At 45.8% G+C, this 144,179-nt stretch overlaps 1 protein-coding gene across 1 annotated transcript; it reads right to left on the minus strand.

The window, feature by feature from the left end:
* Positions 1 to 42,311: 42,311 nt before the first annotated feature.
* Positions 42,312 to 75,793, minus strand: LOC138520370 (dehydrogenase/reductase SDR family member 4-like). Its single transcript, XM_069632779.1, has 7 exons — positions 75,684 to 75,793; positions 59,589 to 59,766; positions 51,797 to 51,898; positions 51,325 to 51,395; positions 50,174 to 50,225; positions 49,480 to 49,614; positions 42,312 to 42,398 (listed from the first exon to the last, which is right to left on the minus strand). The coding sequence occupies exons 1-7, from the start codon at positions 75,791 to 75,793 to the stop codon at positions 42,312 to 42,314; spliced, it is 735 nt and encodes a 244-aa protein (XP_069488880.1).
* Positions 75,794 to 144,179: the final 68,386 nt, after the last annotated feature.

Here is a 144,179-nt window from a genome sequence, read left to right on the forward strand (position 1 = left end):
TTCATTCTCACCTAATTCTTCGGGGCAGTGGCATTCATTCTGCAGGATTCAAAGCGCTACACCTCATAATTTGGATGTGTGGCGCAAACAGGACAATTTCATATCTAGTCAATCTAGCAGATGTGAGGTGTTGCGTCTGCGTTCTATTTAATAGAATGTCTATGGCATGTGGCACCATCAAAATTAAGGTGTGCCCCAACACCATTCCTTCAGTTTGTTTCAGTGACGCAGCAGCCGCTGCAACAGCTCGCAAACAACGTGGTAGTGCGGCGCTACAGGGTCCAGCGGAGAAGAAAAATAGCCGCATGGTCTATTTCTTCGACCTTGTTCCTGTGTCAAAACAGCCAACGCGCAGCCTTCACTCTCATGTACAAACAATCCAAAAATGTTTTCATAGTTTGGTGTGCCCAAAACTGGAGCGGAACACAATGCAGTTTTGAGCAGATCAAATGCTCTCTGACATTCTTCATTCCATTGCAAAGGCATCACAGCATCCTTTTTTGTCAATGCCACCATTGGCTTCACAATCAATGCGAAATTCACAATACACTGCCGGCAATAAGAAGCCATGCCTATTATAGCTCTGACTCCTTTCTGTGTTTTTGGAACAGGCATACCAGAAATACTCTCTATTCTTTCTGGCGTCAGTCTTCTCCCCTCTCTCAAAAGTAGGTAGCCCAAATAAGCCAACTCCTTTCGACAATATTGGAATTTCTTTAAGCTTGCTTTATGGCCATGTGCTGCTACGTGTGACAATGAAACAGTACTTTTTTTTACAAATCTCCTCTGTATCAGCTGTGATCAATAGATCATCTATATATTGCAACAATGCACAACCTGCCAGTAATTCTAGCATATCTAGCTGTTCTTTCAATGCCCTGCTGTAAATACTCGGACTCTCTGTGTATCCCTGTGGAATGCATGTGAATGTAAATGATCGTCCTCCTAATCTGAAGGCAAACAGATATCTACTTTCCTTATGTACTGGAATGCTGAAGAATGCATTCTTCAAGTCTATAACACTAACATATTCTGCCGAAGCGGGAATCATTGTCAAAATCGTGGTGACGTCTGAGACCAATGGGAATTGAGGGTCCACCACTTTGTTTAATGCGCGCAGATCAATTATGATATGAAACGATATGGTACTTCATTACCTCCTTTCTTATATAGTGGGAGAATGGGGCTGTTACATGTGCTGCCTGTAATCTCTTCAATCACCCCCAGAGTTACCAAATCTGAAACAATACTTTTCAATCCTTTCTCTCCCTCTGCTGAAATGTTATACTGTGTAATACGCGGTAGCGTTACTCCCTCTTTTAGAACAATTTTTACTGGCTCTATTTTCAAGCATCCCACATCATTTTCATTCATTGCCCATATGCAAGTTGGCACTTTACTCAATTCTCCTGGCAAAGGTTTGGACAAAAATTCAGTCACTGGTACATTCTGTGGCGAAATTGTCAAGAACACTCCATCAGGAGTGCAATGGATAACTGCACTCAGTTTTTTCAATAAATTTAATCCCAAAAGATTTCCCCCACAATTTTCTATTAAGAGGAATGGACAATATTTAGTGAATGGACCTAGTGTTACTGGTACTGATTGGGACACTGGATTGATTACTCGGATACCTGCAAACCCTACTGAAATATTCCTTTGCCCCGACAGTGGTATTTCCGGAACCAAGTGATGGTCTATCGATCATTTTTGCGCCCCTGTATCTACGAGAAAGCTATGCTCTCTATTCCGGACTTTCATTTCTACTTAGGGTCCTTTTTGATTCACGGGAATAGACACTGGTTCCGACCCCTTTCTTGGGCTGTCCTATTGAGGGAACAACACATCATCTGATGTGTAATCACTACTATAATACGTATTTGGTTGTGTATCAAAAATGTTTCTGCCCCTTCCTCAATTCCGCTCACTCTGATTTCCATACTGTGGGTTCTACTGGCTCTGGTTTTGGCTAAAAGCACTCTGATTTTGAGCTTGGTTCTGATTCTGGGTAACATTTCCTTGACTATTTTGGTGCTGCTGCATATTGTATCTATTCTATCCATTTGTTCCTGGGTGTCCCCTATGCTGTCTTCTCTGACCATACCCTTTTCTATTTTGTAAATGTGGACATTGCGCTCGCCAGTGACCTTCCTCTCTGCAGTACGCACACTGATTTAGTCCCAGAGTCCCTCCATGCATGTTCGAATTACTTCTCCCTTGCGCGTTACCTCTCCCTCTATTGTGTCCCGTCACTTGCTGAAGTAACACCATTGTTTTCAGATTCACCCTATCCTTCGCCTCTTTCTCTTTCTCTGTATTCACTCTGTTCTCATAATATTGGGCCATATGCAATACTTCGCTCAACGTTTTTGCTTGCCATGCACTTTTGGATGTCATTATTGAGTTTTGAATTGGAGGTATTAACCCTCTCACAATCTTATCAACACATAGGGCCTCATTACATGGAAGGCGGTAAGGGTTAACTGTCACCGGTAATGGTACCGGTGACCGTTAACCCTTACCGCCTTATTACGAGGTCCCTTTGCGGGTAGGTACTTTAACGCATGCTTTTTGCAGGCGTTAAAAACCAACCCGCAAAGGGACCTCGGTGCTAATTACGGCACCGCAAATTTGCGGTACCGTAATTAGCACCTTCCCCATTCCCATTATGCCCTATGGGGCAAAAATGGGAATGGGGAAGGGCAATGGTGGAAGGGGGAATTACCGCCCCGCCAACCTTGGAATAGGGTGGTAATTCCCCTTTCCACCAAGGCGGTGCCGGTATTTTACCGGCATGAACCATGGCGCTAATAGCGCCATGGTTCACCGCCTACCGTGTAATGAGGCCCATAGTCTTTTACCTGCTTCTGTGCTTACATCCTGTCCACTAAAATCCGTAAATACTTCCTCAAATCTATTGAAGTAATCTGTAGATAACTCATCCTTGCCCTGAACACATGCAGTTAATTTGTCCCATACAATTCTTTTTTCTGGAACTATTTCCTTCAATGTTTGTATTATCCGTGCTGGTAACGCTGCTATATTTGGTGATGGTTTTTCGCCCACTTGTCTATTCTTATCCTCTGCTACTAAATCTTCCCAAGTGGCACCATAGGTTACCTCATCATTTACTTTTCTTATTTGCTTCCATATATCTGCTGGCACAACTACTGGGAATATTAAATCTATATCATTCATCGTGAACATGGACGATCTTAAATAGGACTCTATTTCCTTATAGAATCCCGCCGGATTCTTCCTTAAATCGAGAACCGTCTGTTTTATATTATTCACTTCCTGTCTGGAGAAGGGGACGTGCACATATTGTGCTGTATAATGTGCTTCCGTTACCTGCGCTGGAGCTCCATTAACACCAGGAACTTCTACTTTTGGTACAAAAGTAGGTGGGACTTCTCTCATGGGAAATGCTGCACTCACTTTTCCTCCCCCTATATGCAGTGCTATTCCCGGATCGAGTGATAGGGCTGTTTCTTCTGTTCCATGTTCTAATGCTCTCTTGTTTATCGCCATCAATTCTGGGGGGCTAGCTTTCTTATCATCTATATCTTTGTCCTGTAAATATTCAACCATTGTCTGCAGTGCTTTTCTTTTCATTGGCAAGCGGTATTCATCAAATATTTCATGTATTTCCATTGTGGGAATAATAGGATCTGTAATCCATTTTAACGCCTCTCATATACATATTTTTTGTTTTTCACTCGCCTGTCTTGACGGCAGAAGAAATTGCTGCTGCACATATGGTACCGCCTCCTTTCTATCCCTTCTTATATCTCTATTCCTATACCCTGGCATGGTAAACATTTCAGCATATGCAACGTCAAGTTCATTCTTAAATTCAAAAAGCCTGTCTACATGTTCCTTAATTTCTTCATCTCTCTCTCTACAATGTGCCAAAGCATCCAAATCCAGCAACTTCTGCGGCGGTACCATCCCAATTAACTGCTTCCATCTCCTTATTAAATATTCCCCCATGCATCCCAACAATACCTGTCTGTCATTGCTCCTCCTGAAATCATACATCGAGTCCAGCGTCGACGTTTCATCATTCCCGTCTATGTACATCGCTGCCTGTTCTTGCAATTCCCATTTTCTCTCCCTGCTGATCGCACTACGGGTCAATCTAGTGCACTCACTTTGTCCCGTCCCCTCTCTTCTTTCAGTGAGTTCAAGTTCAATAGGTGGAGGTGCGGATGGGACAGAAGCAATCTCTTGGGAGGGAGGTGCAGATGGGACAACGGGAACGGGAAGTAACTGCTGCGGTGCTGGCTGGCTAATGGGAGGCACTGGTTATATGATCTGTGCTGGGATCTGAACAATAGGGAGGGGCTGAGCAACTGAAGGGGGCTGAGCAATAGTCAAGGGGCGGTCTTCTTAGTCTCTCTTGTTGGGCGCTCTCGCCTTGTTTCAGTTAGTATTTTGCTTAACAACTCATCTTATGAATGCAGCTCTTGTTGTGGATATATCTTGTCTATATTTAACTGACCACATCTGTATGATTTTCTCAAATTCTCATCCCACTCCTCCTCCTGCCTTTCTTTCACCCTTTTTGTTTTCGATTTATGCCTGCGCGCATTTTTCGCTCTGCTTTTCCAATGAAGCATAGCTTCCTTCCTCCAGTCTCTAAGGACATCAAATGCTGCAGGACATGTTTTCTTTTTCAACAGCATTTTTTCAAAATAATCTATCCTCAAAATCTCAAAACTCCCGTGATTCGGCCATTGTAAATCTCCCTCTTTTCTGGTTTACCTATGCAAAATTTCACAAAACATTATCGCTCCCACACCATACTTCACATACATCTCATACGCCGGCGACCCCACGGGTGGCGCGACCTGGCCAGTTTCCAAAGATTGTCTACCGCAGTGGAAAAATCCCACTAAGGTGGACAATACCCCAGGCAGGTTTTAACCTTACCCTTGGCTAATCAACCTTACACTGGGCGTTTGATTTTGCAAAATCAACTCTCAACCAATATCAGGGTTACTTCGAATCGGGGCACGACTCACCTGATCAATCAAGTCATCTTTCAAGACACAATTCATCCGTATACTGATGCAACCAATAATCGTTGTGTCTGTGTATCTTGGCTCACTCTGCCTCGTTTTGGGACCCTCGCCTCCTTGTTCTCTGGCCGGACACGTCGATCAGGGATCAGTTGTGTACAGATCTGCAAAGGAGTCTCTCATCACTTTCATAGGGGCGCCCCGAACACCTCTTGATCCCTGCTTGACCGTCTCCTCCTTGCCGTTTTCTCCGCCTTCCTTATTTTACAACGTACACAATGGAACAAGTGGGGGAGGGTCCCTATTCAGGCGCCATTTTGATGTGGCCCCTATGGGACCCTTGCATATGGAAACAAGGCACAATCACCACACACAAACTGATACGACAGACACGAGGTTGTATTCCCAAAAGCTAGGGTTTATTGCAAAGCAAATAGTCTCAGTTGGCCAACTGGGTCTCATGCCCAGCGACGTGTGTCTCCAGACCCCGAGGGACGCAAGAGACCGAATCATTGTACAGCAGTTACATATATACAAAATGGTCATCTCACAATCAGCAGTGACATATTCAATACCGCCCATAATGTATTTCCTTTGAATTGGTTGCAATTTCGCAAGTCTGCAGACACAATTCTTTGTTTTAGAGAACACATTGCTCCTGTTCTTGCTTGCAAGCAAGCTGCGTGCAGGCGAGAGACACATTCCAGGCCTCGCTATCTCCTAGTTTCTATTTGTGTGCTAGGGGTCAACTCGCTCTCCAGGGCCCCACAGGGCTCAGGGAAGGGGGGCCGCAAAGAAGAACATAATTCAAGCCATTCATTGTTTGTTTCTACCATTTCTACCGCATCGGCGAGACTAGCTTGCACCTGTGTAATGATTAAATGCCTTGCTGCTTACTTCCAAGGACTTGTGAGGGAGGAGACCGGGCATTGCTGTCTGGGTCACCAGCGTTATGTTTCAACAAGTATCTCGTGGCCTTGCTCTATGCATGAACAATAATGTAATAGTGGAGCAGAATAAGCTTTCAGCAAAACAGTTTCAACAGAAGGTAAAAGGCGAAAGTTAAAAACAAAATGGCGATTTCAATCACATCAAAACGGCTGTACTTTAGTTAAGCTTATAGATGTGTATTTCTAATACCAAATACATGAGGCGGTTGGTCTTCGGCCAACAAAATACATTGCCTCCGTCATTGAGGGGTATCTACTTTTTCGGGACTGACATATTGATGCACAAACTGCCATGAAACATCAAGAGTTAAGGCTCAGAGAAATGCAGCTGAACCATGAACTAGAAATGAAGAAACTGTCTCTAGAAAATGCTTCTCTCCCAGAGTCTTCTAGGTCTTCCAGCCCTAAGAGACCGTGTATGCCAAAGGAAATGATTGGTATGTATGAGACTATACTTGATATTTTGGATTGGTTAGCAATGTTTGAGGACAATCATGGGATTCAAGGTATCTCAGGGAATCAGTTGATTCCTTGGCTCTTCTCTAGGCTCCCCCCCTGTTGCAAGTGATGCTGTAATGGAGTTGGGGGAGGAGGATAAACAGGATTATGAGTGTGTGAAACTAGCATTAATAGCTAGGTTTGGGAAGACCCCTTCCCAGTATTTTAAAATGTTTAGAACCCTCAAAAAGCATGATGATACCCCTTGGGCTACCTGGGTGTGTGAATGTTTGAAAAAGTTAGATGGTTGGGTTAAGGGTTACAAAGTGAACACTTATGAAGGTTTGAGGAATCTTGTGATGTTGGAGTCTATTTTTGATGTCTGCTCTCCTGAGCTTAGACAGCACTTGGCTGATTCAAATGAGATAGATCCTAAGAAGCTAGCTAAGGCTGCTGACTTGTGGGTTGCCAACAGGGCTACTCACAAGGATTCTGAGGCTACTCAGAAGAAGGATGAGGGGAAGCAGCCAAAGAAAGACAACAAAGAGAATTCCAATAATTCCAATCCAAAAGAGGGCCCCAAACATAACCAGGGTAAGCCACAAGGTAAACCGAATCAGGCTAGTGTACCACCTAGTTCCACACCAGATGGAGGTCAGAGCAAACCCCCATTCCAGAGAGCATTTGGGAAATGCTTTGTTTGTGGGTTACCTGGCCATGTGAAACGAGATCCCAAGTGTAAGGGTAAACCTTCATGGATCAACACTGTCTCCTTAGCCTTCTCCCAGGTGGATGAAGTACCTATGACCAGTGGAAACTTTCAGCTACTAGCTGATGAGCCCCTGGGAGTCTCAGCTAGTGTTTCTTTAGTGTCCTTGGGTCTTTGGGAACAGCAGAACTTAGATGTCTATAACTCATTCCCAGATAATACTAAAGAGTATTACAAAGATAGTGTTCTTGTGAATGGTCAGGAAACCCCTGCCATCCGAGACACTGGAGCCAGCATAACTGTGATTGATGAATGTTTTTTCAAGGTAGAGGATGTTGCTAAGGCAGCCAAACACCTAACCAAGTTAGCTGGAGGTCCTGTGCAAATGGTTCCCCAGTTACCAGCTCTCATCCAGTGTAATGACATGACTGTCAGGATACCTGTAAGTGTGCAAAATAACGTACCTGGGAGGGTCCTGCTGGGTAATGACCTTAAAACTCTTGGAGTTGTGTCTAGTACCCCCAGGTCCCCCAACAGAAGGAAGCAGGAGCTCACAAGGTCTGCAAGGGAGAGAACCTTAAGAGGCTCTCCTGGGGACATGATAGAGGAAACTATCACCCCAAGTCCACAGGACTTACATACTGCCATTGCAGGACAAGAAAAGACAAAGGGGAAACCTATGTCTGCCAGCAAGAAACCAAACCAGCAAGCACTCCTGTGCCCAGAAGGACATCTCTGAGACTGTCCAAAGTCACACCTGTGACTCCCATACCAGCTGACGCTGAGTGTGAGGTTCAACCCTGTATGGTCAAACTAGATACTGAGGAATCAGATCTAGAAGAGGATCTTACCTTGGTAGGAGATCTTGACCCTGTTGACCATCCTGAGCTGCAGTCTTTACTGGCAAAAGGTGAACCCAACAGGGAAGATTTCAGTAAGGGACAAAGAGAGTGTCCTACCTTGGAAGATCTTCGCCAACAGGCAGCTTCTCAGCTCAATGGGACTGAGCCTGGGAAGTATAGGTAACACAGGATGGCCTCTTCTACAGTGAACCAACTGAGTCAACCCCTGGAGACTACAAACGACTTGTAGTACCTCTAGTGAACCGATTCCAGTTTCTGCAGTTAGCCCATGAGGTACCTTTGGCTGGTCACTTAAGTTTTAAGAAAACCAAAGAAAGGCTATCTCTGCACTTCTACCTGCCTAAGATGGGTACAGAAGTAGACAAATTCTGCAGAAGTTGCCACACTTGCCATAACTCTGGCAAGAGTGGATCCAAGAATGTGGCACCCTTAGTGCCTCTCCCAGTGGTGGGAATTCCCTTTGAGATGGTTGGGATTGACATAGTTGGTCCTCTTGACCCTCCTACATCTTCAGGCAATAGGTTCATCCTGGTTGTAGAGGACCATGCCACTAGATTTCCTGAAGCCATACCTGTGAGGACTGTTATGGCTCCGGCTGTGGCTAAGGCCCTACTTGGTATTTTTACGGGAGTAGGTGATATCTGACCGGGGTTCAAATTTTATGTCCCACTACATGCAAACCATGTGGAAAACCTATGGAGTCACCTACAAGTTCTCAACAACCTACCACCCCAAACCAATGGGCTGGTAGAGAGATTTAACAGAACTATGAAGAGCATGATAGGTGCTTTAGAAGAACCCCTTAGAAGAAAGTGGGGCCTTCTACTGACATGCCTTCTCTTTGCATATAGAGAAGTCCCTCAGGAGGGAGTAGGATTCAATCCCTTCAAACTTCTCTATGGCCATCCAGTCAGAGGTCCATTAGCCCTGTTTAAGGAAGGGTTGGAGAGTGCTCCTTCCCCCAAGCCAGTCAGAGTGACTGACTATGTGATAGGTCTCCGGAGGAGAATGTCACACATGATGGAAGAGGCAAGTGATAACTTGAGCGCTGGTCAAGCTCTGGTCAAACATTGGCATGACCAGAAGGCTAACATGGTTGAGTTTACTCAAGACCAGCTTGTTCTTGTTATGGTCCCCACAAAGCAGAGGGCCTTGAAGGACAAATGGATAGGACCCTTCAAGGTTGTGGGTAAACTTGGAGAAGTGAACTATCTGGTGGACTTAGGCAATCCTAAGGAGGCTCCCGGAGTCTTTCACACCAACCGTTTAACGGCTTATGTCACTAGACCTGACATAGGAGCTCTGCTTCTAGCTTCAGCTCAGGAGGAGGAGGAGAGTGAACCTCTGCCTGACCTCCTTAGAGGCTGAGGAAGTGGAAGGAGTTAATCTCTCTTCCAGTCTCACATCTGACAAGCAGGATGAGTGCAAGTTACTGTTAAATCAGTTTGCTTCCCTGTTCTCACTTTCACCAGGCTTGACCCCTTGGGGCCAGCATGAAATACGCACTGGTGACTGTTTGCCTGTCAAAATCAGGGGGTACAGAATGTCAGACAATATCAGACCCCACATAAGGAATGGGGTCAACAAGATGCTTGAAATCAGGGTTATAGAGCCCTCTACTAGCCCATGGTCTAGCCCAGTTGTGCTTTTACCAAAGGCAGATCCAAGGAGTTGAGATTCTGCGTGGACTATAGAGCTCTAAATGCAGTCCCCATGACTGATGCCCATCCTTTTCCTAGGACAGATGAGCTGGTGGACAAACCTGGTGCAGCCAAGTACCCCAGCACATTTGACCTAACGTCAGACTATTGGCAAATAGCCCTGACAGATCATGCCAAGGAGAAAACTGCATTCTACACCCCAGCTGGCCTCTATCAATTCAAGGTAATGCCGTTTGGATTAAAGAATGCACCTGCTACATTTCAGAGGATGGTCAATCAAGTTCTTAATGGGATGGAGGACTTCTGCATGGCATACTTGGATGACATTGCAGTGTTCAGCCCTACATGGAAAGAACATGTAGAACACCTAGCCTATGTATTGCAGGCTCTTGACCAGGCCCAGCTGACCATAAAGGCAAACAAATGTCAAATTGGTCAGAGTTCAGTGGTCTACCTTGGTCATGAGTTAGGAGGAGGTGAAATAAGGCCATTGCCTAGCAAAGTACAAGCTGTACAAAACTGGGCCACCCCTACTACTCAAACCCAAGTGAAAGCCTTCCTAGGTCTCACTGGGTATTATAGGAACTTCATAGAGAACTATGGGACCATAGCTTCTCCCTTGAATGTCATCTCCTCTCCCAAATTTCCTAAAAATGTCAGGTGGAATGAGGAGTGCAATCAAGCCTTTGAATGCCTTAAGAAAGCCCTTTGTCAAGCTCCAGTCCTAAGAGCTCCTGACTATCACCAACCCTTCATTGTACAAACGGATGCTTCTAATGTAGGTATAGGTGCAGTCCTTAGTCAACTGGATGAGAAAGGTAGGGAACACCCCATTTGTTTCATTAGCAGGAAGTTAAAGGATCCTGAGACAAGGTGGGCACCAATAGAAAGAGAATGCTTTGCTATTGTGTGGGCACTGAAGAGGTTTAGACCATACTTGTATGGATCTACCTTCACTATTCAGACTGACCACCAACCCTTGAGATGGCTGGTGCAAATGAAAGGGGGAAACCCAAAGTTACTCAGATGGTCAATCTGTCTGCAAGGATTTGATTTTTCCATTGAGCACAGAGCAGGAAGTCACCACCAAAATGCTGATGGTCTCTCTAGGAGGATGTTTGTAACTGACTAGAGGTATGAGAACCATCCAGGAGTGGATTAAATCCTCCTGTCCTTTAGCTTGGGGGGGGGAGTGTTAGGGAGAATTCTCATTTCATGTCTAATTTCCCTCACCTAGTGAGTCCCCCAGCAACTTTGCTGGACTTCTGGAGTTTATTTTATTCACTTGGTAAGAGTGTGAGCTTTTCCCCCACTATTACCTGTGTTTTGCTATGTGTTTCTACCTGTTTCTTTGTGATTGTGGGCTCTGGAGTACACCACTTCAGTAGCCCCCTTCTTTGTGTGGGTCACCTAGCACCTTCTGTGCAGTGGCACGGGGTTGTCGTTCAGACTCCCCCGACTCCATTTCTGAGGCGACTACCGTCCCCCAGAAAAAGGTAAAGTTACCATTAACTTTACTTAGTCAATCTACCACAGATCCAGTACACCCCATCTTCCATGGAGTACTGGAAAGGGTTAATTTGTATCCCTTTGTATCTGTACCTCCTAGAGCATTGTTTCGCTCTTTTAACATCTAGACTTGACTGGTGGCAGTGGTATCTACCTTAACTTTTCTACTGCGATTATATTAGATAAACGTGGTACTGTTTTGGCTATTATATTAGCCTCGAACATAAACCCGCTTGACCAAATCGTCTTTCTTTTGGCTCCGGTTGGGTTTATTCGCCATTTATATTTGTTAAAGTCCTTCTTGTGTTTTACTTTGCGCGGCAAACTAGGTTCGCCTTCTTTGTTCACTGTCTTTTGGTGGGCTTCTGCTCAGAAGCCCTCCTCAAGGCGACTGAGTATCTAGAAGGGTTGAATGTGAGGGAGGGGTGTAGTCACCCCCTGCACAGGGTATCCTAGGAAACCCAAGTAGCACTTTGTCATGATTGGCCAGGGTAGTTGTCCGGGCTGGACAACCCCCCTGCTGGGTGATTGACAGCAAGGCTGTGTGAATGGGGGTTTTTCGCATTAAAAGGCAGGTCTCTTGAGCTAGAAGTCAGAGAGTCGCCACTGGACTACAAGGAACCGAAGAGAAGCGGAGAGAACGACGGCTGCTGCAACTACCCCATCCCCGTGAAGCCCTGCTGCAGTCCTGAGCTATCTTCCCTTCACCGACTTAGTGAAGATCCAGTCCGGAGTCTTATTCCCTTGAGCTTGGTGGGGATAGCCAGCTCATCTTTCACAGCCAGAGGATCCTCTTCCTTGGTCGAAATCGCTGCACGCTGCTGTAGTGGTCCGGATAGCCATCTGAAGAGCCTCTCCTGTTTTTAAGGAGCACACCTTTTATTCCTCGTCGCTGCTGCCGGCCTCATCCCTGTGTGGTGCAGACCCCCTTCAGACGTCCTCCTTCACAACGAAGCTCCAGGAATTGTGGGTCTGCGGGAAACCAACAGGAACAACTGCCAGGGCCCCAGCTGCACCATTGGAACAAGGTACTGTGTTCTGCTTGAGGAAACAGGGTGAATCCCTTTTCTTCATCTCCAAGGCTTGCCCTTGTCTTCCCTCCTTCTTATAACTTTTGCTTCCGAACATTGACAATATCGAAGTACTTTTGGCTACGTTGAATCGTGAACTGTCTGATTGTGTGATCTTCGGCAACAGGCCCCCGGTGTCACTTGACCCTGGCTCCGGCCCTTTGATTTTTGAGCTCCTGTCTCTGAGTGTTTCTCGATTCTGTCTGCCTAACCAAACCATTGCCTGTGATTTTTGCCTCCAACTCCCTCTGGGTATCTCAGGTGCTAAGTGTGTTTTTGCCCCAGTAGCATTTCATGTCACGGATACGCGTTTATTTAGTAGACCAAACTGTCAAAAAGTGATCGCAATCATATATGCGGTAACATGTTTTGTTTGTTACACCGGTTCATTCAAACACAGGGTACTTACCTTGAAACTTACTGTACAAAGTGTATTGGTTAGTTCTAGTATATTTAACGTGTGGTTTTTGTTTAAGTTTAATAGAAGTGTTGTGTTTATAATGAATGGTTTAAAAATAAATGTACTTCTTTTTTCTACCTGAAACCTTGAGTCAGTGTTTGCTTGAGTCACAGTAATTGTGGTCCCTTTGTGTAATCTCTGCTACTGCTCATACACTCTTCAGATAAGCCTGGCTGCTCCGCCACTGCTACCACTCGGACATAGTAGGACAGGCTTGTACCAAAGGTAAAACTTGTATTGCCACCTGTAGTCTTAATTGTGTGTAGTGGTCCCTAAGGGCACTGCACAGGATTCTGCCTAACACCCGGCACCTCCAACAGCAGAACTGTTCAGGCACCCTGGATATGTGCTTTTGACTCACGAACATTCCTCCTAACGATCTGCGAACTAGCGAAGACCGGACTCTGTCGCAGCAGCTCCTAGCCATCCATGGCAGGCCGGCACCTCGACAGGAGCATAGGGCTGTGATGAGCACACCGAGCGGGTGGCGGGAGGGGGGACCAGGGGCCAATCTAGTTTTGGTTTAAAAGTTATGTGGTGCTCATATTTGAGCCCTTGTGTGAGATATGCTCCTAGACCTACACAGAACCCATCAGCGCTCCCACTCCAGGCAACACGCCAGAATTGCCCAAAAAAACCACTGAATGGCTCATATTACTTTGGTGACACTCAACATCCAGGGGCTGGGCCACCCTATTAAATGGAAGAGAATGCTAAACAGCATGCGGGATCTCCAGGTGGACATAGTACTTCTCCAGGAAACCTATCTAGGTGCAACAGAGTCAGGGAAACTACAGCGCGGATGGGTGGGAACGGCAATTCACTCGCCACACCAGGGAAACTGGGGTTATGTTTCCTCAAAAACAAACGTGTCCCTTTCCATATCAAACACGTGTGCGGACAAAGAGGACAGATATGTGTTGGCCCAGGGCCTTCTCCACCATCACTCCATTATGCTGCTTAACATATATGCTCCCCACCACGCACACTCCAACCTTCTTTACTCATGCATTTGCAACATGTGCCCAATACATGGGCAATATTACACTCATAGGGGGAGACATCAACATAGACCTTGACCCTCACCAAGACCGCCAAGGCATAGCCGTATAAATAAACTCAAAGCTGTGTCACATGACAAATATTTCAACTAATATCCATGGCTGTTTCTTTCACACCTGGAAATATTACTACTACTCCAATTGAGCAGGTTCTTTTACCTGAGATTATGTTTTAGTGTATAAGTGAGGCTACTCCATTAGTGAGTAAACTAGCTTCTAACAACTCCAAAAACACTGCATTAAAGTGTAAGCTACTGAACCCACGTTCACTAGTCAAACACTGCCACAAGGTGGCTGACCTCATCATGCAAACCCAAATAGATATCTGTGCCCTGACAGAAACATGGGTCCACAATGCTGCTATTCACTCCCTCCACTTGCTACCCCTACTGGCTACTTGTTTTTCTATTCAAACAGGCCAGAAAAACGGTGTGGTGGAGTGGCTTTAATTCATAGGTCAATTCTTAAGTTGCATGTATCAAACCAATTTGATCGCTGTGAGACTCTTTTCATTAAATGTAATTGTAATCCAGTATCCTCTTTTAATACTTCTTTATAGACCCCCTAGCCACACACCTCTTTTTGAAGAACAAATATTAGCCTTCATAGGCAACTCTTGTAAGTTACACTCCCCCAACATTATTTTTGGTGATATCAATCTCTGGACAAATGACCCTACAGATGGAACTGACACTTCCCTAGCTGAATCTCTACTTTCTTTACAATTTGTGCAACATATTAATGCTCCTACACATATAGGTGGAAATACCTTAGATTGGGTTTTATCCAAAAATCTTCCCATTACAAACATCCAGATAAGCAATTGTATCTGGTCGGGTGACCATTTTATATGCTTTGAGAAGATTCATAATAACATCTTTCCTGTTAATCAGTTGCCCCCCACACCTTGTATGACTAGGAACATACGAAAAGTTACGCAAGATGCATTTCATGCCATAGTTCTCCCATTGCTTCCATCACTTGAAAAATCAATGCCTCTTGGAGTCTTTGTGGCCAATATCAGATCTGCAGTGGACCAAGCATTTGAGATACTTGCTCCCCTCAAACCCTCTATAAATAACGGTACTACTAAATCTCACATACCATTCACACCCGAGATAATTGAGGCTTGTGCTCAAAAATGCAAATTAGAATGTTTATGGCGGAAGCATCCATACTCTTATCTCCCAGACCAAAGAGATACACCTGAATTCCCGGATTGCTAAAGCAAAATCGAGGCCTAAGGAGCTTTTCACAATCCACCAAGAGTTGAAGGGCAGTACTGTGATATGATATGATATTTTATTTGTATCGCACTCATACAAAGGTGTTTCAGAGCGCCAAATTTACCTCATGCTGATAGCTCCTGGTGCCAAAATATTCATGATAGCTTTTCAAACAAAACTGTAACTCATCAAAAGAATATTGAGGCCAAGCTTAAATTAATATCTGGTCATATCAACCCAATTACAAAGAGTGTAGAATGTAGTGCTGACTCTCCTGCCTTCTCTTTCAAAGCAGTTTCTATAGAGGAGGTAATTGATGTAGTCTCCAAACTTAAACCCACCTCTTGCAAAGGGGATACTTTCCCTGCTGCATTATTCAAAGAATACATCTCTACTGTCTCCCCATGGGTGACTACGTTTGTTAATTGCTCCTTTTGTGAGTCACTAGTTAAAGAGCCATGGGTAACACCCCTGCTGAAGAAGGAAAATGTTGACCCTTCAGAGGCTGGTTATTACAGGCTTATCACAAATGTCCCCTTCATCTTAAACATTTTAAATAAGATTGCTTACTGTCAATATCAATCTTTCGATGAAGAACATGATATTGGCTGCCCAGCAATCCGGTTTTCGACCAGATTATGGGACAGAGACCGTGTTACTGGACTTAAAATCATACATTGCTGGTATCGTGGATGAAGGTAACACTGCGTTATTGTCACTCCTGGATCTGTATGCCGCGTTCAATCTCGTTGATCATCAACTTTTGGCAGACAGACTAATTTCAGTGGGCAAATGCTCTAAAGAAGTGACTGCTTGGTTTAAATCTTTCCTGGGGCAACGTAGTATGAGAGTAACCAAAGACAATGCTTTTTCCATCGCCTCTACCCTCTTATGTGGTGTTCCTCAGGGATCATGCTTGTCACCTTTACTCTTTAATATCTACTCCCGCCTTCTCTGTGCACTTCTGTTGGTTATAGGCATATATTTTGCCAACTTTGCCGACGATACGCAGATAGTTATTAAGTTAACTGGTGACTACCTTCAAGATCAGGAGCGTATCAACTATATCTTTACGGAAATCCAGAACTGGATGGCCATGAACTTGTTGGCTCTTAACAATGCCAAAACTGAACTGCTTATTCTAGGTACTCTACAACGGTTAAAGAGACTGGATGTAAGATATGAGCATTTTTTGATCGGTCAAAATACTATCCAAGTCTCAAAAACTGTTAAAACACTTGGAGTTTTTTGTTAATCCCCAATTGTCTTTCAATAGGCAGACTAGGTATTTGAAATCCTCCTGCCATTTCTATGTTCAGCTTCTCTGGCAAATACAGCCTTATTTGTCTAAAGAAAATCTTGCCCTGATTGCAGCATTGATTGTGAATTGCAAGCTGGATTATTTTAATAGTCTCTTTATTGGCACATCTCAGGCCAATCTTAAATCTCTGCAGGTGGTTCAGAACAGCGCTGTGCGTGCTGTGTTTGGTCTCAAGCGTATAATGCACGTCTCTGAGGCCAGGCGCAGCCTGCACTGGCTGCCTGTTCAACAGCGGCTACAGCATAAGGGCTTGTCTGTTGAGTTTAAATGCCGCGGGCCGATGCCCCATCTTACCTTACAGCTAGGATAAAAAAGAAGCCTATTGGACATATACTACGATCCAGTTGTGACATCTCCTTGATTCAACCTTTGTCTTCATTGAAGAAAATTGGGGGGTGCTAGTTTCAATTTGTGGGCTCCTGCCCTGTGGAATTCCATTCCTAGATATCTGGCTGAAAGCAACTCACTAACTGCTTTTAAAAAACAGTTAAAAACATTTCTTTTTCATGCAGGCCATGGTTAATTTTGTAGACTGCCTTTAACAATCGTCCCCTACTCTGCCTCTAGTAACATCTACCAACACTTTGTGTAGGCTCTGTAGGTTGTCTCATCCTGGTCTACTGTGTCTGTTTCTCTATTCTCTCTGTTTTGTTGTTTGTTGTTTATGTTTTTCTTTATCTCCTCTTTTGTGTGCACCCTGAGGCCTTTGGATTAGTGGTGCAATAGAAGAATCCAGATAGATAGATAGATAAACGTACGAATGCTGCAATACCCCGACCTCATAGAACAGCTCTCAGACGATGCCGACAGGTTTTGGGAGGCTAATCTAGTGCAACGCTACACCGCATACGCTTGCTGGGACGCCTTCAAGCCTTTCCTGCGGGGACAGTGCCTATCGCGCTGGGCGCACAAACGTAAAACATGGGGGGAGGCCGAAACCCAGCTGACAGCAGATCTAAAAAAAATGGAGGGGAAACATAAAATAACTACGAATAATCAGGTAAGGCTCGAGCTGAGCAGGCTGAGGGCAAAAATCAGACAAGTAACCACAGACAGAGGCCATAAATCATACAACAGCTGGTCACAAGCATACTATCTAGATATGATATATGACAGTTTATTTATAAAGCGCCTATACACAATGTGTTTCAAAGCGCTTCAAGGCAAGGAAGGGAACAAGGGAAAATACAACAACATTCTTACAGGCCATCAACAGTAAGGATGTGAAATTAACTATCGTACTCGGCCTGACGACATTTCAGATAGTGCAAGTGCTAAAACATAGATAAGGAAGGGAGGGAGAGAGTGGGAATGAAATGGAAACAGACAGGCAACTACCGTACAAGGCCTGACAACATTTCTGGTAGAGCTGGAGGAAAACAAAAGGTGAGGGAGAGGGGTGCAGAAAGGGAGGGGAGGAACAAAACAAGTGACTATTGTGCTAGGCCTTACAACGTTTCAGATAGTGCTGGAGGGAGGGGGGGCAACAGTAAGGGGTAGGGGAGCACCTAGAGAGTGACAAATGCCTGAGGCTGATGACCCTGGCACTTAAACAGAGACAAGCCGCTCAAACCATTTCTTCAATTAAAGATAAGGCCGGAAACCCATTGGTTGGCGATGATAGAATCAATGCCTGATTCGCTGAATTTTATCAAGACATTTACGCCGCATCAGACACATGCACAGCTCAAGCCATTGAGTCCTTTTTAGACTCCATAGAGATACCAACGATCCCACCGGATCACACGGTAGCACTGGACGCTCGTTTCACAGCAACAGAAATAGCGAGCGCCATAGCGGCACTGTCCGCCGGGAAAGCCTCTGGCCCCGATGGGATCCCCATAGATCTATACAAAATCATGATGGGGGAACTGGCAGGAAGACTGGAAGAAGTATTTAATGAGGCGGTCACTTGGGCTCGGCTCCCACAGTCAATGCTCGCGGAAAATGTAATAGTGTTTCACAAAAGCGGGCAGGAAACCGAGCTCTGCGGGTCCTATGGGCCTATCACTTTAATAAACGCAGATGCCAAAATACTGGTGAAATGTCTGGTGCGACGCATCGAAAACTGCTACCCACTCATTATACATAAAGACCAAATGGGATTTAGCCGGAACAGACACTCGACCGACAACATCAGACGGCTAGTGCATGTGATTACTGGAGATAGGGACCCAGGGGATGACATATTTGGCAGTAGACGCAGAAAAGGCATTCGACAAGGTACAGTGGGAATTTATCTTCCGGGTCCTGCCCCAATATGGCTTCCCCCCTCGCCTTGTCCAACTGATTAAACTGCTGTATACGGACCCAACCGCCACGGTGGTCACTAACGGCATCACCTCCCGTGCATTTGAACTACAATCAGGCACGCACCGGGGGTGCCCTTTGTCACCCTTGCTCTATGCCCTCTCCATAGAACCAATAGCGATTAAACTCAGAGCAGACAGCGGCTGGGCGGGTATACATCAGGGCAGGGAGGAACACTGCGTATCCCTATACACCAACAACATGTTACTCTATGTCAGCACTCACTTCTCTCCCGTATATACGAGTGGCATTGGAGATCGGCCCGATGGCTGGATATAAAATCAAATCCGACGTTATGCCACTAAGGGAGGACATCCCCTGGGATCGCGGGGGTTGGCACCATTCACACTCCAAACGTAACATATCAAATACCTCGGCATAAATATAAGCGCAAATATAAACGACCTCTGAGACCTAAATTATCCTCAATACCAACAAAAACATTTGCCAGGATATGAGCAGATATGACACCCTGTGCCTCTCCTTGAGAGGGAGAATAAACATGTTAAAAATGAACTAATTTCCCAAATTAATCTATATCGCAATGATGATCTCAGACAACCCTACAATCAGGTCAATGAAAGACTTACACAAAGCAATTGCAAGGTTTATTTGGAAAGGGTGGAAGGCAAGGGTCCGCCTACAAGCACTATAGGCAGCCAAAACAAATGGCGGTCTTGCGGCCCCATCCCTGAAGGCCCACCACCAAGCAGCCCAGGTTTGTTGCATGAAACGCTGGCTAGACGCATCAGACGACTCCAGCCGGAGGGCATTGGAAGTAACACTCATGAAACCACTAACCCCAATCAAAATCATGGCCATACCCCCGATAAAGCTCCCAACAAACATTAAAAGACGCCTGATAATAGGACCAACGATCTCTCAATGGCACAGACTGAGGGCCACAAAGGGGGTACCAACCCAAAATGCACCACTCTGGTCCAGTCTATGGGCTCTCCTATCATACGGGTCAACGCAGAGCGTAGACAGCAAACAGGATCAAGACTGGGCAAATACTCGGCTAATGGACATTTGCGAGGAAGGGTCACTCATGCAATTCCAAGACCTGTCAATCTGGAAAAGTGAATACCCTTCATTTGAATGACGGACGTAACTTTATGGCCGTAGGCCAACCGTCTTATGCACTGAATTATAGAAATACAGACTGCTATGCTTGACCAACAAGCGGCCATTTTAAACGTAGCAAGAATCGCCATTTTGCTTGTTAACCATTGCTCATTGCTTTCTGTCTAAAAACTGCTTTGCAGCTTGCAATTCTTGCGAATTCTGCTTACTCTGCTCAACTGTTAACATTGTTGTCTGAATATGAAAGGGCAAGGTCGCGGGACTGAGGAGTTCGTTGAAACTCCTCATGAGTAGCCCAGAAAGGAATGCCCACGCTCCCTCTCTGTAGCCTTGAGGGAGAGCTACAGGGCATTTAATCATTTCACAGCTGCCAGCCAGTCTCGTACTGTGGTAGAATATGTTAGAATAAAGCAGCTAAAGGCTTGAATTATGCTCTTCTTACGGCCCTCCTTCGCAAAACCCTTGTCATGATGCCTACCCCCGGAGTATCAGGCCAGGCCCAGCACCCCCGGAAGCAGGCATCATGCCCTCGGGTAAAAGCCCAGCGGCCCCTTATAGGGACTCTTTGGACTCAGTCCTGGCGCCTTTGGCGCTAGGCTCATGTTGGACATCAGTCCTGGCGCCATAGGCGCCAGGCTCATAAAGGGAGGTGTTTTGTGCACTTACCTGATGCAGACCATGCTGCACGCTTCAGGCCTCCCTGAGACCTGAAAGGGACTATTTTTTCATAGGGACTATTTTTTCACTCGGGCGTGGCCAGGGAAGGATACATACCTAGTTGGGGAAGGATACATACCTGGGACTTCTTTGGAGGCTATTTAAGCCACGCCCAGACAGCAGCTCATGCTTCGCGTTGTTCTGCTTCCTGCAGCTTAACGCTCACCGTGTCTGCTCCTCCTCCTGGACTACAGCCACGCCCGTCTTGAACCTGGAAGACCTGCAAGGAAGGAAGAGAAGAGAAAGGCGAAAACCAAGGATTATTTCAAGCTTCTTACCTGCATCCGGAATCTTCTCGCCAGCATCCCTGAAGGAAGACTTCAATTTAAAAGCATCGCGTTGCTCGCTGCAGCGCCACGCTTCACTCACCTGTCCTCGAGACATCTCCCGGCTCCATCGCGGCTGTCAGCATTGGACGCCACATCTCTGCACCTAGGGGAGAGAGGAAGAAACAAAAGGTGAGCAGAAGGACACACAGATGGAAAGCCTGATTAACAGCCATAATACTTACCGGCTTTTCTTCCACATTTCGGGTCGGCGCCGCCCCGTTGGCAGGTACCGTACCCCAGCCCCTATGGGGAAAGGACTAGAGACATTTCAGAGGAATGATAAGGACATCTAGAGGGATCGCCCTCATTACTACTCACCTCGGCAGCTTAACCCCTCGACGCATCGCCTTCATTCTGCACCTGAAATAAAGGACAGATCACAGGTGCGAAAGACAGCATAAAGGGGGCCTCACTTGAACTTTGAACTTTCATACTTACGGCGCATCGCTCAGGAAAGTCAAGTGGATTTTGCCAGCGCCATTCTGAAAACCAGTGAAGTAACTGGATGAACGCGCGCCCCTGCACCAGAAGCAGGATGGAGAGTTCAACCTTCCAAACCATAAGGTGAGCTTAAACCGGGTTTGGAGGAATAGAGAGGAACGGAGGGGGGAAGGGGGGAGCTAGCACACCATTCTGCAGACTGTTAATCCCCTTTCTCATCTGCAGAAGGATATTCCTACGGGCCAAGGAAGCACGATTTGGAGGTCCTGTCCAATCGGTGTTCCGGGTCCTGCGCATCACGCTAGAAGAGGCCGCAGTAATCCAGACTAGATCAGCACCCCCTTGGGAGCCAGGTGGGTGTTACAACCCTTTAGAGCGTGTCGGCTCCCAGGACACGAATAGTACCTCATAGATAGCAAAGCTTGGAATGTGACTCTTCCCCCGTGTGCAGCTTGCTTCCAAGAACAGAACCACTGTGTTCTGTTCAACAACTAGAAGATGCCTCCGCACTTTCTAATTGCACATTGTTACTAGAATAGACATTGAAAGTGTCATAATTGTCATACCCATCGGAAATGTCCATCGTCATCCCGAGTTCAAAGAAACTTAATAAAGGGGGGTGTTAAACATCACATAGCTGATTGTATGATATGCATTTTGTATATATGTAACTGATGTACATAATTCGCTCTCTTGCGTCCCTCGAGGTCTAGGAAACTCACGTCGCGGGGCGTGAGACCACAGTTGGCCAATTGGGACTATTTTTGCTTGCAATAAACCCTAGCATTGGGAATTTGAACCTCGTGTCTGGCGCATCCTTTCGTGTATGGTTATTGCCTTGTTTCCATATCGCGAGGGACCCCTAGGGGCCCCTTTCAGACCCATGCACAAAACTGGGGCTAGATCATGGGGACTGACTCCCATACCAAATGATACAAGCCACGATACATGCCCACAAATCACAGAACTCCCGACAACTAACACCCGCCCCATGTGAGAGGGAAATGGAACAACATCTTCAGTCCTTCCCGCATATCCACACGTTCTACCAGATGGCGATCCCGAGCAACATGGGCAGAAACTGTACACTAGCAATGGCATGGTCCAAGGACCTTGGGTCACAAATAGATATACCCAATATCCTCGATTACTACATTGCCATCCCACTAATGTCCACGAATCTCAAAAACAGAGAGATCCGATATAAAATCCTGCACCGACTTTATTACACCCCAACCAAACTTCACACGATGGGGATCGCCCCTTCCAACGCATGCTGGAGGGGCTGTGGAGCAATAGGTACACTGGGTCACATAGGGCCTCATTCCTACTATGGAGGTAGTCATGCCGCTATTTGCAGCATGGCTACCCCCATACCGGGTACCGGGTCCGGGTTCCCGGAATGGGGAAATAATGGGCCATTCCGACCTTGGAGGGCCCGGTATTTCCCCATTCAGGGAACCCGGACACTGTAGCTCCCCATTCCCATTTGAGCCCCAATAGGGCTCAATGGCAATGGGGAGGATGCAAACAATGGGTCCGTTAATGACGGGCCCGTTGTTTGCATCCTGGTCTGCTCGCGGGACCCGCTAAGGACGCCTGGTTTTACCAGGTGTCCTTAGCGGTCCCGCGAGGAGAACTCGTAATGAGGCGGTAGGGGGTTAACGGGGCCGGCAGCTCTACCGGCCCCGTTAACCCCGTACCACCAGGGTCATAATGACCCCATACTGTGGTAATGTCCTGGGATCACTTCCTTCTGGAGGGGAGTACATAAACAAATAGCAGACATCAAGGGAGCGTAAGTGGCCTACACACCTGAGTTTATGCTGCTAGACGTCGACCACGAAGAATGGCACACAGACACATTAATCCGCAAACTCATTAGCCTCATACCGGTTCGATGCAAGGAAACTCCTGGTCATCCAGTGGAAAGCCAGGGCACCACCATCGACACTAGAGCGGGTCGCGCTTCTCTCTAAGTCATGCAGTTAGAGGGAGCGGCATTTATGAGGAAATCAGTGCATAACCCAACCAGAGCAATGAGATTTCGGGAACTAATCGACCCATACATATAGAAGGCAAAGGAATTAATGGGTAGGGAGACCACATATTGGAAGGGGCATGCTAAGAAAGAAGGAGGCGGGCAAGCCTGCTATTAGATAAGGACACTAAACGCACCTGGCACCAACCTACAGAAGCTTATGAACTTATTTAATAATTTCATAGTAGTTAGTTAAGGAGCACTCACATAGTTTAGGGGAGGGGAGCGGGAGGCAGTTAAACCTGCGGCTGGGACGTGGGGGACTGTTGGGTCGGGTAAAATGGGACTTAATATCAGAACGCACTTGAACATATAGCATTGTCAATTGTACTGTGCTAATGTGATGAATGCAAAGTTAATCGCCTGTATTGTGAATTAAAATTAATAAAAAGAAGTTTAAAAAAAATATATATATATATGTACATTTTCATATCATATTTTCTAAATACTTGACTTTGAACTCCTTATCTCATAATATATGTTTTAGCATTCCTATATATGCCATCTCTATTCAAAGTTATGTGAAAAAGTAAAAATGAATTGTTCAATTAGTTCAACAGAACTATTTCTATAATATTTACACAGATGGTACAGGCTTGTGGCCTATAGATCGTACACGTGGTGGATTGACATCAACATTTTGCCTTTACAGAAGCGGCTCCCACGCTGTCTTTTTTCCTACATAAAAACATCTCTATTGGCTTCTTGGGAACAGACACATGGGTTTAGTCAGATTATGAATTATCCTGGGTAAGTATAGATTATATCTGTAAATGTCTGCTTCTAGAACAGACAAAGCTTTTCCTATAACAAATCTAGTTAAGTTAAGAGGGTTATTTTTGTGCAAAATGTTGCTTTTATGTGAGTTTGCTCTTTGTTTCCTCAATAATCAAGCTAATCGACCTGAAAGGATACTTGACCATCAAGCTTAAACACCTGCCTAGTTTGTGTGTTCTATAAACTCTGCTATGAGTTTTCATTGATTGACTGTTGCTGCTCAGCCATAAAAGATTTTAAAACATACAGTGGGCCTCATTATGAGTTTGGTGGTAATTTGGTAGTAAAACCACACCGAATTACCACCAAACTCATTTACCGTTACTGCGACTCAGTACCATGGGTTCACCACGGGATTATGAGTGGTGGAAGGCCATTGTTAATCCACATTATTGAGTCCATAGTACGCCATGGGGATTTTGGTGGAATTAGCGCAAGTGGTAATTCTGATGATTTATTTAACTTAAAGTGGAGGGTTTGTCTCCACTATGATGATGCAGGTAAATCCACCACTTCATGGTCAATCTTGGAATTTGGTGGTGTAGTAAACACCAGCGATAATTCCGTTATCGTCCAAAAAAGTGGCAGCATTGGAATTACTGCAACTTTTACCTCACCTCCGAAATTGTAATGAGGGCAACAGACTTAACACCTACATGGCAATCCAGGGCCTCACACACTATATCAACTAAATTATTTCCCAAGCCAGAACTAAAAGAAGACAAGGCAATGTCACTTTAATTTGAAGAAAACTATGGTAAGGGAACATTCTATTCACTAAGAAGGTTGACTCAGACCTTCCTCCACACCTCTGCCAATTAGAGTTAGGAATGCAGGCTCTTGTCAATAAGCCAAAAATCTCTGAGCATTGTGAGAGCGCGGCATCAGCAGATGATTACACAGTGCTTTAAGTGTGATGAGAAGTTGAAGGGGACTTTCAGGGCCTAAGTAGTTGCTTGATGGAGGAAAAAGAGATTTGTAGTTATTTTAAAAGAGGTTAAAAGGAGAGGCGGGCACATTGTAAGCATTCATTTTGCTTGTGAAAGGGCTCCCTGCAAGGCTTGGCGCTGTACATTAAGGAAAAAAAGAAGAGGAAGGTGCAGCAAAATGAATGCTAGTTGGTCGTGTCTGTGGATCCTGCCTGCTGGAGGAAAACTTAGAATCTCTGCTGTTACTTTAAGAGACTTTTGAAAATCACTGAATTCGCCCATACCACCACCATTGGGGGCATAGCGCCGGCGAGAGTCCAGTCTCTGCCAGTCCCTCCTGAGTCACGAATGGGCATTGACGTGTTCTCCTCCTCGCTTGACTCGCTCCATGTGAAGATGTCTACTCTCTTCTTTCCCCGAGCTGTCTGAATTTCGGCCCTCATACCCGGCAGAAGCAACAGATGCTTGGTGGATGTGGAGCTGGAGCCTGTGATGATCTCACAAGCGCGTCCACAAGCGCACCTAAACAACATCTATGACATGACACATGTCCTGCAACCCTAGACATTACGGACGCTGAACTGCTCCAAGAGGAGCTGCCTTCAACATTGCCTGCTTACGGAAAGGCAGCATCTGTATTTACTGACAATCACAGTGGCATTGTTGACGGCATTTCGCCTATATACTGTGTGCACGAATCAACCAGTTCTGTGTCGCTGCCCCATTAAGGGCGTGTGCACGCGGCGGAGGGACATATCACTCCGTCACATGGCGTATAAATAAATGGGGTGTTCCCGGCGACTGCAGAGCGACCAGGGAGCCCGCACCAACAACACTGGGTCTGTGTGTGTCTGTGAGGGGCTCACAGGCCGCATGGAGAGTAGTAACAGTGGCGACGAGTCGAGATTGTAACCCGGGCACAGCGGTGACTTTCGGCTGTGATTTCTGTGATGTGCATTGATTGGCTTACATGAATCTCACTGTTTGAAACATGCCGCGGAGAGGGATACAAACCACGCGGTCAGCGGCCATCTTACAATCCGGGCTTAGGAAGGTCGCGGCTTCTTTGTGAAGACATGGCGAGCCATCCAGGCCCAATGTTTGGAACCTATTGTGGCAGACAGCCATATATTGCACTTGATGTGCTTTTTGAAGTGAATTTTGTACATTTTCACTCATTTTCGTCGAGTGTTGGGTGTGGATCCAGGGCAGGCCTGCTGCTGTATGTGTACCCTGAGCCCACCCTGCTCAATTTTTGGGGCCTTTGGCCTGGACTATGTCTGCAGCATCTACTTCCCATTGGCTTGGGGCATTGTGACTGTTTGTGACTTTTCTTATATCCATGGATGCCTATTGAACAGTGTGCAACTGTGAAACATCTGTGGCCTACCAGCATCCAGTGGAAGGGGAACTAAAGGTAGTCCACGCTGCAAGGTGAGGTGGTACAAGTTGTGGTCCCATTCAAACCATCTGGGGTGCCATTAAGCTCGCCACCATGAATGCCGACTAAACTGCGGACCAGCACAAGCCCCTCCAGCGGCAGTCCAACAGGCTCCACCTGCACCGCCACCAAGACCACTCTTGTGCCCACCGGGGGCCCTGCAGCCAATGCCTGAGTTTGATATCTCAGGTGCACCTTCCAGCCGAGGGCCTAGGTGGAAAATGTGGATGAACAGATTGGAGATGTATTTCAGGGCCACCATGGAAACCAACGACGACAGTAAGGGGGCTACCCTTTTGTACTGCGATGGGCCTGCGGTACATGAGGTGTTCCTATCCCTCCAACCTCAAGATGGCTCATATGCAGCGGCAAAGGATGCCCTCTACAATTATTTTCTCCCCATGGTAAATGCCGACTACAAACGTTTTGTCATGGGGCGCGGCCCGCCAGGAAGACAATGAGATGCTGGACACATTCTATGGGAGGCTGCTCAGGTTCGCAGTGCCCTGTGCCTGGAATGACCCCGAAACAATGATCAGGAACCAGCTAATTCAAGGGTGTGTCTCTGGAAATCTGCGCTGACAGATCTTGAGGGAACCTGACATCACCCTCCCTCGCATTTTAGGCATTTTAGAACTGGGAAGGTGTCATGAGGTGTCTGAGCAACGGGCGTCCCGCATGGAGGCTGGGGTGCGTCCCAACAAGGTGGAGGACATTTGTGCTGTGGGCAGAGGTAGAGGACTAAGGCGCCCGGTGGGCAATCAACGTGACAGAGGACAGGTGCATGTCAACTCGTGCATGAAGTGCAGGTTTGACCTTCCACATCCTGCGGAATGCCCCGCCATCGGAAAGCCGTGTGGCCGCTGCAGTGTCGCTGATCACTATGCCTGCATGTGCAAGGCCCCAAATCCGATGGTTATTCCTAGAGGTCCAATCCAGGTGGGATTCTTCCGCCAGCAGCGCTCATCGAACGTGGCCCAGGGAGACCAATGGGAAGACGGAAATGACCCCGAAGGTGAGGAAGAGGAGTAAGAAGAAGAGAATGTGTTCTTTGTGTCGAGTGTGAGTGTTTTGCGACTCTGTTCTGATGCTTGTGGACACTGGCGCCTCTGTAAATGTAATGACCAGAGAACATTATGCTGCCATGCAGTCTCTGCCGGGCCTTTCCATGCCCAAGGCTCACATCTTTACCTTCCGGGGGGCACAACCAATCCCGCTTGATGGGGCGTTCATTGCAGAGGTGAGACATGGTGGGGCAAAGATTTGTACAAGGTTTTATGTCACTCCAGTGAGCAGCAACACCCTTCTGAGCTGCGCGGCAGAGGCCCTGGGCATCGTGACCAATGTTCCCTCTAATTATTTTTCTCTAAGTGCGGAAACGATTAGCTTCTGTGCGTACATTATTTTCTATGTGCGCAACTGAATAACAATGTAAGCCACTTTGTGAGCATCCGTAGTTAGTGAGATACCATCTCCGAAGAGTTTGGAAGGAAATGTCCCCTTCCCAACCACCGCAATTCTTTACAAATGTTTACAGAGCCCTGTCAACTAATATTGGAGGATAGCATGGGAGCCGGTAGGGGAACAGGCGGAAGGGAATAGGAGAACACTCCTTCGGGGTGAAGAACAAATCAGCAACTTTCAAAAAACAAATCAGATGTTTTGGCAGTACCGTACAGTGAAGGAAAAGTGTTTGCTCAAGGCTAGGAAACTATAGTAATAGCCTAGGAAACGGCACCTTCTATTTCTATGTATGCTCAGCTGCTGAGGACTTTTCAATATTTAATGGGTTTGCATGTATTGCTTCTAGCATCCCCATGCATCTTGTTCAACTGATAACAGTGAATTTCAGAAGAGGGGTCCCTAGTTAAAGAGGAAGGTACTCAATATGTTGTAACTATGAGCATTGCTGCTATTGATTTTCTTCAACAGGCACCAGAAGACACCTTGTAGATTTTTGTCTAGGCTGTGGTGATCAAGGGTGGGCAAAACTATAGGCTGTATTATGTGTCCTGTAATTTCACTTCCTATGTCAGATTTTTCAGGGATTAAGAAAGTCATTGGCTTTGCAAGTAGGGATATTTCATGCTTATTAAAATATGTTCTCTCCCCTTAAAATTCCTCTTGAGATTGGGCAGTAATATTATTCAAGTTCCTACCAATGACACTGCTCTGCTGGTCACTGATTCGAAAAGAGGTCAGTGGAACTTTGTGGGTAGAAGCAGGGGGTAGATTGCTATATGTTCATGGTTTCCCGTTTTTGTTGGGTACATTGCCCTGTTTTTAGTAAAATAGTATATGGCTCCTAGCTGTAGGGCTGGTTTTGAGTAAATCTCACAATGCAGACAACAACATAATGTGCATAGTAAGCAGAGGCCCCGGAATTCAGAGCATCATGTTCTGTGGTGTAGTTAATCTGATGCAATTATCATCCTGACATAAATTATGAGAGGCATTTTCTCCTGGCCGTTGACTTACTCCATTAAAGTGGCACACAAACTCCAATTGGCATGTTTTCTGACACATTCCTTTCAGTTGCAATTATTCCATTTGCAAAATGTCTGACTTTTTTGACAACCACATCAATGATTAGTGATACTTGTTTTTTGTAATAAACATGAATTTTTCCCCCCCAATGGCCTTAAACACTTTCTGCATTGTCTCTGAGCAGTGTTGACAAATGAATAGTCACAACTAAACCTATTGTTTATCCTGAGCATGCCAAGCTTTTTTGTGCATACACGTTTTTCTCTCTGCGCAGAAGTACATTTGGTAGGTACTATGGCATATCTTGAAGTTTTGGACTGGTTGATGAGCTCTCCTTATAATCACATATAAAATATATTATTTTTTAGCCTATATGTTTGGGAAAAGAGTTGCAAGATGCTCATTTCCCACTGATTTGTAAAGAATTGCGGTGGTTGGGAAGGGGACACTTCCTTCCAAACACTTCGGAGATGGTATCTCACTAACTACGGATGCTCACAAAGTGGATTACATCGTTATTCAGTTGCGCACATAGAAAATAATGTGCGCACAGAGGCTAATCGTTTCTGCACTTAGAAAAAAATAATTAGAGGGAACATTGGTCCTGGGTGATAAAGTACTGGTGAGAAATCGTCACCCTCGAGGAAAGCTCTCCCTCACCTATGAGCCAGCACCGCTGGATGTGGTGGCAGTAAAGGGGTCAATGGTCACAGCATCTGATGGAATGGCCCGGTTACCCGCAATGCCAGCTTCTTAAAAAAACTGGGTGAGTCCAGGGCAGAGACAATGGCAGACATGGACATGGAGGAGGTTCCTGATGAGGGTGGTGGGCTCTCGTTTCTATCGGGGTCTCCGACCCACGAGGAGCATGACGATGGAACACCGACCAGAGAGACTGGCAGGAGGTACCCCCTGAGCACAGGGTGAGGGAATCCTGCCCGTTTTACGGACTATGTCATGGACTAGATAGACTGTTGTTGTATCTCGGATGCCACTGGGCCGACGCTCACCTGGGAACCAGGGTGGGTGTCATTAAAGGGGTCTCCGGGGACATGCTGGTATAGTGTGCTATGATGTGTGGTAGCTGGTGCTTCCTTTTCATATGTTGTTGTTTACTTTGTAGTTATGGAAAAGGATCAGTGTGGCGCTGCCCCCTTAAGGGCGCGTGCGCGGCGGAGTGACGTATCACTCCATCACGTGCCATACAAATTAACGGGGCGTTCCCGGCGGCCGCAGAGCGACCGGGGAGTCCCCACCAACAACACTGTGTTCATGTGTGTCTGTGAGGGGTGGGGGGCTCACAGGCCACATGGAGAGTGGCAACAAGCTCTGTCCTCGCCCTCTAATTGCAATCTCTCATGAGACAGCTGTTCGTTCAGAACACGGCAACGGAGAAATGCTCCTACTGCCAATACAAATGACTTCACTACACATAGATTCTGTAGAACCAACTAACAATCGCACAGACTTGTGTTTGCTGAATGAATACAGCAAGATCAACCCTTCAGGCTTACCGCCAGTGAGGGTTTCCCCAAATTCCAATTCTAAATCACATCTATACGTCAGTTGTCCAAGCCATGCGTGGGGAGCCTGAAGGTCAGCTGATACTTCTACTGTGTTAATGTCAAGATTGATGTCAACACCATTAAGTATGATCCCAAATAGAAAGTGAAGGCTTCTTTGATCCAACAAAATGTTGCTGGAAGACGAATTCAAGGAATATGAAGCCCTTAACAAAACAACAAAGAGCAAATCTGTGAGCGTGAGCATGTCAATCAACTGCTGTGCATGTGACTCAACTAAACAACCTACCGAAATCCTTGCAAAGAAGCCCATTGAAATAGAAACAGAGAAAACAGAGGAAAGTACCTCTGTTAAAGAAAATCTGTTACTACAGGCAATCAGCAAAGGTATTAATCCGTCAGTGGCCGTTAATACGGAAACACACTTGCATTCTGTGGATCCAACCTGCGCTCTCCTAACACTTGAACACAGTTTTACTCAGTCTTTGGGGCAGGTAGCAGACTCACATAGTCCCTCATATGAGATGATATTATATGTTATTTATAATACGCTTAATACTCAGAGGTTTCTAAGCGCAGACCCCGGGATCGAGCCAGTGTTGCTCCATGTCGTCTTGCTTCCAAGGCGAGCACTTTGCCCCTGAGCTATCCTCCCCATACAGTCCTCTGCCCTCGAGTGATTCAAATGTTACAACTAATTCATCTGGAATAAACAGGACGCACAAGCAGTCTTATTACCCTAATGACAAAAGTCAACTGTCAATAGCAGCAGGGATTCAAATTCATAACAATATTATGGCAGCACTTACCATTTCAATGGCGCCATTCACTAATCTATACGAAGCAATTAATGAGAATATCAAGAATAATGCAACATTGCTGGCCATGATGCATTACAAATTAGTTTATATGGAAGCATTCACTACCAAAGTGCAAGAAAGACTGGACCACGAGGCGGAAACCTCAGCAACATGGCAAGCGTGCCTACGTGACTTGGCCAGTGGAGATCAAGTCGAAAAATCTGCTATGATGTCTGCGCTGCTTGACTCAACCAAATGGATGAGAAAAATAATAACTGAGCAACCGACAGAGCCTTCGGAGGGTGCCAAAGGAAAAACGGTCCCAGAGTATCCCCAATTGGCTCTCACCAGATACTAGCCAGTTATGCAAGCAATAGGAGTCACTGAACAAAGGTTGCCATCAATTCAAACCCTCAACTACCATTCGAAATAACCAGGAGTCATCCCAGATCACATCATCTGATAAAACGCAGCAAGTAATGACATGCAATATGACTTTCATACTAGATGAACGGCAGGAGAATGTCCTACAAGACGATGAAGTGTTTCCTATCTTTAAGCAACATATTCACCTCGCAGAATCTTATCCTGTACCTCAACTAAAAAATACTGCATCTCAGTTAAAAAATAGCGAATGGACAACTAACCTGAAGAAATCGAAGAGCCTCAAAAATGGCCCGAAGTATAAAGCAAATGGCTCGCAAGCATTTCTAAGGAACTTGACTACGCTGCCTCATCAGTCAACAACAAGTGCAGTCAAACGAGCCCAAACCGAGCTGGGATTCATCAAAATTCTTCACAATGTCTCCAACATACCCGGGAAGCCACCCCACGAGTAAGCTTGTCAACTCAGTACAAGACATTAAGTACCTCTGGTACAACAGATGCCGGTGAGGAGACAAAGTTAGAGGGGCGTGATTCAATAGATGACATTTCATTCTATATTGAAGAGAATGAAGTTGTTCCAGATAGAGCCTTGTCGTCCGACCATCAACTCTTCCAACAAAGGCAGTCCGGTGCCAACCTAGAGCAAAATGCACCTATTACATTACTGGAAACTACAGAAAAAAGGAATGTCTTTACAACGGCTGATCCGCCTACCTTTTTAACACACTCACAAAAGCGGCATAACACTAAGTCCAGTGCTTTCCAGAGGCCTTCGCAATCCATCATCCTCAATGAGGCAAGGTCTGGTGATCAGAACCCAAGAGGACTGTGCATAAGGCTGAACCTTACATCCAAATGATAATGATAATGATAATGATTTGTTATTTATATAGCGCCTTAATCCAAAGCGACGGCATTCTGCAAATGTGTGCAGAATGCTGTAACAGCTGTGTCTTGTCCTAATACCAGAATTGAGAAGATCCAGCTGGAGAACATACTGTCCGACAGAAATGAAGTAAATCTAAAAAGAAAGAATGTGATGCATTTACTGCACTGTGTTCCCGCATTGCAGACCATTAGTTCAGATGACAGTGCAATAGTGTGATATGTGGATGAGTCCAGAACAGACTGGGTGATCCGCCACGTAAAATCACATGCGATAAAAGAAACAATATTAGAAGCAATTACAGCAATTTTGCCGTTTGGGTTTGAACTATGCAATCACATCTCAGCTAAGCCAACTAGAGACAACAATCGGCCAGTATGAAGAAAATGGTTCGCAACCTTTCATAGAGACTTCAAAAAAGGGATTTGATGAGAAGACAGATCGCCTAAAAGTCACATTTGCTAACACTGGGGAATCATCTGCTGTCGGAACAATCATCTGCAATCAGGCAGACAAACTAGAAGGTGTTGACGATTGGTCCTGGTTAACTCCCCCCCAGACAAATTTGAAATCACATTAGCAAAAAGTGACCTTAACACCGGCCAACTGTACCCTTTTATCCTGGAATACTCGAGGGTTCAAACATTTGTTCAACTACTGTACCCTGAAATTCAAAGGAGCCTCCTTAATATGCTTATACAAAACATGGCTATGTAGTACCCAAGTGTGTGAAAGCTATGAGACATTTACAAACTTTGCTGAAAAAGGAACCCAAGGCAGACCGTACACTGGGATTTTAACATTGGTTAAACATGATCCCAACCTAAAAGTAGTTAATACAGGCAACCGTAGCCTGTTCGTACAGTGGACCTTATTACAGTATTGCCACCCCGAAGCCACTGACCCCACGCACTTGGTACTAATGAATCTCTATTGGAATCCAGCGAAAACACTCTACACTATTTTTCTACAATCAGTGGCCACCATTATTGACAATGCTTACAGAGATATGCACAAAACACACGTCCTAATTTGTGGCGATCTGAACATCAAATGCTTGGACAAAGATGGCTTCCCTCTTAGTGACTCATGTGTCGATTCAAGCTCACTACCCACTAACACCAGTAAGTGGATGCAAATCATGAGATCCCAAAACTTCTATATGCTAAATGGCCAAACTCTGGGCGATACCCCAGGAACAAAAACCTGGAGGAACAACACACAGTCATCCACAATTGATTATATCTGGACATCACACATTTTGTTTACATCAAATAGAGCGCCTAGCCATTATTTCTGCAACAAAGCAGTGATAATGAAATGCTGAGGTTGACCTGGAACGCGAGAAGTGGACAAGGACCAGTTCACACGCTCGAGTCAATTACAATAAACCAAGGTGGAAATCGAGAAAAAATTACAAAGAAAGATATTAACTTGCTATCTGCAAAATATCTCAAATTAGCAGAAGACAACATGGTCGACATCTCTTATGCTGCACTTTTGGCAAGTTACAAAGTGGTACAAACCAGGATTCAGACAACCGCGATTGACACCTAGAGATATCTACAGCTTATCAGTTGTTGAACAGTGGAAGACCCTATGACGACACCTAATAAACATCAAGAAAAACTCTATTATGCTCTGCCACACCATGCTAGGAAAGGCACTGAAACAAAGGAAACAGTGTTATAAAAACTGGTTGATCAAGAGCAAGGTGAAATAATGCTAAAAGCAATATGTAAATCAACCTCCAGAGACACGTGGTCAATCATCAATCACACCACCCTCAACCAACATAGCAGGTTGAGTAGTGGTGTATCGGATGATCGGTGGGTCAAACACTACTCCAAAGTTTTTGCCGGCATTCCGGATACAGAATCAGTTACTATGAGTGCGCTGCCTAATGCTTGGAACCTACCTGGTAATATCTGCGACATGACATTAAAGAGGCGATAAGAAAACTGAAGCATTCACACGCAGCTGGGCAAGATGGTCTAACGAATTCGATGCTCAAAGCCTCTCCAGAAGATTGGTCAAGGTTTATAGCAGTACTATTTAATCTCATCTCGTGGTATGTAACCAACATCATGGAATTCTGCTATTGTCGTCCCGATCTTTAAGAAAGGCCCAAGAGACGATCCAGCTATTTACAGACCGAAGTCCTGCTGGATGTCCTCGGAAAACTCTTTGCATCCAACCTGCAAAAAAAGGCCAACTGATTGAGTAATCTCGGTCAATCTTTTGGACCCAAGACAAACTGGGTTCACAAAATAGTGTAGGAACTGATCTCAATCTTTTAATTCTGAATCTATTGAAACTGTAATCGATAAAGATGGTATGCAACATATTTTTGGCTTTTATTGATCTAAAACAAGCCTCTGATAGTGTAAATAGAGTGAAACTATGGGTGAAATTACGGCATGGGGTTGTGCCAAGGACCTGCCTCAAACTATCGAAGTCCTCTACACCAATACGACTATGCATCTGCGTCTAAACAACGAAGGTGAACTATCATCCCAAATAGACATCTAAAGAGGAGTGAAACAGGGCTGCCCATTAGCTGCCACATTGTTCAATTTATATTTCGCAGATTTTCCCAAAGCCTTAAAAGAAATATCACTTTCCTCATAAAATAAACAACCAACCAATTTCAGTCATGATTTATGCAGATGTTCTAGTCCTAGTGGATCAAACACAGATTGGACTTCAACGTTCACTTGATTCATTACAACACTTTGGGCCTCATTACAACTATGGCAGTAGCCGTGCCGGTAAAACGGACAGGCTGCCGGCAGAGTTGTGATTTTATTTGGCACCTGGTTTCACGGAAACACTGGGGGATTATGACCTGGGTGTTCCTAGAAGTCAGGTGCCAGAAAATCGTTAATCCCCATTCCCATTTGAGTCCCATAGGACTCAATGGGAATGAGGATGACGGTAGCACCGGCAACGTTAATAACAGTGCCGGTGCTACCGTGAAAATCTGCGGGCGGGTGCCATCCCGCCCACCAGGTCAGTCCTGGTGGGCGGGATGGCAGCCAGCCGCAGACTCAGAGTGGGCTGGTCGGAGTAACAACAGTGCCGGTAGGCTTACCAGCACCGTTGTTACCAGACCGGCACACTCGTAATGAGGCCCGATATGTCAGTTCATGATTTGATCACTAACATTGACAAATCGAAAATAATATCATTTGGCCGCAAACTTGGGAAAAAAGGCAAGAGCTTTTACAATTGCAGTTTTACAACTGCAGGGTGTGGAATCAATTCACTACTTAGGAGTCAAGTTTAACAATTCCATAGAAAAGATTTGGCAAATAGAGTTACAACAAAAATCCAAAATGTTAGCCTCACAAGGATTCATATTGCATGTAAGATATGGGAAATTCTCATTGATACCCCTGCGTACCTTGTACATACAAAAGGCAGTTCAAATTCTTATGGAGGAGAGGCAACCCTGAACCTTCCGTGGAAAATTTTGAACACCCTAGAAGGAACGTTTTGGAAAACAACATTGAAAGTACCAAAGGGTCTACCAATAGTTGCCATCAGATCAGAACTTGGGCTGAAATCACTGCACTCTATTATAGTATGGAAAACACTATTGCTACTGAGGAAAATATCAATGGACAAACCAACTATTCCCTACAGCATCTTAAAGACAAAGGCTCCAGGAAAGTATTGCGATATCCTGGACAAATGGAAAGGAAAATGCGCACATCAATTAGAATATTTGGAGTCGTCCATGCAATCACTTCTTTCCAACCCTTGTGGGGTAAAAGAAAAACTAAAAAGACTAGACTGGATCAATACTCTGGAATTAAGAGACCAATACAAATCTCTCAAAAAATCGGTGCAGGAACTTCGGGCTCTGAACACGATCCCAAAGTATCTACAGAGGTTTCTGAGCAGATACCACTGTATTCAGTTTTAACGCATAAGATTTAGTATCTATCCTACACTTGAGTGACCATACATGAAGGTACAACAAGAGACCAATGACGCTGTGTGTCGATTTTTCAACATTCCAGGCCACATGGAGACAGTAACAATGTGTCCTGCAGTGATTGCTGAAAGATCGCTTTTTCTTTTAAAATATGTCAAGAATGCAAGCTCCTTGACAGCGGATGAATGGTGGAACATGTTTCTCTGTGGTGAGAAACCACATTTAACAATAATTTATCTAAGATAAAATAATGAGCAAACTACAATACTAAGTGGAACAGGATGCTCACAAGGTCTTATCAGATACATCAACTTTCTGTTTCTTAAGAAGCAAAGAGTGATGAAGAACGGTCCCACTTGGACTCTTTTAAGTTAGTTGACCTAGTGTGTAAAAAGGTTTGTAATAAACTAACTCACAATAAAAAATGAATGCTAGCAATGCTCCTGCCTCTCCCACTGACCTCTCGCAAAAAGGCACTGACACCTCTTATCTCACCTTTGTAAGAAATCAGTGGGGGAGGCGGCGGACGCCTTGCCAGCATTCATTTTGCTGCACCCTCCTCGCCATTTGTTCCTTTATTTTCTATGCTTACCTCTGCAGGCAGCCCTTTCACTATGCACATGGTGAAAGGGCTGCCTGCAGAGGTCGGCTCTATTAGGGGGTGGGGGTTAGTACTTTTTGGAGACTGGCTGGGCTCCATCCCGGTTGGGCCCAGACCACTTCAAGCCCAGCTATTACATGATAATGAATAAAGTAACATAGCTGCAGATTGAAAAGCATGATGACGGCAGGGGATTAACACATTTTAAGGGGTGGCCAGTTTATTCAATAGAAAGTCATTCACCTCCTTTCCTACTTTTTGTTATTTCACTGGTTCCACCTGCATAAAGCTTTAAACAGACTTCTGTCTCTGACCGACCGCCTCTCTTCACCTCTTCCAATAGCATGCATGGGCAAAATAAGGGTGCACAATGCAGTTCTGGTCTTAGTTGAGTTCAGCTATTTAGCTTGATATGCTGCAAATCCGTTCTGTTTTTTAAAAAGAATTATGCAACGGGTATATTCCACTTCCATCTGCACTCTCGCAAGCAATGCAGCGAAGAACATGCAATTTGAAATTAGTAAAGCACTTCATCCTCCAGCATTGAATAATTAAGTATCTAGCTGGGCAGCAGATGGAAAACATAAAAAGTACCTTGACGTTTGCCTACGAGGTGATATTTGGTAGTTATGGCACAGCGTTAGGGACACTTTTTACTAGTTTGCAGCCTACAGATTGCCTCCAGACTGCCCCTTGCTGGCCCTTCGTGTCAGGGAGGGGTTTTTATCTGAAAGGTCCTCACGGGGAAGTAAAAGCAGATCCTTTTAGGGTATCAGTTGCAGCAAACAATAGCAGCATAAAACCAGAGCCTCCTCTACTGACTCGAACTGCTCTTTGCCGGCCCTTCGACATGTAGTTGCCGCTCACGTTACCACATTTCAGGTCTGTGTGACACTGGCCATGGCCTGTGGCCATTTTTCTCTGGGGCAAGCCTCAGGACCGCCAAGCTAAACAAAGTAGCCTCTGGATAATGGCCAGTTGTGAGACCCCACTCCGGGTCTGTGAGCTGGAATTGAGACCGCTACACTTCCACCAGCAGAACCTGATACCCACCTTTGGGTCTGCAAATTCCACAGCGTTTTTTGTGGGTCTATGGACCTCTGGCCAGTGTCGACTTTACCCAGGGCATGGGCATTGGCAATGTCCAAGACCCCACCCAGCTACCCAAAGAAGCCACTGGTCCGACTCCTGACCCAGACACTTCTTTACTCAGTTTGGGTTCCATGGGCCAGTGGCCATGGTTGAAGGCCATTGAAAGATATGGAACTGTGCAACAAAACCAGCTGTTTTTTGCCAACTTTGGTTTAAATTACACCCCTCTGGGACCCTCCCAACCCTAAGTAAGTTGAGAACAGTTTCTGAGGAGTGTAATGTGCCCTAGAAATGGTAGATTTTACAGCAAAGTTTGCAAACCCGCAAATGGTCTGCAAACAACAATGGCAGCATTTCGAAAAATGTTGTACGCCCCCAGCAAGGGTCCCAAAAAAGCCACCGAACCTAAGCTATATGTGCGATTTCTTAACACACTTTTTGATGACAGGACCGTTGCTAGCATCCTGGTCTGACCAGGCATTCCTTAGCGGGACCCGCTGCAGACCTCGCAATAGGGCGGCCCGGAATGAACGGTGCCGGTCCCTTACCGGCACCGTTCATTCCGTGGCCGCCTGGGTCGTAATGAGGCCCATTATCTATTCTTCATAAAACATTTCCAAGAGGCAGCTCTAGATTCTGAGGAAGAATTGAAGACTACAATGGACATTTTTCTAATGTCAAAAAATCTGTTTTTAATTCCTTACTAATCATGGAGGTTCAGGGATGGCGGGTTCGAAAGGGGCACCCAACCTTCAGACTCGGTTAGGAGATCCAGGCGGCGAAGCAACCTCACGCAATTTGGGGCCAAGGAATGACAGGAATCGGAGGAAAGGCGTAGTGGCGAGGGAAAGTCCAATCCACCAGAAACACGCCCCCTAGCACACTGTTGACAGGGAATTCCCTTGAGCAAAACTGTCAGCACTTACTGTTGGACTCTGTTGTAAACTGATCCACTGTTGGGGTACCCCAGCGAGAGAAGACCTCCTCTAGGACTTCCTGGCAAACTTCCCACTCGTGTGAGACCATGCGCTGCCTGGTCACAGCATCCGCCAAATTGTTCTCTGTCCCCGCCAGATGAACTACAGAGACCAAGATCTGCTTCTCTAACAGCCAGAACCACAGTTGCATCATCTCTCTGCAGAGGGAGAGGGAGCGCACGCCACCTTGCTTGTTCAGGTAGTGCATGGCCACCATATTGTCTGTCAAGATCAGAACATGCTTCCCCTTCAGGGCAAGCCTGATGGCTCACAACTCCAGCCCGTTGATGTGCCACCTAGCTTCCATTGCTGAACAAAGGCCGCTCACCTGCAAGTCCTCGCAGTGAGCGCCCCAAAACCCTTCAGGACGCACCATGACTACCCAGGTCTGAGGCCACGGAGACATGGAGGCCAGAAGGGTTCCCCTGCCAGTAAATTGCTGCTGTCAACCCACCAGAGAAGGTCATTGACCACTGACCTGAACACCCTGAGGGGATCCTTTAGGGTTCGGAAGTACTGGGACCAGTGGCCTCCTAGGGGCCATAATAAAGATCTAATTCGCAGCCTGGCCTCTGGTATAGGAAAATACAGGCGGCCATGAGGCCTAAGAGGCAGAGGAAGGAAGCCGCTGGTAAGGTGGTGTGGTTCTGGAACAGACTCACCATCTGCGCAATGTTGATTACTCTATCTTTGGGTGGAAAAGCCTTCCCTACCTTAGTGTCTAGGACTGCCCCGATGAACTGGAGCCTCTGAACTGGTGTCATGTGGGACTTCTGCAAGTTCAGGGAGAAGTCCAGCTGACTTCCCTTGGATCAGCCAGTAATCCCCTACAGGAATATGTGGACAGCGGATCTCCTGTGGTGAGCCGTAACCACCACCATGAGCTTGGTGAAGACTCTTCGAGCGGAGGTCAACCCAAAGGGAAGCACCTTGAACTGATAGTGCTTGTCCCCTATGAGGAATCTCAGTAAACACCGGTGCTTGAGATGTATTGGCACATGGTAGTAAATGTCCTGAAGATCTTTGGACACCAGCCAGTCCTGCAACTCGAGAGCGTGGATAATCTCTCTCAACATCACCATCCTGAATTTTCTTTTCTCAGGAACTTGTTCAAGGCCCTGAGGTCGAAGACCTCCTCCCTTCTTGGGTACCAGAAAATACCAGGAATACCAGCCCAACCCTTTCTGCTTGGGAGTTACCTATTCCACAGAACCCTTCAACAACAAGACTCGCAGTTCTGCCTGGAGCTCCTGTTCCGGTTGTTAGGGAGGTGGTGGGGGTCTGTCCAGAGGTTTCCTTAAGAAGGGCAGACAATAACCCCACCGCACAAGCTCCAGGGGCCAGGCATTGGAAGTAATCTCCCGCCATTGGGGCCAATGCTCTGACAGCCATCCACCAGTTGTAGGAGGGGAAAATCAAAGTGGCTTTGAGGACAGAGCCGCTCCCGCCACTGCTACCGCTGCCTGCTGGCCCCTGGAAGCCCCTGCCCCTTTCTGGAGTGTGAGAAACGCGTGTGCCCCTGCCTGGCTTTTGGGAGCTGTGCCTTCATGCCGTAAGGCACGTAATGGCTGTAGCCCTTGCCCCTATAGGCAAAGCTGAAAGCAGTCTTGGCTGGCAGCGCAGTTGGGCCCAGCGATTTTGCAGCAACCTCTGACTCCTTGAACTTCTCTGGGGAGTCTTCGGCCTTTGGACCGAAAAGGAATTCTCCCTGAAAAGGCATGTCCAGCAACCTATTCTGGAGTTTGGGGAAAGACCTGAGGAGCACAGGTAGCCGTTCTCCTGAGTACCACAGCCATCCCCATTTACTGGCCGATCCAGTCCTCCATGTCCAGGCCCGTTTGCAGCGACTGCCTGGCCACCTCCTTCCCATCATCCACCAGCTGTATAAAGTCATCTCGCAGCTCCCCCTCAGGAATGTATTGGGCTGCCTGTTCCACCGCCTTCCACAGGTCAAAGGAATACTTGCCAAACCCACAGGACACATTACTCGCCTTCAAGGCCATGCTGCCAGAGGTGAAAATCTTCTTCGCAAAAGCATCCAGCCTCCTATTCTCCCTGTCAGGAGGCATATTCGAGGTGGATGAAGCTGCTATGCTGGAAACCATGGCTGCCTGAACAACTAGTCCTTCTGGGGAATGATGAGAGGATAAAACGGACAGATCCCCTCTTGTCAGCCTGCATTTGCTGGTCACGTGGAGCTGACCGGAGGAATAGAGCAGGGCTGTTGACAGTGGCATGGCATTAAAGCCGGTTTAAGTGGTATGTGTCTTTCCGTAGTGGGACCCTTGTCCAGGATATTAGTAACATCATAACCGTGGACTGGAACTGCAGAAGCATTCAGTCCCAGAGTGTCGATCAGCCTGCCCACTAGTGACCTAAATTTGACATGGGCATGAGTGTAAGCCTGAGTCTGTTGCAATTCTACATCTGGGGATCTATATAGCCCACTAGCATCATGCAGCCCCTGTGCCAATGCCAGGAGGTCTGCCTGGCCATCAAAATAATCGACACCACCAGCATCTGAATATATAGGGTTGATGTCTCCTTGATCATTCCCACCGTCCGCGCTGAAAATGTGCGCCATGGAGCCGAAGAAATCAGACTGGGTAAGCGGGACGAAGAATTGATCACTGATTGTTTGGGTCAAGGGCTTATCCTTCCAGGTCAAAGGGGGAGCTGCCAGGGCCGGACAAAGGTTGGGCGCATTAAGAATGACCGAGCCCAGAGCCTCACGGGAAGGTCCCGGCTTTGAAAGCTTAACCGCCTTCTTCAGCGTTGAGCCCGAAGTCTCTCCCGACGCTGATGGTATCGGTATAGGTGCTTGCATGGAGTTGGGACCATCCAAGTCACTGGGGCGTGCTGTTTCGGGGGTGCACCGATGCCTACAGCCCCCTTTTCAAACATCGACAGCATTTGTGATTTGAATTCCTCCCATTCCTGATGAGTTGTCGGCTCTGCCGACGACTTACCTCGTTCTGACGAGGAGTCAGAGTTGCATCAATGGCGGTGACTTCTTTTTATGAGAGGACGACAAAGAAGAGTGGTTCCGTGAATGAGACCGCTTCTTCGTCTTGCGCGATTGACTTTTCTCTTTCTCTGTCGTAGGCCCCTCCATTTCCACCTCTGAGGACTGAACGGTTGACCATGCAGGTGATTTTGACGGCGGTTGGCCCACCGCGAGCTTGGCTGCCTGCTCACGAAGGGACTTTGGGTTCATTTTCCCACACAAAGCACACCTCTCAGTGTCATGACTCATGCGAGGCACCACACATATATGTCGTGGGGGTCAGTCACCGACATCTTGGAGCCGCAGTCAGTGCAGCACTTGAAGTCTGAAATCTGGGGAGCAGACATCTCACGGTCAAGAAAAATCACAAAATTTGACGAGAAATGTGTTGAATAGTTGAGCACTCAATGAGTAAGCACTATGTTCCTCAAGAGCAGCGTGTTGAGCGTGCGGAAAAAAGGAACTGAAGTACAGGGCATAGTGAAGCAGTATATATACGATGCCCGATGTCATGTCCGGAGCCGACGATCGGACATCGATCAAGACGGACCGGCAATCGACGGCCGAGTCAAGGTCCACTACATCCCCTAAGTTTTTCCAAGCAGCAGTGCTGGATGAGGATATGTATCTGATGAGGAATCTGCATGAGAAAGGCAATACATTGAAGGGATGGTTCAATAAAGAGTGCAAAATGAGGAAATTAACCCTTTTCAGTGTATTAAAAAATGTGGTCACAGACAAAATTGAGGTCATCTTTCTTCTTTTTTATTCATGTACTGTTTTATCAAAACCTTTATAACTATCTATACAAGACATACAAAATATACATTTTCATAACAATTCATAACAATTTCTCAGATAATTTCATACGCAACATCATATACCTTATAGCCTCATAAATATATTCATGCATCGAATAAAACAATATGGATCGAAAAGACTACTTAAGAAAGAAAAAGAGCTGCCTTTTCTGACTAAGAGTGCAGAAACAGGCTTAAATGAAAGACCAGACTAAATGTAAGATGCCATCAACGTAATACACGACAAGATAAGAAGAGACTGTTGCTATTTTGGGCCAGTACCTACAACTTATATTTTGGACTGGAGTTTACGTGTTGGACAGATGCAGATGGGAGCCATTGCTTGAATTCATCACTACTGCCAAATACGTATACTCATTTGTTGGGTGAATAGTTGAATAAAACCTATTTGAAGTGAGAATCGACTTAATCATCATGTCGAATTTAAAAGAAGCAGATGTACCTCTAATTACAATAATTACCTTTAGGAATAAATAAACAAGGAAGAAATGTAACTATTAGAAAAAAGGACCTAAAATACGCCAAATAGACGGAATGACATCATTGTGAATAAAAACCTACGTGTGATCCAGCCAATAACAGACGTGAGGTGAAACAGACGGATGTTGTCGGTGAGCTGACACGAAGACGGAAGGAGGTTCCAATCAAGGAGGAAGATGAGGCTGCATGAAGAAGTATCCCCGTGTAGAAGCAACAACAGGAGGAGGGGAGAGTGAGGACACGGCGCTCACTAACAAAGAAGAGGACTTTTAAGTACCCCAGAAAAAGTACACAGGAGCGGAAATTCCTACGCAACGTGCGTCAACAAAATATACCGTTGGGAACCTCAGGAAAAGCACGCCGAAGCGGTAACTCGTAACCGCGGGAGACCACGCAGGACGAGGAGACGAACGACCGGTGCCAACGACAAAGGTAAGACAGATCACATCCTTTCAACCCTCGAAACGGCCCTAAATTGAAATTAACTGTTGGAATACACTGGAGACAAAATACTTAGCAATTTCTCCTAATTAATTTTTAATGTGTCAACCCCACAGGGTACTGAAGTCTGGAATAGAGTTTTACCCACCTGAGCCATCAACAAGCCCCCTGATCAAGACCAATAAAGGTGGCCCTGACTGATAGACTCTAGAAGAGGAACAGACAATCTTCCTTTGAATAAAGATCGTGAAAATTGTAAAAGAGGACAAACGTGGAATGAGGTAAATATTTAACACGGAGGTATCAAGATGAAACCCAATGGAAGCATGATGTCGGGATTAGAACCTAACATAATACCACTCTAATTTCATTTTATTATCTAGGGAGTGGGATATCAAAAATGAATTCCAAAACAACCAAATAGAGGAGAGGAACAGATACGGCAGCAATAGAGTTAACAGCTACCCGCATCAGGAAGATTACTCCCTCCACAGGTAATGGAGTCAATTGTCTAGCCCTATTAATTACAATATAGGCACAAAAATCTATCATATGTGTATGGAAAGAGGACTCCCTAGTAGGGAGAGAAAATAATGCCGAACACGTGACAGTGTGACAGCGTTTACTAACAAGTATATGGGGGATGCAATAGTGGAGAAAAAGAGAAAGATGATAGGGACGATTGTACCCATCTATAAATGTAATCAAAACTTTAAAATGTTTTATGAGTTATACTACATTAAAAGAGTGGTGAATAATTGTAACGTTCACCTGATTCCCACGGAGGTGCAGGTCTGGCTTCAAGTGCTGATGCTTCTTCAATGGTGAAGCGCAGGACTCTGAAGATGGACAGGAAGGGCCCTCTACTCTGGCTTCTCCGGCTTGCAGGAATATTCCCCTGTGCGTGAAAAGGGAGTATTACCTACTGACTGAGTTATGCTCAAGCCTCCCACTCTCTTCCAACCCTCCACGATACCCTTCCACGATTCCCCGTGAAGTCTCACCTTAGGGTCTGAAAGGACGAGCTCTCCATCCTGCTTCTGACTCAGGGGCGCGTTGAACCCAGTTACTTCACTGGATTGAGGTTGGATGGGAGTTCAGGTAAGCTTGATTATACTGGTAAGGCGCTGTAAAAATTCTGTTGCAAGTTCAAAAGTTCAAGCTTTAAATAATAATGTTCATTGTCTTTTTTCAGGTGATGAATGAAGATTCCTTTGGAGACTTCTTGCAACAAAGCGCTGATGTTGATGTCTTTTCCCCATAGGGGCCGGGGTTCAGAATGCCAGAGATATGGTGCCGACCCGAAGTGAAACGTGCAGTTCCAGTAAAGATCTGGTAAGTCCTAGATGAGCGCTCAAGTAATGTTTTTGCATTCGCTCATCTAATGTCTTTGTCTTTTTTCCCCATAGGGGCCGGGGTCCTGCTTGGAAGCAGCAAGACCCGAAATGAAATGGGAATGACCCAACAGGTAAATCTTAGAAGGAAACTGAGCTTTTCCTATTCCCTTCCTTCTCTCACCTCTTATTCTTGTCTTTTTCTCTAGGCTCTGGGAAGTGGCAGTGTATCCGGATGATCGCTGCTGAAGATGGAGGAACCCAGGAAAGGTGAGTGAAATGCAGCGCTGCAGCGATCGTAACGAAATGCTTTTAAAAATTATGTCTTCCCTTTCAGGATCGTCGGTGATGTCTCTGTGGTGCAGATTAGCTGGTAGGTCTCTTGTCTCCCTTTGCAGGTGACCCAGGATGCTGACAGGCGTGGCTGAAGTCCAGATGCAGGAGCTGACACGGTGAGCGTTCAGCTGCGAGGAGCAGAACAACTCGAAGCGTGAGTTGCTGATCGGGTGTGGTTTAAATAGCTTTGGAAGAAGTTCCAAGTGTGTATCCTTCCTCCGATCAGGTATGTATCCTTCCCCGACCACACCCGGGTGGAAAGTAGTCCCACAGGTAAAGTAGTTCCTATTCAGGCCTCAAGAGGGCCTGGATGTGGCAGCATGGTCTGCATCAGGTAAGTGCACATTAAAACACTTGAACACATGTCTAGCTTTATGAGCCTGGCGCCTAAGGCGCCAGGACAGAGGTCCAACATGAGCCTGGTGCCTAAGGCGCCAGGACTGCGTCCAAAGGGCCCCAGCTTGGGCCCGCTGGCACTCCCCTGGGGGAAATGATGCCTGCCTCTGGGGTTGCTAGGTCGGAACTGGCTCCTTGGAGGTAGGCATCATGACAATAATAGAGCCCTCTGTATTCCTTGTGTTTCCACAGAACATCATCCAGAAATTGACCTAGAGCTATAACTAAAAGGGATAAGAAAGGAAACATAGAAGTCTGGCGAAATCCAAGAATAAGGAACAATTCAAAAACAAAGATTGTTCTTTTATCTAGTGTGTTTTTCTTCCCCTGAAGAATTTCCTGTAAAGTAGTGTGTTAGTTGGTAATGAGGAATGAAACATGTTGGGTATGTTTGTTTGAGGAATGAAAGAATGGATGAATGATGAACCATCAGTGCAAAATAATGGAGATACTAATAGACCATATTCTACAATAACTAAAACCGTGATTGAGTATCCCATGGTGTGATTAAAAGCAATAACATATTAGATCTAAAATGAATTGCCTTTGAGAGATGTACCATAGAAAATGACTGCCAACCTAGAAGGCTAATTGTTGTCGTATGCAATAATCTACAAAATAATTGAAAAGAAAAAATGGATTGTTCTCAATTATAAAGAAATATGTATTTTTCAGTTAAATGAAGATGAAGTGAAATGAAGACACTGTATATTTGTATATGAAAATAAAATTGTGATATTTTTTTATACAAAATTCTCTGTAGTATGTCAAAATTTAATTGGATAAAGACATGCACTTAGGGTCATTAGCTGGATGAGTAGTGGAAAGCAAGGGACCTTTTGCACATTTAATACTATATTGTGGGCAGTGTTTTGAAGAGGGCTGTTGCATAAAGGTCCATGGCAAAAAAATATAAGTCAAAAACCTCTGGTCTCTCAAATTTGTGTGTCGAATGAAAAATAGACATAAAATCCAAAGTGCTATGTGTCATAAGAGGTACTCACGGCACGAGCAAATTATAAAAAAGGTTTTAGCCCGGTATAAACTGGAATTAGATAACCTGGTCTGAGAGGACCTCTGGGAGGCGTGCAGCGCAAATAACATTTAAAAAGTGTTTGGGTCTAGTAATTAATGCCCCCCCTTCCCCACAATGGAAATAGCATTGGTCTTGCAAACAACATTCAGGACCAACAGTGTGTGGACAATTTTTCAACACTGTACAAGGAAACCAACCCCATAAGTGAAGTTGAATCAGTATTTATTCAATCAGAAAGGGGTAGCCAATTAACAGCCCAGGTTCTTTAACAGTGCACCTGACAGAGGTAATAGCTGCTATTGCAAAACAGTTTCATAACCGCTCTCCCGGCCCGGATGGCAACACGGCTGACCTCTTCCAAGACATGATCGAATTTTCGTCACCTACCTGTATGCTTTAAAATAAGTAAGATCCTCGATCATGGAAATTGGCTCCAATATAGCCAATTTTCAAAAAAGGGAACAGATCCCTGCCGTCAGCTTATAAACCCATATCCCTGCTTGATAATATTTGGAAGGGATGCTCTTGCAAAAACTAGATGCTTGGGTAGGAGTAAACAACATTTTAGCCAAGGTTCAGCTGGACTTTCTTCCGGGGCTGGGGACTTTTGAGCAAGCCCTTAACCTGCATCTTATAATAGCTAATTCCCGGTTTATAAAACAAGAGCCTCTCTACTTGGCTTTCTTGGACCTGAACACAACCTTTCATAAAGTTAATCGATCTCAACTCGGGTCACTGAATTTTCCAAAAGAAAACTTAAATATACTGAGACTCATTCATCTTCACACTGAAGCCTCCGTCAGAACTGGAGAAAAAGGCCACTGCACCCCTTTTATTTAAATGTAGACACAGGCGTACGCCAAGGGTGTGTTTTGGCCCAATTGTTGTTTTCTTTGTATATAAATGATCTCTATGAGGTCCTTGTAGAAATAGGAAAAGATGTACCAAAAATTGGGAACATGGCTCTACCTGTGCTGGCGTACGCTGAAGATTGTTTGCTCATTTTTATGAACCCGACAGATCTACAAGTGAACACTGATAGGTTTACAATAATGGTGTGCTCATCAAAAAGGAATCTTCGTAAAACACCACAGATGCGCAGCAATCAATTCCCAGGTGACTGAATTTGACAAGTTAGGTTTTAGATATTTGTCAACGCTAATAGGTAATCCTCACCTCGAAAAGCAAACTTCTAAAACGATGAAAACTCTTGGTAGTATTTCTCAGTTTACGAGGATGTGTCACTCACAGCCACTGAACATGATACTGAAAGTGTATGCAATGAAAACAAAATCTGTTGCACTTGATAAGGGCACCATGTTGGGTATGTTTAATGTGGCAAGTTTACAAATCGTTGAGAATATGTTTTTAAAAAAAAGTTATTTGGCCTCCCAAAGTCTGCTCCCAATTATCAGGTTCAGCATTAGGTATCCATCACTTGGAGGACGATTTCATGATGGAGTCGGCCATCCATTGGTTACGCCTTTGGTCAAATTCTAAAACAACCATGACGCAGTTCAATTTCCAATCTCTGAAGTAAGCCTGGAACTTCCAATGTGTCTTAGTTTAAGCACATCAAGTCCTTAATGAGGAGATATGCCCTGCGGTGGCACCCAAGATAAGGGATGAGCAGAGCCCACCACCGAGGGGCATATTAGCCATTAGCACCCGTGTAGATCCCTAAACGGGTGCTAATGGTGTCTTTTTTTTTTAAAGAAAAGAAAAGAAACGTACCTTACTTGTGCATTTCCACGCCGGCAATGCCCCCATAGGGTTCAATGGGAATGGGGAGGGAGGTAATAACGGGCACATTATGAATGGCCCGTTATTAACTCCCTCTTCCCCTCATGGGACCCGGAAAAGAGGTCTGGTTTTACCAGACGTCTGATCCGGGTCCCGCAAAGGGAACCTCGTAATCGGCGCTCCCGTAATGAAGGGGGCCGGTCCCGTACCGGCCCCCTTCATTACGGGAGCGCCACGCTTGTAATGAGGCCCATATGTCTTATTACTAGGGCTTGTTTTAATGGTTTGCCACTCAGAGCCATAACAGCACACTGGATAGGCAATGACGGGTCCGAAAGCTGTAATATGAGTTCATGTGTTCTGCTATACATAACAATCTGCTACGTTTTATATTTATTTGTAGGGCCTATCAACATGTCCTAGCTAGAACCTTATTCCCAGCCCTAAAAGGATTAGGCTTAACTCAATGTCGCCTGGCCCTTTATGGCCTATTGAGGTTGGGCACTCCACTTGTTATCCATCTGAGGCAGGTACTAGGAATCAGGAACAGGAATATGTTGGTGTAAGCTAGACTGTGTCTATTCTGTCAGATTTATTATTGCTTTATATTGTGCACATCGTATTTTTACTTTGCTGTATGAAATGTCTTTTAATGTCCGTTTTATGCCGGTTTAGACCGAAATAAACAAACAAACAAATGATTGATAATGTACAATGTATGATTGTTATTCAGTTGGGCCAGAAATGTGCGACTCATTTCCCTATTGACAGCCATACTTTGCAAGTCCTTTCTTCCAGGCTGCCACTCATTGGGACCATAACTTACCACATCCGCAAACTTGGTCCGCGTGAGTCCGGCAGCAAGGCAGTTCACTCTGATGTTCATGGGCGCCAATGCTGGAGCCAGCACCTTTGTCAGGCTTAAGAGGGCAGTCTTACTGACACAGTAGGGTCCAACGATCTAAAAAAGGGATTAAAAGTTAAAGGTTCAATGGAAAGGAAAAAACAGGAAGCTGCATTGACAGTGATACAAAAAAACAGAAGTAGGTAAACAAGGAAGGCTGTTACTGGGAGCACCACCATTTGCACCCAGTGAATGTCAGGATGTGGGTCACTCCACATTGGCAAGACACATAGCAGTGAGATGTGAGATAATGAAATGAAACCTCACAATCCTACATGCTTAGTGTGATACCCGCATAATGCTCCTGTCAACACATGATTGTATTTGACGTTGTCTCCTCATAAGGTGTTGAAGTGATAATGCTATCATCCCAGCCCCAGTGTAGTTTGCTTAGCACCATCCCACCTACATTGCTGTGTATTTTTTGGGGGCTATACATTTTTTGGGGTCGAGGAGCAATGCTGTGCTGTTGCCCCAGAGCCCTGAGCTGTTTTTGTGATTTGAAAGGGTGTTGTAGGGCAGAATACGGTGTGCCAATGGGGTGTCTACAGTTGAGGCATGCTGCAAAGGGCTCACATCACAACAGAACTAACCTAGATAATGGTACATGACTTACCGGCGCGGGGTTGTAGGCACTTATAGATGAGACAAACACGATGGATCCTCCCCTACAACAAAAGAATCCAATAGGACTCAATGAGAAGTATGAGAACATCAACATGTTATGTATCATCCTCTCGTTCCATTCCTGCCCGGGTGGCACTAAAACAAGTGGTCGCTTCAACATTCACCATCTCTCACAGTCTTCATGATACTCCCTTTCTCGAGCGGTAGGCTGCAACAATGACTAGAGGTCGCTGAGGAAGACTTGGCTTCCCTCTGGCGCAGCACTTCCACCCAAACCTGGGCCTGGTGGGAAATGTCATATTTAAGTTAAGAATGTTGGCAAATTGTAACCCTCATCTTCAGGAGGGTAGCTCAGGAGCAATGCACTCGTCTTGGAAAAAAGACGGTGCCGGGCAGCACGGGTAGAAGCTTCAGTCTGGCATGAAGTGTGTTATAAAAAACAACGTAATTTTTTTTAGGCACTCACCACCTATTCTTAAACAAACTAATTAGGAAGTGTTCATGAAAAAGGTTTTTAAAAAAAAGATTTCTGCTTTATTCAGATCACAACTTCTTGTCCAGTGAGACAGTTATAATGACTGTCAACCAGTGGTCAAGTCCTAAAAATAAAAGTAGGGGGGACTCATCAACAAACGCAATGGGATGTGACGTTGCCAGGAATTAGCACACAGAGGTGAAATATGCACATTTCATTAAATTGGCTTTGCATAAACACCCACATTGCGCATTTGCCTTTCATGACATCCACACACACACAAAACCAGGAGAGGATATTTTCATCTAACAGTGTTTTTGAAAACGTTAAAAGGTGTGCATGTTTTCAACTCCAAGAGACAATACAAATGTTTTCCCTGGAACATGCAGCACCGAAATGGGACATTTCACCTTTAGTTGATTGTTATTTTTCATCCTTACATAGTGCAGTGGTGAAGTGTCTGGCCAGACTGCAAACCTGACGACTGTGGTTCGATCCCCGAGGTGGGCTTTAATTCATACATTCAAAGAAAACATTCAATGTTTCTCATTTCAGCTGTGGGGGACTGAGTCCACCCTCTGGTAATAGTGGGTGGTCTTCATCCACCTGCATGTACCCTCCACTTGAGCCCTGCTGTCAACTTCGAGAACTCTGCAGGCAATCACCCTCGCTTCTGCATGTGAGGGACAGATAGCTGCGCCATCAGGAATGTCGACTTCACGTTCGCGTCAAAAATCTGTAATTTCACAAGAAATGGAGAAAAATTCAGAGAACATTTTAGACCAAGATAAGTAGCACTGGGACACCGTGATGAATACTGTTCGTGGCATCATTTGTCTATTGTTGGGGGGTTCTGCTTAAAAAAGCATACCCTGATGGCTGGGACTGGTATTGCTAGCAAAAACAAACCTCAGCCCCTAGAGAGGGAGTCAAACAAGTACCACGGATACAGTTCTTTCTGCTGCTTAGGGCTGGGAGTACAGTGGAAGTGGCAACGCCTCTGAGTTAGGCAGAGACGAGTAATACTCTAGCAGTGAGAGGATGGGGCATTTCTACATGGACTAATACACAAAGGACTGTTGTTTCTGGGCCGGTCTCCTCACTGAAAACGTCCTCCGTGTAGGGACACATCCTTACCTTCTCCCAAACTTCAGGAGTTGAATCCAAGATATTCCCAACAAAGGGATTCACTCCGGCACTGGAAATCATGTAGTCGATTCCACCGTAATGCTCCAGAGCCTGAACGCAAAAGAGAACATCCAAGTAAGAGGACCTAGCACCCACAACATATACAGTAGCGTGTCTGTTTTCTGTGACTGGCCAGCCTAAGCCTGTTGTGCGACGCCCTTGGCCTAGCTTGGTAGGTTACACGTATTACAGTTCTGTTCTTTAAATACATGCAATTGGTGATTGGTCTCTGAATGTGACCTTGCATTATGATTGGTGGAGCAGTGTCCATATTATCTCCTCCACCAACCAACCCGAGTGGCTGAAGTCTGTTTTGATGTAGAGAGTTGCACCTGATCCCATCACCTCTTCTAGATCTTTCTCGTCCCTATCATTCATCCTCACCTGTATCGCTGGCACGGGATCCTGCTTGCCTGCAGGATTCCCTGGTCCCATTTTTGACTACCATTTTGTCTGGTAATCAAGTTAGCCTGCCTATTTTTCCCAAAATGTCATGTATTTCCACACACCTGTTATGGAAGCGGGTGCCCCTGAGTATTCCACAGCACAATACACAGCCTGATGTGATATTTTCTCATCTTTCTATGTCAAGAATTAATCCAGCCACCTCCTTTTGTATTATTTGCAATTTGCCACATTTTCTGGGCGGCTGGCAACAGGGAAGAGCGAGTTGCAACAGTGTAGTTGAGCCATGATTACGAGCCCTGAACAATGGGAACACTTTCTTACTGTGCCTTGTGAGAAATGATCCCTCACCCCTGTGAACCATGACCCTGTCTGGCAGCAAGCAGGTACCAAGGTGGGGTCTAGCAGTTAAGTTAATAGGTTAATAACACGTAACTTGGGTCTAACCTTGCCTGAGTCAAGAATAAGGCCAGCGTCTGCCATGCTACATGCTGAGCTGAGAAACCTCGACAGCGTGGAGACACTCACATCACAATGAGAAATGAGAGCCTTTGCTATGAACTGCAGCACATTTGGGTGCTGCGTAGGTGCTAGGAGCCCTAGCAGTTAAGTTAATCAGACCCTCCAGGATATTGCGGCATGAAATGGAAAATTTTGCGGCACAAAAAAGAAATAATTGCGGCACACAACTGCATTTTTTGCGGCATTATTTATTGTCGAAAAATACATCATTTAACATCTTTTTTATCCAAAAACAGAGAACTTGAACAGTACAGAGTGTTGCACATTGAAACAGGAATGTTTGAGGTGATGTGGAGAACTTTTAACAAACCTTTGAGCTAACTTTATCGAGCAATAGCATCAAATTGTGAGCCTGAAATGCCTGTCATTGTTTTTTCAAAGCAGTCTTCTGAGTTAATGCCTTCTGCCACTTGATTTATAAGCACTATAATGGCACTGATTGCATAGCTTTCTGAGCACCCCCGTCTATTCCTGAGCTACATCAGTTTCAGTACTTGGTCCAAATCCCATCTCCCCTAATCACATCAGTCCTGACTTGCAGCTCCTCTTTTATTCTGTGGGTTCCTAAATATAGCCCTACCAGTCGACCTCAGTCCTGACTTTCAGCACTCTACGCAACTCCTGCTTTGGTACCTTCATAATGCTGCCCAGCTATAACCCCTGCATTTTCAGTACTGGGATGTAGTCACATACAGGCACACACGCACACAGCTCTGCTGATCTACCTAAATTCTAAAATGCGCCCCTTCTGCTATCCCCCTACTGAGATCCTCTCACACAGGTGCGTCCAGGCACACCTGTCCCTAGTTAAGGTAACCCTTATGGTCCATTTCTGGAAGCCCATTACTGCTTCACTACCACTCTTTAGTCATGGCATGTGAACCCAATGTGTATGGGCAGTCCTCCGGGGTTAGGTCCACACATTTCAAAACAATGACATTGAAGTGGAGCTAAACACCCTCAAAGCCTAAATTAGCAGATGACCAAAATCGAAAATTTTAACAGACTGGGGAGTGAAGCGTTGGGTATAGATAGTGGGTGAGTGCAGTGAAGAAAGAGGAAATCCAAAGATGGCATGGGGGTGGTGGCATCCGTATAAAAGTAAATGGAAGGTGTATCTTAATTAAAGATGACAGCGTCGATACATTAATCTCAAAAAGACTCAGTCTCCCATCCAAATGAGCCATGAGAATCTTCCCTTCAGCGGAGGACAGGAGCATCCTCTGCAGGCCATCTGGCTTGCCTCCAAGGCTGAAGGCACTTCCCTCGCCAGCATTCGTCCCCCAGATCTATAATCCCAGTCCGTTGCTGTGCACTGCTAGAATTGTTTTGCATAAATCAGGGCATTTATGTAATTCCTTTAGCTCTTAGTCTTCACTGTGGGTCACCTGCGTCTGAAAATCACCTCCTTCCCAGTTCCTATTCCAGCTTTCTACCAGATTCACTGCCTGCTCCTCTGTTAGCACTCTCGAAACCGCATAACACTCTGAGGTGCTCCCACAGTCGGTCCATCGCTACTAGTGTTCTGTGAGTTGCTCCCAAAGCCTTAATCCTCCACAGCAACACTGTTATTTGGGGAAGGGGTCCCTCAAGATGTTTCTTAAGCTCAAGGGATCCAGTAAGCGCTCTTGCCAGTAATCCTGCCAGGTTTCCTGGCACCTTAAATCCTTTAAGTCATTTAGTGCGGTGGACAGGCCACATCACTGGTGAGGGTCACAGCACAGCTGTGGCAGCAATGCGCTTTACAGGAGCTTGCTGCCATGTGAAGAGGATATGGGATACTGCTGTTGCCGAAGCTTGGTCTCGGCAAGCTTGGTGTCAGTGCAGACCCTCCCTAGAATAACTCTGTTACACTTAATCAGGTCCAGTACCTCTGCCAAACACAAAACGTGGGTTCCTTCCCCAAGATAGTTTCTATGAGTGTCCTTCACTGAAGTCCTGCTAAAAACAAGCATTTGCAAATCCAACAGCATTGACTTGATTTTAACATAACTGTGTATAGGAATTGCCAGCTGCTGCTATGGTAATTAATTGCAAGGCCTTTGTCATTTGTGTCCCGTTCTGTCTGGCCACGCTCTTTAGGACAGCCAGGCTGAGTCACCACAGCCTAACATTTTGGGGTGTGGAGGGGGGAGAGGGCTACAGCTCGATCAGCTCCATGGAGGGGCTTGAATTCAAAGGTGTCAACCCTGGTTCACACCTTTGAACTGAAGCCCCTCGGTTTATTTGCTTTTTGCTCAGTGGAGTTGTTAACCTTTGAGCTGCTGCAATTGGCAACCCCTCTGTGGATGCTATAAATCATTAAATGAGCGTGAAAAAGATACATAAAGCTAATGTGTCTTTTTTGCGCTCATTTAATGATTTATAGCGGCCATAGCGGGAAAAGGCAAATTTTGCGGTTTTTTTGCAAATCGCAAAATCGCCATAAAATGGGTGGTCTGGTTAATAGTAACACTGATTGCAAGTCTAACATCTTCTGACTCAAGAATAAGATCCGTTTCTGGCAGGCTAAGTGTTGAAAAACCTTCCTAGCTGGGGAGACTTACCCCGTAGAAGCAACCTTTGACATGTTAGGTGCTCCGGGACAGCGATGGGAAAAGTGCACGTGGAGGGTGGCGTTAATTTCCATTCACCCCAGGAGTGGGAAGCCCTTGTTGGACAGGGACTAATTGATATTTGTTATTGTGAGAGGGGAAAAGACCAGAACTGAACAAATTAATATGGACGCTAAAATCCCCTTTCACCACGGGAGCAGCTGGTCCCTCCAGAGGAGATCTGGTTTCCTCACACAGGAAATCTCAGTGCCTCCCAGATGGGGGACAGGGCTCTGATGCCCATATAGCAGTACAAAGACATCTATGAATTGATAATTAGGACTTGCATCATAAGTGACACATTATTTATTTATATACATACAGCAGGAACAATACTCCTTTGATCTAAAAAAAAACATACAATAGATAAGAAATCAGATTTGACAGGAAGCAGTGGGCCTCTTACAATGGGGTGAGTTTGAGGGACATTCTAACCAGGATGTGGAGGGAAGTAAATGAAACAGTCACCGGGGGCAATACTTAAGTGGACATATATAAAGGACAACGAACATTGGACATTTTTAAGTGCAGGAGGGCGGTACGGCAAACTGTGCTCAGGATGTAACCATGATGGGTAAAGGGCTGTAGTGGAGTCAGAGGAAGTGAGGGACAGAAGCAGGTTAGAGGCAAGGGAAACATGTTTGCTAGCAGGCAGATGAGAAGTAGGTTAAGAATGTAACTCAGAGGCAAGGAGGTAGGCTTTTAGTTTGGTTTTGAAAAAATCTGTGTGGATTGGTCCTCGGATGTCCCAGGGAAGAGAATTCAATACAAGTGAAGCAAGAAGAGAGAAAGAGCAGAAATGTGAGGAAGCACAGGGAGGGCAACGAGCCACAAGGGTAGTCGAGGCAGATTGGATATTACGAGAAGGCTTGTAGAGTTGGATAGAGGATAGATAAAGTGGTGCCTTACCATGGAAAGATTTGTGAACCAGGAAAATAAATTTAAATATGGCCCTGTCTTTCATCATCAGCCATCCAGCCTGGTGATGGTATGAGGAAGTAGGTGTGAAGTGAGAAAATTCAAAAAGAATCCTGGCAGCAAAGTTAATTATTGCATTAAGAGGACAGAAAGCATTGTTGGGGAGACCAAAGAGGATGCTGGCACAATAGTCAGTTTAGAGAAGACAAGAGTGGTTAAGAGATGCTTGGTGGTGTTGAAAAGAAGGCAGTGTCTGATTTTCCTAATATTTAGGAGGTTGAGGCGGGTGCTGTTCCAGATTTGGAGATGAAAGTAGCAAAAGTGTGACAAGAGTCATAGATGACACCAAGGCTTCTAGCTAAAGAAGAATAGGGGAGAGAGCAAGGTGGGAACTGGATAGGCACAGGAAGAGATGAGCAAGAGCTTTTGGCAGGGAAGAAGAGCACCTCTATTTTGGTAGAGTTTAACATCCGAGAATACAAACCCATCCAATATTTAATGGCAGAGAGAGAGTTTGAAATTTTGATAGATCAGAGGAGAGTTCAGGAAAAGAGAAGAAGATTTAGGTGTCATCTGTGAAGAGTTGGTACAAAAACCAACAGGCGGAGATCAGTGCCTGAAGAGCAGAGGTGTAGAGTGTAAAGAGGAGCGGACCCAAGACAGAGCCTTGTGGTACACCAACAGTTAGAGGAGTGATTTGAGAGGGGATGTTGACCCAGGAGAAAGAGAATTGGTGAGGTGCAAAGGTAGGATTCAGTCCAGACAAGGGCTTGATCGCGAATCCCAAGATCAAAGAGAGTATTAAGGAGATCAGATTGATCGGCAGTGTCAAATACAGCATATAGGTCAAGGAGGATTAGGATAGAGGATAGGTTTGAGTGCTTAGCAGAGAAATTGAAGTTGGACACATTCATGGGAGCAGTTTCCGTAGAGTGACAGAAGCGGAAACCTGCTTGTAGGAGGTCTCAAAGGTTGTGGATGTCTAAGAAATTGGTAATGCGGTTGAACACAACCCTTTCAAGCCCTTTCGAGTAGTGCGGAAGGAGAGACACAGGGCAAAAGTTAGTCAGTAAGCTCTGGTCAGCCTCTTGCTTTTTTAGGAGTGGGATGACTGTGGCTGGTTTGGAAGCAGAGGGAAAGCAAGCACAGTCGAAGGACAGGTTGAAGAGTTTAGTGAGGTAAGAGAGCACTAAATGGGTAATAGGCTTGACTAGCTGAGGAGCAAGAGTGGGTATTGTACTAAAATAAGAAAGAAAAATAACGGATGCATGTTTACCTCGCATTTGAAGTAAACGAAAATACCAAAACCCGGTTATGTCGCACAAGGAGATTGAGGGTTGCAGGGGTTTCCCCTGCTCCCCTTATGTGGTTTAACAGGGTTGTGGGTTGCAGGGGGGTCCCCCGCACTTGCAATGCTGAGATTGTGCCATTGGACAATGGCACTGATATCTATATCATCATTGTCTGCCTGCATTTTTGCTTTCAGAACATCCAAATGCAGTATTTTCGGACACACAGTGATCACATAGATCACAAGAGGGTACAATGTTGCACAAGAAGGGTTAGCCTTCGTCAGTAGGGATAGGACTTTGTCAGTATTAGTGTGACTAAGTGGGAGATGGAGGCAGAGGATGATGGTAGAGTTGGCACAGTGTAAAATGTAGGAGGAGGGAGTGTGAGGAAGGGTCAAGCAAGAGTCACTCATTTTGGAAATGTTTGCAGTGAAGTATTCAGCTAGGTCATTAGCTGTGAGAGTGGGGCTGATAGGCTTAGGAGGACTGAGGAGTGATTTTAGGCTAACCTATAGCCGGTGAAGATGGTTGGAGTGAGAGCTAATGAGGGTTAGGTAGAATTCCCTTTTCGCTCTATCAAGGGTGGACTTGAGAGAGTTCAGGGCAGAGAGGTAGGGTTGTAGGTCCTCATGAGAGTGGGTACGCCTCTATTTGCACAGCAGCCAATGCATGTCTGTGTGAAGCCAGCACATGAGTGGGGTGACCCATGCTTGAGGATGCTGAGACTTAGCTATTAAAGTAGGCAGTGGGAAGTGAGAGAAGAAGATGTCACATACTAGGGATTGGAAGCTGAAAAGGCAGTGTTGTTGGAAGAGGCATCGGGTGTGAAGGCGATGAGGGGGAACTGTAGGTCAGAGAGAAAGGGGGGAATGGCAGAAGGTTTACATTTCCTTTTAATAATGGGTGAAGCAAGTGGGGAGGAAGGTCAGAGGTTGAAAAGGAGATGGTGGTGGAAATAACTGAGTGATCCGATATGGATGGAATGGCAGTAGTATTAGTGGCTGAGAGAGTGGTGGAGTTGAATAAGAGGACCAAAGAGTTAATCCCTGTGTGGGTAGGTTGGTTAAGGATAGAGTGGAGAGCATGGTCACTAAGAAAAAAATTAAGTTCAGATTTCTGAGAAGTGGTTGAAGAAGCAAGGTTAAAGTCACCTAAGAGAATAAGGTGATATATAATGGAAAGAGGATCAAGGAGTTGACCAAAATCATCAAATAATTGTCCAGTGAGACTAGGAGGGCGATATATGGAGATGATGTGAACTGAGTGAGGCAGAGCAATAGTAGAGATGGTGAATTCAAAAGAGGTAGGAGAAGACGTGGCATTGGAGATTTGTGAGGCATTGAGGTGGGAAGCTAGTAGGTGTTCACCGCCTCCATCTCTGCCAGTCAGTCGAGGAGAGTGAATGAAGGATAGTTTGGAGTCATGTAGGACTGCCAAGGTGGCAGTGTCAAATGGAGACATCCAGGTATCAGTGATAGCAAGAAGGTCTAGGGGAGGAGAACCGGAGTGAAAGTAGTCTGTGATAAAGGAAGTTTTGTTGCATACAGACTGAGTATTACAGAGTGCAATGTTCAGTTGATGAGGCAAGGAAGAGTAGAGGAGTTGAGTCACAGAGGAAGAGGGGCGAGGTGTATAGGTGTTAGAGGAGGTATGGTTAGCTCATCTGCACTGTTTGTTGGAAGGAGTTGGAGGAAAGATGGAGCAGTGGAAGTTTCAAGTTGTGAGTTTTGTAATAGGGATGGGAAAGGAGGAGGTTGTGGTGTGATTGGAGAAAGTGTAGGAAGAGGTTTGAAGGAAGGAGGAGTAGCAGGAGGAGGAGCAGGAGTGAATGAATTATAGGTGTGTAACACAATGTGGAGAAACAGTACAGTAATTGGGAAACTTAAGGTACTCACAAGCGCAACAGGGAGAAAGGCAAAAGCAAAGACTCATAGGCGAAGAGACAAAGAGGCTGGTCAACAGCTGGTCTTCACCCTTCAGTGTTCCTTCACAAGTAAGGTAATGTCTCACCGTGGCCACAAGCCTCTGCCTGTCCTCCTCCTTCCCCAAGTGGCACACGACACCTGACACACTAAGGTTGTCGGCCACCAACTCTTCCACAGCCCGGTCCACATTCAACTTCTTACGGCTGCTCACCACGACGTGTGCCCCATCCTGCGCCAGCCGGCGGGCAATGGCCAGTCCGATCCTGGAAAAATGAAAATGGTTGCCTGAGATAAGAGGGGAGGAGATGAGGGACTGCACTCACGTTCTAATACGTTTATGTATACTGATTGTAATGGGGCAATCTTTCCTCCTTCTGACTCCTCTCCACTTTCATTTATTCTTAAATACTACCTATTGATCCATAGAAACTTGTAAGAAGTTGCCCTCATGATCCCTATTAATGACTATTACCTGAAAGTAGGTTGTATAAAATATATGGTTGAATACACACCAATAAAGCACCAAGTGTTTCCATGGCCATGCCGGCAGCAAAATCATTGCTTGTGCTAACACGACAGCTTATACATTTAGAAGTTTAAAGCACAAAAGGATAATTTGTGGATTGCATGGAAAAGGTGGTGAGAAGGGGGCTCTGCACTTTCCTTCACTGCAGGAAAAGACAACTAAGAAATGTGTCAAAGCAGTGGGTCAAAATGTTGCTTAAAGCACACAACCTGTTTTACTGTTCTGCCTAATTATGAGGTACAGGGTTTTTACCATGTGTAGTATTTGTATGAATACCACCTGATTATGCATTCCAAATGCTGCAAAAACACCTCCACACAAGTGAAAGCAGTAAAAATGGTAACAAATCCTGCAGTGACGCAAAGCGCTGATGCCCCCTTTCTCATTGCCTTTTCCATGCAATGCACCAAAGGGTCAGGAATTATGCTTTTGTGCTCTAACCTTTTTTATACAGTTGCAGTGTTAGCTACTACTGTATCTAAAAGCCATGCCTCTCCCCAAAATGAGGAGGAAATTTATTTAAAAAAACTAGAAAAATAATGCATGCAGATTTCTGGAGCTACTGCATGCAGTATTTGCAGCAGTATAAATCTGTTACTACCAAACCACTGGTATTCTCAGAATGTGGCCTGTCTGTAGGGGAACACATTAAGTGCTCCAGTAAATACCAGGTCTTTAGCGGGCTAAGCCCAAAGAAAATCATTAGGTTCTGTTTTAACAACATACGCCAGTAGTGCCACTGGAAAACAGTTTTTATTCTGCTTATTCCCAAAGAAAATCACGAGGCCTGTCTCAACCGTATATATTAGCACTGACTCACTAAAACACATTTTAATGACACTTGTGCCCAATGAAAATCATGGAAAATTGGTTAAGTTCTCGATTAAGATATTTGATTTGTCTTGTCTTGACAGAATGTGTAATACCTCTGCAAGCCTTAATAGGTCAGTAGTCTTTACAAGCCTGTCGTCTCATGTACATTTTCCTTTATCAGCCTTTGTCTAATCTTGGATGTTTGGCGGTTTCCCTCGTCTTGCTAGTTTGCTCCAGGCATGCAGCTACATGGCCTATATCGTCTTCCATCGTTTCAGGGAGGCTTCATTTTGCCTCTTCACACTCCGAGTTTCTCACATTCCCTTTAGTGCGTTCCATGGTTTGACTTGTGGCTGTGCCCTCTTCCTGCTCCAGCTTCATTCTTGCTTCCTCTTGCACTCCCCAGTTGCGATTATCCTCCTCAAGTCTTTCCTCGAAGATCTTCAGTATCTGGGGTGCTGCCCCCTTCCTCAGATGTTCCACCTCTTAGGCTCACTTCCTCGTCTGTAAACTCAATCTTCAGAATTTCTTTACCTGCTTAATCCCTTAACGGTCAGAAAAGTGTGTCCTGCAATTCTCCCTCTTATCCAGCTCTCCTCATAAAAATTGTACCAATCCCTTTCGCTCGTCTGTACCTTTGTCACTTTTTCCTCTTTTACTCTTCTTGCTTGTCCTCTATTTTTTTAGATGTCCTTGTGGCCACTTGGACTTCTTGAGTTTCTGTCCTAACTGCAACTGCCCTTCTCTGGGAGTCTGTGTTTCCTGCATTCTCGGTCTTAATGGAATCTGGCTTGCTGTTCCTCCTTCTCTGACGTGTGTTTCTTGGTTCACCTCTCCTGCTTCCACGTCTTCATCAGAGCCAGTTTCTGCTCCCCGAGGAAAAGTAAACAACAAATAGGACTCCCAGCATGAAGGTGATCGCAAGGAGGGCTGATAAATACAGGGGATAATACGAAGGAAACTGTGAACACACCAACCCCTAGTTTGATGGAATGGCGTGGATTACCACAGTATGAAAAACACAGAGACATGATGCATCCTGAATAGAGATGCAAGGTCCATTATTCGTTACTGAGTGGCAGTAAGACATGCATCTGCAGCACTCCAATGAACCTGCTAATGACAAATAGTCAATCTTTTTCTAGGTCCTGAAGAAGGTGGCATAAGCAAGGTGGCACACTTAAACCGGTCGGTCGACCAACCATGACAAGTGATATCTTTTTGAATAAGTAGGGAAACATCACTGAGAACTGGAAGATCACCAGTTTGTTTTCTAACACAAGTGGGTGGTATAGTTTATAGCAGTTTGTGGGATAGTGCTCTGAGAACAGAGGCAGAATAAAGTTATACAAAGCACCTTTTTCGAGAGGTCCTGGTTTTAGAAGAGGGGACCAGTTTGTCTTTTTAGTAATAATAAAGGATCAGGAAGATCCCTTGCAGCATGATACAGAATATGATATGGTTTTTATTTGTGGAAATTATGTTTGGTTGAGTTTAGGAGTAGGGAAGTCTCTTCATGCCATCTCTATTAGATAGGCGGCCCACCAGCGATACCTAGGGAAAGCTGGGGCAAGGGATTGGAGAGTTCTTCTTGAGGGACAGATATAGTTTAGCATTAGTGATGGTTTTATGAAGGTATGGTTTGTTCACCCTTTTGTGTTATAAATAGACACCCAGTGGGTGGAGGAACCTCATTTCAAGGTAGGGACAATATTACAATCACTGACCTGTTGTATTGTAGTATTCCACATCTACATCTCCATCGTTTCTGCTCTTTACCTTTCCATTAGTGACCCCTTTGCTTTTCTGATGCTTTTTACATCTTCTATCTTCTGTCTTTTTGGTTTCTCCTACTGCTGAGTCGAGTTCTCCCTACTTAGCACAGCCAACTAGACTTATCTGTCAATTTTCCTGTAGCATTCTTCTTCAGTATAGGCCTATTTCTGTTTTGTGTGGTTTTGTAGAAACAAATGTGTTAGTGGTAATTTTGGTTGAACACATGTTGGTAGTTCAACTTAATTTCTTCTTTTAATTGAGGAGACCCACTTTAGGGGTTACCCTCCCTTCCTCAACCATGCCCCCAAGACCCTGTCCCTTCTCCTGCCCCTTCACACACATCCTGTATCATTTTGAGTGTTCTACCTTCAATAAATTGATATATATGTACACATGCATATATTTAAATATACATGTATGTGTACATATATATTCATTTACTGACGGTAGAATACTCAAAATTCCTTCAAGCAAAATTACCACTATGTATTTTGTTTCTACTAAACTACCAGATACCTCCTATTTCCAGCCTCCCTCATAACTTGTTCTTCCTTCAACTTTGTCTTTTCGTCAAACTTGGGGAACCCATCTACACATGTTCACCACTCTGCAGGCTCTTCCCATTTTCTCCACACATCTATTTATTTGGGAGGCTTGCTCCTTCTTTTAACTCTCTTCTCCATCTTGCATTCCAGGCTTCTCCACTCCCTACTCTTCCTTTCTGGATTTCCTTTGCCACCCAGTCTAATTTTTCCCTTTTGGGTCACCGGTCTGATCACTCGTGTTTTCCTCTTCCAGCCTTGCCAGCTAGTGGATGGGCCTTCTATTCACGGCATTCCCCCTAACCCATATAGTCATTGCTTGTCTCCACCAGCATGACCAAATGCTGGCAGAGCTGTCCCTCCACAGGTGGACAGAACAAACAGCCCGGCTCATCCCGCTCAGAGTATCATCCTGTAGTGGCGGACTGGGCTCCACTGACCATCCACTATCTCCTGTTCCACCTCTCTTGGCTGACTGTGGTAGCAACTTTCTGGGACCAATTCACGACAGTGATTGTTCCATCAGAAACATTCTCAATCAACATTAGATCAGGGTCAGAGCATAATACCTGGTGCACTAGGTCTGCTTTCATTTAACAGCTGGTCAATTGCCCCCATTTTTTGTTTGTTTTTTTGTTTTTATTTATTAAACATTCAGTTTTATCACACAAAACATTTGTTTTACATCCACATATCATCAAGATAAAACACACCAACAGTTCCTTTTGAATTCTAAAATTTTAAGGTGCAGTAAATTCATCACAAACTACCATGTATCTCAAGGGGGAGTCACCAGTGTCCAAAGATTTGAGAAGAACCATGTTAAAATGACACAACATCTTCTAAGTTTTTTTACTTCAAGTACAGTGTTTCCATGGATAGTCAATTTGGGTTATTTCAAAATTCTTTCTAGGAAAGCCACCAGGCATCTGAGTAGTACAGGGCTCGATCCTACATATAATCTCTCCCACCACGCATCAGCGTCTGTGCCTTCCACCTTTTTTAACTTCTCATATAGGAGCAAAGTTCTTTCAGTTCTTAATTTTGGCAAAACAGAGTCAGGTGTTGCAGAGTTTCCTCTTGAAAATTACAAAGTCGACAGGATTTATCAGACACTCTGTTTCCATATCGAGATAGTGTAGCTCTTGTGTGTAATATATTGAGACGAAATCTCAGAAAGAAATCTCGATATCCAGGATATTCCGGGGTGATGTTTGGCAGTCTGTTCAGAGTTTTTGATAGAGTATGAGTCTTTGATGCCGATCTTATGGCTTGAGTTTCTTACCAGTCGGTTACCCATAAGGCTCTCTTAATCAGGAGAGGATTCTTACAAAGTGTTTTCAAAGAAAAACCTAGTTGTACTAGGATTTCTGCGCATTTCAGGTGCCATTGATTGAAAGCCCAGTTGTTCATTATTTCCTGTCTCATCTTAATGATGTTATATTGAGGGGGGCAGCACAGAGAGTTTATTTTGCCATAGACAGTTAAGGTTTTCCAGATGATTCTTACATACAAGGAAGGTAGGCCTAGTTCATGTTTTATTACCGCCATGCGAACCGCATTAGGTAGTCTTAAAATGAGTTTCAGAAACTTTCTTTCTAGTTTCTCCCAGATTTCCCACGGTAGGCCAAGGCCCGCCTCTCCTGCACAAGACAATACCGGGACCACTTTTTGGTCAACAAAGTGGATGACTGATAATAGACTAGGCCTTGCTTCCAATTACTAGGCCTTGCGCTGTAAATTTTTTTGTCTTTAGGATCAAATTTGATATCCATGCAGTTTCACCTTTATTAGCGCTGATCATAATCCCAAGATATTTCATAGAGACTGTTGGAGTTATTTAATTATTTCTGATTCTCCATCTTATGATTTTTCTCCTTCTTCGACTTGGGTTTTGGATCAGCATAATATCGGTTTTGTCTACATTTTATTTTTTTATTATTCTTTTCCACGTGACCTTGCAGGGCATCTAGTTTTTTCTGGAGGACAATAGGTATCAACATTAAGTCATCTGCATAGAGAAGCCATCCTGCTGAAGCACTGTTGATTCTCGGGGGATAGGATCTAGCTGGATCTAATATGTGCTTCAGCAGGATGATATAATGATTTAATATATCATATATGAAGAAGTTATATAGAATCACAGCCAAGGGACATCCTTGTTTAAGCCCTCTCGTAGTGAAGATTTTCTTTGTTAAGTTCTCTTCTTTGTCCAGCCGTATCTGCAGCAATGTATCAGAATAAAGATCTTTAATAGCAGACAGAAGATCTACAGGGCAACCACTTTCAGCCATTTTTGACCATAAAAGATCCTTGTCAACAGAGTCAAAGGCAGCCTCCATATCAACACAAGCTATGTAGTGACATTCTTTTTCCCTTAATGCGTTGTTCTTCAGGAGGCTAAGGAGTAGTAAATTCAGGCCACAATCCGTTCATTTAGCGAAACCTGTTTGTCTTATGTCATATGATTCTGTGTTTGTAAGCCATTCCTTCAAACGTCTCAGCAAAATCCCAGCATAAACTTTGCCCAGGACATCAAGGAGAGAGATAGGCCTATAGTTTTTAGGGTTATGTCTTTCTCCCTTTTTGAAAATTGGGACCACAATTGAACATTTCCATGAGGAAGGCATTCTTCTTTGTTCCAGTATTCTTTTAAATAGTCATGCAGAAATCAGACTACAGGTCAGGGGTTGTATACGAATTGTTCGTTTTACAACTGTTCGAATGACAATTGACCTTTTCACAATTGACCGAATTGTGAAGGTCAATTGTACCATATATGTGGGGGGAACCCCCCACAACCCCCCACCCAATGCCAAACCCCAACACATCTATATATATATATATATATATATATATATATATATATATATATATATATATATATATATATATATATATATTCGGTCAATTGTGAAAAGGTCAATTGTGACCCTTTAAATTCGGTCAATTGTTCATTCGAACAATTGTAAACGAACAAATTGGGTAATACCTTCTTTCAGTATGGCATTGGTCATGCCTTCTGGACTGGGTGCTCTTGACCAGCTAGATTTTTAGATATTTCTTATTTATGCTCTGTCAATCTTAATTGGCCACTGTTCGTGCTTTCCCATTTGATTAGGCTACTCAAAATTCTTCTTAGAGCCAAGCAAGGATTCATAATAGGCAACCCATACCAATTCCTGTATGGGATTAAGTTGTAAATCACCCTTATTTTCTTCCATGCCATTCAGTATTGACCACAGGTGCTTCGCATTGTTAGTGGTTATCTCCTGCATCATTCTTTCAGCATCCTTCTGGAATAAAATTGATCTTTGTGATTTTTCCCAGTTTCGGTAGTGCTCTTTTAGTTGATTTCCCTCTTGTTGCCTTATAGGTCCAGTCAAGCATTTTAATTTCTTAAGTGCTTGATGTAATGAGCATTTCTTTTGCTGCAATTGTGTTATTAAAGACCTGTTTGGTCTTAAATGATGATTTACTGAGGTGTCCTGATCTTTCTTTAAAAATGGCTAACAAGATGCATAGTCCAAACTTTCTGCCGTATTCTTTGTCCAACTATTTAAGGATCTAGTCAGGGCGGGAAGTGATTTTGTGCAGAATTTCAATCCATGACTCCCTGGCTCTAGTGCTACTTTGAGCTTCCATGTAGTAACCTTTTTTTCCTTTTTCTCCATTCCATTATGTCTCAAATATGTAAGAACCATAGGATTATGGTCACTTTTGATCGAATGGAAAATATTCAGGGTTAAGACTTCGGACAAGATATTCCCAGAGACAAAGAAGTGATCTAGAGTTGCACTTGAATGAGCAGTGTTCCATGTTTTCGCGCCCTCTTGATCACCTCTTATGTGGCCATTTAACATATGCATGTCTCTGGCCTCTGAGTCTTCCAGCCTCAAAAGTCCTCTTGACATTTTTGATTTTTGAGTCGTCTTCTCTTTCTTCAGATTTCCTTTCAGACGAGGAAGTAGACAATCTAAGTTCAGGTCGCCCTATAGTATTATCCATGGATTAGTTAGTTGATCTCGAAACTCATCAATCCATTTAATTATTGTTGGCACAAAAGAATCTGCTATCTTGCTATTTGGATTCAAATAGACTTTAAAGATGTTAAAGAAAACCATTATTCCTTCTTTCGGGGAGGGCTTCCCATTTTAATAGGTGTGCTTTTTGCTCACCGTCCTACTTATGCCTAATAATGTATGCCAGTGCTTGGTCCGCTTTCATGCAGGTTACGATCAAAGGAAAACCCAAAATTGATGTAAGGAAGTTTTTGACTAAATAATAACCATGGGCACAGCTCTGGGCAACCTTCCAGGCCATTGTTTTTTGGCCTGCCAAGCCATTAGAGAAGGGGAAAGACCATATTAAAATCATGCCTGGTCCCACCCCAAAAGGGGCAGTCCGGCACAAGCTGCTAGGTCACAGTACTTCTGCACGAGGCCACAGGCCTCCCCAGACATGTTTCAGCCTTGTTGGGTATCATCTGTAAGGAGTAGCTTGGGTCTCTAGGCCCAGCAGGCTCGGGACCCACGTCTGGGCTGGTGGTGACTAAAGCAAAACCAAGCTAAACCTCACTGATGAGTCTCAACAAGGCTGAAACATGTCTGGGGTTGCTTGTGTTTCCGTGCAGAGGGGATCTGGTTTAGCAGTTCAGGCAGGGCTGCACCCATTGGTGACAGTACGAGACGGATTTGCAAATGGCTTTTGCAATAGCGCAGACAGGCTAAAAACTGGCGCGTGGAAGGTTACCCAGAGCAGTGCCAGTGTTTCAGATGTATTCAAAATAAATATATTTATAGTTTGTGACCAAAGAAAATCAATATTTGCCAGCTTTGCCTCTGTAAAACACATTTTCATTCTACCTGTTGCCCCAGTTCTGCCCCATGTGTCTCTCAATGTGCCCAATATTGCCACATTGCTCCCAATTTCTTCAACACACACACACACACACACACTCTCTACTGGGTAGTGACTAGAAGTATGACATCACAGCTGGTGTCACATAGGGAACCTTAGTGGCAACTTCTGGAAACAGGTTACAGGAGTGGCAGTTAGAGGGGATCAGCCTGGGTGGTGGGTACTGGTGTTCTGGTGGGTCCCAGTCTGTACCTGAAAACTAAGACTGTGTGACTTGAGCCAATAAAGAACTCACATCTAAAGCCTACAATTGTGTCACTGTGTCTGCTTGGTTCCTGACAAGGTCACATGAAGTATACCCAAGGTACAGCCCATATGCGACCACAACAGGTCGCCAGCATAATATAGTGCCTGGGGTCACAGAGGCCTAGTACTCCGCTTCTCATAAGGGCATTGTTGTGAACTGCCTTGACGGGGCAAGACTCTTGCCAGATTGGGAGTCTGTAATTACTGGCAGTGGCCGAGAGATGTGGGGAGCCAATGCCAAAGCACTGAGTGGGAGGGAGACACTGGGAGAGCATGCCACAACTCTGAAAGTGAGCCGTAAAATGCCACAGCTCTAAGAGTGAAAAAGACCCACTGAGCACACTGGAGCGCAAAGATGGAGTCAGGAGGTGAGGGAATAAGGGACTTGACTCTGAGACATGTCTTGAGTCCATGTACATATCTAGGGGCTTGCAGACCAACACTGTTCCTTGAGGAGATTGTATCCGCCTGGCCACTGGAGCCCCTAAAATAGTCCACTAGCCCTGCCGCCAAAACGGCTTTTTTTCAATTGTGGAGTTATATTCCAGACCTCTCCCCCCCTTCTTTGACTCTCCCTAGGGTCTGAAAGCCTCAAAGGGCAGGACTCCACAAACAATATGCGAATAACAATGGTGGCCATGTAGACGATTTTTCAGAGCCCCAAATCAATCAGATTGACTGACTGTTTCTTTTCAGAAACCCTATTTGGTTGCCCCTTACTAAAATTTGCTGACTAAGCATTTGGCTAGGCAGGAAACTGATAACAGCCATGTAGGTCCATGAACAGTTTGGGTGAACCAAGATTTCACTAACAGGATTTCTCCCACTTAGGCCAGACTTAAAACAAACTACTGAATGGATTTTCTTTACATTTTCTTAATATTCTATTGTTTAAAATGAAGTGCAGACCTAGCTCGAGAGCAGCAGAGTGCTGTTCAGAGTGTGGGTAGCTGGCATATTTTAACAGTAGTGCAGTATTGTGAGATCTGTGCATTGGTATGTGCATCCATTGGAATTTGTCCTTGGTCAGGTGTTGTTGAAAGAGCTATGTTTTTGAGAGATTTGCAAAATTGGAGAATTGTGGCGGCATTCCAAGCTGACACCGGTATTGAGTTCCAGAGGGTGGGTGTATGGCAAGAGAAGGATTGTTTACAGGTTCTCTCTTTACGGACTAGTTGTGATTCAAGCCAGTAGGTTGATTTGCTGCGCAAGGAGCGTGTGCCACCAGATAAGTGGAATTTAGCTGGCAGGTACGCTGGTGTGCTACATGTGACAATTTTGTAAATGATACATGCAGTCTTGAACAGTATCCTGGCTTGGTGTGCAAGCCAATGTAGTTTGCTTAGGATGGGGGCAATTCGGTCAAAGTTCCATGCTCCCATAATGAGACGGGCTGCAGAGTGGTGGACTGCTTTTAGGGGAGCCATGTGAGCATATCTGGGTCTCCTTGGCTATGTTTTTCTGCAAGGACAGATTGCTGTCAATGGTGAAGCCTAATGATTTTGCTGAGTCTGAGAGTTGTGGATGAAATCCTTCTAGACACTTATCTTTGAGCCATTGTTGGACAAGTTGTTCTTAAGTGGGCGGACCGATGAGGACAAATTCGGTCTTGGATGGGGTTAGTTTGATGTAGTCAGCCGACATCCAGGACTGGATGATGGCTAGGCAATTGCGGAGACAAATGATGTCCTGCACGCTATTTACTCTCATGTACAACTGAGTATGGTCTGCGTATTGGTGTATGGACATATTGGGATATTTAAGGAGAGTGTCCAGAGGCTCCATGTAAAGGTTAAAAAGGATTGGTGAGAGGATGGAGCCTTGGGGGACCATTAGGTGATTTCAATATTAGGTATAATCTTCCTCTTGCTACGAGGTTGCATCATTTTTTTGAAGCACTGCTTGACCTAGTTTCTTACTCAGTATGTCTTGGAACCTACTCATCAGCAAGGGGGTATCCTAGACTTGATATTTTCAACTGGTTCTAGTTCATCAGTTTTGCAAGTTGAGCAGGTCCTCTGGTCCGACCATCATCTAGTTCCTTTTCTGGTGTTTGGGGCACCCATGGGGACATATTGTGTCCACCAACCGCATTAAGGAAAAATTGACAGGCTATGAATGCCATTCAGATGGCAACACTGGTTAAGGCTAATTGCCCTATGGCTGCCCAGTGGATTTTACCACCTTATCCCAGGTGCTTCTGTTTGCTGCTAATCAGCTGGCACCACTTAAATAAACTCAGGTACGCAAGCTCCCTTCCCAGTCATGGTTCTCTGATGGCCTGATTGGAGCTAAGACAAGCAGCATGGCGCTTGTCCTATGGCCCTAATGAAAAGGTGATTTTTCATATGCTTTCTAAGAAGTATCACACAGCTAATCTGCTGGTTCTATGTGAAAAGACCTTTTTTTAAAGGTCACAAGAGAAAAAGACCAATTTACTTGGCCTTTAAAATGTGGTTTCCCTTTTTATTTTACACATTCGGGGGGATTCACCCCTCCGAACTGCCATATTTCTACCCCGCCTGCCACCCCCACAACCCCCTGTCCCCAAACCCTAGTCCCTCAAACGAAAACACATACATACACACAACACACACACCAACACACACGCACTAACAAACCCCCCACTCTCCCAAAACAAAACTAAATACATACATACACACAACACAGGCACCCGCACACTTACCCATTCTCCTGGTCCTATGCTTCCAGGTCCCAATCTGCCTGTCAGCCCCTTTGCGCACTCATGTGTGGCAGGGGCGTGTCAGCTGGATTTAGAAAGACTGCTCCGTGCGGTCACAGAGCGGTCTTTCTAAATTGGTCTTTAAGTGAAAATATCTTTTTACCGTTCAGCTGGCAAAGCAGATTTTTTGTACACATTAGGTTGAAACGGCTCTCAATCGATCTAGAGAGCTATTTACAATAGTAAAATCTTTTTCATCCACAGCACTGTTTATGCCAGTAGTAGCCCCTTCTCAGTCACATTGTGATGCCCTGGATAATTTCTTTCATACTAAGATTGAGGTCATTCGTCATCATATCCTATTAGACCAGGCTACTATTCCTCTGGTCTTAGATCAGCCTGGTCAGCAGTATGTTCCTAGTTGGTCAGGTTTTCCTGTTTTTTCTAATGAGGCCGTCCTTACTGCCATGTGCTAGCTCAAATCTGAGGCTCCTTCCGACCCCGTTCCGCTCAGTGTCCTTAAGAACATCTTGCCGGAAATGATCTCTTGGGTCAGACAAGCCATCAACCTATCTTGCCAATCGGGATGTATCCTTGATGAACTTAAGCAAGCGATTGTGGTTCCCGTTTTAAAAAGGCCACCACTGGATGTCTCTGATCTGGCTAACTTTCGTCCTATTTCTCTGCTCCCTTTTTTTATGAAACGTCTTGAGGTTTTGGTATCCCATCTTCGTTCTTCCATTATTGAGTATGCCTTCTTCCTTGACCCCTTCCAGTCTGGTTTCCAGCTGGGAAGAGGCACTGAGAGTGTTTTGGTATCAGTTTCGGACGATCTGGCCAGACTGGTTGACGGAGGTGGTGTGGGTGCCCTGATATTGCTCTACCTGTCAGCGGCTTTTGAGACCATTGATCAATCCATTCTCCTGTCCCGCCTGATGGCAGCTGGCCTCTCGGGAGCAGTCCTGTCCTGGTTAATCTATTTTCTGACTGGCATGGACCAATTACCATCTTTACCTCCCTTTCTATCCCCTTCTTTCACTTTTTCTTGTGGTGTTCCTCAGGGATCCAACTTGTCCCTGATATTATTTAAGATGTATGTTCAGCCCTTGCTCAGGCATATCCGCTCTCATGGCTTCAGGTGCTACTCGTATGCGGACAACACACAGATTCTGGTTCGCTTAGATCTTGACCAGACCAGTGTGTTGTCCCATGTGTGCCAGTGCCTGGGATCCGTGAAGGGATGGATGAGCAACAACTGGCTTAAACACAATGGGGATAAAACGGAGGTTCTGTGGTGGGTGGCTCTTCCTCTGTTTCTGGCTCTTGCTCTCCTTATTTTTGACCAACTGCACTTGGTGTTTTTCCTGTTCCAGTGATGTTTGTGAAAAATATGGGAGACTATTGGTCATCTTCTCTTTCCATGGTTTCCAGGTTAGCACAGTTTACAAAACAGGTCATTTCGTATTGAAGGTGCTTCGTAAGGTTTTGCCATTTCTGCCCACACACCTTCATTCAGCTGTGGCTGTCTCTCTTGTCACCAGTCGCATAGATCACTGCAATGATTTTTATCTAGCTCAGCCAAGTGGCCTAATCCATTGCCTTCAGCTGTTGCAGAATATGACCGCTCGGGTGGACACGGCCACCCTCTATGGTTCCCACATCACTCCAGCACTGAGACTCCTTCACTGCCTTCCACTGCATAAAAGTATAGTTTTAAAATCTCTATGCTTGGTTCATCAGGTGTATTAGAATGTAGGTGTAGACTTTCTTCAGGATACATTTCTGCCATACGTTCCAAGCTGGACACTCCGTTCCAGTAACGATTGCTTGGTTGTGGTTCCCAAGTTTTGTTTGAGCAGAGTGGGTGGCCGAGCCTTTTCAGTGGCAGCTAGCAAGTTGTGGATTTCTCTTCCGGGGGGGGTTGCGGCTTACTAAAAACCACCTGCAATTCCGCCATTACCTTAGAACTCTGCTTTTTTAGCTTCGGGCCGATCACTGTCTTCTATGTGCTATCCATGCCCCAAGATGCCTTTTGGTGTACGTGCACAATATAAATGTTCCAAACATAACAGGAGACCTGGAGTTGATTGGAACAGTCCAAGTTGTTCTGGACAGCCTGGTGTCTGCCTGACAGGTAGGAGGCAAACCAATTCAGGACAGTGCCAGAGAATCCCATCCTGTCAGCAATGAGGGAGAGAAGGATGCAGTAGTCAACAGTGTCGAATGAAGCCAAGAGGTCAAGGAGGATGAGGAGTTCGACCACCCTTCCTACCCTTATCAATGATTTGGAGAGCATAATCCACCACTTGGAATGTGGCTGTCTCGATGCTACACTTTGGGCAGAACCCTGACTGATAGTCTTTTAGGACGTGGAGTTGTTCAATTCTGGTGAATAGTTGTGTAGAAACTACTTTTTCCAAGATTTTGTCAATGAATGGGAGGTTCTTAATAGGTCTGTAGTTGGCCAGGTTGTTTGGATCTAGGGTTGTTTTTTTCAAAAGAGGTTGCATGAGACCAGTCTTGAGGGTGTCCAGGAATGATCCTTCTGCGAGGGAGGCATTGATGATGCTGAGGAGCGCATTGAGCGCCAGGCACGTCAATTATTTAATGCTTGAATTATATTGTCAGAGCAAGAAGTAGGTTTGAGGGAGGCAATCATTTTTAGGAGATCCGAGGGAAAGAGAGGAGAGAGTTCAGTCCAGAGGGGCAGTGTGCATGCCGGGGTGCACGGACACTGCACCTGCTGTGAGAGGTTGTTTTTATGGTCTCTCAGATTTTATTTATTTTGTCCATAAAAAACATGTTGAATCAGTCAGATTTTTCCGTCAGTTCTTGGTACCTCAGGGTTGGGTGAGGGTTTGGTGCAATGCTTTACTACTTGAAAGAGAGCTTTGCTCCTGTTAGAGGTTTTTGCAAATGTGGTGGTGTATTAAGCAGCTTTGTCCTCAGTAATCAGAATCCTACGGTTTGCGCGCAGAGATTTGAGGTTGGTGAGGTCTCCCAAGTTATGGTTTTTGCACCACCATTTTTCTAGGACTTTAATTGAGCGTTTGTTGGAGGCTAGCTTGCATGTGTACCATTGGGTGGGTAGTTTGGTCTTAGCCCGGCTGGATTTTAGGGGGGCATGAGTGTCCACCAGTTCCATAGCAGAGTTGCTGAACAATTCTAGGAGGCCCGAGGCATTCCCCGTGGTGTGGAAGTCTGCAAAGTTTGCTTCTAGCTCATTGAACGGGAAGGTTTTGAATGAACAGCATTGAGTGAGGGGGCATTTAACCTGACCTTTATGAGCCGTTGTCAAATGAGTGACTGATAATGGGATGGAGGAATGGTCAGACCAGTCAAGTGGGATAGGGTGTGCACAGGTGATGCAAGGGGCTTGTGTGAAGACTAAACCTAGGGTGCTGTCAGTGCAAGAAGCATGCTTCGAATGTGGTTGTTAATCTGTCACTCTGGGATGTTAAAATCTCATAGAAAGACATTTTAATGTGCTAATTTGGCAGAGGAGAGTAAGTTGGAGATGTGTGCAATGAAAGAGTTACTCCTGTTAGGTGGTCTGTAGATTAGGTAGAAGGTGATGGATTCCTTGTGTGAAAGAGGGAACCAGCAGGCGAGTGATTCAAATGAGCTTGTTCTGGGAGAGTGGATGATGGAGCATGGCCAATCGCTTCTGTGGATTATTACCACTCCGCCTCCTGCCCTTCCTGACCGGTCGGCAGCTTGGATGCAGTAGGCTTGGGGTAGGATGACGTCAAAAACATGTGGAGAGGATGGAGTAAACCATGTTTCAGCCGAGGCTGCCCAGGGCCCTTGGCCATTCGAACACTAATGAGAGTGATGATGGGCTGTGTAGGGAGGAGACACATAGGGATTTTTCTTTTGTGACTAGCAGCAGTAACAATTAGTTTGTAGGTGAAATGCAGGATAGCGTGTCAGGCCCTTGGCCCTACCAGGCCGGAACAAGCACAAACAGGTGAGGTCCTTGTCTTTGCACGTCCTTTGCTAAGGACTAATAAAAAAGGTGGTGGGCGGAGCAACTGTTGACCTGGAGCTGGCCTACAATCCTTAAGTAGAGTCTTGGAAGGCGTGAAAACTGGATGTGTGCAGAGAGCTACTCAGTAGCAGGGCCTGGTCACGTGCTCAGCAGCCTACTCAATGCTGTCTGCCTTGAGCTGGCCTACAGTCCTTAAGTAGAGGCTTGGGAGGTGGGAAAACGGAAGGTGGGTGGAGTAACTGAGTGGCAGGGCCTGGACATGTGCCAAAAAAATTAAAGGATTATGAGTCAAACCAGATGTACTGTCATGTAACATAATGTAATTTGTCATTTGTATAGTGCCTTTTCCCTTTGGTATAGCCTCAGAGCTCTGTAGGTGAATGCGTGTAGGCATTTTAGCCAATAGTAAACAGGTAGGGGTGGCCAAGTCCCTGTTTGCTACCCATGTCAAGCTGCCATGTGGATGGGTGCTGTGAGGTAGTCTGGAGAGTATGTGAGTGCAAGAGAATTCAGGAAAGTCGTCATGTGTCCAGCTTGACCAAATTTTGTCATGAGGGATAGCTGCATTCTTATGGCAGAGGTGTTGTGCGATGTGACTTAGAGTAGTGTATGATAGCAGATGTGTGCGGGGTTGGTGGCTGTGCCTTGGACAATCTTCCATAAGCATTGAGTGTGATACGTACCTGTGTGTCCTGGATGGTTTCTTGGTTTTGTACATGTGGCGATGATTCTGTCCTGTGGTCTGCTGGAGTTTATTCTCTCCGTCGCTCTGCACATTTCTTGACGGGTTCATTGCTGCCCTGGCCTACCTGAGAGGTGGTTAAATAACCCAATATGTGGCATGGGTTTGTCAGGATGCGGGTGTAGAGGGAACCAGGTGATCTTCTATGCAGCTGCTAAGGGGTATTGTGTTCCAGATTGATGGGGATTGGACAGAGAAGGAGGATCCGCCTATTCTTGTTGATTTCTTCATCAAGGTTTGGCACAACTTCAATTGGTTTGGCATATAGGTGTGAACAAAATTGGTCTTTGAGAAATTGTGTGGCCAAGGCAAGCTTTGGGACTCTTCACTAAGTTACACCTGCTTCACAGAACCACATAAAAGCTTTCCAAACCGATTCAAAGTTGGGTTCACAATTGTTTTGTACCATTTCCTGAAGATTCATCAAACACACACATGAATTAAAAGACTCAAATAATGCACTTCTTATGTTAGGTTCTTTTGTTTCGGTGAAAAGATTGTATCCCGCACCAATCCATCCAGTAGATCCTTTTAAATCGTGGCCAAAAGTGGCAAAAATCTTGCAAGTAATATCTGAGTTCACCCACACTCTTTGCAAACCTACAAGGCCATTTTCAAGGCCCTTATTGCACAATCTGTGTTAGCTGACCTGCAAGAGGCCATTAAAATGTATTAAAGGGCAACAAGATTATCTGACTGAAAAACAGCCAATCTGATTGGATTGGGCCCTTCGAAAATGTTCCAAACAGACACGATTGTTATTCCATGACTTTTTGAGGGGTCCTTTAGAACGGTTGTTGCAAAGCATTTAAAAAAGTATCATATTGCAGAGCCCTGGACCATTCTCCAGTTGTATGCAAATTCCATGAGCTTCAAAGAGGGGTGCAACTTGCCTCCAAATTAGAAAAAAAACACGTTTTGTTACTGGGCTTTGTGGGCCTGGCCAATCTATACATGGGCCAGTCCACGGTTCTAGAGGCTACTCACTCTGTTGCTTAGACAACGGACCAAGTGTGGGGGTAAGTAGTAGCCCGCTGACCCACCAGGGCCACAGGGATACCAAGCACTGGCCATGGCTGCTGGCTGTACGCAGTAGCCACTTCAGTTGGGTGATTGGGTCTAGGGGGCTAGTGGTAACCCCCAGACCTGCAATGGCTATGAAGGGTACCTGGGATATGATGGCCTATGGCTATAGCTGCTGCCCATACCCAGTGGCCTCAGCTGGTGGCTTGGGGGTACCCAGGGCATGGGTGAGGACTATACCATAGGCACAGTGTCCACTGGCCATGCCAAAGGTCATGGCCAGTGCCCTACTGATCTGACACGATTTCTCATGGCAAGCAATAAGATGTGAGATGTCATAAGCAGTGTGTGTTAGTGGTCGAAATATGACTTCATTAAAATTAGATTGGCCAAGCTACACCTGCTTTAGGATCAATACATGATACGTTGTCGTTGTTTTATGCTGCAATCATAATGACCCTTCAACAACGTGTTATCATTGATATTCATATTTTTTACTAAACCTGTTTAAGAGGCTTAAGCAGTTATAACCAACGTCATTAAGTCATGCAGTGCACATAATGCCCTCGCAGGTCACTATGAGTACTTGCCAAAGAGCTTGCCCTGTACCCTTCCCTCATGCACAATACTATACCCACAGTACTCACAGTAAATACTGTTTACTGGGCATGGCTGGTGTCCATGCACTGAGCACATTACTCTAGTCACGGTTCCTCAGGGGACTGCTCACGAGCCACGTTCTATGGCCACGTGCTGTGCAAGGCTGTACACCTCAGGTATTGTCCATGATCATACCCCAAGCACTGAACCCCAAAGAACAGCACCCAAAGGCAATGGCCTCTTGCCATGCAATGCACCTATGGTGCCTGCAGAGTGGTCTTTACCCCTTTCCCAAAGTGCTGAGAGGGCATAGCCTGATGTCATGGCCCAGGGTAACTGGGACTGGGGCATGGCCTACTGCAATATTCCAATTTCAAACACATCGCTGATGTATGCCATCTCCCCAGGGCAGGATGCAATGGTGGAGCCAGTGGGGGAAGGGTGGTCGGTCACCACCATCCTAACCCCCCCCCCGCGAGCATGGCTGCTCTTTGGACCTGACGATGCGCCACCCATGCCTCCCGCATGGCTGGTACTTGCAGATCTGGCTCTGATTGAGTGGAAGTTCTGATATTTTTAAAAAATACAAAAGCCTGTGCAGCTATCACAGGAGACGCCACAAGGTTGCTTGGCAACCACCACATTGCTCAACAGCACAGCACTGGGGGGTGCGTGTGTGTGTGTGTGTGTGTGTATGGTCGGTCACTTCAAATACCTTAAAGAAGCTGCTGGGATAGATGGGCTGTGTCAGTCTCTTCATGCATGTGATTTGCAGTGACCATTTCTGGCAAACAGAGAATTTGGCAGAGCCTCATGAATGTGGTTTAGAGTGACCATTACATTACTGGCATAGGGAGGTTGTGGCAGTAGTTTCATGCAAGCGATTTACGAAAAAATGGAGATGGCCCCACGCTACCGGCAGCCACCTGCTGTCTGATGGGAGAAAAAGTTGTGTGAGGGGCATCTAGCAGAGAATGGTTCTATGTTAAAAACCCAGCTGCTAAAGGCCGCACCCAAAAAATACCAAATTATTTAAGCTGATTTGGAGCGTCCTTGAGCGAGTGGGATATTGCCAACATTGAAGGGTTTCAGCCGCCGAACCATAACCCACCCACTCCTCCAGCCCAGCATGATCCATTGAGGGTCTAACCCCAGACCCCCACATAAGCCTCATCCCTGCCCACTCTTAAGCCTGTGCCTGCAGCGACTTAACAAATTACACCACCAACCCACCCCCTCTCACAGTGACCCACGGCCCCTGCACAGTATTGCCCACACTCTCTGGCTCCCCCACAACCGCTAATTTGTCTAGAGCTCTCTCCCCGCTGTAATGGCTTCCTGGATCTGGTTGACACTGCACTTTGTGCGGCAGGCTTTAGAGACAATCTTCAGTGGTCAATCGTTCTCACACATACAAAGCTACGTGGTCAAAAGACCAAATACCCAGAGAAGACCGTCCTTCCCAAGAAGCATCCACACTAAAGCAGTGTCTTCAGCGTGGCTCAACAAAGAAAGGGGCTTGCATCTGTGCCCTCTACGCACAGGCACAGAATGGGCCATCTGATAGAGGGGGTGTCTCATCTATGTCCTCCAGCGCTCTGCTTCTTCCCAACCATGCAACTCCTCAACAAGTGCCACCAGAGATGGGGGCCAATCAAGAGAGAGCTCTCATCTATGCCTTTCACCTCACTGGCCCTTCGCAAGTGAGCAACACTACTGGTGCCCTCTGTGCCAGGGTCATTCAATTGCACCCTGTACCCCATTGGCACTATGCAAGCAAGCAATCAGAGTGGCCTCTGCATCTAAAGGACCCAACCTATGCTCTCTACTCCAGATGTCTCGGGAGGATAGCTCAGCAGCAACGTGCTCGCCTAGGAAACAAGACGATACAGAGCAACACAGGTTCGATCCCCTCTGGGCACGTTATAAATAACCTATCATATCATATCACAGGGAGGTTACCAAAACCTTGCCAAATTGAGCTCCCTCAAGTTGTCTACTAGCATGACCTGCCCCTAGCTAGTTTGGGGATAGGTCCACACACACCCCTAAACCTCCAATGCCAGCTTCCAGCAGCCACAGGTATCATCCCAGCTCTCTTGATCCTGCTTCCTCACCCAGTTCATGCCACTTGTGTGAGCACCTTAGTACCCAAGTGGGGTTCACTGGGATTGCAGGTGAGCCACCTGAGCTACTGGATTTTTTCTAGGGCCATACCGCTGTACAAGGCACTACCCCGCACAGTTACTGCGTGATCATGTGTGGCCACTGGCACGCGATCATACATATGCTCCTGCACTCACTCCCCGAGCCTGCGGTATATGATTCCACACCTTGACTCTCATGCGCCATATATGCAACAGACTCATGCGCTCATGAGCACTTCGTGTAGGCCCCAACGTCGATGTTCACCCTAACTCTGGTCCAACTTGTAGAAGGTTGCCTCGCCCAAAAGGCAGTTCCTCCTCCCTATCCTACGTGTTTAGCGTCTGTGTTGTTCGCACAGCATCACACACGGACATTTCGCACACCTTTGCAATCTCAGGGATTGTTTTCTAACCTCCTTCTCGGGGGTCTCGCTCCACGGACGCGTTGCCCATGCACTTCCTGCATGCAAAGGATTCTGTCCTGATCTTCTCTCTTTCAACCTGTTGGCTGCAGTCTTTCTAACCCTGCTGCTGTGGTGATAGTCAGCTCTCAGCAGCATATCACCCATAGAGAGCAGCGATTCGCTCAGAGGGGCCTTCAGAGATGTACAGTCTCCTTCATGCGCCATTTAGAATATCTTTCTGGTAAGATGACAACTTTCTTCATGCCACCATGCACTTTCCTTCCAATGTTATTGCACCATTGAATGCAGCTAGCATCCTTTCAGGGATCTTTAGTTTTGGCTATTAGGTGTCGCTTGGGACACCTATGTGCCAAAACTATTGCAATGGAGTACAGATAGTGAGGTATGACCTATGAAAAGGGACAAAGAGCATGAAGTGAAAAGCAATGCTGGTCGTCTGCGTGCATGAACAAACATGGCTGTTCCCCATATGCCAGGGCTTGACCGCATCTCCAGGGTTCCTGCTCTAAACCCCAAGGATGCTGCCCCTGCATCCAATCCACCATGGGCCACATGAGCAGTGATGCCATTGTCAGTAGACCCTCCAGTAGACCCTCCAAACAGTTAGGTGTCACCCGGCACAATTCCCACAAAGCATCGTTCCAAATGTAACTTTTTTTCACCGCGCTGAGCGCTCGCCATCTGTTTTGGACTAGGATCCCCCATCAGCTCTTCACTGGAAATGTAATGGGGGATCTGAAGGGAGTTGAAGTTTGAATAATCTCAGGATCCACAGGTAGAAGCTTCATCCCCGGCCTCAGCATGCCCATCGTGAAGGATAAATCAAATAATGGCCACTGCCATAGAGAACGATGCACACCGGAGTGACTGTGCGAGGGAACGGACAGCTCACACTAGGGTGACCAGACGTCACGGTTTTGCCAGTACTGTACCGGAAATAGGTGCTCTATCCCCCTTTCTCAAGATTATTTTTCCATTGGAAAATCCAGTGGTCCCGGTTTTTGCTAGTAGGTCTTTATAGCTGGTAGGAATGCACAATCTCACACAGAAGAAATGCTGCGTTTTACGAATTAAGATAGTCGTAGTTTCTGATCAATGAATTAGAATTTGTGTTTATTCCACCAGTAACACTTAAACCTCCACCTCCAACCGCTACTGAAGTGTAGTGCCTTGACTGCCACTTTCAAGCGTTAGTCCTGCTTTTATGTTAGTTGCCCCGTCCCGGTTTTTTACTTTTAAATCTGGTCATCCTACCACACACTCTCTCCCCTCGCAGTGCACTGGTTTGCAATGCCAGCGTATGTAAGTGTGGGTGCTTCTATCCCTGTTAAATGGTGAGAAGCCAGTCAGCAGTGAAATCTTAAACACCATCTTAAAAGCCTATGTGCATTGGGGTCAACAGAATGTTGAGATGTGTGGGTGAGTTGGCTAATTCAGATGATTAAAAAAGCAATATTTACAAACGATTTGTTTTCATATAAATACAGTATTTTTATTGTCTATTGGTTAACACGTTCAACTTTAACAATCTAGTACAAAAAGAAGTTTATTTCGGATTCCAATAATCCATAAAACACATAAAAGAATCATAATACATACAACGATAAAACCCAAAATGTAAAAATTTAAGAGCATCCACAAAAACCATATTGTATTTTTTTTTTAACCAGTCACAAAGTAAAAAAAACATATAAAAGTAAAATATATACTGCCAATACCAAAACACTTTTAAAACATATCTAAGAACAATATGCCCTATTCAATACCGCTCGACAGAGGAATCAACAGCAGTCCTCACCCTGAATCCTTAGTAACCCCTTTCTAAAATACATCACTCTTTTCAGAAAGTTGAGTAAAGCCCATGCAACCAAAACAGAATCTGCACTTAAAAGAAATAAAATAAGCCTCTCTATAATGGTGAATCTTAGACTCCCTAAGGACTGGAATTAATGTCGCTCTCTGGATCCCGGTATACCCCGGCAAAATATTAACAAATGTGGAAAATTTTCAATGCTGTATCCACACACTCGGCAAGCAGTGGAATCCGCATAGCCTTTCCAGTTCACAGTGTTCCCTCGCAAGAGGAGACAATCGAACCTTGCCCGAGTGATTAACCAACAATCTTTTTTATGGAGTCCCCAGATTAAATAGGGTTGAATCACAAAGGGCCGGCTAATCGTTACATGCAGTTTGTCAGGATTATGTTCATACTCCACAAGTATTCTCTGCTTAGCAAACGTTTCACCCAGAACAAGTTTGTACCCATTTACCTCTGGTTTAGATAGAAGAGCAGCGGGAGGAAAAAGAATACTTAGGTTGGACTCTACTAAGGCTTTAGCTATATAATACAGACAATATACATTTCATAAACCAACAATTAAAAATGCATTTATGCATTTGTTAAACAATTCCATACATACACTGAATAAATAGAACTGAGAATTAAAAAAGCGAAAGAACACAAGACAAAAAGCGAACCATTAATATGCCATGAGGTATAACATAAAAACAAGGCTAAAAAAAGAAAAAAGAATTGAATTACATGAACTGACTACAATTTCTAGTAAATACCTGAAAACACCACCACGTCTAAAGAAATTCCCCCACATTTTAAATATTGTGAAAACCTGTAACGGCTATGACCATGGAAGTAGCATCACCAGCAAGACACTTCAGCCATGTTTGTTCTGGTTTCAGGATGCAAGACAGATAGTCCCGTACACGTCTAAAGAATGACACCCGGAGCCCTTGTAACTCAGGGCAATAGATCATCAGATGCTTCACAGTCTCAATAGAGTTTCAATTGTTACAGAATCTACATGCATTATTCCCCCTAGGGATGAACCTGCTACGTGACAGTATTTCTTTACTGAAGTATAGGTTCCACCTAAACGGCATGAATTGTTGCATAACAGAGGAACTCGGACACAACTGAAGATAGGGTGCTAAACGCCAGATATTTGTGTTACTGGGCTAAATAAATGAGGGACTTGTAAATGTGGAATTTTTCAGTGGTGCGGCACAAACAACTCCTATACAAATGCTTTTTTTTGTTTTGTTTATTTTTTGCAAAGCAAACATTTACAAAAAGTCAAAATACAAAATGTCGAATCAAATAACATATCATACATTGTTAAAAACAAATTAATTACAACATTTCCATTTCAGACATTCAAAATGAAGAGAATTGAGTATTGAATAAGACGACAGTACTAAATAATAAACCCTAAAGTATTAAAAAAACTAATAGGGAAGATTACCTGTACCAAATTCTCACATTTCAGCAAGATAAGCAGTCTTCACCCTTAGTTTAATTATATGGTTTACCATAAAACATAATTCAATAATACTATTACTATCTTATTAACACTAACCCGACCACAAAATTTACAAATAATGTGGTCAATATTACAATTGGCAAGATTACAATACTTTCAGTAAGATCTGAGCTACCATTGGCCATGTTAGAAATAAGGTTTTTAGTCATACGCAGCCAAAATGCCCTTAGTGATGGCTGCTCTTAGATAATAATATACTGTCGGATATCAGTGCCTTTTAGTTGTCCATTACACAGAAATGATTCCATTAGTAATTAGCAATCATTACAACGCCACAAGCTCTAGATAAAAAATCAACTACTGCAATTTTGAGTGATATGGAAGGGCCATGCATCATGCACTACCATAGGCCGTCAGAGTTAATCCACCCCAGATTTGACACGAATTGCCCAAAAAATGTAATGCGGCCAGTTAATAAGGCCTTACAATGAAGAAGCAGATGCCTTAGTGTTTCCTTCTTTGATGTGATTTTACAAAAACGGCATGGAAAGGACACTCTAAGAGACCCTTTACCAGATCTAATTTCCATAATTTCTCCCGTTATGCACACATTGAAATGAAATCTCATATAGCAATGTCTCCAGATTTTATTTGGGAATCTTTTTAAATATGTTTCCAACTCACTCATTCTTTTTTGATGAGTAACCAATTGTGCAAACAATTTCGTAGAGATGACCTCCATCGTTGTATCAGACCAATCAGAATATTGTAGACATTTCTTTACCCTCACCAGATTATCAATCAGAGTATTACACGAAAGATCCAGCTTCTCCAGCGTTGCATGGCTCAATATTTGCAGTTTTACAAGCTCAATGACCTTAGAATTCCCCTGTAAAATGTCACCACCCAGAGGTCTGTACAAGTTGTCACCCCAAGTCTACTATAAGTCTTCTAAACATGGACAATTTGCACCACAGAACATGGTATCCTAAGGATAATAGGCCAAGCTCATACCGAATTGCAACAATTGGCACTGTGGTTGGCAGGCAGAACAATATACCTTTCAAAATGTTGGTTTCCAGTTTCCCAAACATAGATATTATTAAATCTGGGCGCGCATCCAAGTGTCGCCAAGTGTGCTGTTTGGCGTTTGGACTGGACTCTGCGGGGACTCTGTTGGGAGCGCTCATCGTCGACCCTCGCCTGGGAAAGGCTGTATGCGCAAGAGGAAGCGCTGTGCCTCTTATGCGGCGAAACGCTGCCTGTGTGGACATTTCACCTGGACTTCAATATCCACAATCCCTGGCGTGTTATAGACACGCCCCTTTGCTCAATCTTGCCCAGAATTCTCCTTAAAGACTACATGCACGCGCATCCTGCGCGCGCATCCAAGTGTCGCCAAGTGTGCTGTTTGGCGTTTGGACTGGACTCTGCGGGGACTCTGTTGGGAGCGCTCATCGTCGACCCTCGCCTGGGAAAGGCTGTATGCGCAAGAGGAAGCGCTGTGCCTCTTATGCGGCGAAACGCTGCCTGTGTGGACATTTCACCTGGACTTCAATATCCACAGTAATTATTCTCTCACATAAGAGTGAAAAGTGTAGATATACGTGCCTGCGGGCTGGGCTGGGCTGGGGTACTGGATGTGTTTGTGGGCTGGGCTGGGGGTAGTGGCTTCTCCCTGATTGCAACATCTTTCTCATGAACTTTTTGAAAAGCTACGCCTGCCCCCTGACACGTGTATATTTCTTTTTTCTGTAGATCCCTGGCGTGTTATAGACACGCCCCTTTGCTCAATCTTGCCCAGAATTCTCCTTAAAGACTACATGCACGCGCATCCTGCGCGCGCATCCAAGTGTCGCCAAGTGTGCTGTTTGGCGTTTGGACTGGACTCTGCGGGGACTCTGTTGGGAGCGCTCATCGTCGACCCTCGCCTGGGAAAGGCTGTATGCGCAAGAGGAAGCGCTGTGCCTCTTATGCGGCGAAACGCTGCCTGTGTGGACATTTCACCTGGACTTCAATATCCACAGTAATTATTCTCTCACATAAGAGTGAAAAGTGTAGATATACATGCCTGCGGGCTGGGCTGGGCTGGGGTACTGGATGTGTTTGTGGGCTGGGCTGGGGGTAGTGGCTTCTCCCTGATTGCAACATCTTTCTCATGAACTTTTTGAAAAGCTACGCCTGCCCCCTGACACGTGTATATTTCTTTTTTCTGTAGATCCCTGGCGTGTTATAGACACGCCCCTTTGCTCAATCTTGCCCAGAATTCTCCTTAAAGACTACATGCACGCGCATCCTGCGCGCGCATCCAAGTGTCGCCAAGTGTGCTGTTTGGCTGTTAGGCAGTGAGGCTGGGGCTTGGGCTAAGTCCTTGTTTGTAAGTTGGTATATATACTGTCGAACTTGCCTGTTCAGGCTAAATGGTGGTAGGTTTGCGTAGTGGCCGGCCCTTGGATTCAGGTTCTAGTAAAATCACGAAAAAAAATCTTAAAAGTAAAAAGATGTCTTTGAGAAATGAAAATGATAAGGGTAACGGCTTAGTGCCAGGTGTCAGACACGAATCACCTGTGCATTGGGGGCCGGTTACCGATCAGGATCTAATTAAACACGAAGTAGCATTCTCATATGCACATGCTCAGGTGCTGCAACCTGCGCATAGTGGGTCTCTCCCCTTAGCATGCAATATACCCCCCACGAAGCTGCCGTCTAATCCATCTCGTAAAAGCTTCCTGAGCATGCGTATGGACACCATATCAACGGAGCCTTCTCATCCCACTGATGATATCTTTGCTTCGCCCTCTGATAACTCGATTTTAGCTCCAGTAGTACTTGCCACACTTGAAAAACGGGTAAGGCTATCAGAGGGACCCTCAACACCAGTTACCCTTCCGGGGTTCAAAAGGGCTGATGTACATATTCATCGCAAAGATGCCACTCACATGGTGGATTTGAACACCTCCCCAGCATCTCCTATTAAGGCATCCCCCTCCACCGCTTTCCCGGTGTCCAGCTCGTGGCCATCATCCCCCAACCGGCCCTCTTCCCCTACCTTGCTTGTTCCTGGCTCCAACAAAGGGATGTCTGAGCTTCTCCATTCCCCTAACAAAAAGTCTCCGATTAACCCATTGGGGTTTGATATCCTGGAACCAACTAGTGATATGCAATCCCTTGAAGCATCTTACCCGGTACTAACAAGAATACTAAACCTGCTTGACCGTGGACATGAATACACCCACTACGAATTAAGAGATTGCAAAAATGTATTGACAGAAATCCTATTAAAAATTAACAAATTAGAAGGTTTCATTTTTGCAGATAGTCTTAGACATGATCTAGGTGAGCGCAAATACACGCAAAAAGAGGTCCCAGCAAATAATTCGGCATCTACTCAAACAGATGGTTTAGACTTGCCAGGGTGTGATCCTAATATCACGATGCCTCCCCAGGTCACATACGCCTTTCCTCAATCCTTTGCACAAACACTAAATGCCCCTAAATCTGAAAATACATGCCACATCCTTACGCATGCCCAGCTATGTAAGGCAGTGGCATCCCACGCTGAAAAAATAGAGCAGCTTCAGTTTTTTCTTCAACCTAGTTACGGGGAGGAAGGAAAGAAGCCCTCTCAGACTTGCATTGATGGGGGTCAGGTTTCTTATCCAGATACCCCATCAGCGTTAACTAAACTATTTGAGATATCCAACTCATCTGATCCAATACCTGTTGCCATTGCAGTCACACCGCTACATATGAAATCTGACGTTGCTCAAAATTCCCTCCCTCCTACGGAGCGGTCCTTTATATCAAGGAAGGAGAAAAGGCTATTCTTTCGTGCCTTGAAAAGAAAAGCTGATCGAAAAAAGGAAATTAATGCCTCCCAAGAGTTATTGCACTCTAACCCAAAACCAAGTGAGGCAAAAAAAACAAAATCTGTGAATAACATTGCAGACAATCCAAAGACTAAGTCTGCTATGATGAAAATCCCTGGGAATGAAACAGACCTTGGAAAAAAAAGTTCTAATAAAAATTCTACAAAATCTCTTCTCCATATGCCGCAGCCTAGAATTGAAGAGACTGAGCACTTTGCATCTCAAACACAACTACCCAACTTCTTCAAACCGATTGAGAATAAAACATCGCAAACAGGAAAGGTAGTAGGGGCTCTCGATGACGCCGTTGAGATGGTGAGGGCCCCGGTGACTGCCGCTGAGTTGCCTGAATGCAGTGATGAACTCTTGAAGCCTTCCCATTCTGACCCTACTCGTGGGGATGCTAGGAAAATCTTCCCCCTGCCGGACACAAAGGGTGCATGGGTTAAGCAAAATCTCCACGGGGCTGTCCTAGAGGGGTATACGGAGGGATCCAAGGTACCAGGGGAACCAACCAAGCAATCCGCAACCATCATAGGTTGGGAAATCATATCATTTAGCAATGGCACAAAGCGACTTAATCGCTCAGCATTAATGCAAGCCTTCAACCGTATACCTGGGCTTCGCACACTGCACACTAACGACATTGAATGGATTACACTGCCACCATTTCAAAATCATCGCATGGTATGCAAGGTGCAATCGGCCATCATTACTAATCTCCTTGTGCAGTTCACCGAAGAGCTTCGTTTCATTGGATTAATGCTTTATCCATTCGATTCAATTGATGATGCTATTTCTTTCAATGAAACGCCTCTGGCGCCCCCGCCTCCACAACTGCCAAATATGGCCGTTGGGGCTCCATCGACTGGTGTAAATACAGAAGTGATTGCCCAATTGGTAAGCTTATCCAACTCCAGTAAGGACTGGTCATGGTTATCCGCTCTCCAAAACACCCGAAACTCAGCCATGAATAATACCCCTCATTAAGTAGTCTGTAGTTCTAGCTATTCTATCCTGGAATTCATGCGGCTTTAGCAATCTTAAATCCTGGTTCTGCAAACCATGTTTAGGAACCGAATGCGACATCATGCTATGTCAAGAAACCATGTGTGTCCATGAACTTTTGTTGCCCGGATTTACCGTTCTTCAAACTAGGGCGAAGCGTAGTACAAATGGTCGGCCTTATGGGGGGCTGGCGATTTGTCTGAATATACATTTAAACATAGTGGTATTGGATGTCTTTCATGCAAATGTAATGTTGGCTGCTCTACTTTTGCTTTGGGGCCCGCCGGTAACACTTCTTTTAGTAGTATCTTTATATCACAACCCAGTAACACTTAATCAATCGGATGCCTTTCAAGAGTTGGACACACTTTTTGATGAGGTTCTGACTCAACATCCTACATGTGAAATTGTTCTAGGAGGGGATTTTAATGCCTATTGTATTGAAGTTAATTTAGCCCATGCAAATCCTGGATTATTTCTTCAAGCGCGCCATAGAGGTGGGTTGTGGCTGGAATATCTGAAATCTTGGGAACTTGATATTCTCCCCTTTTCCTTCAGTAATTGCTGTTATACTTGGCGAAGAGGAGATAGAGCTACCTGTATTGATTACTTTGCCACATCACGAGGCCTTCAGGCGCGCTCTGACACTATTTCAATATATGATCCTAATTGTAGTGACCATCATATGATACAGCTAAACTTGGACCTATGTGTCTCCCCCCTTTCCATCGATCTGCAACAAGGTCACTTGATAGGTGATCGCCCAGGACTGTCGCTTCGATGGGACAATAAACTTTGTAATAAGGTAAATGACATGCTCGCTCTACGCTTGCAATTACACTACAGCTCCATCTTTGATCAGAATACTTCGAACCAACAAGCTTACATTATATCCAATATAATAACTGAGATAATGCAATCCCTGAGTGCTAGCGCACCGCATTCTTCTCGGTATGAGATGCAGCAAAACTCCGCGTTTATCCTTGAAGCAAAAAGAGTTAAGAGGGTAGCCTTGCGGTTACTCCTTAAAACCTCAATTACATGGGGGCAATACTTGATTGAGAAAAAAAGTGTGCTGAATATTTATCGCAATAAATGTAGAGATCACAGACACTTTACACACATCAAGGATAACTTAAAAATGCTTAACACACTTTGTCACAGAGATAGACGTTCTACCTGGGGTCTGCTCAGGGCAGGATCCACTGTACTTCCCGCTGACCAGTCCTATTCGATATCGGCACAGGTCTGGCGGATGTACTTTGAACAAAAGTTTGCCCTCCCTCATACATTTGAAAAAATTGAATTTAAATGGACCCGTTTGGCCCCTGCTTCCTTTGCACCTTGGGATATATCGAGTATAGTGAACACGATATCTTCCCTGAAATACTCGAAGGCAGCAGGCCCAGACGGGATCCCCTCGTGTGTTCTCAAACGGCATCCTGCAATGTGGGCTTGCATCTTTAAAGAACTGTTTGACGGCATGTTGACAACTTCTTTTACCCCTCCGTCATGGCTAAATTCCATTATTGTGCCAATTTACAAAAAAGGTGCAAGATCCCAGCCTTGCAATTTTCGTCCAATAGCACTGATTGATACCGCTGCGAAATTGTTTGCCATCTTGCTGTTGGGCGAATTGCAAGCGTGTATTGAGGAGCGTAAAATTTTGTCAAAATATCAGATTGGATTCCGTGCAAAGATGGGCACGCCCCTAAATGCCACAATCATGGCGCATCTTCTAGCCAAACACAAAATCAAGGACTCAGGACCGTTATATATGGCATCTATAGACCTCACCTCCGCTTTTGATTGTGTTATCCGTGCATTGTTGTGGAAAAAAATGGTTGCGATGGACATACCATTGTACATTATACAACTTTTATCAAAACTCCACACGAACACCTCCTACTTGGTTAGAGTGAGCAACGATGGTGCAACAACACATCCAATAAAGATCCACACTGGGGTCAAGCAGGGATGTAATCTGGCTGCCACGCTGTTCAATCTCTACCTATGCGGAATTAATGATATATGGAATAAACAAATTTCGTATCCTCCAAGGCTGGGACATCTTAAAATCCAATGGCTGGCCTTTGCGGACGACATTGTACTGTTTGATCGTACGCCTAAAGGCATGCAAATTAAATTAGACCTATTCTCATCATACTGTCGTACGCACAATCTAAAATGTAATGTGGAGAAATCCAACATAGTAGTATTCAGGAACTTTAAGAGGAAGAATATCACCCGTGATTGGAGAATTGACAACTTCCCATTAACTATAGTTCCTCAGATTCGCTACCTTGGATACATTATAACTGATTCGCAGTCTATGGCAATGTGGAGGGATGTATTAAAGAAGAAAGCTGCTCCCCTCTCCACACAGATGCGGATCGTTTATCTAAAGTTTTGGAAATTTTCTTTGCTTCCTTTACTTCAATTTTACATCTTAAAAGTAGAGTCCATCATTCTTTTTGCCTTGGATATGTGTATAGTAAACATTGATAGCTATCTCGACCAACTTCAAGGTTCTATGTGGAAGGGGGTGCTGAGGTTGGCCAAATCTATACCCAACATTGTGATAAGGCAGGAACTTGGCATAACTGCCCTCTCGGCACGTAGAAATTGGCGCATGTTGGCTAATTTCGCTAGGATGTTATACCCTCCCGCAAATTGTCTATATGAAGATTTGGGTAAAATAATGATCGCAACTGAAAGTTCTTCGCTCACGGTTTACTATGCGAAAATGCTTGCTCTTCTTGATGAAATTGAACTTACTCCAGCTGATTTGGAATATAGACCGGATTATGTAAAACATCGGATTATTGAGAATGACTGGTGTAGAACGGTAACTGATATGGCGACACTTAAGGGCTACAAGGAGGCAGCTCGTTTTTGCTCATCTAGACGGCTGCATAAACCTTACATAATTCAATTCCCCTGTAGCAAAGCCAGGGAAATCTATTTTCGCTTTAAATTGAATCAATTCCATACTTTGGAGCGAATATATGCCTGGAGCCCACACTGGAAACAACTAGCGGGTTTAGGATGTAGATTGTGTAAGAATGGTGCGATCCTGGAAACCCTGAAGCACATGGTTATATTCTGTCCACACTTTGAGTCAGCACGCATATTAACAATTACACCATACTGTGTATCAACTGATACATCTAGGGAATGGCTATGGCTTGCCTGTATGTGGGGGACTCGAACAAGTTTCATTTTAGCCCTATGTCGACTTTTAAAGTCTATAGACAATGAATTGGAGAGGTTACTTCAAATGAATAATGGCCAAGCGCACTGCTGATGCTATTAGCACTGTAACTGCATATCATCTCTTCATTTTGGGAAATTTTGAAATCAATGCAGCTTCTGTGTAACCTTACACCTTATCCCAGCTCTCTAAGCCTATGCATGAATTTTGTCGTATTACATCTTGTCATGAATGTTTGTTGTATGAAGATCTAGCAATAATATGGAAATATAGGGATCTTTAATGATGCATAATTAATGAATTGCTTATATATGTTGAAAATGGAATAGTAGAAATGAACCTTAATAGACGGAACCATTGGGCTGTAGTACATGGAAAACCAGTAAATAGAAAAAAGTGTTTTAAATGTTCTATAAGAAGAAAATATATTTTAAATATATTTTTAAAAAAAGTTGTAAAAGTTTGTTGATCGAACTAATAAAACAACGGTTTGAATAAAAAAAAAAAAAAAAATCTGGGTAGAATTCAAGCCCATAGTTCATTTTGGGTATGACCTTTAAATTATAAAAGGGAATTAAAGGGATCAATGAATACAGACCACATATCCTGTCCACTTTCTTCATCTGAATGATCTGCAAAGATATGTTATGTTCCAAAAAGACTGGGCTTGATTTTTTCTTATATTTATCAAAAATGGGAAAGCTCAAAAATGTCATTTCACTTTTGACTTTCAAATTTGTGTGATCTATATACCAATCATAGTTCTTTAAGGATTTACCGGCACTCAATTTCATTATGGTTGTTTTACCAGCGTTCATTTTAAGATGGTTTTGTTTAATATAAGAGCAAAATGCTGAAATCATGTGCTGCAAAAAGGAGAAAGTCATCAGCGTAGGCATACCATGCGACCTTCTTTCCATCAATTTTTGGTGGAATGAAGGTGGCCCCATCAAGACAATCCCCTGCATCCGACACATATAGATTGAACAACGTAGAGGCAAATATACAACCCTGTCTTAAGCCATTTAGGATTTTAATGGGACCTGACAAAAGGCCCTCCAGGTTCAGATGTACCTGCACATATGAATCTTGGTGCAAATTAATTAAAATAGACAGACTGTTGCCCGGAAGGGCTAGAAGTTTATGACATAGGGTGGCTCTGTCCACCAAATCAAAGTCCATCGAAAGATCAATGGCGGATAGGTATATGGCCGATGACCCAGTTTTCCAGGCTGTCTGTTGGAGAATTGAAAGTAATAAACTCCCAGCGTCCGTACCTAGTTGTCTCCGAAACCCAAACTGCTGATCACAAAAGATCTTGTTTTTATCAGCCCACTCCTGAATATCTTTTTTGAATATTATGCTGGTGAAAATCTTGGAGTCCGCATCCATGATCGCAATTGGATGCTAATTCTTGGGAATTTTTTTATCCCCGGTTTTATACACCGATACTACATAAGATAAATGCCATATAGGAGGAATAATCTTTCTGCAAATAATGTCCTTAAATAGGGAGGACAAGACCTTTGCCGAAAGCCCACAAACCCCCTTCAACAGAGCATTTGATAAATTATTTGAGCCAGCAGCTTGTGAAGCACTTCCTTTTTAAATTTGTGACTCCTCACTTTCTTCAACCGTGAATTTCACTTCCCAGGGCAAAGATAATATAGCGTCCCAATTTTTGGACAGCAAATTATGGACATAGATTTCCCCAAAATGGCCTGACCAAGCTTGGTCACTGATGGGAGTAGTCTGTGAAATTCTTTGACTGGGCCCCAAGTTACTTATTAAGAGCCAAACATTTCTACTAGAACCGTCCCTTAGGACAGACAACATATTTTCATTGTCTTCCTGTAATTGAATCAACCTGTGATTTTTTAACCAGTTTCTACGTTTTAGTTTCAGCCTCTTTATTTCAGAAGAGATACTTGCCCAATCTAAACCGAGTTTCTAATGTGTCTAATTTCTCTGTTGCATGTATTTTTCATTTTTCTAACTTGAATTTTATATCTGTGTCTGTGCTTACCTCCAAGAGCCTGCCTATTCACAGTTTTACTTGCAATAGAATTTATTATACCATCCAAGTATGATCTAAATAGGTCATGGGTGTACAGAGAGTACTTCTCCTGAATTGTGTTTGGGCATTATTTTCCACAAAAAGTTTATTCACTTTCATAACATTACCCTGATGCCATTTTAACCTTGTTTTTGTCGAATGTAACCGTAAATCAGTCACATGACACAGAGATTGTGTCTGCCTCAGGCCTAGATCCCAAGTCAATGTCAACATACTATGGTCGCTTAATTCAGAATGCAATATTGTGAATGTGGACATCACCTCAAGTAGAGAATGGGTCATAAAAATGTAATCAGTTACTGAGGTGTTCTGGCCGTCCCACCAAGTTGGAAGGCCACATTGTGACTCTTTGCTCTCTCTAGCGGAAACGAGACCCCAATTATGAAAAAAAGCACCCCATAGTTTAATCTGTTCTGTTTTTCTGCCCGTGGTCTTACCACAACCCAATCTTTTAGCCGATACATTAGAATTCTCAACACATTCAATATGAGTGTTTAAATCCCCAACCACCACAATCTACAAACCGTCACAATTGATCATTTCTTCAGTGACAACCTTGTTCAAGAGATGCAAGTGCTGCGCCAGATTTTTTTTGGGATACCAGTAAATATTAACTACCAATAAATGCATATTGGACGAAGCGGAAACAACTTCAATCCTGATAGCCATAAATCGCTGCACAATATACGTACATTTCACAACTTTAAAGTTGCTATCCACTCGTACAGCAATTAACAAGCCACCCAATGGTCGACCAAAAAGGCCCCTTGTGGCAGGTTCACAGAAACAGTCAAAATCATCAAAGACATATGGGCACAACATCCATGTTTCCTGGTAACAGAAGAGCGAATAAGTAGCCAGTCTGTCACATAACTCAAGAGAGTTCGATATATGCCCAAAGCCCGTAATGTTCCATGAAAGAATCGAGAATTCCCTACTATTAAAGGTTAGATTTTAATTCCTTTATTTGATGAATGGAGTGTCTAAGAGACAATGCCATCCAACGCCAACTGGAGATGCCCTCCACAGAAGCCTGAGGTCGGACAGGGTCCGGGGGAGGACCACCCATAGAGTTGGCTTCTCTTGGTGTACACATGTTATTGGTGGTCTCTGCCTTAGTAATGCCAAAGAAAATGACAGCAAGTCATAACCCATCTTGTTGAATACCTCGACTTCCTCTAAAAAAGCCTCATAAACCGATCTTGAATTGAAAACCACCCATACACAGTCAAATTGCTCCGGATGGATAAAATCCACCCACTTTATGTCTGCTGAAGTTCTTAATGCTGGGATTTCATTTAATAATGCAAGTAATCTCCACCTGTTCAAGGAGTCAGTCCCCTGTACTCAAGCAGATAATAGATAAGGACACTTGGATAATCCAGATGACATAGCTGCCTTCAAGGACCTGCCCTTAAACAAATGCTTTTTCATTGTGCTTGGGTCAATTCTAAGACCTTGTACTTCTATATCTGATGCCAACAATATTTCCTGGTAGTAATACCCAAAACTATTGACAGGTGAATTAAGGCCGGCTTTAACCACAGTTCCCAGGTCCTCATACAGGAGTCAGAAATTGACAAGAAACATGGATCGGCTTCCACTTGACTCGAGCCCCTATGGAGATCAACTCCAATTCAAACCGAATGGATGCAATAGGCACTACATTGGGGATGCACAAAACTCTTCGCCATATAAGCCCCTCTAGTTGGTAAAAAAAATCAATTACCCATATCTGCAAGGATTCCATACCATACGTCAATTTTGGTATTACTTTGCCCTCATAATATTTTAGGTGGGATATGATGGAAAACTTGCAGTATTTGGTTTTAATTGTGCACATCTGAATAGTTTGAATCCACAGCTTGCTGAGGAGATGATCCTTGATGATTTTCCTATTCACATAAGCAATTACAGGAAACCCCAGGTATATCACATTATCTACTACCTCCAGTTTATCTTGGCCCGGTTTCCAGGCAAAAGGGATATGCCTGTATGTTTTCCGAATTTGAAGGATTTTAGTCTTAGAATGGTTAACAACCAACGAATTTTCCTTGGCATACAGTTTGAATGCCCAAATTAAATGTTGAAGACCTATCAGGGACTGATCAATCACTAGGCGGTCGTTAGCATAGGCCAGCCAAATGAGCCGGACAGCTTGGGGGAGTAAAAGCCTGGGGTTCTAAACTTTCATCAACATCAACAGTATTTTTTTGTTTCACTCTTGACACCTAATAGAATATAAACACGGGACTCTGGTAGAAGTAGTTAGTATTTACTGTTATTTATTATTAATTGTTTTTATTTATTCCCTGCATACATATGAGAAATCACGTCAAACAATATTGTACTGTGTGTTTTTTTATCCACATTTAATGTATTTCTGGTATGCGCACCTCCTACAATTTAATAGGATGTATGCACGGAACTCATATAAACGCATCCAGCATACAGTACATTTATCAGCTGAGCCTTCAAAGGGTGTGATGTAGAAGCACGTTCAAACACGGAGGCGTTCAGGCGCAGCTCATTCCCATCACTCCTGTAAGCTTCATGATAGGAAGCACATCTAGAAAACCTTCATTCAACAGGGATGGTGGGATCGCAGTTCGGTTTCCCCTCCACTTAGCAACACTATTAGCATTATTTTGGTAGTGACACAGACAGTTATGGCAGTTTCTTTTATCAATAATCAGAAAAATGTAAACATAGCGCTCCATTCCTGTGAATGTGCAAAAACATTATACATATATAGAGGGCACTGGTTAAAATGTGCAACATTCCAGCTCCATATATATTTATCACAAAAAGATTCCCTATTATTTTAAGAAAAGGGTCAGCACACCTTTCATAATTCACGTACTAAATTCCGTTGCCTATTCGGAAATGTTCATTATGTGTTTTCTTCTTGATCACTCTGTATACAATGCAGTTTAGTCTATTAATACATTTACACATTCCTAGCTACGTGATTTTAAATACATCAAAAATAAATCAATTAAAGAAATAGCTCCTGTACTTACAGATATGGCAGAATTGCTAATGTATTTTCATTTTTTGTATTGCTTTTGAATCATTCATCAGTGTGAAAACTCATTCACAGAAGAAACTACATTTCATTACTTGTATATTTTTGGGTCAATTCTGTCTAAAAATATTTACAAAAAAACGGCCACCATTTTTAGTGTGATACCAGAAAATTATCATAATAGTGTCGACACTTGGGTAAATAACGAAATTATGATTACCTGGCCCAAAGCGAATGAGGGTTTTCCAGAGGTGCATCATATCTAACTCACCATATCCGTGGTCCGACCACCACCTCATCACATTCTAAATTGACACGAACATCTGCAAAACCAACCATCCCAAACTAGCGTCAGAGGCGCCTTCTAGAAACAAAAGAAATATCACTGGCAACAACCTGCTCCCTCTATTGCAACCCGTTTTAGCTACCCCTTCCGATGACAACTCCAACCCCACCACAATGACCAAACTCTACAATGACATAATCCAGGCAGCCATAAATTAAATAGCCCCGCTTGCACTACGCAAAGCCAAACAACCTGCCCACCTCAATGGCTGGTTCACCACCGAGCTAAAAGCGCTAGGAATTGCTAAAAGAAAGGCCGAATCTCTATGGAAAAATCACCAACAGTCACAACCAAAACTGCCATTGACAATATCTCCAGGTAGTAAAAACTACCACTACTCCTTACCAAAAGCAAACTCTACAACACCAGAATCTCCAAAGCTAGCTCTAGCACTAAGGAATTATTCTCAATCCTCAGAGAACTAGAAACCCCAATCCCACCAGAGGAAAGCTGTAACAAGGATGCCAGTTGGTGTGAGGACATTCAAAACAAAACAGAACAGGTTGGTCAAACCTTCCGAACCATCATCCCTCCCTGAAAACACTACTTACCTCAAGGAACTGCAACAATTAGAATTTACGGAGGTCACCAATCCAGAAGTCCTCCAAATCACCCAAAGTCTTAAACCATCAAGGTGCAAAGGTGACACCTGCACAACGACTGTCATTAAAGACTGCGCAGCCCAACTCACCCCATTCATCACCAATCTCATGAATGCTTCCTTCAAAGACAACAGCGTCCCCATGGACCTAAAGAAGAAGTGGGTACGACCCCTACTAAAAAAAAAACACCCTTGCCCCCACATCCCCACAAACTACTGCCCAATAACAACTGTTCGATTTATTTTGAAAATTATTGATAGAGTTGCATATTTGCAAATTCAGAAATACCTTGAAGCCAATAACACCCTGGGGCTACGACGGTCAGGATTCTGCGCCAGACATGGGACGGAAACAACACTCCTGGATTTAAAAATCCAAATGGATGACCTGAGGGACAAAGGGAAATTAGCCTTGCTCCTTCTATTGGACCTCTCCGCTACATTCAATCTTGTGGACCACAATATCCTGTGTAAACACTTGGCCTCAGCAGCGCACTTCTCAACAAATGCCACACTATGGATCAAATCATTTTGCCGTGACAGAACTATGAAAGTCTTCTCCTCCCACTGTAGTCGTGTGTGGGGTACCACAAGGCTCTTGTGTGTCCTCCACTTTGCATAATATTTTCACAAAGCCCCTATTTGATCATCTGGATGACCTAGGTGTCACCTACACTAATTATGCAGATGATACCCAGATCCTCATCCCAATATCCAGGGACCACGACGCCGACACAGCCACTCTAAATGATGACAAGACCGAGGTGCTCATCATAGGCTCTCAACACAGGATCTCCAAACTAAATGATGCCTTCAAGTCCTTCAACATTAACGGCAACACCATTAAAGTCACTAACGAGGTATAAACACTAGGTTTCTACTTAGACTCCTCACTCACCCTCAATGAACAAATCAATGCCACTACATCAGCCACTACTTACACGTGCAAACTTGTCAGCGCCTGCAGACAATTCCTCACACCGGACAGCTGCTTAGCTCTAGCCAGAGCATTAGTCCTTACCAACCTTGACTACGGTAACGCTTTATATGCCCGCACTAACATCCAGAACATCCGGAAGCTACAAGTCCTTCAAAACAACGCCCTCAGAGCCGCTCTTAACATTCCTAGATCAGCACACATATTGGCCACTAGACATCAAAAACACTGGCTGCTAATACATGAACGCATCATGTTGAAATCACTCACATTAACCCACAAATGTCTTCACCCGATGGCCCTCGCATACCTATCTGACAAAATCACCATGACACAACGTGCAACACCAACCAGAGCAGACTACCAGCACTGCCTCGCTATCCCCAGGTTCAAGCTCAAAAATGCAGGTGGTAGCAGTTTCCCTACGATTGCCAGCACACTATGGAACTCTCTGTCACACCCTCTCAGAGCACAAGAATCCTTCTGGAGTTTTCGCAGACAACTCCAAACTTACCTATTCACTCTTAGCCCAGGTAACTAACGTACACCCTCACACCACACAGCTCACTTGTAAATACTGTTAGTCACTGTAAATTGTATATACCATGTCTTGTCTGTAATGTTAATACCATGCATGTGTGCCTTTCCTGTATATATTCTCTGTGTAACAACTGAAATTGTAACATTTCTATACTGTAAGAAAGCGCCCAGATGTCCTTGGGCTCGACGCACTATACAAGCTTCAAAATAAATACATAAATAAATACTGATGCGCTTACAAGATGATGGGAATAATGAGCTCCTAGATGCTTATGTGCTTCTTCGTCACATACTTTCGCTGCCCAGTTGTTATATATACTCTATACTGAATACTTTACATGGAGTCCATTGATTACATCCTATTAGGTGCAGGGGCAGTCTATAAACAATAAATAATAAATAACAATTACTACTGTGCGTATATCCTATTAGGTTTCAGAAGTGCAACAAATAAATATTAGATTCATATAAAAACAAAATATAGTATGCTCAGTAGTGACTACTGTGCAGTACAGGAGAGCAACATTTGTACATCTTGCTTGTATTTTTTTATTGGCCGAATCAGCTGACTCGTCCCACACCTCTAAACAGTATTTTGGTCCCAATTTTTCTTGACAACATGTTTCAAAAAGTACTTAACTGAAAACATAAAAGTGATGAACTTCCATTTCCTCAGTCAATGAGTTTCCACCATGACAAATGTTTCAAAAGCAATCAAAATAAGAAGAAACATGTTGGCAGACTCCAATATTTATAGTGACTGGACCAGTGTAGTTAAAATCATTTCTTTTTGATGTATTTTTAACAATGTATTCATGTATGTTGTAAATGAATACCAACAGACTAAATTGCATTGTGTAAAGGTCAAGAAGAAATAACTTTGGTAATGCAATTTTCAGAAACATAAAATGATGAATGTATTAATTGAATTGGGAAAGTTGTGATGATGCGTTTCTTAAAATGGCATGCAAACCTTTTATCATTAATCTTTATGGAGCCCGGGTGTTGCACATGTTTACTGGTGCCCTCTGTTTAGGTGTATTGTTCATTGACACAGCCACCATAGTGGTGCAGGGATAATAAACCTCAAATCGCAGAAAGAAACCCCTTTAAAATTTCAGAGAGGGATTTAACCTATGGGCACTGCTAACAGGCGTTTAAGTGAATTAGAGAACACCTGCAGCACATCCCGTCCTTCTTAACAGCCCTGATGTGTGCTGTTTCCTTCGGGAAGAGTGCTTCATCCTCCTTGGACTGATCATCCTGCTGTAGAGAAAGCTGTTTCATCTCCACTACCCTGTTCCCCTTGGATTTGTCTCTCTCCATAGATAATGGTACATCTATAGTCTCAGTCTGTGTCTAAACTCTGTTGGGCTTTTCACCTTGTCCTTAGGATGGGTATTTCTACCTTATCTTTGGCACTGTCGATTTGACCCTCAGAGTTCAACTGATGGAGCCTTGGGTCTCTTGTCTCTTCTTGATCCTGAACTGGGCTTTCCCTTTCCTGAGGAGGCAAGGATAGCCATTTTGAACTGGGCTTTGTTGATGGATTGTGTGGGTCTAGATGCATACCCTCCTTTTCCCCATTGCCTAGATCCTTTTTAGGATCTCTCTGTAGAGGTAGGGCTTGTTGGGGGTGGTATATAATTTATTACAGTGCTTGATTTAAATATAAACCTTTCACCAATCACATTAAAAACACTTTATACATAATTCATCCTAATACAAACTTTAAAACATGATATCACAAAGAAAACAATTTCACACTCAATATAACCCTTCCCCCAATCACATTAGGAAAAACACATTATTCATGATCCATCATAATAAAAACTTTAAAAGACAAAATTAAAGATTAAAGGGAACACAATTTCACCCTCGTACTCTTAAAGCCCTAAGTTAATAGCTCACAACTATCCGTGGAGACCTACTCTTCACCCTCTACTTCAACACCTGTCAAAATATCCTCTAAATGTTTAATAAGTGCAATCATCATCCACCATTCATCCACACTAGACGTTTTTGATTTCTTAAATATCTTTCCTAGGTACAGGGATCTTTTTTCAGTGAGTCCTAGACAGACCAAAACCAAGTGATACAATATCTCAGTGGATTCAGAATTACAGCAACGTTTACAATTCAAATCAAGCCCATTCCATTGTTTCCTAGCAATCAAAATATCAAACTTTTGATTGTAAAAAAACTACTAGGGAACAATCTCAGGTATTTGGGCACTGTGTCGTATGATCGATAATCAACTTAAAAATTCTGATAAAGCTTATGTCGCAACCTCAAGTCCATTGTCTCCACCCAATCCTTCCTCCATAATTTTACTTTAATCGCAATAGGGTTGGAGAGTAAATTCTCCTCTGTTATATCAAAATCTGTTAGTATTGCAACACATGCTGATCTCCACATGTAGAAAATGCGCTCACTCTGCAAAGACAGAGCCCCTTACAGTAGCTCAATGCTTCTCACTGGTGATTCACCAATACATTTCTGGTACGTAGACAAGGACTTCCACGCTACCATTGCATGTAGCGATGTGACACCAGCTCATACTTTATAACTGCCATTGGTGTACCTTTTCGGGAGACAGAAGACCTTTTGCCAAAACAAACCCTCAAGAACCGTCCATCAAGAGTGAGCAGTTGAGAAAAATACTTCGGCCACATAGGTCAGTATTGCAACCACTTTCATATTGTAGAAGGTTATGAGTGGTATCAATGAAAATTGACAGAACCGCTTTCGCAAAATAGAGCCCTGGGCAGCTAGATGTTTGAACTTTATCTTCGATTGCAATGTTCTTGATCCGTCATTTACACCTGTGTTTACCAGCATAACTAAATAACTGAAAGTGTTAATTCTTTTTAAACCAAGTGGGCATTTCACTATTTCTCCCTAAGGCAGATTGCAGTATCAAAATGTTTGTTTTAGGCATATTAATCCTCATTTTGTTTATGTCCACATATAGCTGTAAAGCTTTTAATTAGCATTGAAGGCCTATGGGCATTTGGTCCCAAAGGACCAAATCATCCGCATAAAGCAAATGTTCGACCAGATGCCCATTTACCCTGGGTGAAAACGTTCTAAGATTAATCCGACTATTCACCATGCCAGATATAAACAAGTTAAAGAGTGCTGGGGCTAATGGTCATCCAAACGTTTTGTTGTTTTCAACCTCAAGAGTAGGCCTGAAATGTCCAGCCTTACTCTTAAGGATGTACCAGAATACAAGACTTGAATTGCCTGCAGTAGCCCATAGAAGCTGTCTATCGACAGAATCAAAAGCCTGTTCCAGATCCACAAAGGCCAAATATATTTTCTTTATTCCCATTATAGATAGCATCTTTAAGATATTTAGTAAAAAGACATACAAACTGGTTCCCACCTTTTTTTACAGAACCTGATTGATAAAGATCAAATCTTCCCGCGATGTTCAGCCAGTCCAATAGCCTCTTTAGGAATAAGGAAGTGAATAGTTTACAAATCACAAAAATCAGTGCGATTGGGCAGTAATTCTTCGGGTCCTCCATAATACACTTCTTGAAGATTGGCACTACAATTGATGACTTCCATGAAGCCCGAATCGCCCTTATTTTGGCGATCTCAGAAAATAAGATCATCAGAAAACCTGCCCAAGCATTTGCCTCTTTTAACAGCAGGACATTGGTTAAACCATCTGGGGCAGTCGAGTTGCTGGCCCTTCTTATTAAATCATATATATCAACTCTCACAACGGTTAATTCCCAGTCCCACACTTCTAACTCTACCAGCAATTCATTTTTGCCATGTGGCATATCAAAAAGGGCAGAATAATGGTTCACCCATGCTACTTCCCATACTACTTCCAAGACTGTGTTTATTTGCAAGGCTTTTGAAGATGAGCCTATGGAATTGATCAATTGCCACATGTTTCCTAATTCTTTGTTCAATATGTTTAAAAGCATATTCTCAGCATCATCTTGTTTCACCCTCCACCTAAGTGATCTGACCCAGTTTTTTTAATAACCACTATTATAGGGTCCCTGGGCCGCATGTATTTATTTTTGGTCTGATCTGAGCATCCTTTTTTCATGCGCAACAGCAACATTACAAACATGCTTGGGCACAAATTTCATCCTTCTATTCAATCCCGCTTCACATACAAAAGCCATTAAAAACCGTGGGTAATGAATGGTGGCAAGCTTGTGATCATTCTCATGTTCTACATTGTCACCCCCCAAAAGTTCCAATTCCTTTAAATCTTGGGTCATCATTCGTAGTCGATTGCGACCCTGGATACCCTCTAATTCAATAGCACAGGACTTTTTTACAAGAATATTATGTGTTGACCATGACATTTGTAAAATGTTGTGGTGACTTCTTTTCGAGAATATAATTTCAAATACTGTAACCACCGCTAATAGATTCCGACAACTACAACACTTCTTTTGCACAGAGTTTCCATGTCGGGCAAACTGGGATATCACTTTTGACTGATCTATTTAGCATATGCATCTTCCTATTTAGTACTTCTTCACCCCACAACCACCTCCTTCTATCATTATGGTTCATTTGACTAGATTTCGCATCCTTACCCCTTTCAATGTATCCAAGATTGGGTATGTTAAAATCCCCACAAATTATGATGTGTGGATCTCGCAGGCATTCACAGCATTCATGCAAAGTGTCAGACAGTGTTTCTATGAACTTTCTGTTTTCAATACCCTCAGGGTTCCAATATATATTGCATATTATGTACAATACACTTTCTGATTTGTGCTTACTTGTCATACATCCTGGTTGATGGCATGTATGGGATTGCTGGAGATCTCAATTCCATTGAGTTCCCCTTCACGTTCTTTATGCACGCAACATGGCCGCCGCCAGGAGCTTTTCGTTTCGGAAGTCTCCCGGCGGCCTGCACGTTGCAACGTACTAGGTTTCCTCTGTTGTTGCTTTCGCTCAGGAAGTTCCTTTCCCTTAGAGGTGCTCCGCTTCTTGCCTATGTTTCCTCTTTAGCTCCTTGTCTCGCTCCTCTCATCTTGGACACTCGCTCTGCATTTCGTTTCCCTGCCTCTCCTGGTCTTCTCTTATCTTTCTCCTCTGCCCTTTGCAGCGTTTTATTCTTTTCTGCTCCTGTATACCATTCCGGACTTCTGCCTTGCCTTTGTGCCTTCCTATTGCTGCTTGACGGTAGTGTTGTTTACTCCACCCAGGTTCTTTCCGCGCTGGGGATTTATCTATACTCCGGCTTACGGAATCTTCTTTCTGTTAGATTCATTCCTCCGATACCCTTTGGGAGTCCTCTGAGTACCCAATTCTTACCAACTTTCCATGGACTGCCCTCCATTTAGAAGTGTCCACCGGAAGCTCCATATTCTCCGACTTCAGTCCTATCATCTGTGGACTTCAGTAGATACTCACCCTTCTGGAGTTCTTTGGGGTTTTTTATGCTCGGAGGCTTTTTCCCCAAGCAATTAGGCTGTTCTGGAAGGAAGACCACTGGCCTGCCGACACCTCCCAGTCACAGTGGTTTCCTTTCGAGACAGACCGTATCTACATTAAAAAAAGGATACTCCCATCCGGAGAAGGACGAGAGCGACTAATTCAACCTCAATAACTTCAGGTGAGGAGGAAGAGGGGGAGGTTGCTACAAGGTAGTCAGAACTAGAGGAAGACGTTATTGACATTACTTTCTATAACCACTATTTGTATACAGGGGTTAGGATGCTTAACCATCAAGATCTCCATATTGGAGTCATTCTTTAAGGGCAAAGGACGGCCCAAGGATGGTTGACCTGTCATGCCCTTGGTACCAGGGTTCAAGATGACTGTCCAATACTGGTGCTTCTCGTAGCCACGTTTCTTGTAAGCACAGAATCGTAAAGGACCCAAATTTTAGTTCGCCCGCCACAAAGTGGTGTTTAAATCCTCTTGTATTCCAAGATGTTAAGTTACTGTCCCCCGGCGAGGCTACTTCTTTTGGTTAATATCCCTTTTTCTGCACCCTGAGGACCTGTGATAACCAAGCCCAAGAGCTCACCCCCTCCAGACCTGATCGCTCTTCCTCCCCACATACCACTTTTCTCTGTCCCCCTTCATGGCCACCCACAGTTATTGTAAAGAGGACAATTTGTCTGCTTTTCACATCCTGATTTCCAATGACTTTGTTAGTCCCAATTTCTTTACACACTCTTATGAGGAGTTCCTCCATAAGAACCTGTTGCAAAGGCCTGTTATATGTATTGCCAGTTGCCGTACAATGTGTCACTGGTTGTATTCATTTGCAGGACTATCTTTATCAGGTCAAACCGTAAGGAGAGCATTCCCTCTGCTTCATCCAATAGCACGGTTTTTACCAAACTCAAAGCTAAATATAGATGAAGCATATCAAATATATTGTTATTTGGGAACTCTACCAAATCAATATCCCTTGTCTCAATTGACCTCAGCTTTGGTATACATCGGAAGATTCTCAGCATGTTATTTCGATTTAATATTAAACCATCCCCCAAACTAAACAATCTTTCTAAGCTTACACAATGACTTTTCTTATTGTGGGGGTTGTGAGATAACTCAAGTGTGTTTTAAACGTAGGCTCGCCCAATGCAGCAGTAACCTTGCCTGCTACCTGGTGTTTTTTCTCCAAAAACCTCTCTCTCCTTTCTCAATATAAAATGCTGGACCCTTCAATAGCTCCTGTGTGTCTCCTCATGATCTACAATCGTCCAGTAGAGCTGCTGCCAGAATAGCTGCCTGGTGCCTTTGTTCTAGAGTTGAAAGAGAAAGAGCTACTTCTGAATACCGAATGTTCACACCTTTCTCAGATAATGCTGGTCTCACTACTGCTGTTTCTTCACGCATCAGCACTATGTTAGATATCTTTTGGTGCCTCTGTTCCAGGGTTATAAACAACAGGGTTTCTTCAGGTTCTGCATCTGCACTCTCTCTGTCCACCTGCACAACCAGGTGACGTTGATCCTTCCACTGATGGTGTGTCACTTTTGGCGTTATGTTAACTAAACCGCCCTCCTGTTGTTCATTGATTGAAACTGTCAACAAATTCATCAGGCGCTTTATTGCTGTTGATGGTGAATCCTCTCCTGAGATAACCTCACAACCCTCCTCACACAAGGGATCCTCCCTTGCTTGCCTATATTTACCACAATTGTTGATGGTCTGTTCCACCATTTTCTTTTTTTGGATTCATTTTTTCCCAGTGTTAACGGGACCATAAGATTTCTTAAAAATGTTCTTGACTCATTTGATCTTGCTTTCTTCCCGTTGATTTTTTTTTTTTTTTTTTTAACCAATTGTTGGGGTTGTCTCTGCTCTTGCTGTTTTTTCAAATTTCTCCCTGAGAAAATTGGATAATCTGTTGATTGATTCATCCATCGGCAAATCGATGTTGCTGATTGCCTCAGCCTCACTAGTGGTAGCCACAGCAAGTGTTCTTGATTCAATAACCTTGTTTAATGGCACCGCTTTATTCACTTGGTCAGATCCACCAACAGTTAAATCGAAATGGAGTAAATGGTTAAGGGCATCCAAATTCACTCTTGTTAGTTGATCTGGTCTTCATACTTTATCCTCAGCGCCCCACTCCTAAGGGTTATGATGGTCACAATTCCCTTGCACGGTACTACCCTCCACTTTTAGAGCACAATGTCATGTCAGTGGAGGTTCACCGCTATCAGCTTGTTCCAGGCAAGATTTTGTGTCTTTTCGTTTGTTACGATCTTGCACTAACATTTCCAAGACACTTTGTTCGGTTTTAACGTTTGCTTCTGAGTTCTTCTCCAAGTTTCCCTGAAAAGTGGTGACATAGCCTTCGATAAAGATCAACTTCAAGTGCATCATAGCCAACATGGTTGAATGGTCTTTTAGGTTCTCATTTAGAACCTTGTATATTAGGAAGGGGACCAGTGTAATGGTTAGGGCAGACATGGTACCAATGTCAATGCCCCTGCCACCTTCTCCCACTGATTACTGGACATTTGTTGTAGTCATGTATAACCTGCTGTTTTTCTTCTTCCTGATCAGAGGAGTAGGTTGCTCCGATGAGTCAGAGCTCAAGGAACTCTCCAGTGAAGTTGACATACTCATGGTGTTCACCAAAGTCTTTGTTTATCCTCTGAATGACCACTCCATGGCCCAGCCCCAAACTGCTTATTTATTTCACTTTGGTTTATACCTTCTGTCCGGGGCGAGGGCCATTCTGGCCCACTGACACAGCAATGACCTACTGAGATGGAATTCGCCTCTGCCAATTGATGGTCTCCCAATTTTAACACTGGTTGAACTAAAGGGCCGAATAGTTCTTCCCAGCTAGTAATTACACTAGCGTTAAGGGCGCAAAATGAGTCTCCATTTCTCTCTTGATTTTGACAGCAATCTCCTTTTTCAAAGTTATAGCCAAAGTGCAACAATCCTTTCCAATTTGCACACTTTCATCTTCATTTCTTTATCGTCCTTCCTCAGTTACTTAATTTCCATTGTCCTCCTTGTGCACTTTTGATGGCAGAATGCACAGTATATTGGCCTCTACGCTTACAGCGACCGTGGACTCCCCTCCCATGTCACTGCCCTTTCTCTGTGGCACCCACCAGGGCCCTGGTCCCTGTTTGTCATCTATATTGAGGACCTTTCCAAAATCAAAGTCTATAGGCAATGATTGTAGTTGTAGAGAAGAGCACTACACCTCCTTCTGGGCTATATTTAATTTTGCACAAATGGCTGTTTCATACCTGTAGAAATCAAGAGTCACACCCAGTGTTTAGATGCTGAAATAGTGCTTTTATTCTTGGTTCTTAACCAAACGAAATTATAGTTAATTGTTCCTGGCTGTTTGAGAGTTACTTCACTTCTCTGGCCGCTTCCTGGGAAAATAACCTTCTTTCCTAAGCCTCTTGGGACTCCGGATAGGCCCACCAGTCGTCCCTTCGCTCTTCGCCCTCTCCGTATGACTAGAAAAGGAAACAACAACACGTTGATCAGCTCCCGGTCTTTTATAAGTCATGAGTGACTTGTCTCCCCACCAATAGGGTCCTTCCCTGACTATCAGGCTTTCTATTGGTTGTTCCTGCCACGTCCCGCCTCCTTTAAAGGCTGCCGTCTGGTGTTGTGCCTCCCGATACTCCCGCCTGTCAGGGGAGTCCCGTCCACGTTCCCATGTGTTTTCCAAGGCCCCTCCTTTCCCCTGCTTGGGTGTCCCTGCTCGCCCGCCCCCGCCGAGCGAACTGCCTCCGTAGAGCGACCCGCTCCGTCTGGCCCGTCGCCTCTCTCTTCTTGCCTGCTCCGGCGGCGAGAGGAACACGCCGGGGTGCGCGCGTCTCCGCACCGCGGCCGGCCGCAGCTCCGAGCCCCGGACAGCACCCGTGACGTCCACCCCGACGAAACAAGGTAAGGGCTGGGCTGTTTCGTGGGCCACTGTCAGTACTCCATGTTTCCCCATTTCCCTTCGTCCGACGGGACCCTCTTCACATCTCCCCATCACAAACCCTGGCCGATCGGGCAAGGGAGCATTCCTGGACAGATAGTCGGCCACCAGTTGGAATCCAGCTGGCTTGTGAATGGTAAGGAAATCAAACGGTTGCAGTGACAGGAACCAGCGAAGAACTCGCTGGTTGGTATCCTTATGTTTGGCGAGCCATTGTAGGGGAGCGTGGTCAGTATACAATGTAAAGGGGCGTCCCAAGAGATAATATTTGAGAGTTTCCACTGCCCATTTGATGGCCAAACACTCTTTTTCCACCGTTGAATAGGCCTCCTCGTGAGGAACGAGTTTCCTGCTCACGAAACAGACTGGTTGAAGTTCACCATCATGTTCTTGCGAAAGAACCGCACCAAGACCATGGTTCGAAGCGTCTGTTTGCAAAAAAAAATGGTCATGAAAGTCGGGGCACCGGAGTACCGGATTCGAGATAATCCTTTGTTTCAGGACCTCGATGGCATCCAAAGCCGCAACATTTTTGGACAGATCAGGATTTCCTTTATTCCTTAAAGCGTCGGTCAAGGGGGCAGCCACCGTGGAGAAATCAGGGATGAACCTTCGGTAATAACCGATGAAGCCTAAGAAGGCTCGGATTTGTCTTTTTGTAGTGGGCGTTGGAATTTCATAAATGGCTTTGATTTTTGAAGTTTGGGGTCGTAACATGCCTCCACCAACCAGGTGTCCAAGATACTTAGTTTCGTGCGCACCCATCACCGTCTTCTTGGGATTGATGTGTAAGCCTGCCCTAGCTAACTCAGCCACCACCTGTTCCAAGTGGTATAGATGGGCCTCCCAGGTAGTGCTATACACGACAATGTCATCTAAGTAAGCTGCAGCATACTTCTCATGGGGGCGTAGCACGACATCCATCAATCTTTGGAAGGTGGCCGGAGCTCCATGTAGGCCAAAAGGTAGAACTTTAAATTGATATAGGCCTTGGGGGGTTGCAAAGGCGGTTTTTTCTCGGTCTGTGGTTTTCAAGGGGATTTGCCAATATCCCTTGGTTAGGTCCAGTGTACTCAGGAAGTTTGCGGATCCTAGGCTCTCCAACAATTCGTCCATTCTTGGCATTGGATAGGCTTCGTATCTGGAAATGGTATTCAGCTGTCGGTAATCCATACAAAACCTAATTGTACCGTCCGGCTTTGGTACCAGTACTATCGGGGAGGACCAGGAGCTGGTGGATGGTTCAATAATATCCATGCGTAGCATGTCTTTTACCTCGTTTTTGATGATTAGCCTTCTTGCTTCGGGGATCCGATAGGGTCTTAGCCGGACAGTCTGTCCGGGATCGGTTCTGATCTCATGTTCGATTAGATTGGTTCTTCCAGGTAAGGTCGAGAAGGCCCCTGCATAGGGTGACAGGCTGGCTAACAGTTCGGATTTCATGGAAGGTGTTAGTATTTTACCCCATTGAACGTCTTCCAGTTTGCCTTGTTGTCGGGTCACATTTTGTTCTGAACCATCGTCACCGATCTCCATCGTTGCCGCTAATATGGGTGTGGTCCATGCCTTTAGTAGATTCACGTGATATACCTGGTCTGGTTTGGCCCGGTCGGGTTGGTGGATTCGATACGTCACCGGACTAAGGACCTCCTTAACTTCATAAGGACCTCTCCATCTGGCCAGGAGTTTGTTCGTACTGGTAGGTAGGAGGATCAGTACTTGGTCCCCTACCTTGAACGTTCTCATCCGACTTCCTTTGTTATATGTTTTCTCCTGAGTTACTTGGGCTTGTCCTAGATTCGTTTCGGCCATTGAACGGAGTATTGTCAGATGTTCTTTTAGCTCTTCGGTATACTCTGTTAATGAAATTTCCTCTGAAGTCTCCCATTCCTCTTTTACGAGATCCAATATGGTTCGGGGTTGTCTTCCGAAAAGGAGCTCAAAGGGAGAGAATCCCGTAGATGATTGCGGTGTATCTCTTAATACCATTAAGACTAAGGGCAATACTCGTTCCCAGTTCTTCCCGTCGGGTCCTGTTACTCTTCGTATCATCTTCTTGATTGTTTTGTTATACCTTTCGACTAACCCGTCTGTCTGGGGATGATACACTGAGGTACGTAGCTGATGAATCTGTAGTCTCTCGCATACTTGTCGAAGTAGGGTGGACATGAAATTAGTCTCTTGGTCGGTAATGACTTCCGAGGGTAACCCCACCCTCGCGAAGAAGGGTATGAGTTGGTCACATAACTGTCGGGCTGAGGTTCCCTTCAAGGGGAACGCCTCCGGATATCGCGTAGCATAGTCAACTATGACTAGTAGATACCTGTACCCTCGGGAAGCAGGTTCTATAGGTCCCACGATGTCCATGCCTATTCGCTGGAAGGGTACGTTAATGAGGGGCATTTTCTGTAGTGGGGCCTTTGCTGGTAAAACCCCACTGGTTAACTGGCAAGTCGGGCACGCCTTGCAGAACCGGGCTACTTCCCCATATATGCCTGGCCAATAGAACCGTCTCAAGATGTTCTGCTGGGTTTTTAGGGAGGCCATGTGCCCCCCACAGGGGTGGTTATGTGCTAACTGCATTATGACCATCCTATGTGTTTTTGGCAAGACCAGTTGTTCTTTTACGTTCCCATCGTCCGCTTTGTATTTGCGATATAAGAGGCCATGATGAAACAAGAACCCCGGTCCCTTTGTTACATCTGGTTCTATCTCGTTGGCCGCTCTCTCCCGGGCTACCCGAAGGGTTGGATCAGTCAGGGTTTCGCCTCTCAGGGAATCTTCATGATCTTCGGGGTTCCAATTGATTGGACGAGTCATGTAACTGGCTTGACACCACTCTAATCTGTTCCGTCTTTTGTGACCGGGAGGGTTTCTAGGGTTCTCTTCTTTCGTGACTTTGAGGTTGACCCTGCTTCCGCCTTCTTCCTCTATGGTCCTTAGTGCTTTATCAAAGTGTGGTAAGTCTGTCCCTATGACTACGGGGGTAGGTAGGGTAGGAAGGACGGCAGCCTTTAACTGAGTGGTTTCGTGGTTCATCTCTATCTGTATCTCCTTCACCGGGTATGATTTTACGTCCCCATGAATACACCTTATTGGTATAGAAATGTTAGACAAGTTAGGAGTAGTACTCACGGTTGGAGATATGGCTGTTTGTCTACTTCCGCTATCTAGCAGCGCCTTCGTTGGTCGACCATCAACCCTTATATCCACAACATAGGGTCCAGGGCTGCGTTCTTCTGGATGGGTTTTCATAAAGCCAATATCCATGGGCTCTGTCGTCTTCCTTCTGGGGCAAAACCGGGCAATGTGGCCCCATTCACTGCACTCAAAGCATTGGGGCTGTCGAAACCCCTGGGCCACAGGTGACTGCTTCTCCTCATGTCCCAGTTTTCTTTCTTCGTATTTTTTTGGGGCGTCCTCTGGTTGCCTCCATCGGGTGGGGATCCCTCTTGGTCCCTTTTGTACTGGGTGTTCCAGGCTGGATAAGGTCATTCTTCCTATGGCACCGGTTATGGGGAGACGGCTATACCCGGCCTTTTGATAAGCCGACGCGATGTCGACCGCCTCTGCCAATGTAGGCCGGTGGTGTTGCCGAACCCATCTTTGCATTGGGCCTGGCAAGGCTTCTATAAACTGTTCTAGTATTATTTTGTCCAATAGCGGTTGGTTAGCTGGGGTAGGTGCCTGGATCCACTTCTCCGTCAGATCTTTGATGCGGTAATATAACTGCCGGGGGCTTTCCCCATTCCTTAGCTTTGTGTCCCTTAACTGTATACGGTAGGCCTCCTCGTCCAGGCCTAACCGGTCCAGTACGGCTGCCTTGATTTCACCGTATGGAGTGTTGCCATTGGGGTTCACCGCCTGATACGCTCCCTGCATCACTCCGGATAACAGGGGAGCCACATATTGTCCCCAACGTTCGGGTGGCCATTGCGCATTTCTCGCTATTCTTTCAAAACTGGTGAAGAAAAAGGCTGGATCTTCCCCTTCCTTATACTTCTGAAGCAGCGTGGACGGTACCATGGGCTGGTTCCTGGAGCTGGCTACTGCGTCCGTGAGCCTAGTAATGGTCTCGTGTTGTTTGTCTTGCGCCGTGGTTTGCAAGGCGCCCTGCAATTGGATGGCTTGCTGGAAGGCCTGGCGGTCAGCTGCCGCTTGCTGAGTTTGTAGCTGTAGTAATTGTTGCAACTGTTGTTGGCCGTCCGTCAGCGCCTTAATTAGGGTCTCCATCGCGTTGTCGCTAGATCCCACCTTCGTCGCCAATGTAGAAATCAAGAGTCACACCCAGTGTTTAGATGCTGAAATAGTGCTTTTATTCTTGGTTCTTAACCAAACGAAATTATAGTTAATTGTTCCTGGCTGTTTGAGAGTTACTTCACTTCTCTGGCCGCTTCCTGGGAAAATAACCTTCTTTCCTAAGCCTCTTGGGACTCCGGATAGGCCCACCAGTCGTCCCTTCGCTCTTCGCCCTCTCCGTATGACTAGAAAAGGAAACAACAACACGTTGATCAGCTCCCGGTCTTTTATAAGTCATGAGTGACTTGTCTCCCCACCAATAGGGTCCTTCCCTGACTATCAGGCTTTCTATTGGTTGTTCCTGCCACGTCCCGCCTCCTTTAAAGGCTGCCGTCTGGTGTTGTGCCTCCCGATACTCCCGCCTGTCAGGGGAGTCCCGTCCACGTTCCCATGTGTTTTCCAAGGCCCCTCCTTTCCCCTGCTTGGGTGTCCCTGCTCGCCCGCCCCCGCCGAGCGAACTGCCTCCGTAGAGCGACCCGCTCCGTCTGGCCCGTCGCCTCTCTCTTCTTGCCTGCTCCGGCGGCGAGAGGAACACGCCGGGGTGCGCGCGTCTCCGCACCGCGGCCGGCCGCAGCTCCGAGCCCCGGACAGCACCCGTGACGTCCACCCCGACGAAACAAGGTAAGGGCTGGGCTGTTTCGTGGGCCACTGTCAGTACTCCATGTTTCCCCATTTCCCTTCGTCCGACGGGACCCTCTTCACAATACCGTTCAGTTGATTCCAACAACTCAGAGTCTTCTATTTCAACTGCTCTTCCAAGGCTCAAACTTGTTGTAACATTTTATTTTTTTTAAAAAAACATTTTTTCTTAAGTGAGCACTCGTCCACCAAATCCCCTACAATTTAACTTTTTAAGTGAGTCTGCATTCTCGATGCTGTTCCCGGCAACTTGGATCCCTCGGTAAACCTCCCCTCATTTGAGGTTACCGAACACGAGTCACTTCTCGAAGCACCCGCTAATACTTCTTTTGAGACCCCCACGAGGCAGTGGTACGCAAGCATTACCTCCTGCATGTTAATGTCATTAGTTCCACTTTTCCAATTATTAAGGGTATTAGAGGTGTACGAAAACTGCAATGTTTTGTCCGGTATCGCTGCCTCATTATTAGTGTTCACCATAGGTTAAATAGTTGAAATTAGGAAAACAGGAAACGTTAAGTAAACATATTTCCGATTTCACATGTATACTCACTTTACCCAGTTCAAAGCCCCCATCTAGGTCGGAGCTGTTTCCCCTGACAACTGTGAGAAACCTGAAGGTGTCTCACCTGCTGGTCCCCAAAAATCTGTCATCCAGGTGGCCAGGACACAACCATCACCATTGGATCTAGTTCCTGGGGGTGGACCAGTGGGGGAGGATCACCTGGGCGAGGGGTCTTCGGTGAGTGGGACACCGAGGATTGAGACACGGTATTCCCTTCTTTATAACACTGTTTCCCGATCCTACGTTGTAGAATGTTTAGAAGCACTACACCCCCTTTTCCACACAAACACTTTCTTACACTGCAACAGACAACAGACTAACACCAGAGTCCTTTACCTGACATGTTCCAACACACAGATCAGGCAGAGTCAGGCAATTTACAACAACCAAACACACCTTCTCCACAGGGATAAAAGGCGGAGCACAAAACCACACTAGGAACAAGATCGAACGCACAAGGAGACAGCCACACCAAACCAGCAGTTCACACAGAGGAGAAAGCAGTGAAACCTGGAAGGATGCTGACGGGGGAGTTGCTCTTGCCCTTTTCAACTCAGACCTGCAAAGCCTCCGAAAGGGAAATTATAAGACCGGGAGATCCAGCTGGGGTGCGACGCAGCAGATGCCAATCGTGTACAGGGGCATCCTGCATTGATAACGCAGGCGGGAAGGCAAGCTGGCTAATGTGGTAATATCCTTGACTCCAGAGAACAGAGAAGCCATCAGATTCAGCACAGCCGGTGAGTTGGAGGAAGCTGAAAGCAGACCGAACTGTGTTGAGGCCAAGTTTGCAAGTAGCGCATTTTTGAACGCAAAAAATTTGAAAGCAAAAGAACTTGTGTGTATGTTTGAGCTTTAAACAAAGATCAGTTGAGATCCAGGTGTAGAGGGGTATGGCCCCCCGTGGGTGCTCATTCGAAAGACTCTGACTGCGACCTGTTTTTTTGAAACTACAAGAACCAGAAGGCCCTAGGAAAGGACGGCGTAAGGCGTCAGAATGGTCCTACAGGAGTCACGTCAAATCCCATGTACAATCAAAAGTCTCTGACAAGTTGCCAAAGGAAAGTTAGGGGAAGGGATCCCTACTTTCCAACAAGATTATGAACTGTGGAATAAGGCAAGTGGGAACCCGACAGAGGGATGCCGAAAGACAACTAGGAGAAGGGAACCAACGCTTTCTGCTGAAATTGAGTAAAACATTAAGATACATTAACTGTGTTAAAGAAGGCTGTAGTGGACCCGATGGAGGGAGGCCCATTTTTGCAAGGAGGATCCGAACCCAGTGGAGGGAGATCCAATGGGCGAAGAGCAATCACACAGGGTATATAAGTACCAAAGGAACTTTTGTTTGTTTGTTACTTTGAATCAACAGGTCTTCTAAGGCACAATACTTTTGCAAGAAAGAGACTTAGCCTCTGAAGGTTGTGGTATTGTTGAACTGGAACTGTAAACCTTGTGCTGATGAGGCCAAGGAGTGTGCTGTGCTCAAGAGTCCCAACTTGTCCTGTGCTTCAAACGTGAGGAAGGGAGACGCAGCCATACCATCCCGATTTATCATTTTGTGAACACTTCTTTCTTTTCTGGTGAACATTATCCCACACTCTTTTTGTAATTTAGTAGTAAGGATTGGCAATCATTTTTTTTTTTGGTATAGGCCCTTTTCATTTGACAAGACGCCACTAGGACTGCCTTATTATTATTTGATGGTCGTAGAATACTGCGTCTCACCTGGGTCTATTCCCCAAGTATAACCCCAGGCTACCCTACACAGGTGATCCTCACTCACTCATCCACCCCCAGGCTTTGGGTCTGAGAGCGTCAGCCCTTCCCTGGCCACCTCAATAAGGGATTCTCAAGGTCTATTCAGATGAATACCCCCAGGTTTCTCAGATGTCCTTCCTGTATGCTGGTTGGACAGGGTTGTTTCACTAAGAAACTCCTTTGTGGAACAACCAGGTTGCTGCTGCAAGCCTTCCAGCATATATTCTGGATTGATCTCCTCTTCTACTATAAAAAGATGGTTACTGGTTGTGTCCTCAACCCTTTCTTGGTCAACTCAGGTATGTTCGGGAGATGATTTAAAGAGTTCCCTCACCTCTCTTTCTCTCTATCTTTCCTTCACTTTCTTGTGCTTCCATCAGCTCCTCCTCTAGATTGTCCAGGCAGATCTCCATAGTGTGGCCCCACTCTCCACAACACAGGCACTATTCAAAATGAGGGGTTTCAGGCTCATTTAGGGATACCATGGATGTTGACCCTGTCTTGTTCTTATTCAGGGGGCTAAAATAAAATGGTTGATAGGGTTCTCTGGAGTTTGCTCTGCTCTGGTTTGTCCGCCCTTTATTTTCCCCTCCGAGTTGTAAGAATGGGGTTTGTGAATGTCATTCTCGATAGAATGGGTTTTAAAATGTCCTCCTGCTGTTTCACGGGATGGTAATTTCCCCAAGAATTCATGTATTGGGCTTTCTTTGGGTATTTTCCTCAGCTCGGGTTCCCTAGGTCTTTTATCTCCCAAAGGTCCATCTTGTCCTGTCCTCAACCTGTGGGAATGTAATGTCTCTTGTGTATATTATCTTTTCTCCTAAAATTACTTTGACAGGAAATTCTCTAACGATGGGGCTTTATATCGCTTGTGTTTCGAAAGATGGTGATTTTCTGGGAAGCGGAAGGGAGGTCTAACTGGACCCTTATTAACCCCATCTGGGTTTTTAGTGGGGTTCTCTGGGGAAGAGCTCCATAGATCCTCCTATATGAGAGTTCCTAGTATTTCACCCCGCTGAATAGTTCTGGGAAGAGTAGAAAAGTTGAGCACAGCAAATCTTGGCTCATTTCCACACGATATGATGAGAAAAATCTCTATACTCTGTAAGCCGAGAGAAATCACAATGTTGTCTCTCGCTGGGATATGATAGGTGTAGAGACATCAGAGACAATAGCTATTTCCTTCTATCGTTTTTCGGTTTTGAAAAATATCTTGATGTTAAGGGGCAGAATTGGAGTACCATTTTCTGTTCCAAACATGGGAAGGGAGGTGTCATGCTTTCCATTGATTTCTCACCATTGAGGGCAAAAGGGTTTTGATAGGGTTTGTCTTGTGATTCTAAGGATTGCGAAGGAGTATAGAGGGCTCTATCTGGATTCTCTATGGGTAACAGGATTCTCCAACTATTATCAATTGGATCAAATCCCACTACTTATACCATATGTAAGGAACTCATGGTGGCAACAGTAAAGCCATGCACAAGTGGTCACAGTTCAAGGGTGTTCATTAAACTGTATGTAGGTTGGAAAAACACCTAATCTAAAGCTAAATCTAAGATGGGATCAAGCATCGCCCATCAAATGAAAATAAGGCAGTCCTTGTGGAGTTGTGTCAAATTAATATTGGTCTTTGGAATGCCAGATCCCTCTGTAATAAGACTGCAGCCATCTTAGACATGTGGGGTCATTACGACCCAGGCGGTAAGTACGCCAACTTTACCACCATGGTGTAAACTACGTTTACACCATGGTGGATGGCGGATTTACCGCCCCATTCCAAGGTGAGTGGGGCGGTAAATACCCATTTCCCATTTTACCCTTCCCCATTCCCATTTTTGCCCCATAGGGCATAATGGGAATGGGGAAGGCGCTAATTACGCCACCGTAAATTACAGTGGCGTAATTAGCACCAAGGCGGTTTAGCGCCATAGATTTTAACGGCTGCTAAAAGCAGCCGTTAAAATCGGAATCAGGCGTTAAGGATTAACGACGGCGTTAACCCTTAACGCCTGAGTTGTAATGAGGCCCATGTTCTTTTATCTCAATCTTTATTTCCTCTGTCTAACTGAAACTTGGATCCCACGTCACAACTCAACTGTCCCTGCCTCCCTTACCACCCCTTCCTCGTCCTTTTCTCATGTCTCTCGTCCCACTGGTCGTGGCAGTGGAGTGGGCATCCTCTTCCATCCTAAATACCTTTTAACTACTTCTTCACTGTCCCTTCCTACTTTCTCTTCTTTTGAATACTGATACAAATCCTTTACTTATCCTCACCCCATTTCCTTCCTAATTATCTATAGACCTCCTGGCCCCCTCTCCTCCTTTTATGATGACCTTGATCACCTCCTCTCTCTTATCTCCCCCTCCCCTTCTCCCCTCGCTGTTCTTGGTTATTTCAACCTTCATCTTCCTACTTCCCCTCAACCCTAACCTCTTCTCTCGATCCTCGACTGCTACCTTGTCTCTCCGCAACTCTCTTCTCTGACTCACTCTTCTGGCTCCACTCTTGATCTCATCTTTATTTCCACCTACTCGTCTTCTCCTGTCTCCTCCTTACCCAACTATCTATCTGATCACGCGCTGCTCCCTTTCTCTCTTACTCCCAGAATTCCACCTCCCTCTCCTTTACCCTCCACCACATCTTTTACTCGACCTCCGGAACTTTAGCCCTTACTCTTCCTTGATACCTGCTCTTCTTCTCTTCCTCCCCTCTCTGATTTTTCCTCCCTCCCGGCTGACCTTGCCTTATCCTCTCTATCCGCCTCTATCTCATCTAGTCTCAATCAACTCTACCCCCTCTCCTCTTTCCGCCCTACTCGTAAACCTTCCCAACCTTGGGACTCTCCTCACCTCTTGTCCATGCGTCGTCTTTTTTGTTGCCTTGAGTGTTGCTGGCTCAAATCCCCCACTCTTCCTAACCAAACCTCCTACTTTTCTTATCACTCCCTATATGACTACTGCCTTAATTCCACCAAACGCGCATACTTTTGTAACCTCCTTCACTCCCAAGCCTCTGATCCTCGTTGTATCTTTCAAACCCTCCCTCGTCTCCTCTCCCCTCCTAACCCCTCTTCTACTTCTCCTCTTTCTCCTTCGGACTTTGCAAACTTCTTATCTGAAAAAATTCCTTCTCTCCGCCATAAAATTGTCTCTTCTCCTTCTTATTCCCCCACCCCTCCTTACACTCCCCCTCGGCTCACATGTCTAAATGTTCTCCTATCACTCCATCTGATGGCTCTCTCCTCCTAACTAAATCCCACCCTACTGCCGCCCCTTCTGATCCCATCCCAACCCTTCTTATTCCCAAGATTTACCCCCTCTCATTCCCTAACTAACCTCCTTCTTCAACACTTGTTCTCCACGGCCACCTTCCCTTCCGCCTTCAAGCATGCCACTATCATCCCTGTACGGAAAAAGCCTTCTGCTAATCCTCTTCTCGCCCAATTTCACTTCTACCTATTCTCTCTAAATTACTTGAACGCTTAGCTTATTCTCAGCTCTCAACTTTTATCATTACCCACTCTCTCCTTCCCCCCTCTCAATCTGGCTTCCGCCCCAAACACTCCACTGAGTCCGCTCTTACCTATGTCCTTAACTTTCTCTTTACCGCTCACTATTCTAAGCATTCCTCAAGCCTCATCCTCCTTGACCTCTCTGCTGCTTTCGACACTGTCGATCACCCCTTACTTCTCAACACTCTCTCCTCCCTTGGATTCAAAGGCTCTGTCCTTAACTGGCTCTCTTTTTACCTCTCCCACCGCTCTTTTGCCGTCTCTTGGGGCAGACAAACCTCTACTACCTTCCCTCTCGAATAGGGCGTCCCCCAGGGCTCTGTCCTCAGACACTTCTTATTCTCTCTTTACACCTCACTCCTTGCCCCTATCATCTCCTCCTTTGGGATTTCTCACCATTTCTACGCTGATGACACCCAGCTGTTCCTCTCCTTTTCTTCCTTCACCTATGACTTACATCTCAACCTCTATTCCTGTATTACGGCCATTAAAGACTGGATGTCATCTCACTATGTCTCTCTTAACACTGACAAGACTGAAGTCTTGTTCTTTCCTTCTAACACCCTACCCTCTCCATCTCACCCTCCTTCTATCCATTTTCCCCCTTATAATCTTCCTATTTCCAACCATGGTCGTAATCTAGGCATTTACTTTGACTCTTCCCTCTCCTTTTCTCATCATATCTCCCTCACTTCTCGGGCATGTCGCTATCATCTCTTTAACATCCAAAAAGTCCATCCCTCTCTCACCTTCCATGCTACCAAACTTTTAATCTCCTCCCTCATCTTTTCTCGCCTTTTGTATTGTTCTTCTCTCTTCTTCGGTCTCCCCGCTTCCCATCTTGCCCCCTTCAAATCCCTTTACCACTCTGCCATCCACACCCTCTGTCTACTCTCTCCCCATGACTCCATCTCCAACTCACTTTCTTACCTAGGATGGTTTCCTTTCCACTCCCAACTTAAATTTCACTTCCTTTGTCTTGTCTTTAAATCTCTTCATGACCTTGCCCCTCCTTAGCTTGCCTCTCTCCTCTCATTCTATACCCCCTCTGGCTCCCTTCTTTCTGCTGATCTCTTCTTACTTTCTGTTCCCCCACCACCTTGTGCCTCTTCTCATTTCTGCTCCTTTCAGCTCCTTGTCCTCTTACACTGGAACTCTCTACCTCTTTCTATCCGCTCCTCCCACACCTATTCCTCCTTCTGCTCCTCATTGAAATCACTCCTTCTTCACTCCCCTCCCTGACACCTTTCCCCCTCTGTCCTTTTTCACCCTCCTTCTAGTACCCTTCCCCCTATTCTCTCTTTCTCTTTTCCTGTCTCTCCTAAGATCTCGTCTCTTTCTGTTCCTCACTTTACTCATCACTCTTTCCTTCTCTTTCCTTCCCCACACCCCTCCTCTCCTTTCTTACATGCAAATTGTTCTACATGCCGACTTTATGGCTTGATTCATGTATACTGTTATTGCTTCTACTGTTCCAGGTTTGATGTGCTTTTTGTTGTTAACTGTAAAGCGCCTTGGATTAAGGCACTATATAAAACAATAAATACAAGTACGAATACAAATAAAAGGGCATGTACTGAAAAACCTATTGCCAAACCTTACAACTAATACAAAAAAGGGTGTGGGATAGACCTTAAAAAAAAGAAAGAAGCACTCACAAATAATATGTCAGGATGTGTTAGCCTGGGTCTTCCTTCCCCACGTATTGATTACGGGTTAAGGTGGGACCTTGGAGCACAGCACACACTCGAGCTTTCCCAGCACAAGTCGACTGTTCCACTTGCAGCTATCAGGACTGTCGATGGCCAAGTCTTGTTTCTCTTGAAAGTCTCTTGCTGTCGAAGGCCTGATGTATTCAACAATTCAAAAGTTCCTTCAACAACAAAAAAAGTTTGTTTCCTGGTTTTGATTAAGGTGAACATTTTCCACCCCTGGGTCCCCCTCTTCTGGGCACTGACCCTTATTCCTTGGTGTCTTGGGCGATTGGTTTTCACCCCTTGGATCTCCCTCTTCCGGGTTTAGATCCATTAACATTTCTTATTGATATCAAGTTCTTTGGGGTTATGGTTTCCTAGTCCCGCGGCCGTGATAGGTTCCCCAAGGAAAACAACAATCACAAAGTTCTGTTCTACATATTTCTCAGGTGATGGATTCACCCCAATGCCCCCTCTTCCGGGCGCCGACCCCTCACGTATCGTATTCCACAATTTGTGTAACAGTTCTCTCTCAGTGAACTTTGTATGGTAACTTCCTACGCTTGGGTCTCCATCGGCCGGGGTCGGACCCCCAAATTGACAAGCGAGATAGTTCACTTCTCTTTCCCTTATAATGTCTCTTGTTTCTCCCCCTCGGTCGCGCTCGACCCCAAATGACAAGCGGGACAGCGCACTTATCCTTGTCTTCTCAATATCTTTTCAAACACTTCATAGTGGACACCCCTCGACCATGTTCACGTTTGTCAACACAATGTTTCTTGGGACTGTAGACTTTGCCCCCTGCTGGTCAGCATCCCTCTTCCAGGTTCACTGTTGCCAAATTCACCTTCATATTCACTTTCAATGTATTCGGGATTCACTTCCCTTGCTTCCTCATGTAGCAGGATTCACTTCCCTTGCTTTCTTTATAGTTCATAGATCAAAGGCTTTCCACTGTACAGTAATTTTGCTTGACCTCCTGTATGACCACTTTGACCTATCTTGGTGGCTCTCCTACGGCCTTCTGGTTTCTGTAGTTTTACTTAGACAGGGATCAACCAGAGTTTCGCGAGTTAGCATCCACGTGATGCCGGTTCCCTCTACAGCTGGTTTCCCCTCAAAACTTTTACAGTTCTTTGAACTTGGTTCAACTTGTCACTTTGTGTCTTTAATTCACCACCGCCCAGTTCTTATCGGCTCGCCCCTCGACTCACAGGCTGTGATGAACCGATTGGCTTTCATCGTAACCGGAGTCAAGGCCAGTACCACGGTGGCAGGAGTTTCCCTCGCTCCCATTTATCAACATCGACACACTCAGTGTACCGTTGACATCTGCTCCAGCACACTTGGGCTATTGTCCTCAGCCTTACGATTCCTTCAGCAGAGGGTTTGCAGGGTTTTGTCAAAGAGGGCAAGGTTGTGTCTCTCCTCATCAGCCTCTAGATGTTTGTTGCCTTTCTATTCCTCTTGAACTCCTGGGTCTGGATAGCTGTCTCGTAGTGCGGTCTGCTTTGCTCGTACTGTGCTCTCTTGCTCCACCTCTTATACTTGCAGGGACAGGAAAGGGCATTCAGGTGTGTGGGATTCAGGCTAATTGCCTGGCTTTGCCTGACACTGGGATTGGGACATGTCAAGTAAACAGGTTGCATATTAGCCTGTTGTCTTTCGTGTCAGGAAAAGGGGAGAAATAAAGTTTCTGCATGGTAGGACAGGGAAGAGGTGTTATATGGAATTATAACTCTTGTGTTGAAGGGGTTTTTGGTGATCTCGGAAGAATGGGTTTTAGAGGGTTTTGTGAGGTAAACAGGAATAGCTGTGGCCGTGAATTGGACAGAGGCGATTGTGGGCACGGAAGTGTTTCATCAACGTAGACTGGGTGTTCAGGAATGAATTATCAGAGGGACGTGGAGAAGAATGATTGGGAGTAGTTGGGTAGAAAAGAGGATGACAGAGATTCTAAGAGAGATGGTTTCTGAATGTGATGTGGTTTGAGATCCTAGGGGATTGGTTATATACAAAGGGGATGGTAGATTTGGATGAGCTAGATTCAACGGGAGGAAGGTGGGTAAATGTATTATAACCTAAAAGGCCTCATTTACTACAGAGCTGTAGAACAATTGGAGCACCCGGGGCCTACCACAGCACACACATCGCCCAGAACCCTCGGCAAGCATGGCCGCCCCACACCTGCCACGAGTGTGCCTCCCGACCAGTGGCTTCCAAACGCTGCTGATATCATCTGACTTGCACATGGCCCCTTAATAACGGGAAGGGGATCACAGGGACAGGGATACGAACTGCATACAGCAAGTTAGACGGGTGTTTCTCTGGGTGAGAGTGGCCCAAGTAAACCCGAAAACCCGCGCCGTACTGAATATAAACGCTCTACCACTCACCATATTCCTGGAATCACGCAGAAGACACTCGACTTCTCTGCAGGCCCCGCGGGCCCGACCTGTCAACCCCAAAGTGCCCTTTACACCTGGAACAGGGGAGAAGTGACAAGGGGAATCACACAGATACGAACCCCTGTGCACGCTCAGGAACAATATGGACAACATTGAAGGATACTTCCTTTACGCTTTGAAACTGATCCAGTATTGTCCTGCCGTGTAGGGCCATGATAGAGAACCTCGAGTGAAGGGCATACTCTTCTAAAAAGTGCATGCAGGCCCTCACAGCCACAGGAGAGCTAAGTGCACCACGACATTGAAACCTGAAGCAGAACTGGCACCCAGGGATAGCGATCAGACCCTAACACCAATGTGCAATTAGACTGGTCCCCACTGTGATCCGACACTAGAGGGTTGGGCCCTGTCACACAGGGCGTGTGCCTTCCTCAAACCAGACTAGTTCACCGGTCAGGACTCTTATCAAAGTGAAATACCCTCCACAAACTACTGAACTCTCTACCTCAACCCCAATTGAAAGGTGTCCTAGATCTATGAAATACAGTTCATCTCTTCAGGCATGACATACTTGGAAAGCGTGACTCACTCCACTGATTCCGACCTCCTTCCATTCCTGAGAAGGCTGGGCCCACACTCTTGGGGCGGGTTCCCTCTTCTCCACTGGAAGAGAAGAAGTGAAGTGCTGAGCTACATACGGTCTCGAGAACTGGCGCATCGTAACAAAGGTTTCCCCCCAATGTAACACTGTTCACGAACATATGGACGTTAAGGCAAAGCTTGCATCTTATATATTTTCTCCCCACTGCGTCACCACTGGTCCTCCATTAGACAATACAATGACGACCTCGACCAAAACCGATGTAGTTGACCTGTTGAACGAAATGAAGAGCATGAGAGCCGACATAGGCGGAAAAGTGGACAAAATAACGCAACAAATTGATAAAATGGAAGAAAGACTGGAGGAGGATGAGAATAATCAAGCCTCCCTGGGCACGCTTGAATCCCAAATAAACAGATTGCGGATATTGAAGCTAGAGAAGAAGAATTCTGCCTGAAAATGGATGACCTGGAGAACCCGAGAACGACGCAACATACACATTTTTGGCATTCCAGAAAGAGAGGGAGAGACCGAACTAGATCTAAAAAGAACTCTCCACACACCTATGAAGCTCTTTTTTGAGGATAACTCTACAGATTAGCCCAAAATTGACCATATACACAGAGCTGGAGGTACTGCAGGATGCCCAAAGACAGTCCTGCCACAGTTCCATAACTATGCGGATAAAGCCAGGGTTCTTGATAAGGCCAGGTGCATCACACAGATTCCCTTGGATAATGCGATGGTTTCGATTTTTCAAGATCTGTCTTCTCTCACACTAGCTATTTGACGGAAATGCATCCCACTCTCTAAATGGTTAAAAGAAAAAGGTGTGCGATATCGTTGGGGCTACCCTTTCTCACTCACCTTTGAGTGGGAGGGGTGTATGATCAGGCTGAAGTCGGAAAAAGGATATCCACAGCTGTACGTCCGACGTGCTAGGTAACCAAGGAGAGGAAGCAAGCCAGGAAAGAAGAAGGGTGGATGGCAGAGAGTGGTGAATTAAAGGACCGAGGCGGAGGTGAATACCAAGATCCTGAAAGTTCAGGAGGATGAATGCATCCCCCGAAATGAAACACTGAAATCCATATCACCACAACAGGATAATGATAGGCCCAGCGTCCAGGCTGGCGGAACGCCCGTCCACCTCAAAAGAATAGTTAATACATGATGGGCGACAAGGCCTGCGAAGCAAAAGGTGTGATATCAAACACATGCAATAAAGACGTGAGTGCCCCAAATGCAAGGACCTACAGACAAAGATTTGGACCACCAGAATCCCAAGTGCCTCTTGACCTGAACTCAGGTGGAAGCGGGGCCGGTGTAATGGACCAACAGCCGTGCGCACACGCAAAGTGAGATAGAGCGGTGGATCGCCGCAACGACGAATTCCTTTGCTCGGGGGGCCGAGTGATGATGATGATAGAGTGAACTCGATTGCACCAAGACCCATGACGCCCATGGTGAGACGTTTAATTCTAGACTCAGTTTACGCTGATAGGCACACTTTCAACTCAGCGTCTTTGGGACCTGATGGGAGGGGGTGCTGGGGCTCAAGGGTTATTTGATTGACTTGTGATGGGACTGTGTGCTTTACGGTCCCCACTGGTGGTCCGAGACTGGCCGGGTGAAGATAACCAAGCTGGATCGGATTGCGACAGAGGGGGCAGGTGGGTGGACAATGTTCAAGAGGGAGGGGGACCGGAACGGGCAAGTACAATATTGTGTTGTGGACACTGAAGGATATGAAATGCAACAGCGGCACAGGCTCACTGTGTTAGTGCGATAGGTGGTACGTAAGACATGGCAGGAATCGCTGAATCTCCGACGCTCAATGTGAAGGGTTTGAACTCGCCCACAAAACGATCACTGGTATGCAGTGAATTCAAAAGGGCAGGCCTAGATGTACTTTTTCTCCAGGAAACTAAATACATACAGGGAGAGGAGCGCAGAATTTTACACCCCAGGTTGGGAACAGAGAATTGGGGCTCTGTCCCCCTACGGAAGGCGGGAGTGGGGATGCTGGTAAAGAAACGGCTACACCTGGAAAATGTGGGAGGACACAGAGGGAAGGGCTCTGGTGGTGGTGGGTAAGATGCGCAGTGTAACAATCACATTAGCAACACTTTATGCCCCAAACACGGGTCAATCCAGATTTCTCCAGCATATAATCCCAAAGTAATGTTAGAGGCAATGGGTCATATTATTTTAGGGGGAGACCTTAAATTGTGGGCAGACCCCACCTTTGACAGAAAGGCCGAAAATCCAGAAACTCGGGAACCTGTGAGAGGCAGCCGTACAGAAATGCTGGAAATGATGGATTTATATGGGCTCCGAGATATATGGCATACATTTCACCCAAACGAAACGGGCTATACTTTTTATTCGGCGCCCCATTCCACCTTCACTAGAATTGACAACTTGTATCTCTCAGAGGGGGTAAAGGAAGCTGCAATTGCTTCCAAGATAACACCAATTTCCTGGTCGGACAACGATATTGTCACTGCGGACATAAATCTGGTTGCTCTCCCGCATAAAAGTCCAAAATGGCAATTTAATTAAACCTTATGGAAGGATCACGTTTTCCGCGAGGAAATGGAGAGGGGGATAAAGGAGTATTTTGAACACAGTAACACAGGGGAGGTGTCCAAGAGAACGGTTTGAGAGGCTGGGAAAGCGACATGGAGGGGAATGCTGCTCAGAGAGGGAGCAAATAAAAAGAGAGAACGGTCTCTGATAGAGACGGGGCTCAGAGAGAAGATCGCACACTTAGATGCCACTGCGCGGAACTCCACTGAAGAGGTCAGACAGAAAATAGAAGAGCTCAGACTCTTAGAAGATGGCCAGGTTATCTGGAAAGTCCAGCTTCTTAAACAAAAACGATACGAAAAGGGGGGGCAAAGCACTACTCGCTGCAAGATTGCGGGGTCAATGGGAAGAAAGGGCGGTAGTCGCCATAGAAAGGGGGCTGATCCGAAAGAGATCCCAGAGGTGTTCGCAAAGTTCTATGAGAGACTATATAAATCTGACGTGGCACACGATCAAAAGGAAATAGAACAATATTTACGGTGGGTGCACATGCCACGGCTCTCCCGTGATGATGCAGAAAGTCTGCACACACCAATCACGAACGAGGAGATAGAGAAGGCGATAAAAAGGGTCCCATTGGGGAAGGCACCAGGCAATGACGGTATACAGCGGGCTTCTATAAGGCGTTCATATCATCCAAGCTCCCCTTTATTGTGGACTTATTCAATGGTATTTTACAGACGGGAGTGGCACCCGACTCCTTCTCAGAGGCACTTATCACAGTGATACCTAAAGAGGGCAGAGACCCTAAGAAATGCAAGTCCTACCGCCCAATCTTGCTGCTCAATATTGATGCGAAAATCTATACGTGGGTGCTGGAGGCCAGACTTGAGGTCCATATGCCCCAACTAATCCACTCGGACCAGGTTGGATTCATCCTGGGATGACAGGGGGCTGGTACTATGTGTAAAAAGCTAAATTTGATCCATGAGTCAAAGAAAATGGTGGATGACCCTGTTCTTCTATCTGTGGATGCAGAAAAAGCATTCGATAGGGTAGAGTGGGGCTTCTTAGAGGCGGTTCTTGAAAAGGTGGGACAGGGTCACGCATTTAGAAGGGGGGTCAAAGCTGTTTACATGTCTCCCAAGGCCTCGGTAGTCACTAATGGGGAATACTCCAAATGGTTCAACCAGAAGAGAGGTACGAGGCAAGGTTGCCCCCTTTCAGCAATACTGTTTGCACTCTCTCTAGAACCCTTGCCCAGACGCTTAGGGCGGACCATCAAATCGAAGGCCTTCGGGTTAATCAGAAGGAATACAAAGTAGCCCTCTACGCCGATGAAATTCTCTTACATATGAAGAACCCCCTAACATCGATACCAAGAGCCATCCAATTAATCGAGAGTTATGGGTAACTCTTGGGTTTCAAAATTAACAGATCGAAATCCATATTATTTCCACTACAGGAAACAACCCCAGAAACAGCTGCCAGACTTGCTTCTCTCGGCCTCGTGACTGGTGGAGACACCCTCCGATATCTCAGGATTAATCTAATGAGGAACCTAGAGACTCTATGTGATGCATATTTCCCCCACCTCCTCGCCAATTTCCAGACTGACCGAAATAAGTGGCAGAAGCTTACGATCTCATGGACTGGAAGGCTCAACGCAGTCAAAATGGTCTGCCTCCTGAGATTCCTCTACCCAATCCAGATGCTCCCCATACAACTCCCAGAAACATTCTTCAGACAAGTCAAGAGGGCCATCCTAAGCTTCTTATGGCAAGAGAAAAAGGCAAGGATACCCTATGAGGTCCTTGTCTTACCTAAGGAGAAGGGTGGATTACGTTTCCCCGATCTTAAAAAATACTATCAAGCCGCTCAGCTGAGAGTCATGATCCCACACCTGAGAGGCCAGATTGAACTACAGTGGCTACACTTAGATAACCACCACCTTGCACCGGCTAGGGTCGCAGAGTGGCTTTGGGTCGTGAGGGATAAATTGCTCAGAAGACTCCGTAATCACCCGATACTGGGCATGTTATGGGAGATCTGGAGGGAGGGGGTAGATATGCGAGGAATAACCACGTGGCCTTCCCTGCTGAGTCACATATGGGCCCCAGGAGTTTACAAGGAGATCCCTAATTTAGAGCAGTTTCAGACATGGTTCGAGGCTGGCCTCGAGAGGGTGGGACAGCTCTGGACAGGGGGACATTTTCTTGCGATCACTGAACTCGAATAAGCACTGGGAATACACCCGTTACCAGTCTTTTCATACTTACAGCTTAAGAGTACCTTGATGTGGCACAAATGGAAGGAGAGGATACAGAGGGACCTTATGCGTTTTGGGAAACTTTTAGACACAACAACTAGGGGGAAAAGGGTTGATCTCTGCCATGTATAAGGCACTGATAGAAGCAGGGCCAGGATCAACTGCCCAGATAAGACAAAGTTGGGAACGGGACCTGAACGTAGAGCTAGACTCGGAATTATGGGCAAAGATCTGTAAAGGGGCCTCCCAGATATCAATAGAAGCCCAATACAAATTGCATGCCATTAAGCTCCTTCATAGGTGGCAATATGACCGTTAGATTATCGAAAATGTTCCAATCAGCAAGTCCCTTGTGTTGGTGCTAATGTGGGGAAAAGGCCAATTACTGGCACATGTGATGGGGTGTGGGAAGGTGAAAGTGTATTGGGATGAGGTCCTGGGTTGGATCAAGCGAATAGATGGGATTTCTTGTGAGGCTGCACTCTCTTAATCTTGTTTGGTTTGGAAGCATGTGATGGAGAAATGAGAAGACTAACGGGAATAGCAGCCCCCCTTCTCATTGCGGCAAGAGCTTGCCTGGTGATCAGGTGAAAAGCAGAATCTACTCCAAGCAAGAGAGAGTGGGTCACTGTCACTACAAGTATCTGTGCAATGGAGAGAATCGCTGCGTCCCTCCATGGGAAAGGCAGGCAATACGAAATGTTGTGGGGTGACTTTATGAGTGCATATATCACCAATTCTCTGCAAGGTTCACCTCAGGGAGATGAAAATTTACCATGATACGAACACTAGATCACGGGTCCACTGAAAGGGCCACACAATGATGGGTACTCATTTGTACGTAAGAAGGAGCCGTAGCCCACATTCCAGGTGTACAAGTGCAAACCACTGATCCAGGATGTCTTCACCACAAGCCACAGACATTGGTTTAGAGAGAACAACCACAACCTTATTAGTGTGAAAGAACACAGTTCCGGAGGGAAGGGAGGGGGCAAGAGGGGAGGGAACAAATTGGTTCACAGTTCCATGTTGTTGTACCATTGGAGACGGTGGAAGATGAAATATGTCTCTAGACTTGACTTGTTGCAGTAGTTACTTGTATGTTGATCACTATGTTTCTAAAAACCTAATAAAACTCAGTTTGAAAAAAATAAAATACAAAATCTTCTTCAGAGATGGTAGGTTTAGCATATGGGTTGGCTAGTGTAGGGAGGGGGGAGTTTTGGGCCAGATGGTAGCAGCATAAAGAGAGTTATAATACTGAGTCCAAACTACTTCTGGGACTGCATTTATTTGGATTGTGGTCTGAGTTGTCGATGTAATTTTTTTCATGAGGTTCCATATCAAGGCTGAGCTCTTAGATATGAGAGAATGTACCATACATTGAGCATCATTAAGGTGCATTTGAGCTCGTCTCACTTTTATCCAGTTATTATGTTTGTTTTTTAGTTTGTTTACTTTGCACATTCTTAATTCAACCGGTAGATGTTTGGGTGCTCGAATGGCCATTCTTAGTTGGGATTTTCTTAATCGTATTTCAGCATCATATGTATGAGAATGTATTATAGCAGGTCTAACTTGCTTATGGGCATTTGTCTTGAATGTTTGCATAGCTGCCACAGAAAGACCTTCTTTATGGATGAGATACGGAAAGCGTATCTCTGAAGGATACAACCCTTCCAGCATCAGGGCCTGTAGTTTATCCGGCGTCCAATTGAACCGATAGCCACTACTAGAGCAGGCTACTTGGGATCTATAATGCCCAGGATTTGATACTGGAGCTGACATAGGCAGGGACCATGATAAAGACAGTATAAGATGGTCACTTACCATCTGTGGAACAATCTCAAATGGCATTCTGGCAAAAATATTTCTATCCATATGTATATGCATGCTGTTTGGGACCCTCTCTGCCATGTGTGAGCATCCGAGTCTGTCTTTGCAATTGCATCATTTATCATCAGAAGATTACGATCTTCCATAAGTGTCATCCAACTACGTGCTGCATAAAACAATATCTTGTCCTGCTGCACAAAACAATTTGTATTTAGATCACCCTCAACTATCGTGTAGTCCGTTGTAGAATCATTACTAATGAGGTCAAGATTATCTTCAAGATCGTGAATGAATTGTTCATCAGTAATTTCGGCATGTTTCCAGTATATATTTACAGCAGCAATAACAAAAGAATCAGATTCGATCTTCACTAATTGAATATTAGGGCTAGGTGAGGCCCAAGGCTTCATCGTAAGATCAGACCATGATTGAATGGCCATCAGCAGACCTGCCATAGGTCTGCCCCGGATCGGTTTGGAAGCCGGCAACAGAATAATAGCATGGTTATCCCATACTGGTGGAGAAGTGAGCCATACCTCTTGTAACATGATTATGTCATAGTCAGCTAATAGGTCTATGGAAGAAGTGGTTAGATGAGCATAACCACGAGTGTTCCAAGAGGCTAGGTTAAAAGTAGTGAACTTCTCAGTAAATGGTTGTTAATTTCTATGGCTGTCAAATAACAAATTTGTCGCCGAGACCACTCATGGGGCAAGAGGGTTGATGTGAGAGAAATCGACAGGGGAGCTGTAAACCAGGGTTTTGATAATGATTGCAAAGTGACTTGTTCTCTAGTAGAGTCATTCCATGGCATTAAATTAGGTTGATGCAATAGCAAAAATCTCATATTATATAATTCATCACAAGCCTACCATATATTTCTGACAACTCCAGATGTCGTCCATAGTCTCACCACTGTGGTGTCGTAGTGATGTATGAATTCAATTTGTGCACGATCAATTGAGGCTATATCTTGCAACTTTGGAATCTCTTCAAAAATATTTGCATTGCATTGAAGTATAAAGCTATGATGAGTCTTCGGATCACAGCTAACATGTTTGCATTTGTGTATAAGATTTGGTCGATTATTTAGGAGAGCTATTTTAAGCAGTGAGGCATTGGTTATATTGGTATGGTTGGTTACCAAATTTGTGGTCCGAGGGTATCTGAGAAATATCCTTGTTGGCCACAAGTGACTGTGTTGTTAGGTTAGAATGAAGTGGATGCTTGGTAAGAGAGGGTCCTAAAGGAAATCTATCAGGATCTCTCGGATTCATCTTGGTGGGGGGGGGGGTCACGTTCTTAGAGGATCCGGCCATAAATAAAGCAATAGATTTTCGAATTCCCTTGCGCCGAGCCTCCAAGGTGAAAATGTGCCCATCCTCCCCTTGCAAATTTGCCTGTATTTGATCAGGCACACATACTTCAGAACTCGCTTGTTTTGGAAAGATATTCACATGCGTGTTTGTTATGGCAGCTTTTTGAACCTCTTCAAACAGGTTGTACAATGGACTATAAGGTAGAGGTTCTGATATCACACTAGACACATGAAGGGTTTTTTCATTTGCAAAGGCTACGCTCTTCTTTGTCCCCACATTAGCCTGTTTCCTTTTAACTATTTGTTTCCTTCTAGCTTTATTTCTTGGTGGAAGGGACAGAGAGTGTACGAAATGTCGAGAGTTAGGTTTAGGTTGCAGCACAGAGGAGGCTAAATTATTTTTCTTCTTACTTTTTTTGTCATGGGGCATATCGCTTTTTGGCACGATAATATTTAGATTTAGCAAATATGTTAATAATAGGTTTACCATCTAATATTCCAATGGGATTCACATTAGGTTCAGCCACCTCAATGATGTTCAACCTATTATCAGAGTCTACAAAAGCACAGTTTCCCTCCTCTCCAGATAGACTCACATTAGCAACTTCATCTATAATAATGATCTCGGAATGCAACTCGTCAGCATTTATAGATTTCACAGTAATTGCATTATTTTCAACCAATGGGTTCAGAACTGGCGCTGACATTATGTCTCTTCTATCCATGATATGTTCTTTCATGGTTGCCATTGTGGAAAGAGTGTTGTCAGTATGCCCCGCAGAGGAAGCATTCATAGGAGTCGTTGTTTCCAAAAGCTGTTTTAACATAGTGTTTTGCTCACCAAGTCTATTATCTAAGTTCTCATATAATTTGGTGAGAGAAAACAGAGCAGTATTCATTGCTTGTAGCGAGATCTCTGCGAAAGGTAGAGCAGCCGACATAGCAGCTTCACCCAACTGGGAACTCCCTATCAGTGGCTTTCTCGGGTAGGCTGAGCATAGGGCGTGGAAGCACGGGAGCAGTCATGTGCGATCCAGAGAACATCACAGGGGATTGTGACAAGAGGGATCGGGAGAGCGGCATTGTATTACACTCTGGCTGTACTTTTGGGGACGACATTATCGATATTGCCGTTACCGGCATAGAACAGTCAAATTCGTCTCCAATTTCATTAACTGAACATGTAGGATCAACAAGCGAGTGTAATGGTTCGATGTTATTAACATCGTTCATGTGCACCGAAACTGCAATGTTTCTTTCATTCATCCTTTCATTCACCTCTCGTATATCAGACGCTGAAATCAAATCACCATCGGGTAGTGCCCCCATAATCGAGTCCGACGGAGTACATGCATTCATGGGTACTGATGCAACAGTGGTCGACTCCCCGCCTAAGTTGTTCATTCGAATCTGTATTATGAATCTCAGTTGGGCTCCCGGCGGCGTCAACCATCAGGGGAAAGGCAACAGGACAGGGGTAGAATGTTCTTATATCAGACATGAGAGCCAAACAGGCCGATTCATGGAAATACAGTCAAAAGTATCGCACGCGGCTGGCGCAGAGTGTTCCCGTGCGAATGTCTGCGCCAGCCGCGTGCGATAAAATCCATTTCAGCGCACATTGTATTCATGGATTAATCCTCCAAAACAAGCCGTGGCGCAGAGTATCGCAGCGACCCTGCAGCAGCGCCAGTTACACCCTCAAGAACACCCTTGCAGAAGCAAAAGCCATCAAGATCGCAAAACCATCGCAAAGGGCTGCGCCAACTCTGTACCAGTGCGAGAAGTAACACACGCGACCTGGGGGAGCGTGTGCGTGTAATTCAGGGGTGCGCGAGAAGTTCCACACGCGATTAGCCTGGGCGTGTGTATTTCAGGGGCTCGCGGGTGGTTTCACACGCGATCGGGCCTGGGGGAGCGTGTGCGTGTAATACAGGGGTGCGGGAGAAGTTCCACACGTGATTGGCCTGGGCGCGTGTATTTCAGGGGCTCGCGGGTGGTTACACACGCGATCGGGCCTGGGGGAGCGTGTAATACAGGGGTGCGCGAGAAGTTCCACACGCGATTGGCCTGGGCGCGTGTATTTCAGGGGCTCACGGGTGGTTTCACACGCGATTGGCCTGGGCGCGTGTATTTCAGGGGTGCGCAAGAAGTTCCACACGCGATTGGCCTGGGCTCGTATATTTCAGAGGTGCGCGAGAAGTTCCACATGCGATTGGCCTGGGCGCGTGTATTTCAGGGGCTCGCGGGTGGTTTCACACGCGATCGGGCCTGGGGGAGCGTGTGCATGTATTTCAGGTGTGCGCGAGAAGTTCCACACGCGATTGGGCTGCGTGTGTGTATTTCAGGGGTGTGCGGGAAGATCTACACGCGATTGGGCTGCGTGCGTGTATTTCAGGGGCTCGCGGGTGGTTTCACACGCGATCGGGCCTGGGGGAGCGTGTGCGTGTATTTCAGGTGTGCGCGAGAAGTTCCACACGCGATTGGGCTGCGTGCGTGTATTTCAGGGGTGCGCGGGAAGATCCACATGCGATTGGGCTGCGTGCGTGTATTTCAGGGGTGCGCGGGAAGTTCCACACGCGATTGGGCTGGGCGCGTGTATTTCAGGGGCTCGCGGGTGGTTTCACACGCGATCGGGCCTGGGGGAGCGTGTGCGTGTATTTCAGGTGTGCGGGAGAAGTTCCACACGCGATTGGGCTGCGTGCGTGTATTTCAGGGGTGCGCGGGAAGATCCACACGCGATTGGGCTGCGTGCGTGTATTTCAGGGGTGCGCGGGAAGTTCCACACGCGATTGGGCTGGGCGTGTGTATTTCAGGGGCTCGCGGGTGGTTTCACACGCGATCGGGCCTGGGGGAGCGTGTGCGTGTATTTCAGTGGCTCGCGGGTGGTTTCACACGCGATTGGCCTGGGCGCGTGTATATCAGAAGTGCGCGAGAAGTTCCACACGCGATTGGCCTGGACGCGTGTATTTCAGGGGCTCGCGGGTGGTTTCACACGCGATCGGACCTGGTGGAGAGTGTGCGTGTATTTCAGGTGTGCGCGAGAAGTTCCACACGCGATTGGGCTGCGTGCGTGTATTTCAGGGGTGCGCGGGAAGTTCCACACGCGATTGGGCTGCGTGCGTGTATTACAGGGGCTGACGGGTGGTTTCACACGCGATCGGACCTGGGGGAGCGTGTGCGTGTAATTCAGGGGTGCGCGAGAAGTTCCACACGCGATTGGCCTGGGCGCGTGTATTTCAGGGGCTCGCGGGTTGTTTTACACGCGATCTGGCCTGGGGGAGCGTGTGCGTGTATACCAGGGGTGCGCCGAAAGTTTTACACGCAATTTCAGCAGGGTACGTGTATTGCAGGTGCCGGGGAGTCCTACATGTGATTTGCCATTGTGGGTCCTCCCAGGTGTTTCCTGTACACCCTCCACGGCCCCTGCAGGCAGCCCACACCACAGGGGACTACCCTGCATCCCTGGTCATGTCCCGCAGGCAGCCCACCCAACATGGGCATGCCTCCCAGCAAAGGCACATGTCTCCTTGCACAAATAATCACCAACTCATGTTCCCCACCACCCCCACCCCCCAGCACTGTGGGGCACCTGCCAGCAGGCCCCCACCCATGTCCAACTCATGTTCCCCACCACCCCCACCCCCCAGCAGTGCAGGGGCACCCTCCACCAGGCCCCCAACCATGTCTCCCACCACCCCCACCCCCAGCACTGTGGGGCACCTGCCAGCAGGCCCCCACCCATGTCCAACTCATGTTCCCCACCACCCCCACCCCCAGCACTGTGGGGCACCTGCCAGCAGGCCCCCACCCATGTCCAACTCATGTTCCCCACCCCCCCCCCACCCCCCAGCAGTGCAGGGGCACCCTCCAACAGGCCCCCACCCATGTCTCCCACCACCCCCACCCCCAGCACTGTGGGGCACCTGCCAGCAGGCCCCCACCCATGTCCAACTCATGTTCCCCACCACCCCCACCCCCAGCACTGTGGGGCACCTGCCAGCAGGCCCCCACCCATGTCCAACTCATGTTCCCCACCCCCCAGCACTGTGGGGCACCTGCCAGCAGGCCCCCACCCATGTCCAACTCATGTTCCCCACCACCCCCACCCCCAGCACTGTGGGGCACCTGCCAGCAGGCCCCCACCCATGTCCAACTCATGTTCCCCACCACCCCCACCCCCCAGCAGTGCAGGGGCACCCTCCACCAGGCCCCCACCCATGTCTCCCACCACCCCCACCCCCAGCACTGTGGGGCACCTGCCAAAAGGCCCCCACCCATGTCCAACTCATGTACCCCACCACCCCCACCACCCCCACCCCCCAGAAGTGCAGGGGCACCCTCCACCAGGCCCTCGCCCATGTCCCATCCATGCCCCCCTGCACCTGGGTCCCAACAATCCCCAACCATGTCCGTAATGGCCATCCTCCCCTGCCAAAAGGGCCAACCAACTATCACATCCACCCACATATCAAAGGCAATTACATGTTACACACCCAATGTAAATCATGCAAATGAACACATGTCTGTCACACACAATGGCTGCAAGTGAATGTTAAAACACCCAACATGACATGCATGAAAGCAATGAGATGATACGACACATTGAAGGATGAAAATAAAAATGTAATGAAAATCAACTTGAATGGAAATGAAATGAGAAAAACCACAAAGCAAAACAACCAAAAGAAGATGAATGTCCATGAAAAATTAAAAAAAAAAAATTCCATTGAAGAACTATTTACAAGATGATCCCGGGTCCATGAGCCCAACCAAATGAAACCTAACCATGACAACTAACTAAAAACTGAACTATATACAAAAATGTGGCACATTGTCCAATCGCAACCAAATAAAAAAAAATTAAAGGAAAACTAACACTAACTATATAACTATATACAAAGGCAGCGGGCTAGTCCGACGGCTCACTGGTTGTTGTCATGGGCCAGGGCATCATCGAACTCCTGTTCAATGGCTTGGAGGCGGGCATGTTCCCTGGCCCCGAGGTCCCGCAGGGATAATGCAGTGTCCAGCTCAAACTCCCTGCGAAGACCCTCGAGGCACTCAGCCCGCCTCAGCGCCCTCCGCATGGAGTTCTCCGCCCTGACCATTGTGAGCCGTTCCTCCTCTGCCCACTGCCGCTCCGCACCTATCTGCTGGCACAACCGCTCCCACACGGAAGCCACTCCCATTCCAGGGTGCTCCTGCCATACGGCCGATGCCTGCACCCCTGATGTTGTTGGCCCCGAGCCATGATGCCTCCCACGTTGAGCCTGCTGCTGCCTCCGACGCAACTGCCTGTGCCAGCACGACGGCATCCAGGCTGATGGAAACCACCGACGCCGTCGTGCACGTGCCCTGCCCGATGATGCCATCACATCCTCCATCTGCTGGGGTCCAGTTGCTGTGGTGTCCACCCCTGCTGGACCTCTGACTCCCGACTGTGGCAGGGATGGGATCCCCACCGAGCTGGCTGCATTGGTCAGGGCAGGTCCACAGGGGGCCCTGGTGGCATCTGGGCCGGAAGACGGCAAGGAGAACGACTGGCGTATAGTCTCCACAGAGGAGGAGAGGGCCGCCAGATTGGCCGACACATGCAGGAAACCCCCGAACATGGACGATCCCAATTGGGCCACGTCGGCACGGTGCTCTTCGTGATGACGTGCGTGCTCCTCCTGGGAAGCACGCACGGCATCACGAATCACAGCCGTGCGCATCGCGACCCCAATCAGGACCTTCTCCATACGGCCCGGGGTCCCCTCGTCCGCAGGTGGAGGGGAGTCAGATGACATGGACATCCCCTCTACCTGCGGACGGGCCTGGGACGGGGCATCCCTGCTGGTGCATGGTGGTGCACCCACAGGGTCAGGGGCAGCGACATGCACAGGCCCCTCCACGGTGACCTGTGCTGCCTCCTGCCCCTGGACTGCACCACTTGCACCAGCAGGGATGCCCCCACCAGGCCCCATGTGCGCCTCAGTGGCGGCCTCCTCCTCCTCTGTGGAAACCACCAACCTGGATGGCTCCTCGCCGTCTACCGCCGTAGCAGGCCCCTGTGGGGGCTCACCCACCCCTTCCGCTGCAGCCATGGGGGCATCCCCGCCGCCTTGCTCCACAGCTCCGTCTCCGCCCTCTTCTTCACTAGCCGCTGCGTAGAGGGAGACATGAAACACAAGCATCAGGGTACTGTACAATTGCCCCCTAGACAGGAAGCAATAGCAGATGAGTACCACTGTCAAAGTACACTTCCATCATGTCCCTCCACAACACATGGGTCAGTCCAGGCAAAACACACAGAGTAACAGGCATGGTGCATGCCATGGACATTTCCATACATGTCCAATGGACTCTCGAATCAGACAATGTAATGGTATTCACATGCATCATGGGTCATGCCTATCACATGCACACACTGCACCTCAGTCACATCCATCTGGCCCCGTACACCCCAATCACAGTGCATACAAGGATGACTAGGCTGCATCAGTGAATCTGTAAATTGTCACAGACATGTGTCATGCATCCATGGCATTCACAAGTCATAGATACGCAGGTCAGGCACACAGACATGGATACCATATATGTACCTGGCATCAGCACCCATCCCTCACCCCCACCCATGTCCAGGAACAGAGACTGCCATGCTCTCATGTGTGCAATCTGCACAGGGCTCCCCATGTCGCATTTGGACACATGCAACAACCGTGCGGTTCACACATTACTGGTCGCACATGCATTACCATGATATCCCTGCACACATACATGCGTACATGGCCTATGTCACACATGCAGGCAAGTATCAGGCAACCAGCACACTGCAACATGCCCTGTCTCACACAGCAATGCTTGGCCACTTACCGCTCAACTCCAGACGGGTCTCCCTCTCAAGGACCTGGGCATGTACGCGTTCCAGGACCCCCATCTGGATGGAACTCATGCGGCCCCGGCCCCCCTCCACGAGGCGCCGGGCCTTTATGAGGGTCCTGGACCTCAAGTCCTCCGAGCGCTTCTGGATGGTGCGGGTTGCCACCCCCTCCGCGTTGATGGCAACCACACAGTCGGCCCAGATCCTCTCCCGTCCTTCCCTGTTGGCGCGGGACGATCCGAAGAGGGCATCATACTGCCCCAGGACTTGCTCCACCAGGACACCAACTTCGGTGGCAGTGAAGCTGGTGCCCCTCTGCCCCTCTGGCCGGGGGTTGCCACTGGTGTCAGATGTTGATGTGCCCGACATGGCAACCCCAGGGGCAGGAGTGGGTGGGCAACTGGGTCCTGGGGCTGGGCTGTGGAGCGATGTTATCTGAGTCGGGAGTCTTCTGTTCCAGCAGGGGTGGACACAGCAACTGGACCCCTGCAGATGGCTGATGTGCAGGCACCAAATGGCAGGGCACGGTGGCAGCAGGCAGGCAGGCAGGCAGCAGCAGATGGCACGTAGGAGGCTGCTCGGGGCACTGGGGGGCAGTGATTCGGCCTTCTGGGCAGGAGCGTGGTCTTCCGTGTGTTTTCGCGTGGCCAGCTTGATACGGAGTGATTTGGCACGTGAAAATCCTGCACGTCAGCGTGAAATTCGAGGAAAGGGCCTTAGCGCGTAAGCGCGTCAGCAGGCGTACGCGATTTCATTGGACCAAAGGCCCTTACAGCGTAAGCGCGTCTGTGCAGTTTCGCGCACAGGCGTTGCCCTGGCAGGGCTTCTCTGTACGTGCTTTTCGTGCGGTGCGTGTGTTTTCCATCCGTTGGGGTTCACTCGCTATTACTTCATAGCGGGTGTTGGCTACGCGTTCTTCTACATGCAAGGCAGACGGTGAGTGGTACCCCGCTCCCCCCCAGGCCCGATCGCGTGAAACACTTCACGCGCACCCCTGGAATACACGCACACGCTCCCCCAGGCCCGATCGCGTGTAGAAACACCCGCGAGCCCCTGGAATACATGTACCCCGCTCCCCCAGGCCCGCTCGCGTGTAGAAACACCCGCGAGCCCCTGGAATACACGTAGCCCGCTCCCCCAGGCCCGATCGCGTGTAAAACTTGGCGCGCACCCCTGAAATACCCGCACGCAGCACAATCGTGTGTAAAACTTCTCACGCACCCCTGAAATACACGCACCCAGCCAAAACGCATGTGAAACTTCTCGCGCACCCCTGATATACAAGCACCCAGCCAAAACGCGTGTGGAACTTCTCGTGCACCCCTGATATACACGCACCCAGCCAAAACACGTGTAAACTTCTCGCACACCCCTGATATACATGCACCCAGCCAAAACATGTGTAAACTTCTCGCGCACCCCTGAAATACACGCACCCAGCCAAAACGCGTGTAAAACTTCTCGCGCACCCATGTAATACACGCACCCAGCCCTCACGCGTGTAGAACTTCTCGCGCACCCCTGATATACATGCAGCCAGCCCTCACGCATGTGAAACTTCTCGCGCACCCCTGATGTACACACACCCAGCCAAAACGCGTGTGAAACTTCTCGCGCAACCCTGATATACACGCACCCAGCCCTCACGCGTGTGAAACTTCTCGCGCACCCCTGATGTACACGCACCCAGCCAAAACGCGTGTGAAACTTCTCGCGCACCCCTGATATACATGCACCCAGCCAAAACGTGTGTGAAACTTCTTGCGCACCCCTGATGTACACGCACCCAGCCAAAACGCGTGTGAAACTTCTCGCGCACCCCTGATATACACGCACCCAGCCAAAACGCGTGTGAAACTTCTCGCGCACCCCTGATATACACGCACCCAGCCAAAACGCGTGTGAAACTTCTCGCGCACCCCTGATATACACGCACCCAGCCAAAACACGTGTATGACTTTGCGCGCACCCCTGAAATGCAGGCACACGCTCCCCCAGGCACAATCGCTGAGCTGTGTATACGGTATTTTTTAAGCGCACATTTTGGCGCACATATATTGGGACGCTACCGCCTGCTTTCTGTGGCGTACGGGTATGGGCCTGTGCGCGTCTTTGGCCGTGCGCTGTTTTACCCGATTCGATTCCATGAATGCCTGTTGTAGGCGAGCGTCTGGGCGTTCCGCGCACTTGCCTCCTGGACCTCCCCTGTGACGCCCACATTTTCACGAGTTGTTCCCCATTCCGCGTGTCACGCCCCGTTTTCCGCCTACTTTTGGGATGTGCGCCGCGCTATGTGCGAATTCGCTGTGGCTTTATCGCACAGCGTTAGATGACCTGTGCGCTAGCATGCGGCGCGCACTTTTTCAGCGCACATCCCACATTTTGCTCGTGCCCGTGCTTCCATGAATGGATGTGCGCTGTTTTCTGTGCGATTTTCTGCGATTTTTTTCTGTGGCACTGCGAATCGCACATTTTCGCACGCGTGCGTCGGTTTTTCCGCGCACATTATTTCCATGAATCGGCCTGAAAGTCTTTACGCGAATGGTGTTGTTCGCAGTACGCACCAATTTTACAGAGTGCGTTGGGCATTTAGGTGTCAAGTATGTTCGCGTCATAGCGAAAGCTTTTTTTTTCAGGCGATGGCATTTTAGAAGTTAAGGTTTATGTAACTGACGTGATAAAGTAATCAATATATGCGAACGTCAGTAAGCGTTCTTGAAAGTGAAATAAATTAAGTACAATGATTTCAATAGTATAGTTCTTACCTCACCCTCCACAGCCTCCAGCCCTATCAATGTTATCAGCACACTTTCAGAAGCGCACTTCTAGAATGCGCGCACGCTGGATGCGCGTGCGTTTAGGTTAATAAGGCTTCTGGGTAAGGTGGCAGGGCTCTCGCAGTGCAGTCACTGTGAACGTTAGAAAGCATGTTTTAATTAGCTAATGTTCATACATAAGTCCATAGTTATTAGGCTCTATGGCCAATGCACATACCAATACTGAGTCCAAGCCGGTGAATCAGACGCGCGAAGCAAAGGAGGTAGCAAACAAAGTAGTCAGCCGCCAGCAGGTGGCAGGCAGCGTTATCAGCACACTTTCAGAAGCGCACTTCTAGAATGAGGTTATACAGACCAACGTCTGGGAATCCCCTTCCATAGAAAGATCTAATACACGTTGTTGAAGATCCATGGCTTTTATGGACAGTTAACTACGGACAATCTAAGAGCAATCTTCTACAGCTATGGATGAAAAGATTACAGGTGAAGCATTTTAAATTCTCCTGCAAGAATTCCTTTCACACTTCCTGTGTGGTTTGATGGATCAACTGGCCCTGGCCAAATAAGTATGAGGGGCAGCACAGGCTATCTTTAAATGTGCCAAAAATCAGTACCGCCCTAAACTCAATGTGTCACCAGCACAGGGAAAGTTGAAAGGCTAATGTATGTTGCAAAAATTGGTAAAAAAATGCTTATTTCAGCCCTCAAAATATTGAAACAGCTCAAAAATTTGAATTTGGAAAAACTGGCAAAGTGATGACGTCTGAAATCTGTTTGCTTCTTGTATCCAAGGTAGTTCAGCTCGATAACTTAAAAATCCGATTTTGGAAAAATTCGGAAAATGTACATTTTTAGTTTTAGAGTTCCAGTCTTGGCCTAGTCAATAGATTTGCTGCTTGATTACCTACCAGTCAAAGCTTGTGGGGTTAGCTGTTGTCCTCCAAGTCCTGCCCCTCGGGATCTTCAGAGGTGTAGCCTCTGCCCTATTTTCAGAAATGGACTCTAGTTGTCTGAAACAGCTAGTTTTTAAAGGAGGAGTCTCTCGCCTACAGCTTAATTTGTCCCACTCCTGTTTCCCTGCGGGCCAATCCAAAAGGAACAGATGAGTGTTATTCATGTACTCAGTTGCAACTGGTCGTCCTGCTCATTCACACCGAAAAGAAACCATGGCCCTTGTTAAGACGGATTTCTGAACTCTGTCCTGGTGGCGCAGAAGTTCAGAAGGCCAACCTAATTACTTGGAACAGGGTAACCTCTGGACGAGCCAGACCAATCAAGGTAGCGATCGCGGCGGTCAAGACTAGGTCTCAAGAGGGGTGAGGGTGACTGAAAGCCCGCAATGAGCACACAAAGCAAGAACACTTACAAACTACTCCAAACAGTTGTTATATTAAAAATATATACACATTTATTTCAAGGCCTTTAAAACAATGACCGTAGCGAGAAAATCACAATATAACGATAGTAAACCAACACATACCATATCAACACAATATATATACAAATACTACAAGTCTCAAGCGTTATATGCACGAAATGTGTAGTCCACCTAAAAGGGAGGGAAAACAGGCAGTGCGCAATAATGCTTAGACCCAGTTCGCCTTCAGAGGCACCTAACTAGATGGAAGTCCGAGCCCTGCGAAGACTGGAGCCTTGTGCTCAAAAGTACCTGCACGCGCTGGTGCCAACGGGCAAAAGGAGAAGCTCTTCGAGGGAAATCAGGCAGTTCAGTTTAGTGCACAACAGAAGAAGAACAAGTTCCGCGACTCAAGCGCAGCCTCCACAGTGGGCAGAAGCAGAGCGCGAGTACGGAAAAGGGTGCTGTTTGACACAGCGGGGAAAAGCAATGAGCTCCTGCAGGAGGGCGATCAGATCCTAGCTATGCTACTCACCGGTCCCCGATGCAAGCAGACCCAGGCTTCTCCGCGTCAGTTTCAGCAGCTGGCAGGTTCAGAAGAGCAGGGAACGCCTCGTCGTCGTGTCGAGTAAAAAGACGTCCTAATCGAAGAAACCCGCACAGTTTGTTACCACAGCAGGGCAACGGAGCGGCCGTGTGTATCTGAGCCAAATGTACACTACTCACTTCAGACCTGGGAACTCCAAGTGTACGAAGCGTGTGAGAGTGACAAGGACTCGAAATACTACACAACCTGGCGGCGGTTACAGAGCAAGACTCCCGTGTAAGCTGGTCAGTCAGCTGGATGGCCCAGAGACGCTTCCGAAGGCTTACTGGCAGGAGATGGTGAAGATGCCGAGAATAGCTGTTCCCGCTATTCCAAGGGTCGAAGTACCAGTACAGGCCTTCTGGTTCGATCAAAGGTGAAAAGGGTTTCACAAGGCGACAGCAGTGCAGAGGAGAAGTCCTTCAGCGGGTCACCAGCGATTCCTCGGTCCAGCCTCTTGGTTGCAGGATACTTGGCTCCTGTATTCCTTCGTTCGTGGGAACTCAGGATATCGACATGGTAGTGGTGTTTCCAGCCCCCTCTTATCCACGGTTCCCTTCGCGCCAAAACGGAGGGGACCCAATGGGAGATCCGCTCATCAACACTCACACCATCGTGGACCAATCACGGACCACGGTGGTCCCAGGCATTCACACCACCCTAGAATCTCTGGCACCCAGGATGTGTATTGGGACCAGACATCCCAGCCCACATCCTGGAGGCACACACAAGACATGTAGAAGCCCGCGAAAGCATCCGTGTTTCGCGGGAAAGTACATGCCCAAATAAGGAAGGCCCCGGGTCGGCTCGACCTGGGGAAGGTGAAGGGAGCAAGACGGTCAGCGGACAGGACAAAGGAGCCTCGTGGTCTGGCCATTTTGGGAGCCAGGCCACCATTTTGGGT

The sequence above is a fragment of the Ambystoma mexicanum genome, chromosome 13 (assembly GCF_040938575.1).
Source record: "Ambystoma mexicanum isolate Mex_15411 chromosome 13, UKY_AmexF1_1, whole genome shotgun sequence".
Lineage (NCBI taxonomy): Eukaryota > Metazoa > Chordata > Amphibia > Caudata > Ambystomatidae > Ambystoma > Ambystoma mexicanum.

Excerpts from the sequence above, each read along its gene's own strand:
- LOC138520370 (XM_069632779.1), bottom strand. The coding sequence starts at position 75,793 with ATGAACCCGTCAAGAAATGTGCAGAGCGACGGAGAGAATAAACTCCAG. Across the intron at positions 50,226-51,324 it reads CCTCACATGCAGAAGCGAGG|GGGAGGATCCATCGTGTTTG; the intron begins GTGATTGCCTGC and ends CTTTTGTTGTAG. Across the intron at positions 49,615-50,173 it reads GTGCCTACAACCCCGCGCCG|ATCGTTGGACCCTACTGTGT; the intron begins GTAAGTCATGTA and ends TCCCTTTTTTAG.